Source organism: Leptinotarsa decemlineata, unplaced genomic scaffold (genome assembly GCF_025532065.1).
Source record: "Leptinotarsa decemlineata unplaced genomic scaffold, Ldec_3_MD MMD2_tig00026282_RagTag_RagTag, whole genome shotgun sequence".
In the NCBI taxonomy this organism is placed as follows: Eukaryota; Metazoa; Arthropoda; class Insecta; order Coleoptera; family Chrysomelidae; genus Leptinotarsa; species Leptinotarsa decemlineata.
In genome coordinates this window covers 17,937,018-18,081,196 of record NW_027412668.1, presented here as the reverse complement: position 1 = coordinate 18,081,196, position 144,179 = coordinate 17,937,018, and the positions used below count along the sequence as shown (strand labels likewise).

General features: G+C 35.3%; 1 protein-coding gene across 2 annotated transcripts; it reads right to left on the bottom strand.

Annotated features, from left to right (window-relative positions):
• Positions 1 to 37,629: 37,629 nt before the first annotated feature.
• On the bottom strand, positions 37,630 to 143,112 carry LOC111509842 (homeobox protein unc-4). 2 transcript variants are annotated; one of them, XM_023165675.2, is made up of 3 exons: positions 142,258 to 143,112; positions 75,768 to 75,955; positions 37,630 to 42,607 (listed from the first exon to the last, which is right to left on the bottom strand). In XM_023165675.2, exons 1-3 carry the CDS (start codon positions 142,502 to 142,504, stop codon positions 42,149 to 42,151), a joined length of 894 nt encoding a protein of 297 aa, XP_023021443.1. In that variant the 5' UTR covers positions 142,505 to 143,112; the 3' UTR covers positions 37,630 to 42,148. The 2 variants fall into 2 exon arrangements, with proteins under 2 accessions (XP_023021443.1, XP_023021444.1); XM_023165676.2 differs by having other exon boundaries at positions 142,264 to 143,111.
• Between the last annotated feature and the right edge of the window lie 1,067 nt (positions 143,113 to 144,179).

The window sequence follows — 144,179 nt, the reverse complement described above, 5'->3', positions numbered from 1 at the left end:
GATAAAATGGCGAAGAAAGCAGGTGGTAACAATATTTCTAATATCAAAATACCATACACGGATCTAACGCAAGTGTTCAGGGAAGAAATATTATATCACTGGCAGGAATTATACTCTGGATCAACTTCTGGTCAGAGATATGGGATAATTCAGGAGAAATTGCAAAAGTCTCCGTGGTACAGATATGAAATTAACAGAAACTTCATCAGATCAATCTGCAGAATGTGAACTAGACACGCACTATACCCAAAATATAAATTCAGAATGGGATCAGCTGAAAATCCAAATTGCTCATGTGGAAAAATTGGTACGTTAGATCATTTAATTCTAGTAATACTGTATCGAAAATAAATAACATATTGATAACCTATACGAAATACTGAAAAGTGAAAATATGATATTCCCAATAAGATTGGAAGAATGTGAATGAATTTTGCTGTGATGAAATATATCATTTTCTCCACACTTTTTCTTTTCTTGGTTTCCCAACATACTACTTTCACATCTTCGTAACTATTATTGGCTTCAATAAATAGTAAATCCTTATCTTTCATTTTGGAGAAATGTTTTGTATAAAAATCAATTCTTTGTATGACTTTTATAATACCTGAGGTTATGAATGAACCAACTCTTTGGGTAAGATACTAACTACATTTTACCTGTCAAACTATTAGTTATCAACATGCAAATAACAAGAAACATAGTCAAGTAACTTTTGACTTGAGTAAAATACCGGTTTTTCTGATGACAATTTTTACCATAAATCAAAAGTCTCTCACACTCACGAGATTTTTGTCGTCGTGGCAATGCGATGAAAATCGTGGTGTTTTCTGAGAACATTGTCCCATATACTCGCTTTCTAATCTAGAAGACTTATCCAAAAGGGGTTTGATATTCATGATAATCAATAGCAAAATTTCAACCCATTGTATTCGGTAGATGAAATCATTGTGAATAATGTGTAAACAAAGGAAACATTGTTGGAATATGAAAAACATGAAAGATGTGTAAGTCTCGGTACTCCCTACAGAAGTGATAACTTAAACTAATCTTAGTTGAACTATTTAATATTGAAATTGTTTAACTTGAGAGAAGCCTAGGTTATTACTTACATTTTACGTATATGAATACGTATATGCTACACCTCTGGTGTAGCAATAAATATTACTGGAGTTTTTTCCCAACATCAAGCCGTTATTTTAACACCTCGCCACGTGTTGCGATCACCAAGTGATCATCTATTAACAAAATCTTTCATCGATTGTTTTGTGTATGTACAATGTACATATATTATAGCTACCATGACCCAATTGTTACTTTTTCAGGATTGCATGATGATACTGATAATGTACATACACAAAATTAGTATCATCATTTTAAGCCACGTTTCACATAATGAAAGAATATTACGTACTTGCTGGTTACATTTGCATAATACTGTCAACAGTATTTGTATAACACATACTAAACACTGAGAGTCTGTCCAAAGAGAGAGGAAGAGCCTGCCTTTCGCCGACGTATTCGTGAGAGAAGAGGAAGCCAGGCAGACTGGGCCGTTACTTGTTAGGTAACGAATCGGTTTACCCTCCTATAAGAAGTTGTCAATTCAAAATGTTTTTCAATTTTGTTGGCACCTTTATAGATATCCTTAACAATATTTCAGGGCTTATAAAACTTTTGAATACAGCCATTTTGCGGGACATTGAATCTAAATATTTTTCAAGATTTGACCAGGTATAAGCAATTAAAAATTCAAAATGGCAAACATTTCAAATATTTTGCATTTCGCCAAAATCGCACCTAGTAGGACTGAAGTTTGACATGCATAAGTTTGACCTCTACTCGCAAAAATGTTTGTTCAAAAACATTGTTTTTTGTGAAATATTGAGAATGTTTACAAATATTTGGTTGTTTCAAAAGTTTTTGTCTGAATTAATACCATGTGTTTTTGTAGCTCTATATCTCAATAAATATTTATTTTAATTTGTCGTGATGTATACTGATCGATTGATTTATACATTGATGCTGTTCATTTTTTCCAACTCTTTTCAGCTTATAACTATATGATCTCGTTAAGCAATTTTCGGCCAATTTTTCACTACGAATTCAAATTGAACCAAAGCGCTGCCAAAACAGCCCGAAAAAATAATTATAATAATCTTTATTAATCCCATGGAACAAAAATGTTTATTTATAACAGGGATAAAATTTAAAATAATGATTAAATAAATTATTTCAATATTAACATATCAATTAAATATACAGCACATGAATACAAATTAAACCAAAGCGCTGCCAAAACAGCCAGAAAAACTGATGATGAAAATCTTTATTAATCCCAAGAAACAAAAATGTTTATAACAGGGATTAAATTTGAATCGAAGATCAAATAAATTATTTCAATATTAATATATCAGTTGAATATACAGCACATAAATACATTAATACAAGCACGTATATACATATATACATACATATTCACATACACACACACATACATATATAAATAAATACATTTTTAAATTATAATGGTAAATAAAAACAAAAATGTAATAAGGAAATCAGAATTTTAATCAGAGGAAGAAAGCAGAAACTTTTTCAATTCCGCTTTCGATTCATTTGGATTTCTCCCAAATTTTGAGCGATATGATTTAACTAGTAGTTTTTTTGCTTGTCTTGTATTATAGACATGGATGGTATTTATTTGATTCAGATCCAAATTCGAATGTTTGTGATTTTTTCTAAAAGAAAGAATGAAACAACAAATTTTCAATTGAAAAATAGCCTGAATATGTAAAAAATTACGTGGTATATATAAATTCGACGTGAGTTCAAGATAGGGTAATTTGAATAAACATTTTATTATTTTATTTTGCAGTCTCTTGAGAGGATTTATTGTTGATGAATTAGCTGTTCCCCAAAATGAAATCAAATATTGTACATTTGAATATACCGAACAGAAATATATACATTCGAAATATTTTAATCGAATAAAATTTCTAACCCTAAATACTATTTCTTACCTTTTTTGACATCTCAATATGAGTATTCCAACAGGAAAAACCGACCAAGGTACAACAGACCAGACGTACCTTGGACGGTCTCCGTTGTACCTTGGACAGAGAAGGTTCAAATCAAGATAAACACTTTTATTAGCTATAATTTATTTATTTTCTGTTGAAATAGTATGAGTGATCATTATTTAATCATATGAGTATTTGCGAATAGCAAATAAAAACAGTTATCAACAACTAGATTTTAGTAAAAGTATTTTTTTTAAGCGTCATCTATTTATTTTGTACTCTTTATAGTCGACAATACTTTGGCTTGGAATTACGTAATTCATCTACCAAAAATGCTGTATTGAGCAAAAATAAATAATAAAAAAAAACTTACGAAGTTCAACAAAAATTAAAATAAAAAAACAGTCTCAGACTTTCAGTTACTATTCTGAGAATAATTCTTACTTATATTTAATTGAATACTATTTAACAATAATCCCAGTATTTTTCAATTTCTGGAACATGATAAACTTCTCTTTTTGAGTTGACTCAAAAAGTTGACTCAAATTCAAATCCTCGTTTTCAGGCAATTTCCAGTTTTTCAAAGACTTTTGCATGTAATTTATCAAAACTCCCTCTTCACTTAGGGATTTTATTTTACCGACGAAGTATTTTTTTTCATAAATAAATATCACAAAGTCTCCTATCTCATAATCATAATTGACGCTACCTTCTTCAATCGGACTATCACTGTTTTCATTTTCACTTTAAGAGTCATCAGTGTCGTGGACGGAATAGTTCGAATTTTCAGAGTCAGACTGGATCAGGACTTTTTTTTACGCTATCTGTTTTATTTTGTTCCTTTTTCTTGCCTATCTTTAACTTACGGTCATCTTTGGTGTATCCGTTAGAATTCTAGATTTACCTTTTGGTCTACCTTTATGTGTTCCTTTTCGAGGTGCGGCTTTTGGATGTGGACGAATTATTTCAGGGGTGATAAGTTTTGAAGAACTTGATCCAAATTTATGGGGTGTGTTAGAAGTGTTGAGTAAGGACATTTCAGGTTGATCAGAGGACTCTTGGGCCAATTCTGGAGTCAACAGATTACCAGTCTGTGCACAAGATTCTGGGGGACCAAAAATGATCAACTTCGACTGGAGGTTCTTGGAGCAGTGATTTGTCAGCCTGTGCAGATGATTCTTCAGGTAAAAGACGATCAGACTGTGTGAAAATGTCTTGGGGTAAGGGACGATCTGAAAAGTTTGCTGCCAAAAGTCAGCATCTGAGAATATATTATCATTTAGTGGATGAAATCCTGTAGCCTAGAAACTATTCGAAATGTGCATTGGTGTAAACAAAAAATGGAATGCTTTTCCGACCAAGTCAGCAATGTCATAAATTGTCAAAGGTTTTCCTATGTGTCCAGGTGTCATTAGCTTTTCGTTAGCTGCCTGATTAAAATATGTTTTAAATGGTTCAAAAACTGAGTTGTACAATGGTTGCATTTTATTGCTTGTGTGTGGATGTAGCGTAATAAGAATGACACCGTTTTCTTCGGCCAGGCGAATTACTGTAACAGAAATATGGCTTTCGTGATTGTCCATTAGAACAATAACAGGCTGTTCCTGAGAAGGTCTTGCAAATTTCATGAAATGATCCATAAATATCATGAAAGTGGCTTCATTAGACCATCCTGATGGATTGGACGCAAATCGTGCACAGAAGTACCATCTTTCATCATGTGGCGGTAGTACCGTCTTGAGGTAGTTCTGGGAATATGAAAATGCACGGAAGCACCATGAAGCATAAATTTCTTCGCTTTCACTAAAGTTACTGCATTTTCAATATTTTTTGTGTCGATCACAGGTCTTTTAATATTTTCTTTGCTTCGTGGCATTATACCTATAACAATGAAACATATTTTTTTCAATACAATACAATTTTACTCATAAAGACGCATGTATATAACTGTTGAACTAATTCCGACCGAAATGATGTACCTTGGCCAGTGACTGAGGTACATCACAAGTTCGGTGGCTAAGGTACAACATCGCAATAACTTCACTTTACAATCTTGATAAACCCACTTGCGACTGAGGTTAGGATCTGACACTCATGCCGTCTAGTAGCTAGATATACTAAGATTATATTTTATATAAGATGGTTTCCACAAACATGCAACACTTTAAATAAATTGGAATAAAGTAAAGCCCAAAAAACTTACTTTTTGAGTGTAAAACAATTAAATTACCTTTTTTAGCTGTACTCTCACGGCGCCGGCGAAACACAACTAACTTCACATTAATGCAGATCGATGAGGTATTAAACAACATACAAAACAGTTCTGAAAGGCGCGAAATTTTTGAAAAAAAAAATTGTTCTAGGTACCACTCTGTCCATGGTACAACAGGTTCCCCTATAGTCCTAAAAATTTTGTGTTTTGACAATATTTAATCATTTTGTTGTTGAAAGTCAAATTCTCTTTGTTTGTGATTTTGTTCTTAGATATCACCATTGAAGAAGATTTTTCATAATTCAAATTCAATTTATAATAATTTAACCAAGAGGTTAGCAATATAATGGCAATGATAGTGTTGATGAGCGCAATGTTCGACATTGGTTTGTGAAATTTCGTTCCGGAAATTTTAGCTTCGAAGATGAGGTCTGAAATGGTCGACCTACAGAAGAGGATTTGAAGACCCTGGTGGAAACTGATCCATCACAAACGGTGCGTGGGATGACAAAAAAACTTGGTATCAGCTTCCATGTGGTTTTTGATGGTTTAAAACGTATTGGGAAGGTCAAAAAGCAGGAAAGTGGGCACCCTACGATTTGAACGATCGACACAAATTGTCACGTTTCGAAGTCTGGTCTTCTTTGCTTTTGTGCAACCAAAACAATTCTTCTATTGGATCGTGTTGTCACGTGTGATGAAAATTGGATTCTCTACGACAACAGGAGACGTTCAGGACAGAGGTTGGGCACGATGAGCCATGCTGGCACTAAACCCACAAAAAAGACCATGGGTACTGTATGGTGGTCAGCGGCTGGTGTGATTTACTATATCTTTCTGCAACCAGACCAAATCATCACAGCAGAGTCCTATTGTGGGGAAATCGACGAAATGTACCAAAAATTGCGTCAGCAGCACCCGGCACTGGTCAACAGAAGAGGTTCGATCCTAATTCACGACGGTTTTCGGAAAAGAAGTCCATGTCTTCGTCCATTCTGAACCGATTTTGATAATTCCCTTTTCCATCTGTGATAACTTCTGAAAAAAATCAACTGGTAGCATATTAGTTTGACAAAAAAATTGTTGATGATTATAATATTGATGAATGTCTTCATATGTAAGTAACTTCAAAAATTAGAAGAAAAACACTTCACCTCCGACTCAATTCACACTTTATTTTTGAAATTTTGTTGTGAGCTTCCTAAATACCAAAAGTCAAAGATAATATTGTGATTAGAAAGTATTTTCAGTGGAACTATTAGGGTCAGTGAAATCAACGTTTTCACCAATACGTAAAGCATGGTTTGGACGTAAAAATCTTCACAACTGACTCACTTTTAGAAATTTTAATTGAAAGCATGCGGCTTTCTGTGTACTTGAACTAAACAACTACATCGACATAAAAAGGTATCATTGACATCAAATATGAAAACTATCGTTCGTTTTAAAATTTAGGGTTTGTCGAATAAAAATTTATTTATATGAACATAGGAATGTGTTCGGGACGTTAGTTTTTTCATGAGCTTATTTATTCATTTCCATCATTATCTTCACTTATTGAAAAATGTGAGGTTTTCACGATATATAATTTATCAATCACCCAAAGAAGGTCTTTCTGAACCCTATAATTACAAAATAACTTCCTTATAAAAAAATCTATCGTGCACGTACTTATTTTCTTAGAACAATTATAGCTTGCATGATCAGTTTCGAATATAAGCCTTATATTTTGAAAGCGCTACTTAAGTTGTCTAGGTGCATCGGAAAGTTAAATCAGAAGTGTAATTATTCGTAGTGATTTCAACGGTCATGTAACTGAAGAATTATCGAAATCGTTTCTGTTTCTGGGGTTTTCGGGGGAAACTTCGAATTTTCGATTTGATTTAATGAATTTGCAAAATTCGTTAGAGGTATTCAAATTATAACGAAAAATAATTGAGAAATTTCATGTAAACCAAACAGAATAGTATTTTGATCTTACGCGTTCTGGAAAAACAAACTAGTATATACAAGTTTTTATACAGTAATCAACAACTTGTCGTATTTCTACAACAAAATGGTTGAATAACAAGAACACTTCCACCATGGGCTGAAAATTCCCGGGAATGAGAAAGAAAACTTGTTTTCCTTCATTCAAAATTGGCTTTATTTGTTGACGTTATCTCCATTAAGAGCCTCACAATCACCACAGAATGTAGAACGATTTATCCTTTGCCTCAAAACAGCAATAACCTCTTCAATCGAGTGAAATTTCTAGCCAGTGAGCATTTTTTTGAGGTTTGCGAAAAGCCAGTAGTCGCTGGGAGGCAAATCTGGCGAATACGGTGGATGTGGGAACAATTTGAAGTTCAATGAGTAGAATATCATGAAATTCCAACAGCTTTCTTTCAAAGCGGTGAATGCAATAGGACCAGCGCCATCTATGTGTTAGGCCCGGTACTTTTCAGTCCAGTACTATATAGAAAATTATATAATTCTCTCCTGTGAACAAATTATGTGCTGATTGATCTCAGTTCAGCTTGAAAGTGAGATGAAAATTTTATAAGAAATACATATCTGACTATAACAGGAACCGCATAACACATTCTGCTGCGATTGGCATCGAACGTCAATTTTAGTGACATTTGTCGACCCTAGAAGTAGCCTTTTATACTCATGCCTGGGAGTTGAAAAATAAGTTTGAATCAAAACACAGAACATAACAAAAAATATAAAACAGGACTGTAAGTGATTAAAATTCTATAATATTAATGAATATTGGGAAACAATTTTCAAACATTACTTCACTGGCTTGATAATCCGATTAAGCCTTCGTAATCATAGCATTCATGTACTCATTCATTTGTGAAGTACCTACTGCTACAACCGAAAGTATTTTGTTCATTGGGATCTGGGGAAAGTATTTCACTAACATTTGCTTTGGCAGCTATAGAGTCTTAAATATAACCTTCGGCTATTGTTGATGATCTCCAATCCCCCATGCTTTTTTACCGTGATTATCCGCCCACAGTCCATTAACAAATTAGCACAATTTCTGAGGGAACAATACTCAGTAAATACTTGTGGATTCGGTAATTTTAAAAATTCTGCAATTTCTTCTTGCATTTTTTCAAATTTATGGATACCAAGCCGGTGTTTGTATGTAACACATAGGCTGAAAAGTCGAAGAAAACGCGTTTTATTTGTTCAAAATTGGCTTTATTCATCAACTTTATCTCCATCAGGAGCCACACAATCATTCCAGCGCCGCTTTAACATTTCAATACCACTTTTGTAGGACGATTTCTCTTTTGCCTCAAAATAGGCCTCAGTTTCAGCAAAAACCTCTTCATTCGAGCGAAATTTCTAACCGGTGAGCATTTTTTTGAGGTCTGTGAACAGCCAGTATTCGTTGGGAGCCAGATCTGGAGAATACGTTAAATGCTGAAGCAATTCGAAGCCGAATTCAAGCAACTTTGCCATCTTTTCTACTGATTTGTGACACGATGCATTGTTACTATGATGTTGATGATTTTTCCTTCTAAAGATAATAGTTGAATATTATACCATGCGCCTTTCAAAATACTGATACCATAACTTTCCAGCCTATTGTTGTACTTTCGGGTGCTTTGAACGAGGTGCACCAGTTGCTAAACATGGCGAAACAATGCTCAGAATCATCAAGACGTTCTTGTTTTTGGTCAACAGCAAGCATACGCAGCATCCACTTTGTTGAACAGAGCTTTCTCATAGTCAAATGCTCATGCATTATAAAGCCAACACGTTCTTTTGATATCTATACAATGTCAGCTTACTTACGCAATTTCACATTTTGATCATCTGTCTGTATCTGTAGAGTTGGGAGGATGATTGTAGGCCCACAGCACTTAGGCCACATGTGATCCATTGTACATCCTCCCGAAGAGTTGTCCTCCTAGATCATCATCCATGCTGTCCTTTCCAGGAAGGTGTACAAGTCACCAGCAGACATCTTCTTTATATCGGCAGGTGTAGCCCAAGATTCGCCGAACACACCCTCTTATTGACGATAGCTCCAGACACTCGCATAAAACATGCGTGTTAGCACGAGGCGGTAACTTCGCGATCATGCCACGACGGGTTCGAAACGAGGAAATTATCGCTGGCACAAAAGCGGCAATTAGAAATCTACCGGATGCAAACATCCTGAGCAAGGCTCAACCTCCTAAATGCAACATCCCTAAAAGAGAGATTGCAGCCTTAAAGAGCTTGAACTCTGATGAGAGCATCACGATGCTCCCAGCAGACAAAGGAAATGCCACGGTGATTCTGAAAACGGAAGAATACAACATCAAAATTGAAGAACTACTAGACCCGGCAAACTATCGCAAACTTCAACGGGACCCAACGCAATCTAAGTTAAGGAACGTGAACAAAATCACTGTCGGAAACCACACAGAAAGCCATTCTTAGAACTGAAGCTGTTCCACCTAGGCTCTACGGGCTTCTGAAAATACACAAAACCAACGTGCCACTGAGACCGATAGTCAGTACCCCGGGCTCTCCGACCAACCACTTGGCGAGATATCTGGCCTCGCTCCCACAACCTCATGTGGAAAAGACCAAGTCCTACGTCAAGGACTCGACAGACTTCCGTTAGTAAAATTAGGGGCTTAACGCTGGCGCGGACGGATATTCTGGTCAGCTTCGATGTGGTGTCTTTGTTTACCAATGTCCCACTGGAAGACTCTCTGATGGGGAGAGATGGGGAGTCCACTTAGCCCAGTGATGGCAAATTATTTCATGGAACGGTTTGAAGGGAAGGCGATATACACTTTTGAATTGAAGCCGACCTTGTGGCTACGTTACGTGGATGACACATTCGTCATCTGGAAACATGGAAGAAACTCCCTGGACCGTTTCCTGAACCACTTGAACGCCCAACACCCAAGCATAGAAGTCATCATGGAGATTGAGCAAGACCAACGGATAGCTTTCCTAGATGTACTAGTAGAACGATGTGGTACCAAACTAAACCACAAAGTGTATCGAAAACCCACACACACAAATAGATACTTGCACGCACTATCGAACCACCATCCTAGCCAAAAGAGAGAAGTCATCTCAAATCTATCGGAACGGGCTCGAAGAATATTTGAACCAGAACATCTGGAGAGGAAACTGAAAGACCTTGAAGTGACCTTGAGATCGAATGAATACAGTGCCCCTGAGACCAGAAAAGCCATGAAACTGAAGGGCATCACTGTTCAGAAAGCGAAAAAGGATCAGATGGTTGAACGCGCATATCTACCGTTTATCCCTAGGGTCACGGACAGAATTGAAAAACTATTGGGCAAACACGACATCGAAACAGTCTTCAAACCTACGAGGAAGATACAACAAAGCCTCAGGTCGGCTAAAGACAAAAGAGACCCATTATCAGCAGCGGGGGTCTATCGCATACCGTGCACTTGTGGAAAGGTATATATCGGAACCACCAATCGATCCATGGGAACAAGACTAAAAGACCATAAAAGGAACTGCAGACTAGGCGAAACGGACAAGTCAGTTGTGGCAGAACACGCATTTAGTGAAGGAGACCACATAATTTTGTTCGAAAACACAGAACTAATTGCCCCCAACCAGGGAAACAATAGATGACTGGTACAGGAGGCAATAGAGATCCACAAACACACGGAGAATTTCAACAGAAAAGAAGAAGCGGTGAACCTCAATCGAATATGGAACCCCATTTTAAGGAATTCTAGAATAACGAACAGGACAACGGGCAGCAAGATTTTTAATGTTCCAGGGTCAAATGCAGGTACGAGTACAGGCACAAGTGCAGGTACGAATACAGGTACAAATCCAGGTACAAATACAGGTACAAATCCAGGTACAAATACAACTGATTACCTGACAAGGCATAAATACGCTTTACGAAGCCTAAAAGGTAGTCATCGGACAGCAAGCCATGATGGTTAAACTTCTGAAGAAGCTAGCCACTCACGTTAGCGAAACATCATGAAGAGATTTCAAAAATCCACGGCTTTCAAACTCGAAAAGCAATGACAATGAAGTCGGACAGTTTCATCTTCCTGTTCACACAACCTGCATAGAGGTGTTTCCACTAGCCCCATCATATAGAGGTGTTTCCTCAGTTGACAGTGACCAGTCAGAAATCCTACTGTTCAGCGTAGGTTTTTTCTAGTCATCGCCATCGCCTAGTCATCCCATCTCTTTAGGGATTGAGCACGGGTGTAATATTTGGCTAGTTCCGCAATTGTCGAAGTCATCAGGCTAAATCTTGGTGGCACTCAAGTACTAGCCCTGAGGTAACACGTTGTCTGTTGAAGGTTAACATCATTTTACCATGTAAATTGCGGCGAATTAAAGTATTGAATGAATTTTGAGGTACCTTCAGTATACTTTTTCTCTCTCTGTTTAATACAAAAAAGTGAAATTTACTTAATCGAAACGTAATTATCAATCTTTTCATGTAGTTTATTGGTATATTAACCTCTATACATCTCATAATGATCTAAAAATTGCATGTAACATGAACTTCGTCGAATATTCTAAAATAATAATTATGAATGCATAATAGTTACATTTTCTTGAATAATAACACCATGATATCTTATCTCGGGCAATATTTTTCATTCATTTTAATCTTACATTCACGCACGCACTTCACCATATTATTAATTATAACGTCTTTAGTTTTGTGTTAATAAACTAATAAATAATTGAAACTTATAATTAAACGGCTATTACTCCGGCTCGTAAAAAGCCAGGCACAAAACAGATATTAAAATCAGATTTATTTACTACTCACTTTCGAGTGAGATTGGAATTATGCACGCCCTTTGGTAACTCACTACCATATACAGGGGGAAATCGGGTAGGTCATGTTCTAAAGACTTTATTCCCGTGAAAATAGTTCAAGAAAATTGTTAACATGAAATGATTGAGTCAATTGTTTGAAGCCATGATAACTTACAATATTTGTGAAAATCAGAAAGGTATGAAAGGTATTTTCCGGTTTTTTGACCGTGGTCTTCAGGTTTGTATACCTGACGTTTTGTCTGATACTGCGGTAGACATTATGAAACTCGCAGTGTTCGGTCGCAGATCAAACTGTTTCATCTTCCTCTTGAAGATGATCACTTGGTGATTGAAACACGTGTCGAGGTGTTAAAAATAACGGATTGGTGTTGGTAAAAAACTCCATTAATATTCATTACTACACCAAAGGTTCCAAACAGTGCATCACAAACTATTATTTATTTCCTCGATATTTTAATTGCGAATTATATTCAGAATGAAATATAACATTTAACATTATTATTATATTCGCGACAAACCCAATTAATTTGATCAACACTTCTCATGTTTATATATAAAAAATTACTGAAAACATCAAATTTTTTCCAAAATTGATTCGCAACACTTTTTTCTTCACCGAAAGTTAGTCTCTTCAGCTCTCTCGTATTACAAATCAGGAATAGCTTTGTGAATTATAATAATCAATATCTCAATCGAGTTCTAACACAGGGTTTGGTATATTATTACCAGAGTCCTCACTTGTGATCAAGTGAGGACTCTTAATTTTTTTACGTATATAATCAATATTCCATCAACACGTTACGTTTTTGCACAATTTTGAAATTCCACTAAATGACAGTTCTCCGAAATGTTGCTGTCACATATGCCATTCGTCGTGTGCAAAATAATTGTAGTTTCGACATCGGCAATCATCCTTATAGGAAACCAGCTGACGCCTTAATAGTCCTAAGAAATTTTTTTAGGGAAATGTGTGAATGAACTTGTTGTGGCGTGAATGTTTTTTGATATGGCAACATGAGGATGATGATAGTTAGATAAGTGAATGAAAAAATACTGTATTTACTTACTTAGTGGTTGAAAATTTTATACGTTAATTGATTTGAAATTATTGAGCCAGTCACAAAAAAGGTTAATTATTGTAAAGTAGTGTAAGTTAGCTTTGATTACCTTTAGCAATCATAACATATGATCCATCTATTTCTAGACATCATTGATCTATACAAATTATTAATTGATACATTTTTCAACTAGTTATATAATAATGACTTGTTACATCTGATTATAAAATAATATTTTTTAAACTGCTCCAGATCTTTTGACTTTTTCTTGTCTTTTTTCTCGAGCAATTTCGAAAGATGTAAACAAATCCGTGCTAACAAAAGAAAAGATTATGAAACACAATTTGATCAAAACTCAGGAAGTCTGGAATTAATGAAAAAACTTCAAGAGGACGACAACGAAGGGTACCTTGGTCAGACTAAAGGAGCTATTGGAGTTCTTCTCAGAGATCAGGCGCCACATAGGTGATATAGTATCCTATGCGGTGATACAGTAAGGGTAAGTGATATTGTATCTGAAGCCTTCATGCAAGCTTTTCAAGATTAAGACGACTCATGAGGTGTCATGTTCCATAACGTATCTCAAAAAGTTGAAAGGTTTATATTTGGTTGATTTCATTATTCATTCAAACATGGGAAAATAATTGTGACGATTTCATTTTTAATTTTATTAATTTGTACAGTCACCTCAGAGTTGAACCCAGTTTTTCTGCAGGTGTAATAGGTAACTTGACTCTGTTAGAGGAAGAAATTCTCAGTTCCTCTTAGTCAAAACATATGCGAATCTTTCGCAGGACAGTCAACAATACTTTCTGAAATTTACTTCTTCATCAATGAGAGACTATTGATTGAAAGTTTCCCCCAATCTTTTAAGTTACCCATTTTTTTTTCTAAATTTCGCGTGTTTCCAAAAAAATTGTCCACCTCTTCATCGCTTTTCATTTGTTTCAGAATAATTATAGCAATATTTTTTTTCTTTGGATTCGTTTCATAATGACATATCGATGCACTGTCTGTTGTCCATCAGTACGTCAACTGAACAGAGAAACACTCTTTGCTTGGTAAAACATCAAAACGCCGAGTCATAAGTTTCACGCCCCTGCCGACGCAATTGGGACGAAACCGGGTTCCTGCTGCGCAAAAAACACGCCGCTAGGGAAACATATCTCAACGGGTAGCAACGCCGCACTAACTTATCACGGACAACATTGTCGTAATAATAGGTATAGATATATATATATATATATATATATATATATATATATATATATATATATATATATATATATATCAATCCCATACCAGTTTGATCTATAATTTAACCATGAATCGACTTACGGATGAACAACGCTTGCAAATTATTGAATTTTTTTATCAAAATTCATACCCGGTGAAGAAAGTGCATCGTGCACTTCTTCCAATTCATGGGCAGTTTCGTCGGCCTACTGAGGGAGCTATTCGGAAGCTTGTGACCAAATTTCAAACCTAGTTTACATTATTGAACATTAAACCACCAACACGCATACGTAGAGTGAGGACCAAAGAAAATATTGCGGCAGTGTTCGTGATGACCGTGAAATGTCGATTCGCCGCCGTTCGCAGCAATTGGGCCTCTGTTACTCTACTATAAGTGGAAAATTTTGTGAAAGGATTTGGGTGTAAAACCTTATAAGATACAGCTGGTGCAAGAATTGAAGCCACACGACCTCCTACAACGTCTAACATTTGGTGAATGAGCGCTGGCAAAGTTGGAGGAAGATCCACATTTTTATCGAAAAATTGTGTTCAGCGGAGAGGCTCATTTCTGGTTGAATGGATACGTTAACAAACAAAATTGCTGCATCTGGAGTGAAGACGAGCCACAAGCATTGCAAGAGCTACCGATGCATCGCAAAAAAGTCACTGTTTGGTGTAGATTATGGATCGGTGGCATAATCGGGCCGTACATCTTCAAAGACGGCAATGGCCGGAACGTTATTGTGAATGGCGAGCGCTACCATGTGATGATTGACGACTTTTTGTTGCCAAAATGAAAGAATTGGACATGCCTGACATGTGGTTTCAACAACATGCCACAGGGCACGCGAAACAATGGCCCAATTAAGAGCCGCCTTCAGTGAATAGTCAACAGGGATAAACCAGCAACGACTGACGCTCTGGAAGCCAATATTGAAGTATTTATACGTGAAATACCGGTCGATATGTTGGAGAGAGTGTGCCAAAATTGGACCTTGCGCATGGGCCATCTAAAGCGGAGCCGCGGACAACATTTGCATGAAATTATCTTCAAACATTAAGTTATATTGATCGTTCTATCGATTCCAATAAAAATTTCATCAATTTTTCCAAATTTTTTGTGTTGTTTTCAAAATCAAATCCTATACGTCTTAAAAAATTACCCGTTATATTTAATACATATTTCTTAGATGTTGGGCAGATTTTTTTTAAATTCCGCCCAAAAATTAGAAAAAGTTATAATTTAACCGGAATTATTCAAATATACATAAAAAATATGTAAATTCAAAAGGTGTATCGGAAAACAGTTCATAAGAGTCTATAAGTCGGCACTCAACTGAAGCCTAATTATTTTTTAAATGCGTTTTGTAGGAAATGAAAGAGCTAATTTGAATTCATGGCGTCGTTAGCGAGTGGTACAGTGCAAATTCCCACCCGGCAATTCATTCTGCGGCATTAGAGCCGTGATTGATTGCTTGCATGATATATTAATTTCCATGTTTATGCCAGTGCAGGTGTTAATCTAGAACGTGATACCAACTCTGTAAATGAGGATTTTAGTCAATTTGCAGAGAACGGGGAGATTGACGGGAGATACGCAAACAGTGTTGTTGTGATGAATCGAATGTTCTGTAATAACACAAGCAGTCGCTTGCAACGTCAGTGGCATAGGCCAATTCTGATCGAAACAGATGATACACCACCAAAAATTGACTACTTTTAAAACAAGATTGGATGAATATATGGAAAACACTTTTTCTTCACTAGAACAAAAATACTGTTTGTCAAGAATTCATTGAGAAAATCGAAGATGTAAGGTTGCGAAATGCTGAGGTTTTAGTATCTTCTAACGTGCCTTTGTTATTTCCAAGTATCCAGTAGAATATCTCAATGATATTTATGAAATGAATGAACTATATAGTGGAGTAGTCGAAGAGTTTATACAGCTCATACGAATTTGCCTAGGATAGAATTGCTTTCAGTTCACTAACCGTTTTCACAAGCATCATGAGGATTCGGCAACGGCCAACACGTTGTCTCTTTGCATGGCTGATCTGTTCATGAGATTTGAAATGAAAGCAAAAAAAGAGTTAAATTACTTTCCACGAACTTGGATCCAGAACGTGGATGATGTATTTGCCATTTTCGTCACGAATAGGATTGAGGTAGATAATTTTGAGAAACGCCAATAAGAGTTTGGAATTTGATGTATATAGAAATAATACTTGTACTTTCAGATATATCCCTAGCAGTTCCCACCATTGCCCACGACAAAAAATGGCGGGACTCCATTTTCCTATTTGTAAGCTGGCCACCTTCAGCAAAGAAAGATATGATATCAATAAGGAAGTTATCAAGAAGATAGCTGAAAGAATCGGGTATCCTCCAAACAAAATAGAGAGAGTTTCTTCGTGAATCCTCGACTTTTCAGACAGAAGAATCAAAATTCATAATTCTTTCATACGAACCAAAACACACCAAAACATTGGTAAATTTTTTTGAAAAATTGAATGGGAAAATGTCTTTCAAAACTGCTCGTGTACTTCAACATTACCGCCACAGAATATGTGAGAAATGTTTGAAATTGTTAAAACTAGTTCATAACACGTTTTAAGGTGTCTTCGAGAAATTAGAAATCAAAAAATGTAGAATGAGATCAATGAACAGTGATAAATGTTTCATTTCAAGCAACTTTCTTTTCGCACTCTTACATAGTTACAGGTAGAAAATAGGTGAATATTACTTATGATGCACTATTTGGAACCTTTGGTGTAGTAATGAATATTACTGGAGTTTTTTCCCAACACCAAATCGTTATTTTTAACACCTCGACACGTGTTTCGATCACCAAGTGATCATCTTCAAAGAGGAAGAATAAAACTGTTTTAATCTTCCTCTTTGAAGATGATCACGTGTCGAGGTGTTAAAAATAACGATTTCGACTCCAGTAATATTCAGGTAAATATTAGATATCCATCGACCCCCCATGCCCCCTCCCGGGTTGAATGTCCTGAGATGAAATCTTCCCCATACGGTTACTGTATACAAAACATCCCATCGCGTCTATCCACCCCTGCTCCTAAAGAGCTTACTGATGGGCACTGCAAAAGAAGTAGTTTGAGATCTGGTCGCCGCCGCGACTCTTGGGGGTAGTCTCTGATTCTGCTTGGTTGGCCTCTTGTTCTTGTCTCTCTCTCTCGGAATCTGGGGTCATCCCTGTTTAATGCTTCGTGTAGGTCGCGTAGCGCTGGATTGTCGTGTGAACAGATTCTGTCGAACGCGTTTTCTGCGTGTTCTCTTATATACGCGTCTACTTAGTGGATGTTCAGATCCAGGTTACGGAATATATATATTTGTTCGGTATATATCTCGGAGCATTTACGGCGGCTCGCACGCACGCGTTCATAAACATCTGGATATTTCGTATGTATGTCGTTACGCACTGGCCCCATGCAGTGTAGGCATGCATACAGGATTATTGGTAGTAATACGGTAGTAATATCAGCAACTTCACTTGGAGTCCCATGTTGCTTTTGCAACCTATAATTAGATATAGGTTTTGTCTGTCGGCTCTTGCGAGTCCTATTCTCTGCCGTATGTGTGTCCTAAACGTTAGTCTTTTGTCGAGAGTGACTCCCGGGCATTTCGCTTCGTTGGTCCACGGAATCTCTTGTCCGTTGAAGGTGACGTTTCCTTCCGGGTGTACCATCCTACGGGTGAACAGTATTGCCTAACTCTTGTCAGGGTTTATATTGATCTTCGAAAGGTTTGGCCATTCCTCTAATCTGTCCGCCTGCTATTGCAAGTATCGGTAATTTGCGCATGGCTAGTTGATCTCGCCAATAGAGCTGTTTCATCCACGTAGACTGCCAACTTGTTGAAGTTGTTCTCAGGCTTGGGCACGTCTGCTGTGTATACCGAGAAGAGGTGTGGCGGAAGGACTGCACCTTGTGGGATCCCTGCTTCCAGTAATCGCATGGTGGAGATTTCTTGTCCTACTCTGCAGCGGCAGCGCCGGTCAGCTAGAAAAGATTCGATTAGTCTTACCATTAGTTAGTCCGGCTTGCCAAACTCTGTCAAACGCTTTGGAGACGTCTAGGAATATCGCTCCGGTATGGTATCCTTTGCCCAGGTTGAAACTTTCTGTTGCATAGTCACTACCCTCAGATTTGCAGCTCTGTCGAGTGTTCGGATCTGAAACCGAACTGTTCATCTGGTAAGATTCCCAGTTCGCTGGTTTGGTCTTCATCCATCGGGTGGCAAATAATATTAGAACCCTCATTATGTGAGGTCTAGATGGATATGAGAACATTTAGAATTTGTCATAAGTCTCCTGGTTAGCAAAAATGCGCGTCGAGAGATAGTATTTTTGTTTTGATGAGATGAAAAGTGTTTTCAATAAAAGGTTGGATTAGTTTGTTAATAATTTAAGACGTGAACGCATATAAAGGCCGTTTATTTTATTATGTTGTTACATTGCTATGAACTAATCGTTACAGATATGAAGACGATTGAATGATAAAAAAGGTGACTATCGTGGGAAACATTACATTGGTAAAAAAAGATTCATCAGCTCTTCCTCTTTTCTCGAACTATACAGGGAAAACTAAAAATGCTGTTTTTGTTTTTTTTACGAGTAGAGCGGTTATTTCAGAGAATATGGGAAAATATGAAACGGAAAATTCATTGTATTAAAAATTTACTATGACGATGTAATAATAAATATTCCAGTGAACGTTTCGTTCCAACACAGCCACCATTGACTTCTTTTTTGAATTCAGTAGTATATCCCACTTGACATTTTCAAACATTTTATTTAAAATAACCAACATCATCAGTGACGAATATTTTTATTCACGGTCCTGTAGTTAGTTCTTTTGTGAATTGTTTTGATTTCTTCAAAACGTATTCAAGTATTGTAATTTTATCGCTTCATCAATAAATTATATTGCAAAATTAATTACGTAGAAACGGTTTTTCTCGTATGGATACTATCAAAAACTTTTCAGGTAAAAAAGAGGCTCTAGTAAAAAATTCAACCAGAATGTTGTATCCTGAAAGCAATCAGGTCAAGATGATAACATTCATGATTTCATTCAATTTATCTCTGAGTAAAAAAAAATTCATTCGGCTCGTTGAATATTCACGCCCAACTTGGAACATGAAATTAATCACGCTTAATTTTTTTCTTATTTTCAAGTGCTCGTTATTTATTCAAACAAGATCCTGGCATTATATTTCGTGTATCGCGTGATAATGACTGACGCATTGAAAAAAAAATTATACTCGATGGGGTCAGAAAAAAATCTCAGCATTTCTCAAATAGCTCACATAATAATTCAATTATTCCAAATAACAGAGTCAGAACGAAAATAAACATTCACTTGCGTGTTAGCAATAGAGTAAACTACACTTTGGTCACGTATCGTTCAGGACCGGCCTGGCCTCTGGCAATACATAATATATTATTGTTTTGAACAAAGTTCTTCATTAATGTTGATTGACATCATTCAATTGTGAACATATCGAATATTTTTACACTGACAAAAGTTAACAGAAGGAATATGTAAAGATAAGAGTCTATCTGAAACTACCATTTCAAGAGCGTTGTATTACTAATAAATGTTTTGATTTCTGAACGAGGCAAGGTATCAGAATCAGAAAGAATTTGTATGAAAAAAAATCATTTTTAGTATTTTTTTATGAAAGAGGCACTCACCGCAGAAAGGGAACTTTCAACTTTTGTTTTTCAAATCACTCGAAAGGTATTTCAATTCTCTACACAACAATAATTACGGTTTTGAATTTCGAAGTTATTGGTGTACGAATAGGAGACTAGAAAAAATGGTAACTTTGCAACCAAAAGAGGATTAAAGAACTTTCAATTCTAGTTTTTGGAGAATATTTCAAAAACAACCACTGATATTCTAGATCTGTAAAGAGATTTTTCTAGAAAATAGGAATTGATTGTCTAATTCAAATGACCTTGTAAGTTTTATTTTAAAATACAACTTAAGATTTGCTATCCACAAACTTTATTTGAGAAATAAATCACATTTTTCACTAACACAGTAGCTTCTTCAACAGTGATTTGAACAAGTTGCTTCTGTTGCTAATATTCATGTACCACAGGTAACTACAATTGAGACTACCTCCATCAAATTACCTAAACATCTAGAAGTGTTATATACCTGAGATACCTCTTCAATTATGATTACCTTGAGCATATTACCTCACTTCTACATCGATAATAATACTTTCTCGGTTTTTTAACAAAACAAGTTCAATAATGGTGATCTATTCAAATCCAGTTGGTCATTCATTAGAATCCTTGAATTTTTAAGTTTAATAATTTCCATTGCTTCCAAATGATTCAGTTTCAAACCTTTATTTTCCATGTGTAAAATTTCGAACTCTTCAATAAATATATGATTTTCTTCTAAAAGATGATTTGAATATGTTGAACTTGCTTTCTTAGTTACATAGCTCATATGATGTTCCTGTATTCGATTCCTAAATGTTCTACCAGCTCAACCAATATAGGTATACCGTAGGACACGTTCCACACTTTGATTTATTTACTTCTGATTTCTTGATTTTAGATGTTTTGTCTTTATCATTTTCAACTAACTTTCCCAACGTATTATTTGTTCTATATGCAATTTTAATATCGCGTTTACTCAAAAATGAACCCACTTTTTCTGTTGTTTGTCCAAAATACATTGAAGCTCTATAATCTTTATTTTGATTTTCTAACGTATCAACAAGAAAAACAGGAAACTTAATTGAAAATGATAAAGGCAAAACATCCACATTCGAGAAATCAGGAGTATATTAGTTAAAGTGTAGAACGTGTCCTATGGTATATATTCGTCAAACTGGCAAAACATTCATGAATCGAATCCAGGAATATCATATGAGCTATGTAAATAAGAAAATATAAAGTTCAACATATTCAAATCATCTTTTAGAAGAAAATCATATCTTCAACGAGTTTGAAATTTTACACATAGAAAATAAAGGTTTGAAAATTAATCATTTGAAAGCAATGGAAATTAATAAACTTAAAAATTCAAACATTTTAATGAGTGACCAACTGGCATTGAATAGATCACCATCATTGAACTTGTTTTCTTATTATTGATTTAGAAGTGAGGTAATATGCTTCAGGTAATCATAATGGAAGAGGTACCTCAGGTATCTATAAGTTGGGGAGGTGTAGGTAATTTGATGGAGGTAGTCTTAATTGTAGTTACCTGTGTAGAAAATAAAGGTTTGAAAATGAATCATATGGAAGCAATGGAAATTAATAAACTAAAAAATTCAAACATTCTAATGAATGACCAACTGGATTTGAATAGATCACCATCATTGAACTTGTTTTCTTATTATTGATTTAGAAGTGAGGTAATATGCTTCAGGTAATCATAATTGAAGAGGTACCTCAGGTATATATAAGTTGTGGAGGTTTAGGTAATTTGATGGAGGTAGTCTCAAGTGTAGTTACCTGTGGTATATAAATATTAGCTTAAGAAGCAACTTGTATTCAAATCACTATTGGAGAAGCTACTGTGTTGGCGAAACACGTCGTGATATGTTTCTCAAATAAAGTTTGGAGATCAAATTGTAAGGCGTAGTTTATGAAATTACTATGGATCTTCATGAAGTAACGGCTGAATCAATCAGAAAAAAAAGACCTTGTAGGTCTTACTTTAAAACAAAATAAAAATCGACAAATTTGAATAAATTGCCGTTGAGCTTGGATCTGAGCTAAGCTGAGTATGTGTAGACCATATTTCATTTAGAATTACTTTTCATGGCCTTCTTGATAACACAATCGAGAAACCTGAATTCACTTCTTTCAGAAACTTCAATATTCACCTTATACTGTGTATGTTCACATCGAGTGAAGTTATCAAGGAATGTATCGTATTTAGGTTTACGATATCGATGCATAGAGCTCTTTTGAGATAGTAGAAGCGTGACGTATCAGAATTAGGTTTTTTTAAATGGGATGACTGATATGGCTCTCTATAATATATTGAAAATCTGTCGAAAATGAGGTCAAAAAGTCAACTGTACCTATGGTTAATGAAAACTTATTTCAATAATGTGTTTTATTATGATATCGAATAATAATTTGTCTACTATCTTTTTTATATAGAGCTGGATTGAACGAAATTCGAAAATATTTCTGTTCTGGATTTTTCCAAATGGAATTCTCAACGTACTTTGAAGAGTTTTATGTGGAGTTGTCGATGTTTTTTTCTGTTTTTTTTTAGGATACAACCTTCCATAATTTGAAAAATAAACAAAGCTGCTGATTAACAGGAATATAGGAAAAATGTTTTTGGTTGAATTATTACTAATTTGATAGGCAATGAAAAAAAATAATACATTTTCAAAATATTTTGATGTTATTTTTTTTGGAATCACCTCTGAACCAATTCAATCTTGTATGTACTTTTCTGGGTAAATTCGAATATGAAACGCAGTAAGTATAAGTCATTTGATTCTAAAAACCCAATTTCCATTCGAAAATATTTTAAAAAAGCCTAGCGCATTGATGTCTGAAACTTTTATAAGTCACATTTTTGTTAACTTCACTTCTTCATCCTAAACTACCAATGGAAGCTAGATGTGACACAAAATTTATAAATTATTTCACTAATCATACCAACCTTTTTTGTATATACAGTGCTTCATAGTGTTAATACAAGTATTCTGAATGAGTAATCATTTGATAGTAATACTGTATAGAAACCGTGAAATACGTTAACATTTCAGGAAACACATTTTCTGTAATATTTATGACATTGAAATCCTGAACAATTTCAGAAAAAATAAAATACTTTTCTTTGTGTCTATTTTCGAACGAGAAAGTGAAAGTGTACAGACACATTTACTTCATCAACTGTCCAATCTCACCAGCATTAACTGCGTACAACGGTATTGTGGAGCTTGTTTTCTCTCTTACATTCTAAAGAATATCCTCTTGTAGTTGCCTTCGTCCCTTCAACTGAAGAAGATCTGGTTGGTCATTCTGTATAGTATCGCCTTCCAATAACCAATATGAGTAATCAAATCAAATTTTATTAAATTCGTTTTCCTATTAAAACAATGGATTGGACGTTACTATAAAAAATACTCCTAAAGTCCTAGTTTACAGGTTAAAAGATCATTCACATTGACAGAAATAGATATAAATATAAAAATCATAAAGCACAATGAACACTATGAACTCAGTTAACACTCCTAGAAAGGAAGTCGTCAAATTCCCCTATGCTATAAAAACAATGATTCATTAAAATTTTCTTGAACCTACTTTGGAAGATTCCGTACGTGTTACTATTTTTTATACTATCAGGAAGCTTATTGAAGTAAGACGCTCCAGTCATCACAGGTAATTTTTAGTGGAAAGTAAGGTTCGATTATTTTTACAATAATTTTTTATGCCTTGTGTTATAATTGTGAATATCAGAATTTTTTGGCAGTTTATTTCGGTTTCGGTAAATATGGTTCAGTAATTTATATAAGTAAATAAAAGTAACAGTAAGAATTTTTTGGTTTTTGTATACATCGCGACATGCGGTTTGAAAAGATAGGTCAAAAATGAATCGCAATATTCTTTTTTTGTTATACAAACACCCTTTGAATATCACGCCCTTGCCCCCATACTATGATACTATAGGTAATCGCAGAGTAAGCATATGAATAAAAGACATTCAATAAAGTATCCCTATCTAGCATAGATTTCAAAACAGTCAATAGAACACTGGTTAATTTTTTTACAGACACTGTTAATTTGTACCTCCCAAGATAGATTACAGTCGAATATGGTTCCGAGAAAGTTTGCAGACTTCGATGTACTGATTGAAGTGTTATTTAATAATAATTTCTGAGCTGTATGGTATTCAGTACAAACCGTTTTCGAAACATACATCATTAATCTACTACAATAGCACCAATCTTTGAATTGGTTTAGTGTTCTGGCAAGTTTTTCTGAAAGTGCGAGTTTTGAGTGATCTGATATTATTGTGTCGTCTGCATACATGAGAACTTTTGATCGTTAATAAATATGAGAAAAATTAATCGACCAAAGACACTGCCTTGAGGGGTTCCAAGATCAATTTTCACTATATTATTACGGTTTTCGAAGAAAGAGAAAAACCAGTCATCAAGGCAGCTACGAATACCCAACTTATCTTGTTTTTCTGTTAATTATCGAGAAACTTTCGCCCAGGTGATATGTAATGAGAAGGAACTTCATCTTGTAGAAAAAGTACCCAATTTTGCAATAGAAGATCCAACAGGTTAGCGGCGTTAATGCTTGGCATGCCTTCGTTATGATTGTGTGAAAGCGAGTTTTTGCCTTTTTTTTTGGCCGTGGTCTGCAAATTTTTATGCCTGACGTTCAGGGCTGCGCCGACCCCCCACAGCGCCTATGTGCGAAACCTATGAAGCACCTCTTTTTTTCACGAATCTTCATATGTCAACTTATGTTTTTTTATCATTTATTAATTTCGACCGAAAGAAATGTTTTCCAGTTTTATGTACTTAGATCATCTTTTCATAGGTAAAACTAGTTAGTTTCCACTTGCCAATTATTGTGAAAAATAAAACACGAATTGAACATACTTCATTTATGATGTTATACCTAATTGTAGGTATACTTAGATATTAATAACAAAATAGTTGACTTTTCTAATAATAGTGATCTAACTATTACGTACGCTTTGTTTAAAAAACACAAGAGTCTAAAATATGGGTAAGAATATAAACATACTCATTATATTATTTCCACTCTTCTCGCTTTTCTGTTTGCGAAATCCTTAATAATCTTGTGTATGTCTATATGGTCTAATATGGTCTCCTCTATGAATACAGTTGCTGAATTTGTTAATCTTTTCTGGCTCATTGTTGAGCGCAAGTATAAGTTTTAATTTAGAAAAGGACCTTTCCGCGCTTGCTAAGGTAACTGGCATAGTTAGCAAAATTCTTAATGCTATGGTGATGTTAGGGCAAAAAGCTGTCAAATTATTTAAATAGGTATATGAATTCCACAATTTTCACCACATCATTATTGAATTTTTTGAAAAAAGACTGAGACGACACGATTTTTTCGCGCAAATCATGGACGTTAATATCCAATGAATCATTTGCAGCTACTTCATAATTGACTTTGATTTTGGTCACCACTCAGTTTAAATAAAAAATTAAACACGTCATTATGATTATTCAATAAATTGAATCTTTCGTATAAGGAGGAAAAAAGCTTGATTTAATTTATATATAAAAGAATACATTGATTTTGAAAGCAGTTTTTGGATCATTTATAGTATGGTCTTCGTGTTCGTAATCAAAACTCTTTGGTGTCTTACGACGTCTTAGGGGTCTGGATCTGAAAGTTTCAAATTCAGCCTCGACATCTAATTTTTCGGCAATTTTCATGGCATCATTTACAATTTCCTCAAAATTTGCGTTGGTTCTATTTTAATCAAAAACTTCTTTTATTCCGTTAAAGCATCTGAAGCAAGTTACATATTCATATCTACTGCAGAATTTTGCTCAGACTATTTAATTTTGTCAATATCATATGTCATACATTTAGTGAACGAATGAATGAAAAGGAGCATATTTCTTCTGCTAGACATTTAGCGTCATATTTTGCTTTCTGATCATATGATATACCATTTGATATTTCATATAAGACATCATAAATTTCTGGTAAATTTGTAAACAGCAGTTTGAAAGCATCTATTCTGCTTGACCATCTCATTTCAGACAATGGTTTCAAGGTCAGATTTATGACATATATTTTTAATATATCCCATCTTCTGGTAGAGGACGAAAAATATTTATATAATTCTTGCACAATACTAAAAAATTCAGTCATATGATGATTAGGATTGGCAGCGTCGTTCACTATCAAATTTAAACTATTACTAGCGCGGGGATTAAGATCCAGCAATTTTTTTTGAAGACCAATATTCTTGTTTATGTTCAAATTATTTTCGGCTAGTTTTTTTACCTTAAATGTCGTTAATCCAGCGCCAGTTGTATCGATAATTGGACGGAAAGTTAGGAAACGCTCCCTTATTTCCAATGTTATGTGTTAATATAGAGAAATCTCATTATAATACTAATTTGCTCTACGTGTGAAACGTCACATGTACAATCCAGTGTTATTGAAAAATATTTATTAATTGGACATAAATTTAAAATAGTTTGCAACAGAAACAATAAACGGCATTTTTGGACATTGAATACAACAGCCACTCTCTGTGATACTTTTCACCGTTTCCTAAATGCCTTTCATAATAATACTCGGAAAATTTTCTCTTCGAAGAGTCACGCGGAAAATCATACTGTTTAATTTGTTTAATCGGATTTTCTATCAAATACTGGATCAAAGTAGCATTGAAAACTTCTGGCCAGAGTCCAGGGACATCTTTGGTTGGTATTGATGACGATAATTGTCTTGGCGGAGACAATGGTGTATCAGGCAGAGGCACGAACGTAACTTCAGCGGCATCATCTCAGTATACCTATCGATACTCCAGTACAAAGAATATGTTGTTGTACAAGTGTAACAAAAATAATTTCGATGGCGGCGCCTCTATTGTCTTGGTGCCTCTATTGTCTTGGCGCCTGTGTGCGCCGCACACTTCGCACACAGGGGCGGCGCGGCCTTGCTGACGTTTCGTCTACTACTGCGGCAGACATTATCAGAGGCGATGTGGAACGGTCGCAGTAACAGGAACAACTCGAGCACCAACTCGGGCACAGCGAAGCGACAGTTACCACATCGCCTTTGATAATATCTACAGCAGTATTAGACAAAACGTCAGGTATACAAACTTGCAGATCACGCCCAAAAACCCGGAAAATAGGTTATACAGTTATCTTCTGCTGTGAAAGTTTACAGATTTTGATTATGATTATTGAGCAGATTGGAATATCCTTCACCATTCAGGTTTGCTTTCGAGAACAATAGTCTTCTACTCGAAATTCCTGGACAAACATTCAGTTATTTTTTATATTTGATGTTAATTTGGCGTTCTAACACCTGGGCTAAAAATTGGACTGGAAATTGGCTTTATTCATCAACGTAATATCCATCAAGAGCCACACTGTCATTCCAGCGCCGCTCTAACATTTCAATACCACTGTTGTAGAACCATTTATCATTTGCTTCAAAATAGGCCTCAGTTTCATTCGAGTGAAATTTATTACCGATGAGCATTTTTTCATGTCTGCGAACAGCCAGTAGTCGCTGGGAACCAAATCTGGCGAATATGGTATAAGCGGGAGCAATTCGAAGCCCATTCCATGCAATTTTGTCATCGTTTCATTGTTGATATTTCCCTTTTCAAGATAGTCGGTGAGTAGTACAACACGCTCATCCAAAATACTAAGGACATAACCTTTACAGCCGATTGTTGTGCTTTCGGGCGCTTTGGACGAGGTTCACCAGTTGCTCTCCACTCAGATGACGATAATATTGATTTCGGGGTGAAGTGATAGATCCATTTTTCATCCATTGTCACATATCGACGCATTTCGGTTTGTTATGTTTAAACATGGGCAGGCACTGCTCAGAATCATCAAGACGTTCTTGTTTTTGGTCAACAGTGAGCTCGAGCGGCACCCACTTTGAACAGAGAATTCTCATGCTCATGCTAATGTGGATGCTCATGCAATATAAAGCCAATACGTTCTTTTGATACCTTTACAATGTCAGCTAACTCATGCAACTTCACGTTTCGATCATTCAAAACATTTTTGTGGATTTTTTTAATGTTTTCTGGTGTTACTGCCTCATTTTGACGTCCACTGCGTTCTGCATCATCGGTGTCTCTACGACCACGTTCAAATTCTGCAAACCAGCGTTTATTTGTTGCCGAGTACTTATAACACTTTTCAAGCCATTGCTTCTCTTGAACGGTATTTTTTCCATAAAGAAGCAGTGTAAAATTAAAACACAAAATTATTTTTGTTCCATTGTTTAAATAAAAAACAAAAGTCGTGTCACTCTAACTCACAAACTCATTAGTACCATGAAATTTCAATAGCCCTCTTTTGAAGGTTAGAACTTACTGAAAAAGCGGTGAATGCAATGAGACTAGCGCTATCTATGTGTTAGGTTAGGTTTTGGATTTGAATAACTACAATATCAATATCTTATTATTCACTGGCTCACTCAGATAAAAAGTACATTCATTCGGCAAACATATAGTGTACAACAAAGCTGGGCTACGGTTGAAGCATTCTGAGAGGATCTCACAAAATACAACTCTTCTATCAAAATCATCGTCGTTCAGTTCATGAAACATTTTGGTTTTGTTGGGGTGGAATTTTTCGTATGGATGGAGCAATATGAAAACGGTAGTACGACTTATTCTTGATACTTGGGACAACTTAGTAAAATGCCTATCCAAGTAACCCTTCACAAAATCGCAAAATATATTTCGCTATACCTACAATAACTTCCTCAGGCATGTTCATACTGCATAAACACACCTAGCAGTGGCTCTTGCAGATTTTTCATGTTCTTAGTTTTCTACTTCGGGTTTGAAAGCCGTCGATTTTTGGAAGTGTCTTCTTGAAGTTGCGCTGGCGCGAATGGGTAGGTTCGTCAAAGCTCATACATCTTGAGTTTATCTCCGATGACAGAGTTTTACGACTGCGTGAAGCGTATTCATGTTGATTCAGGTAGTTTCGTGTGCAACTCCTGAACCTTGATTAGGTAAATTGTCAATGATATTCGTTGACCCTTTTCCACCTGCCGTCATGATGTTTGTTATTCTTGAACTTCTTAGAATAGGATTCCATATTCGGTTGAGATTTACAGCTTCCTCATTCCTGTTGAAATTATCCGTGTTTTGTGAATTTCTATTGTCTTCTGTACCAGTGGGCTATGCTATCCCTGGTTGGTTTCAAAAAGATTCCTGTGGTTTTCTTCACTGGGTGTGTGTTTTGCCACAGCCGACTTGTACGTTTGGCCTAGTCTGTAGCTTCTTTCATGCTCTTTCAGCCTTGTTTCCATGGCTCTTTTGGTGGTTCCGATGTATACCTTCCCACAAGTGCACAGTATGCGATATACCCCTGCTGCTGATAGTGGATTTCCTTTGTTTCTAGTCGACTTGTTGTATCTTCTTGGTGTCTGTGACACTAGAGTATATGGTAGATACGTACATGCGTATCCGTTGTCCGTCTCGTATGTCTGATATGTACCGCTCTTGGTAGAATCAAATGTGCCAAGTCATTCACCTCCCGTGAAAATATCTATACAAGAAAGACAAATCTTCAACATTTCTTCGATGTTCTATACTATCAAAGGTGGCAAGTTATGTTCGTGTCCCCGATAAAACGGATGGCTTTTTTCTGGATGGAATCCAGCAACTTCAGGGTATGTTTGGGGGCAGAACTCGATACATAAGAACAATACTCCAAAGAAGGTCTGATCTGAGCTTTATAAAGCATCAAAAATTCTGAGGTGTGTACAGTTTTCTGGTTCGGAACAGTGTTCTAGGCTTTTGAGAAGCAGCTTTTGCAATTCCAGCGACATGATTGTGCCGAAACATATTGGTGTCCATTTTAACCCCCAACAAACTTATCGAAGCAGAAAGCGGAATTGTGTGACTTGACATTATTATATCTGGTTCGGAGACATTTATCCTCTTGGAGAAAACCGATGCCTGGGTTTTTGTAGCATTGAATTGAACCTGGTTGATTCGAAATCAATTCTAGATCCTCATTAAGATATGCAATCTCCTGCTGCCGGTAAAGATGTGCCTCCGTAGCCGATGTCCTGGAACTCGAATGGAATGTCAAGACAAAGGTGCTGTCGTCGGCAAAGCAATTTATTGGTTTCCTGGTTTTTTCCAATAAGTCGTTGATAAAAAATAAAAAGAAGGTTGGAGACAATATGGATCCCTAGGGAACACCAACGTTGATGGTAAAAGTATTCGAGAGATATCCATCGACGGCAACTTGCAGGGAACGTTCTTTCACGAAGCTCAACAGCCATACACAAAAATGATCGAACGAGCCATAGCATCGAAGTTTGGCCAGCAAACCCTTATGCCAGACATTGTCAAATGCCTTACAAATATCAAGCGCTACAGCCCTTGATTCTCCATGTTTCTCGATTGTGTTATTCCTAATATGGGTAATATGGGATAGAAGGTCGCCTGTTGATCTTTGTTTCCGAAAGTCATATTGATTATCGCACAAGATGATCGCTAAAGATGATCGTTAAATTCTCAATGTTGGGTAGCCAAGTTTCAACTAGAATGCACTGAATGTACATGCCAAATTTGAGAGTTGCTTTCATCATACCAGCATAAGTTTATGCATTGCATTTGAAGACCACCCTAATATTTTAATTATTCGCCAAAATGTAGAACCAACTCAAAAAGAACTAGTCCAACCCTGGCGTACGTTGAGGTTAATGAGCAGTTCATGTGTTACATCAAAATGTAAATGACAGGTTTTGTAACACTAATGAAGTTATTATATGTGGGAAATACATAAAAACTCGAGCTGTGGTGTGATTTAGTTGTTGGGGATTTGTTAAAGTCGAAAGCGAGATATTTCAGCGATTAAACTCGAAATGAGCATACTAATGGAAATTTGTGGGGTTGTTCGTTATCAAAAAGAACGCTTGGAGTCTTCAATTTGGTGTCTTCGAATGCATTTCCGGACTAGGTTATGGAATCTGCGAAAAAATATTTTTCATCAACAGAACATAAGGGATTTTCATAATTTTGTAGTAGTTGATATTGATTGCAATCAGCGAATCCGAGTGGAACTTCAGGTGTATTGATGTCCAAATCACCAAGCCAATATATTTCTCTAGGACTATCGAAAGAATCATACAATGTGTTATTACACGCAAAAAACCTCTACTCCATTTTCGAGTACTTATAAGAGCATTTTTAATAAAATGTTGAACCAATATGAAATCATCCAGTTCCCCAGCATATCAATAACAATAAAAATGTTCAGGAAATGAAGAAAATCGTTATGAAGAATTGTCGAATCATTATTAGAGAAGTTGCTGAGGTTGTCGGCAAATTTTCAACGGCAATCCAGATTTGCTTAACACTGGTGGAGAATAATGGGTGTATGATTATGACATCGAAACCAAAGTCCAATTGTTCCAATGGAAAAGACCAGAAGAGCTAAGGCCAAAAAAGCACGCCAAATTCGATCAAATATCAGGGGTTTTGCTCAACTGTTATTTTTTCGATTACCGTGGTTTATTGCATCAGGAGTCCCTGCCACGTGGTTGTACGGTCATTAAGAAGTATTATCTTGGAGTAATGCGTCGCTTGCGAGAAGCAAGCCGTGATCATGCACTCAGTCACCGTATCAACCAAATTTGCACCCCTGCGACTTTTTTCTGTTCCCAAAATTGAAGAGACCTCTGCAACGACGGCGTTTTGGGACGATTGAGAAGATAAAAACTGAATCGCTGAGAGAGCTCAAAAACATACCAAAAAGTGTATATGGGAAATGCTTCGAGCAAAGTAGTTGATCTATACATCTTTGGAAAAAGTTTATTTCAAAATTAATTGTTTTCTTTCTTCTTTTGGAAGTTTTTCACATCCGTTTAAAGATGAATCTTTCTTTCCCAGAAGTTATTCTCTACTAAAAATATATCCCTATGATTTGAACAAGGTTCCTATAGCTGGAATTGAATCAAATGATGAATGAATGCCATTGCGTACTGTCATCTTAACATAAATAGATTTAACTTATTCGCGACATGAATTCTTGATGTTATGCATGAATTGAGTGCTTCATCTTGTAATGTTATCCAGTTTGGTGCTGAATAGGTAATAAAGTAAGTGTCTGATTCCGAAACAATAATGCCCGCCATGGAGAATGATGGTGTTCCATGTAAGTAAAATCATAAACTATATTGTGTAGAAATCCTGTCAATTATATTTGATTCAATTCCATGACGAATGTTTGGATTAAAACTGAGTAGGAAAACATGTTTTTTGTATAATTCAATGTTCGTATAAAAGTATTTATTTCGAAAGTACTCGATCTTTCGTGTGATTCAATGTTTATATGAAAGTAGTTGTTTCGAGATTTCTTTTTCATACAGTTTGTGTCTGGAAGTAACTTCTATGCATGAACTACACATCTTTGTATTACGTTTATTTCGAAATTAATTGCTTTCTTTCTTTTTTTGAAAGTTTTCCACATTTTTCTGCTCAAAGATTGAGAAGTAGAAAACCAAAATTTTTCTTTCCTAAAAGTTACTCTCTCCTAAAAGTATACCCTTTCAATTACAACAAGATTCCTATGGCTGGGATTAAATCAAATAGGCAAACAAATGTCATTACGCACTGTCACCGATGTCACATTAGTGACATAACGTCATAATGTTATGAATGAATTGAGTGATTAATCTTGTAATGTTTTCCAATTTGGTGCTGAAGAGACAATGAGACACGTGTCTTATTCCGAAATATCGATGCCCGCCATTGAGCATGATAGTGTTCCATGTATGTGTGAATTAATCTCTTTCATATACTACATTGTGTAGCAATCCTATGAATGATATCTGATACAATTCCGTAACGAATGTTTGTACAAACTGAATAGTTTTTGTACAACTCAATGTTCATTAAAAAGTAGTTGTCTTGAATTAGCCTTTATTTAAGTCTGTGTCCGAGATGAGATGAGATGCATGATATACACATCTCTAAAGAGTTTATTCAGAAAATAATTGCTTTCTTTCTTCCTTTGTGAATTTTTCACACTTTTGTATTCGAAGATGGAGAGGTAGAGAGCCAAAAAGTTTCATTTCCAAAAGTTATTCTCCCCTAAAAATACACCCCTTCAATTTGAACAAGATTTCTATGGCTGGAATCGCTTCAAATAAGCGAATGAATGTCATAACGTACTGTCATCTTGACATGAGTACATTCAACTCATTCGTGTCTTGAAATCGTAATTTTATGAATTTCCCAATATTATTCAGATTGGTGCTGAAGAGACAATAAGGTTAGTGTCTTATTACATGATCTACATATCTTCGTAAAAAGTTTGTTTTGAAATTAATTGCTTTATTTCTTCCTTTGAAAGTTTTCCATATTTTTTCTATTTAGATTAGATTGTCGGGGAGCTACTCCCTCGGCTGATTCACTGCGACCTTTTCAGATCTATTGTGATGCTCCTTGGATGTTAGAGCTCACTGTCTAGCTTGATCTCTTTGAGAGTCCATAGCCTTATCACTGACCCCTTCATATAGCTGGCAGCCTCTGGTTTCTCTTCCCCGCATCTTGCGTGTCTCAGCCTTGCTATCGTTTCGCATTCACAGAGCACATGCACTGCGATTTCTTCGTCTTCTTGATAGAACCTGCATTGGGTTTCTTCTGTCTGACCCATGTTGCTCATATGTTTTCTGAGTCGGTTATGCCCCGTTAGTAGACCCACCATTACCCTTACAACCTCATGGTTGTAGTTTAGCAGGTCATCCGTGAATCTGGGCGATATTTTCTTTATGAACTCTTTCGCCTGCCACCTTCCTGGGAGCTTATTCCACCAATCTATTGATTCGGCTTCCATCCATGAGTTTATGTATGTCTTTATACATGCTTTCGCTACTCCGCAGAAAGGTTCTGGTCTGATCATAGCCTTGGATGCGCCTTCACGGGCTAGAACATCGACCTCCTCATTGCCCTTGTGACTCTCATGTCCAGGTACCCAAGCTGGAGTGACCCTATTTTGGGTAATTTGCTCCTTGAGTGCGCTCAGGCAGCTTCTCACCAGTGATGAGAACACTTGAAATGAGCTGAGCACCTAAATTGCCACCTGACCATCGGAGAAAATGGCAATGGTTTTTATTGTGACATTCTGCCTGTTTGTTTCCTCTACTCAGTGTTCGATGACAGCTACTTATGCCTGGAACACGATTCTCGTCTTTGCTCCCACCGGCTCCCACTCCTCTTTGGATCTTTGAGCCAAGTTGAGTCTGTATACCAAGTTTCTCCCGCTTTAACCGGTGAGCCGTTTTGCCAGTCCTCTCTAGTTGGTATGATGATTTTGAAATCTTTTTGACAGTTGTACTGTGGAACTGTGTTATCCACGGGCATTCCTACTATTGGATCTGCCTTCAGTTCATTGTACAGTTTCAAGTACTCTGCACCGTGTGACTGGCTGATTGAGGTTTGCGCCTGCATTAGCCTGTGTGTCAACAATCGAGCTTCTCTTTGTATGTAGATGTGCAATGGTGGAAGTCCGAGTGGGATCTCAAGTACTGCAGTTGGGGTCGTTCTCATGGCTCTCGCGACATCTTGTAATGTTATCCAATTTGGTGCTGAAGAGGAAATGAGGCAAGAGTCTTATTCCGAGACATCGATGCCTGCCATTGAGCATGACGGTGTTCCATATACTACTCTTTCATATACTACATTGATCTCTTTCATATGCTACATTGTGTAGCAATTCTGTGAATGATATCTCATACAATTCCTAAAAGATTGTTTGGAGTACGAACCGAATTGAAAAAAAAATGGTTTTTGTATAACTCAATGTTCATTTATAAGTAGTTGTTTCGAGTTGGCCTCTCCTTTCGGTTTATGTCTGAGAGTAACTTCTATGCATGATATACACATCTCTGTAAAAAGATTATTCAGAAAATGATTGCTTTCTGTTCCCTTTGTAAATTTTTCACACTTTTTTATTCGAAGATGGAGAGGTAAAGAGCCAAAAACTTTCTCTCCCAAAAGTTATTCTTCCCTAAAAATATACCCCTTCAATTTGAACAAGATTTCTACGGCTGAAACCGTTTAAAATAAGCGATTGAATGTCATTACGTATTGTCATCTTTACATGAGTAGATTGAACTCATTTGTGACATAAAATCATAATTTTATGAGTTTCGTAATGTTATTCAGATTGGTGCTGAACAGGCAACAAGGCAAGTGTCTTATTCCATGGTATACACATCTTGGTAGAAAGTTTATTTTGCTATTAACTGATTTTTTCTTCTTTTTAAAGATTTTCACATTTTTTTTGTTTACAAAACCTCTCTTTCCCAAAAATTATTGTCTTCTAAAAATGTATATTTTTTTTAAATCCATTTGGAAAAACGTTCTCGTGAAGTTTATTCCACATAAACGCAATTCTCCAGATGAATGAGTTCTCAAACAGTGAAGTTCGAGGTGTACTGAGTTGAACCTCAAAACGATGAGCAGCCACAGTCCGTCGCGTATTTCTGATATGTACCGCTCTTGGTGGAAGCAAATGTGACAAGTAAGTCACTTGAATACCTTCAGTGAAAGTATCTATAGAAGAGAGACAAATCTCCAACTTTTCTTCGATGTTCCAGGCTATCAAGGTCGCACGTGATGTTCGCGTCTCCAATCAGGTAGATGACTCTTTTCTGAATGGAATCCATCAACTTTAGGGTATGTTTGAGGGCAGAGCTCCAAGATCAATACTCCAAAGAAGGTCTGATCTGAGCTTCATAAAGCATCAAAAGTTGCTGAGGTGTGTACAGTTTTCTGGTTCGGAATAGTGTTCCAAGCTTTTGAGAAGCAGCCTTTGCAATTCCAGCGACATGATTGTATCACGACATATTGGTGTCCATTTTAACCCTCAACAAACTTATCGAAGCAGAAGGCGGAATTGTCTGACCTGACATTATCCGGTTCGAAGACCTTCTTTGAGAAAACCGATGCCTGGGTTTATGTGGCATTGAATTGAACCTGGTTACTTTAACCTCAATTCGAAATCACTTCTAAATTCTCATTAACATATGCAACCTTCTGATACCGTAACTATTCTAGTTGCTGTATCATATGAAATTGTAAATACAAAATGTCTTCAAATCTTCTTGCCACAGCACCTCTGAGACGATCTACCAAAATCAAATCTCTAGAGAAGTAGCATCGTTTTCAACGAAGAGTTAGGTTAGATCAGGTCTAAAGTGAGTGGGTCTATTCGACCCTCCACCGCAACCCATAAGGGTTTATTGTGCCTCTCACCTATTCACACTCGGCCAAATAAACCCAGCTTCTTAACGAAGCCGAATAGTTTGTATGGTGAGTGGTATTTCAGGTCAGATTTTACCATCTGACCTGAAATCGACGGATCTGTCGAACTCTGAGAACCTGATTCGGTCCCCAGCGGGGCAGGCACGAAGTACATGCTCTGCTGTTTCATCATTTTCCAAACAGAGGCGACTACTCCATCTTGATACAAGATGGAGTAGTAGAAAGCCAAAAACTTTTTTTTCCAAAAATTAATCACTCCTAATAATATAACCCTTTCAATTCAAATTTTTATTGACTTGTGTGTGAGGTTGGAGTTATCCAATCTCTCCGGACACAATACAATAGCGTAAATTTTCGCTTGAAACACAGTTGCATGGAGTTCCTAGGCAGGTAGATATCTCTGTCCTGGGTCTACGACTAAAAACACCTGCACCAAAACCGGTAGGTGTTTTTGATCCATCTGTGAACTAACAACTATCTGCTCTTAATATTTCCTTCTCCCGGAGGATCCAGTCCTCTCTACTCGGGAATAGTACTTTATAAAGCAGTTCGTAGTTGACAGTTGGAGGCATAAAGTCAGATGTCATTTTCAGAATGCTGTGACTTCTAGTGTCAACCAACAGTCTGTTGCACTCTGCATTTAATTGTTTTGTGCAATTGGCAATGTGCACAAGTCTGTATGCAGTCCATCTAGTCTTTCTCTCCAGAAAAATGGGGAGATGAGGTAGATCTAGAAGGATCACCATGGCCGCTGACGGTGTGGTATTGATGACACCAGTGATAGCCAGACAAGCCTGTCTCTGTAAGCCAGAGAGCTTCGCTTGGGCCGTTATCTGTAAAGTCTTCGGCCACCAAGTAACTGCACCATAAGTGATCATTGGTCTGACAATCATCACATAAATCCAGTGAGTGTAGGACCTAAACCTCAAGTTTTACCACAAATTCTTCGACATGTCCATAGAGACAGGCTGGCTTTGTGTAAAACGTTTTCCAAGTGAGCGATACAGGTGAGTCTTTCATCAAGGACAATGCCAAGATATTTCACCTCCGTTCCAAATGGAATGACCTCGCCATTGAGGGAAACTGGCGTTAGATCGTCCAATTTTCCCCTCTTGGTAAAGGGGATTAACACAGTTTTGCTGGGGTTGACAGAAATCTGCTCCCTTAGGCACCATCTGTGAACAACGTCCAATGAAGAGTAGTCACAAGTATAACTACGAACCCAGTTTAATATTATAGGAAAAGGCATTCAATAAATAGCACAAACATCATCAAATAAATAATATGTTTATTATACTTAATTGATATAGCAGCATTGCAGATCACTGATAACAGTACGTTTTGTTTGGAGGAAATCATTTAACAATATTCTCAATATAGATTTCGTTGTACATGGAATGTTTCCAGAAAGCTAACATCACAGAATTTTCGATTGGAAAAAATGAGTCACTACGGTACAGACAGATAATCGACAGATTTCAGAATAATGTTTGACAATTTTTTACAACCGAAAAGTAACAAGAACATGTCATATCCGAGGATATAATACATTTACTCAACGAAGTCTGAACTAGACTTTGAACTTGTATTGCTGTACTATGGCTCTATTACTAGGTAATAATTAATAAATTATTTTTAATGGAAATTTCCGGAAATATATACACGGGGACATATTATTATTTACAAGGAACAATGAAAATCGTTACAATTCGAACATAGATGAAATATGACATTTTCAGGGATATGTTCATGAATATTTACAATAACTACTTGACTAATATGGAACAAATATACATATGATCATAATTGAACAAAATAAAAATTGGTTGACTATTTCGAAGGATATTGACGAATATTTGGTACTCTCTTGTTTTATTGCATTTCAATTAATCGGTTCTATAAGACTATAATATTTCGCAGACACATCAAAATGTAGAATAATTTTTATTTCATAAAACTTTGATCTCTACTACCTAACAACGATATTTGAGGTCCAGTATTTTTCAAAATTTTGGGTTCCCAAAAATATCAGTTTGTTGATATACCTATTACGTTGAAAGTTGAATTTTGGTTCAGAAAAAGATTAAATAAACGTCTTTAAATACTTTTTTGGTCATTAACCACTAGGATCATCAGACTATTGGCCGTGTGTAATTGTTCTATTCCAAAAATATTCCCAAATTCTGTCACTTTTATTGCTCGTAGGTTTTTCAGGATATTTTCCATTTTTCTAACTTGTTAAATTCAGTTCTGAAATCGTCTGATATGCTGGGGAATTTATTTCCTGAATCAATAACCAAAAATCAGTACTAGACTAGTTTCGTTTTTTTTTGAAGTTTGTCTGAAAATATACTATTTGAATCTCAAAAAAATTAACATCATGATCGATATATTTTGTTTCAACATAGAAAAATATACATGCATGATAATGTTTTGGAGCACTCCGTTGCTTGGTTGGACAGAGTTTAGAAATACATTTTATTTTATTGCTCATCGGCAATTGTGAGAAAACTTGTTAAATGAATTGAAACAAATTCAAATTCATTGTATTCCACTTATTTTCTTGATTCAACAATGGCGCTCTGTTCGAAGAACAGTTAATTGTTGGCTTGATAAAAAAATGAATTTACTGAATGATTTTTGTGCTACAGATATGTGAATTCACGAAATAATTCAAATAAATTGTTTATTTCAGTTTTTGAATTTGTACTAATAACTCCGATTGTTAAACAAGAAACTACCGTAGTAGCCAAAAATTCTACATACTAATATTTTGTTGTAGAGTCATTTTTCCACATCAAGATTACAGATTTTTTAATGACATAGAAAAGATCAAATAATGATAGTGATCAATATCAACTCACTCAGGTTTAGTAAAATTCTGAGATGATTTTTCAACTAGTACATTATAGTGAGTTGCTTCTGCTGCCAGGAATTAGTATAATGTACAAGTGAGAATTATATCTTTTTCTCATGCATTCTACACTGTACAATGCATGAGAAAATGTTGCGTTGTTTTCAAGTATTGAAAATTGAAATACATATATAATAATACTTGTATGTCATTCACTCATTTTTATATTTTATTTAAAATAGTAATTAACAGTAATATTTTAACAATTTTATGAAGTAATTCCTGTTATGTCGTTTTGTTTCAACATGTTTTCGGTAATTGAAATATTAACTGCGGTCGAAGTTGAAGTTGATGGGAAAACATACTGAGCTTCCATAGCATTGTTGTGTTCAGGTTTTAATGGCGCTGGAGGCTGAATGGATTCTACTATACTTTTTGAAATTTTCATTTTGTTAGCTATGGAGTTGTCGATATAAGATTCAGCAACATTGCTGAATTTCCAAACCCCATGGCGTTTTAAAGTTAAGATCTGCCCCTGCATTAACCAAAATAGTCGCAGATGACCTTCGGAAACAGTGGCCAGTATATAATTCAGGGTTCTGTAATTGCAAAAATTATGCTATTTCTTTCGCCATGGTGCCAAATTCATTCATCCTCACAGGCTGTTTCGTACATTTGCTATTTTTGTAACTTAAAAAAAACGTGTTTCATTTGTGCATGGTCGAAGCTTCACATATTTTTTGTAATTTTGGTAGAATTATCCTGTGACTGTAAAATTCTTAGGAACCTTGGTTTCTATCGGGTAATTTTATTAAAAGGGCCGACATAAGATCATGCATGTCATCAATTCTTAATTTTCAAAGTTCATCACAACGGCATGCCCCTGTAAGGCCAATAGCTAAAACTGCCTGAAATCAAAACCAAACATTCATTTTTCGATAACAATTTAAAAATTTTCAATTCATACCTTTATCAACAAATACTTTTCATCAGGTGCATCTTTTAAAAATTGTTGAAATTGTTCAGAAGTTAATGTTTTTGACTGATTTGGAGCATATTTTTCAGATTTGCGTTTTTAAAATGTACGTAGTTTTACGTATTTTGATATATCAACACAGTTTTCAATAATTAAGGTACTCCTCAGCATTGAGTACTGAGACCATAATGTTGATGATTTCAGTCTTCTTCAAAATAAACTAACAAGGTATTTTCGAAAGAAGAATTTACCTTGGCTTTCATTTTACAGTCCATAAAGTATCGGTAAGCGATTTCATTTTTTCTCTTGATGTGCTTGGTAGCAAATTGTTGCAAACATATATTGCTTTCTGAACAATTTCTGGAGGTGTATTTTCCAACCCTAAATCTTTGTATTCCATTATATGTAATATTCAATAAATCAGGTCTGTTTACAGTATAACAATCAACAATAAAACTATTTTCATTGAGTAAGTTGACAGCAATAATTATGCAGTGCTTCGGTATTGTTGTTATGGAAACGCCGACAATGGGTTACTTGGATATTGCACGCGAATCGTCGGCGTAGCGTTGTCAACATGGAGAACGTGTCATATCAATCTGACATGTAACAATTCATTACTGACTTGGGTTATCGTGATAACAGTGAGAAATTATTTCTCACTGTAATGGCGGATATTTCTCACTGCGTGATAAATCTTTCGTTTTGAACTTATGAAAGCGATGAGAGAAGTGGCATATTATATAGCATCCGTGGAAAAATTGAATTTTATGTATGAATAAGTTCATTTCCAGATATTTCGGCCCTATCATTCAATTTTGGAGTTTGGGAATGTGTTTTCAGATATCCAATCAGAATTCACCTCACTTAAGTAACGACAATTATCGTCTCTATCAATTTCACCATTCAACATGAGCTAGTCTTATTTTGAAAGAGGAAATGTGTGTGCTATCAAAATCAGAAAGACACTAGTATGTAGTATCTGATACACTAGATACTCTAGCTACATGTCTGATATATTATCGATTACCCATTGGTCATTGGCCTAAAACTGCAACCTCAACTACTTCATTTTTGAGAGAATAGAATACATCTATTGTGACCATAACGGGAAATTTCTCATTTATCAATCAAATATTCAACATCCTGATGGCTCAGGTTTTGGTTTCTAGAAGTTTTTGGTAGCAGATTCAGAAAGTTCGTTATTTTCATAGATGGTTGCAACGACTTCCGCTCTTTCTTTAGTAGAAACAAGTATGTTAGAATACAGTGAACAAAAGTGAATGAATAATAATTCGTTAAACGAAGTGACAGTAAGACAGTAAGAAAAATTAATACTTTCACTAGCAAATAAGTCGAGATATATTTGCTCACTCCCAATAAATATTTTCCTCACCTGAGAAGGGGTACAGAGTCAACTTTGAACAACAGGGTGAGTAAAACCTCAATTAAAATTTGGTGGTGCTGTCTGACAAAATTATATAGTATCGCCGCCTTTTACATTCAATAATTGGATTGCTGAACTATTATTTATTATAGTGAACAGTAGAGCGTAACTTTTCTACTTGTGGAACACTGGACATATTTCCCTCGACGGGCTATTCGAGCAAGGAAAATCAACGTCAACAGAAACCACGTTAAAAACTTCGGAAAGATTTGACAGGTAGCTGCTACCAGCAAGGAAGTGACACGTTGAATGTTGATTTCGTATTACTTGAAATTTTTGGTCACATGTTCTGATTTAATGTGGTCAAAATTGGAGTTACCAGCTAAAATAGAACGTTAACAAAATCAGACGTCTGATTTAAATAATGTATTAATAGTGCAACCAAATATTCGTCAATATCTTCAATTGCCGCAAAATCAACGCAACAACAACCAATAAGTACTCATCTACATTCAAACAAAACCGACATGATTATTATTGCACAATTCAGTTCGAGCCGCTCCGGCTATTTCAAGTATTGTTCAGTAAGGAATCTATACTGAAGGGATTCGCCCTCCTCATCTTCTCGTCGTGGGTGCCCGTCGACAAATCAACCCCTGCGTCCGACATTGAAGACGAATACATGCCGTGCTCGCTGCTGTTGAAATTCTCCGACTCCGCCCCTGAATCACCCACGACGTCTATATCACTATCACTGTCCAAGGCGTCAGTCCCTCTCTGGCTGAGATACTCCCTCTTCAGGGCGACCAAGTCCACGGCTATGCCTTTGGCTCGTAGTTTTCTCGCTTGCCGCTCCAGAGCTTTCTGCAGCTTTTTCCTGCGGCGCGCTCGATCTCTGGCTCGGAGCTCGGCGGGAGGGATCGGTTCTCCGGAGCAGGATTGCGGGTGAGCGTTGTGAGCGGGTCGGCCTGGGCCTTTTTTCGTGTGCTCCTTCTTGCGCCATTTGGCACGCCGGTTCTGAAACCATACCTGGAACAAAAGAAGTCTTGCTTTAGTTTTGGATGGCTGTGTGATGTATAATTTTGCCAAATTTGCACATAAAAATGTTGATTTACTTTCTACTTTCCCTCACCATTTTCTCAAATGGTCGAGTGAAAGTGACACTTATTCAACCAAGGTACTGTCATGATTTTTAATCCAACAAATTAAAATCATGAAGAATTCAATATCATAAAGAGTTTAAAATGAACAAGGCTTGCCAAACTGAAATTTTGGGAGTGCAAAAAGGCTTGCTAAACAGAAATCTGTTATCTGTTAACTTAATCATTTATTTATTCATTTATTTATTTTTTAAATAATTATTTATTTTTTTTTCAATTGGATAAAAGATATAGTTCTTTTATTTTATTTCATTTATTGATTGTTGAATTTTATAATATTATAAACAAGAGAGATGATTACCAAAAAATTCCCCCTGAGATGCCACGAAAAGGTGGAGTATAAACTTTGTGCAAGAGTCTAGAATTATTTAATTACAAAATTAAAATTCATAAAATCATAATAAAAAAGAACCCTGAGACTATTATGATACGATTATTATATATATTAAAAACAAAATATTACAACAACAATTATCAACACCTCGTATCGTAATAGTACTTACGTTTTCAGACAGCATTTCACGAATAACCCTGAAATTGAGTATTTTATCTAAAGAATCATTTTAGTAAAAATGTAGCTTGAAAAATGATGAATTCATGATGTCTGTATATCCAATACAAACATAGTAATAGCTTATTGAAGGTTGGTTGTTCGTCGTTGAAACAATGCATTTTTCGGGGGAACTTCTTGAAATTGCTTGAAAAATATTTATTTTCTTAAAAAAAAGTCCATAGCATCAAAACTGAGCTTGTTATGACGAAAATGATATTGGATCTATGATTTCTGTGACAAAAAATGTGAAAAGCACTTTGTAGTTACCACTCTAATTGATAATAATCATTGTCACTTCACAATCCACTTTATCCGTTATTCAATTTCAATATGCTCCACGATATTGTCGACAGAACGTTTATATAATTTTTCAAAAAAAAAATGCAATTTTATAGGGCATTTATATAAAATTGAATAGTATACTTATCAATGTTTCAAACAACAAACATGTTCTTTCCACTTATTCAAGCTCAATTTTTCTCAAACCGGTCAAACTTATAGAGCATGTGATACATACATAAATTAAGTGAATTTTCAAGTGATAACGATATTTCTAATAGGGGTGGTAGTTAAGGGGTGCTTTTCACATTTTTGTCACGTTCAAAACAAATTTTGATTTTGAATTTGACGAATAATCCTTTAACAAGCTATCACATTGTTTCTATTGGTTTTACAAACACCATGATTTCTTTTTTTTTTCGGCAACAATTTTACTGGCAATCTTTAATTATTAAAATACTCAATTTTTGGATTATTTGCGAAAAACTGTCTGGAAATGTTGACACATTCTAAATCGTGAAGTACTGACTCTCAAAAAAAACTATATCAAACAAAAGTTGCTTAGAATTAGTGGATCTTTTAATTACCGGACTCATACAATCTTATATCAACTTCCGAGTGCCCGGCTTCCCTCGTTCTACAAAATCAACGCAATTATGACCTTTCTTCATCACACGTGTCATATCGGTTTATCCGGATTTATTATCTTCTAGTGCGACTGTTTTAATTTTACGATAACTCCTGAATATCATTTCAGACTGTATGACGTAACGGGCAATTATAATGTGCATTACATGTTTGAGGCTACTAACAAAGAGATTAGGCAGCTTATTCGATGAAAGCTCGCAGAGAAACACCACCGCCTCGACTTCTCATGGGTAACATCGTCATACCAAACTACATAAAAAAATTGATAGATTTAACATATAAATATACTTTTAGAATCACTTCTTCCATCGATGCAAACCGTATGCAAATCTATTTGGTACTTTTTGAGTTCATCACGTTAAGTAACGCAGACATAGATACAGACAAACGGACAGATAGACACATCGAAGGACTTCATGATATATATTGCTTTACCATAATTTATAGATGTCCAGTACGCCACTGTCGTCTGCTAACACGAACCCAATTTGTGTGCCGTGATTAACGGCGAATTATTGACAATTAATTCGCGGGAATAATCAAATTTGAACTGAAATGTTAATTGGATTTGATAGCGCTCGGCAGATAACAATTAGTAACCTTATCTGTGTATCGGATTACTTGATTTATATTCAGGAACATCTCACAAGTTTTGTACACGGAAAAAATATATTCATTTTCTGGTCCGCATTCATAAGAATGCTCCACGCTAGGTCTAGTTACGAAAAAATTGTGATGGGTTTCATCCAAGTCATAGATCCATGATAATAATTCATTGTGAAAATTCTATAATCATTGTCAATGATAGTGTTATTAATTTTCATGAAGTAATGGGTCAGAGCTTTCATAACAAGTCATTGATAATTAATTAAAGTAATTGATGTACTAGATATACATGGCCATAGCAGAAAGCGTTGAATTTGTTAGAAGGAGATCTAATGAACAAAAGTTAATGAGGAAAAATAGAAGTTGATCTGACTCCAGAAATAAACTTATAGCGAGGGGATCAGAAAACGAAAATGTATCTAAGAATGATGTTATATTCAGAAGCAGGAAGCACATCTTCAATATGTTTATGTCAGCTTGCTGATCTGATCGGCATCTGAATCATCCTCATAAATTATTAATGACAGTAGTGCCTAAGTGGAGAGTATACAGATCTCTCTTCAATTTTTCACCCCTACTGCAACGAAAAAAAGACTAAGGTTTCACAAAGTTACAAGTTATCAAGTTATAGAAGTAACATCTGTAAATCCTTGAAAAAACATTGAGCGAAAATTTGAAGGAGCTTTGAATATGACTAATGATTAAATATTACTGGAGTTTTTTCCCAACAGCAAACCGTTATTTCAACACCTCGACACGTGTTTCGATCACCAAGTGATCATCTTTTTGTTTGGATCTTCCTCTTGAAGATGATCACCTGGTTATTGAAACACGTGCCGAGGTGTTAAAATAACGGTTTGGTGTTGGGAAAAAACTCTAGTAATATTCATTACTATACCAAAGATTCCAAATAGTTCCAAATGATTGACTGTTATATCGGTTTCACAGATATCTATCTATATTCAGTAGATAATTGAGATTATTTCAGAAGTAATCATAGAGATACTAGGTTATGAGTAAAGTCGAAATTTCGAGTGTGAAAGTTGTAGTTTTTCACGCTTCCGCAGGTTCCAACTATACATGGATATGCACAACGTGAGTGTTCGGAACGAGCTTGAGTATGAGGTGAATCTACGACAGTGCGAGAAAATGACAACAAGTATTTGTTTTGCATATAATGGCCGTATCATTCGGGAAACAATTTATGTGCCTCTCAGAATTTGTTCAGCGCGCTTGACTGATGATGCACTCAAGAAAGAGTATTGGTCCCAATACCGTTTTTTGGGGTTCACTCTTACAAATTTTTGATTCAACGTTTCCTTCATTTTACTTACTTGATCCATCCAAGTTATCGATAGTTTTATTGAGAAAGTCACTAATTGCATTCACTGCTCTGGAACCTTAGATAAAAGGTTATGACTTTGAAATCTTCCAAAGAATCTATTTTTAGGCGACTTACCAAATATTTTGTGTATGTCTATAATTTAACTGATATTGGATGGTAGACTTGGCATACCTGATTCGAAAAGTAGTGCTGTGAAATGGTGTGTTGGAAAATACATGTTCATGGCGAGTATTTGAAGTTGTTTGATAGATGTATGCATGTGTTTGATGAGGTTTTCTGTCATTAGCATTTGGCATTGGCATTGACAGTTGTCCGAATAGAACAGTCAATTTAAAGTGCCTCATTTTGATCATCCATTATCAAAAAATCAGTTGAGAATAAAATGATATTTTTCTATTTTTAATTTGGATTGACAGATAAATATTTATAAATTCTCAATAACTGGATGTTTTCTATGAACGTTTATATAAACCTGTAACTTTTGAGGCTAAAATTTTCGATAAATGATGGAATTGGCCGTAACTGACGTATTCAAAAAACATAATTGGCCATAACTGACGTATTCAAAAAACTAAACAAACAAAAACGCAACACGTGTTTCGCCATACAATGGCTTCTTCGGGCGTGTCTTTATACCCTTTTTGTAAAACTGTTTAGTGAAAATCTCAGAATGAAGTGTTTTTTGATAACGTTGAACTTTTAGAATGAAGCTTTTCAACATTCTTCATTTAGCCTGATATTGTTAGTTTCTAGAAACTCAATCCAATTGAGTCCAGAAATGCATTGATTTTTATATTGAAATATCTTTCAAACATTTTTTCGGTAATCGTAACTTTTTTGTTTAAGAACATGTGAACATGTATATTTTCTAAAGTGGGCCAACTTTCGGTTATCTCTGATTCCCAGCTGTTCATTTCAGAAACTAACTCTATAATCCGATAGGTGTAAGTGTCTCCTCTATTAGCATAAACGACAAAAAACAAAGTAGAAAACGAGGCACATCGCGTTCGCAAAAATTAATGAAAATTGATATTACTACATATCACGCTATAGCTATGGCACACTGACGGCTGAAGACTATAATTATCATGGTAATTTCGGGGAGGATTGTAGGCAGTACGTCTTGGTGGCGTGTAATGACCAGCCCGTACACTGCACACTAGTGTCAGAAATATACGAGGGAGTATGATTGAGATCTGAAACTTTGAAATGAATAGAGGAGAATTTAGGCGTAAATTGGACGTGAGCACGGTAGTTACAATCCCAATATTTGAATTATTGTCAATATTTTTCTATGTTTATTTCCTCAACTGTACTACTAGGAGGCCCTCCCGATGGACTTTGCCAACCCAATTCTAATGCTGAATTTACTCCTATCAAATGAAACATAATTTTTTATGAGTCAAGCATAACAATTTTAATGAACATATGAACTGGTAACTAAACTCAAAATGCACATTTCACATAATTTAGAGAGAAAATGAAGACTTCATCAATGGTATGTGCTTATGTAATCTCAAGATATCTTCATATATTTATTGTGGCATATAATCTGCAGAAATCAGGGATTCCTCTGTCCAAAAGCCATTCTAAAAATGGTTGATATACCTTATCGTTATTTTTGTTATAATAGTCATCGATTGGAAATATAGTTTCCATTTTTTGTGATGAGATTATATTTATGTCAACACTGATGGATACTTCAACAACGAATATTTCAATTCGTCAACACTAGGTTAGATTAGGTTAGGTCGAAAGTGAGTAAGTCTATTCGATCCTACACCGCAACCCGCAAGGATTTATTGTGGGTCACACCTATTCATACTTGACCAAATAAACCCAGCTTCTCAATGAAGTCGATAAGTTCATATGGTGAGTGATCTTTCAGGTGTGATGGAAAGAGTGCTACTCTGCCAAACAACTCCGCAGCGGGGCAGGCACAAAGTATGTGCTCTCCTGTTTTATCACTGAATTACCATATGAAGAGACTAGGCCTCTGCATATGATGATTTAGACAACAGTGACCTGACAGAAGGCCTGTTAGACATCGTAGTTCATCGCCAGTATTGTCCAACAACTGTTTGGTTTGAAGCTTTAAAGGGTGAATGAATGCCTTGGAGTGAGCCAATCCTGAAAGGTTTTGCCAGTTCATAGGTCCTCTTGCCATCCAGGTGTTCAATATTTGTTTGGCAAAGCCTATAGTGATGCCAATGACAGTTTCTGGTTTGATGAAGTTGCTTGCAGCACCCTCCTTTGCAAGACAGTTAGCAGCCTCATTGCCATCCAGGTCAGTATGGCCAGGAATCCAGAACAGAGACAATTTGTTAAGTCTAGATAATCAGCGAAGTCGGTTTTTTGGCCATTTGCTACCAATTGATATCAAAAATTTGTCAGCCTACGTCGCATTAATTTCAAGTATTTTTCACAAGTCTAAATACATTAAATGAGGTTAAGGTATCTCAACCGTTTCTCCACGTTATCCATCAGTTACTTGGAGCTAAAACGAATATGGGAAGCTCGAAAAAATCATTTCGTTTGTCAGCCTACGTCGCATTAATTTGGTTTTTTGGCGTAGATAATCTTCGAACACTGTTCAGAATCATCAATACGTTGTTTTTTCAGTTGGTTGTGAGCTCGCGCGGCACCCACTTGGAACAGAGCTTTCGCATACCCAAATTACTCATGCACGATATGTCCAACACGTTTCATTGATACCTATAGAGCCTCAGCTATCTAGATCAACTTTACTTGGCGGTTATACAAAATTATTTTCTGGCCTGTTTTTATGTTTTCATCGGTAACAGTATCTTTCGAGCGTTCATTGCGTGTATCGTTCTTAGTGCTCACTTCATATCGTTTAAACTTATAAAACCACTTATCCACGGTTGATTTTCCTGGTGCAAAGTCCAAATGATCTTTATCAAGCCAAATTTTGGCTTCCCTCAAAATGTTCTTTCCCATAAAGTCCGATGGCTGTGAAATTTGGTTAGGATTGACTGAAAATCATAAGTATCCAACATTAGGAGCGCCATCTGTGTGTTAGTCCAGAAACTTTTAAGCCCATCTAGTAATATAACTATTTGATGGCGACTGGTGCAACAAATAGAAAAGCTTCCATTTGTTTGACACCTAATGGACCAAACTTTATAGAATTCCCACAGGTACTTTTGTCCAATAAATTTGATTTACACAATGAAAATTAATTACATCTTCATCAGTTTTGATGTACATTCCTCCATCGACAATCTTTCAAGTATTTTTCTAAAGTCTAAATACATTAAACGAGGTTAAGGTGTCTCAACCGTTTCTCCACCTTATCCATCAGTTACTTGGAGCTAAAACGAATATGGGAAGCTCGAAGAAATCATTTCGTGCGGCCTAACGGTGCACATATTTCATTACAAATCACATCGAAAATATCTATAATAAGTGCAGCAAAACATGTTTCCAAAGCCAATTTTCTGAAGCTACCAATAATATCTGTTTGTTCAATATACAAGATTGTTATTTATAGATTATAAATCAACACCTGTTCGCCTGCTCCACATTTGCTGCAGCGTAAATGAAAATCGAACAATAAATATAACGAAAAATTACCGGTTATAGCGTGTACATAACAAAAGAAGCTATAACATATTAATCAAGTAGCCGTTAGTCGGGCCGTTCGGTAACAAGTGCCTAGATTTATTTGACCAGCAATGTAATCATCACTTTCGCACGGCACATATGAAGTCATCAACCTTAACACAATCAATTTGTATGCATATCATGCGATTACAAAGCAGAGGGTGAGGTTATTTGCCATTACACGAGGGGTGTGAAGTAAATACAGAGACCGACCGCATACACGATGTTATTAAATGAATTGTGGGCTGTGATTTGAAGCAGATTGGGGAAAAATACGATGGAAATATTTGATATGAAGGGATAGTCGCCCAATTGTTTTTTCCTAGATAATCTCTGAGCTATCAATATTTATTGCTTCAAACATTTCGTTTATGGCTGGTGAGTCATCCAAAAATTTGATTCATCATCCTGTAATGTGTTGAAAACACGTTGAAAGTATGGATTACTCTGAATTGGAGAGACAATCGATTGCATTCAATTGAATAACCTCATTCAGCTCCCTGAGCTATTCCAATCCATTGTATGGGGTCTCTGAACAGTTTTTGAACTTCAACAATTGATAACGGCCATCTTATTGTCAAATTTTTTCTCATTTATCTAGTTTGTTATGACAAATCATCATGGACAGATATAGGATTCCACTTGAAACACTTATTTTGGACAAGAAAATCTCCAGGAAATCAATGAGTTTGTTCGGAAATATCTATTTTATTTTGATGTTTTGTGATTTGATATTATTGAATATTAAGTTCTTGTTACAATACTGTACAAGAAATAAAAATAACTGCACCAAAAACTTTGAAAATTAATTAACTTTTCGAAAAAATTGACCGTGGTCAACACCATAGTTATGTAATTTGTAATATTAAAGGCTTTTAAAATGAACCGTCGTATACAGGATGCCATTTAAAAAATGGGTAAAAAAATAAAACTCCACTTAGATGGCCATGACTTCAATTTCAGATATATTTTTCAATGCTAAACAACTTTTTCAAATAACATTTTCCGAAATTTCTCAAAAAAAGAGTACTTTACTCCTGTCACAAAATCAAATATTTGAAGGCTCCTCGTATATTACGTGTGTTGTCCTGTATTTTGTTGGTGCATGTTTAGTTTTAGGAAATGCACAAACTTTTATCAATGATAACTTTTTGTCGAAAAACCCTTAATAAATAAGTTTCCGATATGGTGCATACTTTGGGGATGACACTGTATGTCACACACACTTTGTTTTATTTAAATTCAGAGATAGGAACCGCTTAATGAAAGACCCTGTATATTGAAGAAGATAAAATAGCATTCATGAAATTGAAAATACCTGAAATAATACTTGATTTGAATAATGTGCAGGAACATGAATGAAAATTGATGAGAAAGTATTAAGAAATTGACATCAAAATGATAGTTGTAGAAATATATATTTGAAAAATGTAATTATATTCAAGTCAATGGATTTAAATGAATTCATTCCTTCCGATCATTAGATAATTTATCACATTCTATTACTCCTCTGAAAAAAAATACATTTTGTAAAAATTTGAAGTTATTCTGAACTAAAATGAAATCGTCTTGTCCTTTTGTATTATCAGTATGTGTAACACTGAACTTTTTCAAACAAAAGTTGAAATACGGTGCCGACATTGACTCAGTTGCATTATATCATTAAGCAATACAAGGATTTTTTGATATATTTGCAACTTAATCTATGAAAAGTCCATTGGAATATAGAAATACCTTCCAATGAACGATTCAAAAGAATTGAGACAAAAATTAAAGTTGTGTTAGCAACTAAACTATCAACTTTTTTAAATTATCTCTCTTCTTCCTATTTTTCCAAGACTTTTCAAATCCCTCATTATTCAAGAAAACTACAGAGTGGGAGACTCAAACGTCAGAATTAAGGAAAATATTGATTATAATGAGCAACCGTGATCACAAAAATTCGATTTATCTTTGTAACATTCATCTAATGGATTATTCTTTTACAGAAATAATGACTAGTAAATCCTCACGGTAATGTTCAGTGAGCCAGTGTGTTCATATGTAGCATTCTGGAAATATGGAAAGTTATATTCGAAATCGGTAAATTAATCAGCAGACTTTTATTTGTTTACTCTAACAGAGATAATTTCACTGCAAATACATAAAATACTGTATGGGTGTGTTGATAAAATAACATACATTTTTCAATTTAACGGGTTTGAATGCACCAACACATCAACTACCAATGAAAACATGGAGAAAGTGAAAGAAATGTTTGTGAACGATCGCCAAATCACAACCAGAAAGGTCGCTTATGATGTTGGCATATCGTTTGGCACCTGCCGTGATAGTTTTTTGAATTTTATGGATATGAAACGCATGGCAGCCTAATTTTTCCCAAAATTGTTAAATTTTGAACGAAGATAGTAGCGAATAGAAGTTGCTCATGAGTCACTTAATGAAGTAAACGCCGATCCGGCGTTATAACATTTGACGAAACATATATTTACGGATATGACGTCAAACAGAGGCTCAATCCTCCCAGTGGGGGCATTCTGGCTCGCCAAGACCGAAAAAAGGCTCGACAAGTACGGTCAAACGTGAAGGTTATGCTCACTGTGTTCTTCGATTTAACTGGCATAGTACGTCATGAATTCTTGCCACGTGGTGAAAAAGTCATCAATGAGTATTACCTACAAGTTGGCCGGGGTTTGTATGAAGCAATCCGAAAACAAGTCATGGTTTTTGAACAACGATAACGCCAAAAACACTACTGTCACGATGCCCAGCCGGCATATTAGCCAGATTTGGCTCCGTGTTAATTTTTTTCTATTTACAAAAACTTCGAAGGTCGTCGTTCAACAGACATATATGATATTTGAAGCGCAACGCTAAAAGATGTAATTGCTATTTCAAAAGAACCAGTTTGGGACGTGTTTCGTGGATTGGGAGAAGCAATGTCATGAGTGCATAGTGCATGATATCTAATGGGAATTATTTCAAAGACTACAACATTCATGTAGGTGAATGAATAAAAACGTTTCTTCAAAAAACGAATACATAAGATTTTCTGAACAAACCTTTGTAAACAAATCCTCTATCTCGTACAAATATCGCATTATTCAACCTTGAAAACTGTTTCTCCTTCGACTATCGATCGGTCTTTGAAATACAACAATTCTTCCACTACAAAGATTTTGGGAGAATGTTCGTTAAAATAATTAACGTAATATACCAGAACTTTCAATTTCATTCCGACGATTTTTTTATTATAAAAACATAGACTTTCACGGCGCAGTCACGATTAGAGAGAACAAAATCTGGACTGATAAGCTGTCGTCGAATAGAATTCGAAGTATCAACAAGAGTTTCGTCTGCTGCTACGGCAAACATTATCGGTGGTATACGCATCACGAAGTCAACGCATATATCACTGATGATGTTTGCGGCAGTAGCAGACGAAACGTTTGATCTCACAAGTTTCTCTCTGATTGATCGGATTTTTGTTTTCCAATGATCCCTTTAGATTGTCGGTTATATATTTTTTGTTGAAGAGTCTCCTGAGTTATTAAACTTGATTTTTTTTGCAAACAAGTGAAACATCATTGAGAATTCAAATTATTCATTTTATTCACAATGCACCACAAAATCTCCTTTCAGAAGGTCCTTATTCTTATTGGGTAAAAAACCCTTTCTTCCATTTCACTCTATGCAAATCATTTCGATCCTTCATGTATACTTTTCCTACTTTTTAAAGAAGAACAATAAACTTCTTGAGACCTTCAGTTATACTTGATGATACTCTAATCATAAGCTGAAAATTATTTGGATGAGCAGTGCAATTGATCTTCAATCAACATTTGGAGTTTCAAACTATTCATTTGTGAGTAGTGTAAGAAAGTACAGACTTGAGTGAGGACTTCTTGATTCTAGCATTTTTGAGACCTTTTGTTGAACCAATGAACCCCATCATATTCTCCCGTTTGTTTTACTGAATAAATTCTTAAGATATTCTCATGACAAGTCAATCACAAGATGTATATTCTCTGTGGCAGATACGCCACTGGCTAGAACTCTTAACCGAACTAAATATATAAGGCAACGTCTTTAACTCTGATATCCCCCAAGGAAACAACCTTTTCTCCACACCAGAAAAAATATGTTCGTATCTACTGACAACCAATACGGTGGAAATCTCAAAGGTCAGCAAGGTTGAAAGAGGGTGCAAAAAGAGGTTTTCTCCCTGAGGATCGATCGACTCGCCACAAGATTACGCCTGATACACACTAACTCGCTACATTGGCCGGCTATACGGCCATCACGAGCTCCATCGATATGTCTATTGTTTTTAAATTGATGGCCCGAAATCTAGATCGAAGATGGCTTTTGTTGAGCGGGAGTAAAAAAGCTATTATTCAAAGTGGAAAGAAACTGAGGGAGGTGTCCGGACACAATAATAGATCCTTTCGTTTTGTTTAAGCTTAATAAAAGTTGGGGATGTATATTCGATAAAAATAGAAAACTTTTTGAATGATGGTTTTCTTGAAACGACACTGGTACGTATTTTTGTCGAAAATTTTGTTAAAGGAGCTAGAATAAGAAAATTTAGAGTGATATGTGTTCTAGATTGATGAATCTAGAATTTATTCAGGAATGGGATTTGAGGAGAAGTTAAATTTAATATGACAGGAACATCGGACTAACCAGCCCAGTTAGCTCAATATTTTTGAGGCAAATAAGTGGATTAGCTATTTAAGTTGATGAATAAAACAACAATTGTGAAACAATCACATTCACCTACAAGTTATCGAAAGTGTCAAAAATTAAAATTTTATCAGACTATAAAATTATATTGAATATATTCATCATTATTCGGTCGGTAGCCCAGCGGTTCGGCGTGGGTGATTTGTTCACTCACTCGAATTGACTGCCGTGTTGGTCGGTGGTTCAAGCCCTAGTCTGAACAATCGATCTTCACTTGCTATCATCCAACCCGTGTTGGGAATCACACGTTAAAATGTAACACCTCGTTAATCCTTAGCTCGCACAAGTTTCGACTTCTGAGGGTTGTCGTTCGTAGGGGTGCGACCACAGACCATATACCCTAGACGGTTCACGTAGGTTACTTCACCTTGAATCCCTTTTTTAGTACCGATACAAATCTTAAGATGGCACTGTAAATTTGTTCTTTGGTTTATGTCACGGACCCGCATATATTCTTGTGTTTGTGATGTATGTCAAAAATAAGAAGAAGAAGAACATGTGCATAATATATAAAAGATGGTTATGTGACTCATGTCACTCATGTGTTGTTGGTCTGTGGTGTCTGACTGTGTACCCTAGTGATTATTTATTTCGTTATTTTGATTGTTTTACAATGGTTTACCACAACAAATGTTGCGTTCCTTATTGCAAAAGTATATCTAGTATAAGACATGCGTTTCCTAATCCAGATAAAGATATAAATAGGTTCAAGAAATGGATACTGGTAATTAATAACTTGGAACTGATGGAAATGGACCCAAAAGAAGTTTACGGTTCTAGAAGGCTGTGTGATAGTCATTTTGAGGCAAAATACATTTCTGCTTGGTCTCACAAGTTATTTGGGAACGCTGTTCCAACTCTGAATCTTCCTGGTGAGTAAAAATTTTAATTCGTGAAACTTAAATGAAAGAGACTTTTCTATAGGTTCAACAGGCCCAAATGATATATATGATACTCCATCAACATCTAAGTCTTCAAATAGTTCTGATCAAGAAAGTACTCAATTTAATGAGTTAGTCATTGAGATTCCAGAATTGAACGAATCTTCTCACAGTATTAAAGGTAATGAATATAAACATACAGACATATATCGAATTCTTTTGGTAGAACTCGTGCAGAGTCAGTGTATCACTCTCATTTTCCAACACTCTGCATTTTAAAGGATAGAGATACATGAGTTCTGTCAAAAATTTCATATACATATTGGCAAAAATTGATGCGTGAAATCTGAGTTCATTGGATAATAGCTCTTGGTATGAAATTAGCGCATAGCCGTTTTGCACCTTTTTCACCTCGATAGAATTATTTTAATGTAGTTTTAGTATAACATTAGCGTTATAACATTATTTTTTGAATTAATAGAATTTGATCTCTTTTTTAGGTAATGTAGGCAGTGCACTATTGTCACCATATCAGTTACCGATATCAACTGGGATTGCAAAGCATACAATGACACCAAAAAAGAAAAAAATGTATGGAGCACTGAAACAATTGCGTAAAAAGTATTCCATGGAAAGAAACAAGAAAAAATCATTCCGGCGTAGATTGTCTGAAGCTGTACAATTTAAAAGCACATTACGTCGAAGAAAAAACTTAGACGGTTTACACTTGATGATAAATTGTTGGCTTTGGTCCTATACAAACAAAGCGTTAAGTCTTACTCAGTTCTTTCAAAAATTTTCACTTTACCCAGTAAATCTACACTGACCAGGCTTCTAGCAGAAATTGTTGGGGGGACCAGGTATTAATGATGTATTTTTTGATTCATTACAGAAGTTGATAGCTGATTCTTCTGAAAAATTCACCATAACAACTATCACACATAATTGGTGCAAGCGTGGATAAAATTCGTTTGAACAGAATAAAGAAAAAGGATTCTAAGCAATCTGAACATATAATCACACAAAATGTTGAAATGTTCTGAATAAAAAATCTATAATAATTCAGCTGTTTTTTTTAAACCTCATTGCCCTGCAACATAAAGCAGTGGTTAAGAATTTGTTCTAACTATAATTTTAACATTGTTTTTGGAAATTTCAGCGTATTGTTTAAAGTCTACACAACACTCAATATAAAGTGTAGTTTGAGACTAAACAATACGCTGAAATTTCCAAAAAACATTTGAATAAAATGAATATTCCAACTATATACAACATTTGAATATCCCGCGTCCGTCACAATGGTACTGATACAAATCTTCAGATGGCGCTTTTTTCCGTCTCTGTTGTTTAGCATTGCCGTGAGCCGTCTAGGGTATATGGTATGTCGGTGCGACAGTTGGTTAACGGAAAAACAGATTTTAAACAGATTTTTTTTGATAAATAACATTGAAATGAATTCAAGTCAGTGAATTATATAAATACACCATTTCCAACTGATGGAGAAATCATTGATTCAGGGCAATGTCCGTCTAGTACATTTTGTAGAGTTAATGCTGTAGTGCTATTGAGAAGAGCAAAGTTTAATTGTTTACTTTTCTATAAATACGAGGTTGGTGTGAAAAGTTTCCAACCTCAACATGAAGATAACAGCACTCGTAAATATAAGTAAGTGATTTTCGTTGTTCATCTGTTGACAGTTACTCACCAAAGTTTCAGCCATTTCAGAAGCGCAATTGTTATGTAGCACTCGTTTGAATTTGTTGATGCGAGTGTTTGTATGAAAATGGACAAAATCGAGTATCCAGCTATCAATAAATATTTTTTTTAAAAGGCAATATACCTACGCAAATCAAAGATGGGTTGAATTCTGTATGAGGGGACTCTACACCATCCTTCATAACAATGAAATTTTTGGTAGCTGAATTTGAACGTGGCCGTGAGAGCTTGTGAGATGATGAACATTTGGGATGTTTAAAAACTGAAACTACCGGCGAAACTTCGTCAAAGTTCACCAAATAGTGCTAGACGACCGCTGAATTGAAGTGAGAAAGATAGCAGAGGTTATGAACATATCAAAAGAACGGATTTTTTCATATATTGAACCAACATTTAGGCAGGAAAAGGCTGTCCGCGTGTTGTGTGCCGCGTTTGCTCACGTTGGATCAAAAACGTGTTCCAATGAACATTTCTAACGCTCTGTTGGTGCAGTTTAGGCGCGATAAATCCGATTTTTTAGCGCCGATTAATTACTATTTATTAAACTTGAATACACCATTATACATATAACAAAAATATAGTCAATATAGTGGACTACAAAGTGGAAACCAACTTCAAAAAAACACAAAAACGATTTTTTTTTGGCTATGAAAGTGATGGCGACTGTTTTTTGGGATAGTCGTGGAGTTATTTCAATCGATTATCAAATCTACGCCCTCTGGCCCAGAAAAAATTTCCTTAACGATGATCCTGTATTGCTGTCCTCTGATTTTGCCATGCATCGTTCACATTTTTAACTTCTGCCTAATTTATTCTGTTTTTCCGCCTGTTTGGAAATAATCAAATATCATCCCATTGCTGAAAAAACCTGACGTCACAAGCATTAATGATCTAAGGCCTATAAGCATACTCTGCACCCTGTCAAAAGCTTTTGAAAAAATAATTGACGAACGGATAAGCGAGCACGTCTTGATGCACAATGTTCTTCCACACCACCAGTCAGGTTTCCGTCCAAATCATAGCTGCGCCACTGGTCTCCTCAAAGTGAAGGATGACTTATTCTCATATATAGATGCGAACAAGCTTTGTGTTCTCGTACTTCTTGATTACTCAAAAGCTTTCGACAGGATTAATCATGAATTGTTGTTAGCTATTCTACACTATATAGGCTTTTCTCCACCATCGCAGCAACGTATTGCTGCTTATCTCAATAAACGTACACAAAGAGTTATACTAAACTCTACATCATCAGACTCGATCGAAACCTTGTGTGGTGTACCTCAGGGATCAATATTGGGACCGCTACTCTTCACTATTTACACTTCTCAATTCTGTGAACATTTGAAACATGTCACATCACATTTCTATGCGGATGACACGCAGCTTTACCTCGCTTTTGATGAAAAAGATTGGTGCTGCCTGCAACGAAGTTAACGAGGATTTCGCGAGACTTGTCGATATATCAGAAAAATTCTCTTTGTCTATCAATTCAACCAAATCTAAAGCTATACTTTTCCGTAGAGAATCGTCCAAAAATAGATCCCGACCCCTGATTTCCCTCCACAATCGCAATGAAACACTCGAATTTTCAAATTGTCAACAAAACTTAGGCCTGTTTCTTGATGACTCCCTCACGTTTTCCACGCATATATCAGATATAATCAAAAAAGCTTTCGGAAACCTAAAACTGATCTATTCCAACGGAGATATTCTAAATAAAGCCTGCAAAATTACCCTATGCGAGTCACTCGTCTCATCACAGCTAAATAACTACGATATTATTTATGGGTCGGCTATCAACAATTCCGATATAACTCGCATACAAAGACTCCAAAACTCTTGCACCCGACTGATATGCGGTATTAAAAGACGGACTCCGACCTTAAGTTACATTACTGGACTGGGCTGGTTGCCTATGAACAAACGATGTATTTTGCACGAATCACAAAATTCTACTCACAAAAAAACCTTCATATTCCTACACAAAAATTCAGAGGCGTTCTGAAGCGCACAATGCAAATGTTCGGTTTCGACAGAAATTATCTGTACCCATGCACAACACTTCGCTTTACCCATCTTGCTTCTCCTATGATATTATTAAAATCTACAATTGTATTCCTGATGATTTCAAAAACTTGTCAATCTCTAATTTCAAGAAAAAGGTTAAAGGTCTTTTGATAGATGGTACTTTAACAATATACTCCTGATTATATTGATGAACTTATGGGAAATTCATTGCACTTAGTGACATAATTATTATTTTTATTTATATTGATATGTAAATTCTTTTCATTTGTACAATATTTATGAGTAGGTATATTCTTTTTTTTTCTGGAGGGACCAGTTCTTGTCACTGGCCCCTTCACGTGGTTGCGTGGAAGAGCGGTATTCTATCGTTCTCATATGGTAGAAAAGCGAATGATGCCATTTGCTACTCATTATTAATTAACCTTGTTCTCTGTAACTGCTGATTGTGTAGCAATGAAAACATTTATTATTATTATTATTATTATTATTATTATTATCTTCACAAAGGAAAAACCATCACAGGAGCATACTACCCATCATTACCTGACATGCTGAAGGCAGAACTTGCGGAAAACGACGACATTTGCAGAAAAATAAAATATTTATCACCAAGACAACGCACGTCTCGCAACATAGCGGTTGCCGTGGCGAAAATCCACGAATTACGGTTTGAACTGCTTGACCATCCGCGTTACTCACAGATCTAGCACCAAGCGACTTCTTTTTGTTCTCTCTTCTACAATTGGTGCTCGCGCTCGAAGGATAGAGATTTTCGTCAAATGAAGAGGCAATCACCTATGTGAAAAATTATTTCGAAGAGAAAAACGCCAAGTACTATTTGGACGAGTTACAGAGATGGGAGCGTCGCTGGAAGAAGTGTGTAGATTTGAAATGATACTGAGTTAAAAATTAAAAAAAAAACACAAAAAATGTCTTGCATCTTTGTTAGGTGGGGAACTTTTCAGCCGCCCTCGTAAGTGATATCATTTACAATATTTTGAGTTTAATTTTATACAAAGAGGGCTATCGAAAAAGTACCGCAAGGCTGAAGTATCAGAAACTTTTTGAATATTCAAAATCATAGATCTGTTTGTAAGTAAGATCTGAAAGTTATTATAAAACCTTCAATCTAAGCAGTGTTGTCATTTCCTATCTTTCAGATGAAAATGGGACCATGGCCCGAAAACCCGAAAAATAGCCTTTATACAGATTATTATTTGTTTAAAAATTCATCAATACCATGAAAACAATGGTCTAAAAGTATATCTCTAATAGCCCTTTTGAATTTGATATTATTCAGTGAACGCATTTCTGAAGTCAACTTGTAAAGTTTGAAATTTATGGAGTTCGTTTTGGATTTAGTTTGAAGCAAACTATAAATGAAATAAAGAACAAAATATCAGTTACAATTTTGGAAAATCTCCGAGAATAGGCTGTAAATATTCTTCTTGAGGCCATTAATAAATCATTTCATTCTGGCAGATTTCCTATATGTCTGAAACTAGCAATAGTTATTCATAAAGGTGGTTAAATGAATGATCCATCAAACTTCCGGCTTATATCAGCAATCTCAAAAATAACTGAAAAACTGGTTAAAAAGAGAATGCTTAGCTTCTTAAGTAATCATAACATACTATACGAATCTCAATATGGATTCCAAAGCCATAAAAAAACAGGCGATGCAATCTTTTTTTTCTGGAAGATGTATATATTGGTTTAAATAATAATGAATCTATTGGGAGAGTATTCTGTAATTTCTCAAAAGCGTTCGACTGTGTGAACCATGAAACACTATTATCAGCCAGAACTGTGTATTTTTTCTTGATAGAGTCGCACTTGATATATGGAATTGCCTTTGGGGACTTTTGTAGTCAATAACCACTAAATTCAGTATTCGTTCTACAAAAAAGGCAGCCAGATACATATGTAGGGCAAAATAACAAGACCACTGCAAACCACTTTTCATCAGTCAGAAAATTCATACTGTACCTTGTTTATTCCTTTAAGAAACCGTTTGGCTAATTCACAAAAAATTCTCCAACTCAGCAGCAAATGAAGACAGACGTTACCACACGAGAAAAAGTCGGAATTTACCATTGCTAATACCAAAATCAGCAATTACATAATTTTCTTTGAGAGCAAGAAAATATACAACCACCTTCCAATCTGCTGTAGAGCAGTAGCAAATAAAAAAAAAAAACAGAAAATTAGTTAAAGGAGTACTTCTGCAAAAAACCTACTATGACTTGAAGAAATATTATGATGATGTATTTTAACTCTTACTATTTCAGATGCTTACATATCTGTAATGATTTATTTATTTATTATCTGTAATGTTTTATATATTGTTTTATTTATGTGTATTCGTATATGTAAATTTTTCAACCCTATAACAATTGATCACTGTATATCATAATTTTAATATTTTTTAAAACACTTTAACATTGTTGACTTCATGAAGTTTCACTGGCTTTGTCAATATGGATTTCTTGGACAATAAAGCATGATTGATTAATTGATCTAGTCTTATGAGTGTGAATAAATGTGGTTAAGAGATAGCTCTTTTTATTTTCGTGTATTTCACAGACAGTTCGGAAAATGTTAATATATGGAAGCGTCTCCATTTGATAAATGAATCATGGCAGTGCTCTCAAATACCTACTGCGGCTATCAGGGGTATGGCCTTTTTTTGAGACCTGAAAATTGAAAGGGTGAAATAAACCAAAATATGTATTCCTCGGTATTCCTGGACTGACAATACATTGAAGTATTCTCATTAGAAAAAAGATACTAAATAGACATTTATTTAAATTTTCTGAATGCAATTACCAATTAAGGGAGTCATCGATTGTAATACTGCGAAGTTTGTAATGTTCACCTGTTGTTACTTGAAATAGTTAATTTTGAGTCTTCTGATCATTCAATTGCATGAAGTTGGCGATAAATTAATTTTTCGCATTGTGAATGGTTTCATCAGCAATTTTTGAAAGAGTAGGTAAATTTGAAAAAGTGTTGATAAAAGAAGTATCGTCAGAAAAAAAAAAAATATAAATAGTAGTATGCTCGGTCCAAGTACCGAACCATGGGGAACTCCATATTTAGTAGTTCGAAGATCAGAAATATTCGTACCTATTTTAACTAGTAATTGTCTGTTAGTTAGATAGGATGATGATAGTTTGTGAGTTTATAGAGATCGCAGGACAACATTGTTTTATATAAGGTTCGATTTGAGCAATATAATTAATTGAAAGATGATCGTAATGAATCAATGTATCACTTTATGGTTAAACTGTATATAATATACACCATCAAACACCATGGTTCATTTCTGATCACTACTTTGTTATTTTTTCTTGACGACTATAATATTTCTCTCATCACAGAATATTTATTCCATATTTGTTCGGGATTAACCTCTATGATTGATGATCTAGATTAGGATAAAAACTGCTGATTATTTTTTTTGTCGAAGAGCGCAGAAAAACTCTGACACACGAAAGCGTATATTCCATGAGAAGATAGGAAGTGCGTGTGCAATCCTGATCACAATGAAAAATCATGTATAATCTTATTATATTGGTTAACATCATGCAAGGGCGTTTTTTTTCAGAAAAAACTCATGTCATGTCTGAAAAAGAGGATTTCCATATATGCAAATGAAACCGTACAGGATTGTAATTTTCAAACCCAATTAATGAGTGTAGTGAATGAAGGTAGCAGAAAATGATTTTGTTTTTCTGAGGGTTCGTTTCGAAAATACGGAACTTTCTATGAGAGACATTTCAATTCTTAATGCTGATGCAATGGAGACCTTGACTTGTTTTGAAGAAGAATGAAAAATTTTATATATATATATATATATATATATATATATATATATATATATATATATATATATATATATATATATATGTGTGTGTGTGTGTGTGTGTGTGTGTTTGTTGGTTGGTTGGTAAGTGATAAACTTCTACATCGCTTAACCGATCGTGATGAAACTTGACATGTATAAGTAATTTTTAATAGAGAAGGTTTTTAGGCTACGAATTTTTCTGTAACTCGCCACTAGATAGTGCTGTAGAACAATTTTTTGAAAGCACTGTTCTATAACGGTGCGCACGCCTAAGTTCGTTGATTCTGATTCTGTCAAAACATTGGAACAGCAGCGATACAGCAACATAGTACTAGTGCTCTATAGAATTGAAGAAAACGAAAACAAATTTAAAAATGTCACCTGAGAATCTTCAGAATTGTTCATAGCTTTTTATTTTTCCCAAAAAATAGTTTCTTCTCAAATGCTGAGGATTTGAGAATTTCGAACTGATTTCTTCGAGAATATAAAACTTCTTTTTTTTTCAGTAAATACCAACGATACATTATGTTAGAATGAGTTTGCTAGCAAGATGAAATTTATGTTCCATTTTCATAATTTTGTAAAAAAAGACATGGTGAGTGTATGTATCGCCTGTTATGCCAATCAACAACTTCCAATTCATGAAAAATTCTTCTTCAAAATATGATTTTCAAGCAGGAATTCTACATAACTTGTATTTTTCGACAACAGCTGTATAACTTGTATTTTTCGACATAGCAGAAAGGCTTCGTATGTTTTTTAACGGTAAAGACTATGTAATATTGACTCAATGCTAACCTATGTATTTCTAGTGTCCAAGTCATGATGTGTGAATTCTAATTCATTAAATTGCAAAATTTATTGCATTGAACAGGGACTATATATGTGTTCAATCAATGAATATTTGTACCAGCCGGGACATTTTGGATTGTGCTTTGTTTGTTTCTGATATTTTTTTTGATAAGTTTAAAGAAAATGTCGATGTACGTTACGACGAGTACTAGCTAGATAAAAAACCATGGACTCCGTCTATCACTCGCATGGCAGTAATTATTGGCATTGTCAGAATTGTAAAATTCGGCTTAGCAACACCCACATCCAATTTATTGATTGACATAAAAATATAACTGGACGTTATTTTGAAAACATTGAAACATGAAAATATCTCAAAACCGATTTCAAATAATTTCTCCTGCGGTCATTCTGTCCCAGATATATTCAAGTCCTATCACAAGTCAGTCGTTGGGGATACTTCAGAATATAACCTATGTCCTTGCAGTCAACGCACATACCACTCGTGATGTCTGCCACAGTAGCAGACGAAATGTTTGTTACTGCAATATCTATTCGACCACGGACTACCAAAACTTCATATTGTTCAGAAACAATGATGTCTACTACTACTGTATTTGCTCCTAGTGTGCTTTGATTGGTTCTTTCATAAGTATTTTGCAATAAATTTGCACTTTTGATGAGCCTTACAGGCGGGTTGTCAGGAAGAAGTCAATATTCTCTTTCTGTACCGGAGTCTCACTGTCGACTTTTGAAAAACCACATAAAGTAACAATTCCGAGAATGGGAACTTGATCAACTAAGATATCACTAAAATGAAATGCCAGGAGAAAGTCGAGGGAATGCGTTGGAACGAAAAAAATCTGATATTTGCTTTGCAAATGTCAAATTCTAGAAAAGGATTCACTTCCCTAAAAAGATAACACCAATGTCTTGTGATATCAGAATAAACTTTGATAGTTCAAATTTTCAGTATTTTTAATTATGATAAAAGTACTAAGAGCCTGAGATCCATTGCTATCTTCAATCTTACAATTGCCAGATCAAGTTTTTGATTTAGTATCCAGAAATCCCATCAGTTTCTTGAAGGAATATCACAAATGACTTGTGGAATTCAGCATCCAAAGACACGAATATTTCAAGGTTATATTATATACGTTGCAGTTTCGAGATGTTAGAGTACAGTGCAATCTAAAACAATCCAGATTCAATGCTGAGTATTGTCACGGAAGTGAACTGTGTATTCTTTTCAATTACCTGTACAAACTAGTTCTTATTCCGATTACTCTCGTGTTGAATTCTGATAAATACTGTGCCAAATAGAGAACTTTGGGAGACACCGGAGTGGAAATTCTGTCACTTAGAATAGATTTACTTTTAAATGTCCTATCAATGACCTTCGAAAAGGTCGGGAAGATGATATCACAGGCTTGTGATTATATAGAAACTAAGACCAATTATTATTCATCATACAAAACTATCATTTGAAATTGCAGGTTTGCTTACTTTTTCAATGAAAATGAAAATTTCAGTTCATCCAATGACGTCCATCCAAAACTAACTCCAGAATCAGCTAGAAACAGGGCCATAAATGGATTCAAAAAGATAGGGTTATTGAAATCATTTCACTTTCAGCAAAACACCCCATTTGCTTGTGTTTTCACTATCATTTAATTATAATACCATTTACCATATTCGAATCGATATCGTTGTGATCTGAAAAATATATTCCTTCAATAAAGAAAAATAATCTGTTTCAGTTATATTGCACAAGTGATTTTTTATTCCGTAGAAGTGCATGTCACAGGTTTGTTGTGTAATAATCTCCCTGAAAATCACTTAATTATTCCTGAATATCCTTAAGCACACCGCAGAAATACATAACCAAATTACTGGCTCCAATTTCCAACTGTAATACCAGGTATCAAACCATTATTTGTCGACCCTATTTTGGGAGCAAATTATGGGTCACATTATTGCTCTACCTATGTCATGCATATATATTATTGAAGGAATAATTATTTAGGGTAGTTTTTCAGTATGCCTAGCTCGGTTCATGTTAAGCGGTAGTTTGTTCTTCACGGGGTCGATATGGGGAAGTTGAAAACTTAAATTACTTTATTTCAAGATTATGTGTACGAGGCAATAAATCAAAAATAAAACTTTGCATTGGCGTAGCATATCGAACAATTACACTAAGGAAAATATAAACGACTCGTTGAATATGAAAAGGTTCGGTTTATTTTATTCTATGAGGTTATGTTGGAATTTAATGCAAGATATTTTACTTCTTAGTAAAACTAGGAAAAAGTAATGGTTTTTTAGGGACAAAATACGAGCACTACAGGAAAATCCTCAAGGCGCAATAAAAGCGGTGCCTGTGTGAAAGTAGCGTTGGATTTGAATCGCTGGAGATTAAATCCTTTTAGAAAAACGTTCTCAGGATGTTTATTCCACATAAAAGCAGTTCTCCAAATGAAAGAGTCCTTGAATAGTGGAGTTCGAGGTGTATTGAATTGAACCTCAAAACGATCAACAGTCACAGTTCGTCGCGTATTTCTGATATGTAACGGCTCTTGGTGGAATCAAATGTGTCAAGTGACTTGAACACTTCCCGTGAAAGTATAAATAGAAGGAAGACAAATCTCCAACCTTTCTTCGATGTTCCAGACTATCAAGGTTACACGTGATGTTCGCGTCTCCAATCAGACAGATGACTCTTTTCTGGATGAAATCCAGCGACTTCAAGGTATATTTGGGGGCAGAGCTCACTCAATACATGAGAACAATACTACAAAGAAGGTCTGATCTGAGCTTTATGAAGCATCAAAAGTTTCTGGGGTACAAGCTTTTCATAGAAGGTCGAGAAGATGTGAATGACGATGCTCGCCCTGGACACTTCAGCAAATCAACAACCGATGAAAATGTTGAGGAAGTGAAGAAAATTGTTATGGAGAATCGTCCTGTCACTATAAGAGATGTTATTGAGGATGTCGACATATCGGTTAGTTTATTCTCTGCAATTTCATCGAACATTTTCGGCATGAAGTGTGTTGCAGTAGAGTACGTTCCGAAATTACTGAATTTTGACCAAAAAACCGTCGCATGAGCATCGCTCAGGGCCTTAAAAGGGCCATAACTGGTGACAAATGATGGGTATATGATTATGATTTCCAAACCAAAGTCCGATCGTCTTAATGGAAGAGCCCAGGAGAGCGAATACCAAAAATGCACGACAAGTTTGATCAATTATCAAGGTTTTTCTCACTGTTTTTCCATTACTATGGCGTAGTGCGTTGTGGAGTTATGTGTCGCTTGCAGAAAGCAATACGTAAAAATTCCTGATATTGTGGAAAAACAATGCATGGCTTCTGCATCACGATAATGCACCTGCTCATTCGTCCTTGCTTTTTTTTATCTAAAACAACACCGTTATCATACCTCAGCCACCGTATTTATCAGATTTGGTCCTGTTGCAAATATTACCTAATTCGGTTGAAAAATTCACAACTTACCCCAAAAAAATGTCGCTAGTTCCTTTCTTTCACCCAATACGTTGGCAATTAGGGAAAACAGGAAGGTAAAGTAGGAAAATGAAGGAAATATGAACTCTAATTGATAGATCTTCCGAAAATTGTTCCCAAACAAACAAATAACTGAATTCAAATGTATCACGAACCGATGAAACAATAATAATAATATATCATGCACTCCGTCTTTCAATAACTCAAGAAACATACTACTTTCACGTACCAATACGGTTCGTTTTCCTTTTGAAAAATTCGCGGTTGCCGAACTGTATAATTTGTACCTGTATTCACAAACTTACGATACAGAACATACCGCCCGCCCTGAAAAACTAAAGTTTTCAGCCAAAATTGAAAAAAATATAAAATAAACACATTTATAGATAAATTCCTAGGTCTTGAAAACAAATTATGTACTCTGCTTAACTATAAAGAAAAGAAAAGGAAAGAAAAAAAATTGCTTCAATGACAAAAGTTACTGGGTCGGTAAGGGGCAAATTTTAATAACAGGCCTTACCAACATACCTCTATTTAAATCATCTATAAGAACAATTCGTTCAGGCCAGTCTCAACACCCTACACAGTAGGTTAATGGACTGACACCTATCAGAAAACAACTACTCCCCTGGCTAATACCACGAAGGGCGTTGGATTATATCCGACAGGTGTCAGTGCAGGATTCTTCACTGAAGTTATTCCTGCATATGCTGTTGGCGATACAACTGCCGCAATAGATTTTCAATTATCGGAACACACTTGCAGACCGGTTTCGGGCTGTTTGGCCACTCGTCAGTGCAAGGTAGTGTATATCATCAACATAAAGTCGATGATTTCCGATAATTGAAAATCGAATTCCGTCAGAGTATCATTCCTCGAACTAAGCTGAAGACTACAACAAACAACAGGTTTGTCGTCGCTCCATCTGCCTGTGAACGAGGTAACCAACTGCATATCCAAATTTGCCCAATTCCTCGTAAAAGGAAAGAAATCTTTCACGTATAGTCAGTGGGCATACTTGAAGACTGGCTATAAATCAAATCATCTATAAGAACAATTCGTTCAGGCCAGTCTCAACACCCTACACAGTAGGTTAATGGACTGACACCTATCAGAAAACAACTACTCCCCTGGCTAATACCACGAAGGGCGTTGGATTATATCCGACAGGTGTCAGTGCAGGATTCTTCACTGAAGTTATTCCTGCATATGATGTTGACTATACGTGAAAGATTTCTTTCCTTTTACGAGGAATTGGGCAAATTTGGATATGCAGTTGGTTACCTCGTTCACAGGCAGATGGAGCGACGACAAACCTGTTGTTTGTTGTAGTCTTCAGCTTAGTTCGAGGAATGATACTCTGACGGAATTCGATTTTCAATTATCGGAAATCATCGACTTTATGTTGATGATATACACTACCTTGCACTGACGAGTGGCCAAACAGCCCGAAACCGGTCTGCAAGTGTGTTCCGATAATTGAAAATCTATTGCGGCAGTTGTATCGCCAACAGCATATGCAGGAATAACTTCAGTGAAGAATCCTGCACTGACACCTGTCGGATATAATCCAACGCCCTTCGTGGTATTAGCCAGGGGAGTAGTTGTTTTCTGATAGGTGTCAGTCCATTAACCTACTGTGTAGGGTGTTGAGACTGGCCTGAACGAATTGTTCTTATAGATGATTTGATTTATAGCCAGTCTTCAAGTATGCCCACTGACTATACGTGAAATACCTCTATTTGTCTTGAGAGTAACAGTTCTCACTATACCATCCTTACCGGGATGGACTTCTTGTATAACTGCCAAAGGCCAATGCAAAGGAAGAGAACTGTCACATTTAAGAACCACTATGGTACCTATTTCTAAATTTGGAGACATATCATTCCATTTTTTTCGAATCTGAAGAGTATATAAGTATTCTAAATGCCATCATTTCTAAAAATCTTCGACACATCTTAACAATCAGCTGGAAACGATCTAAACGGTTAATTTTTATTGACAATACATTTTCCGGTGACAAACTATTCAAAGGTGCCAAAGTTAAGGAAGGCGCTGGCCGAGCAAACAATCGACAATTGACATAATGGTCTGGAATTTAACAAAGCCTCTACTTGAATTAAAACGGTATTAAACTCCTCATAACTAAGTAACTGTTCGCCGATAACTCTGTAAATGTGATTTTTGGCAGACTTAACATTACTCTCCCACAAGCCGCCCATATGGGGAGCCTTTGCTGGATTCAATTTCCAAAGAACTCCCTGATAAGATAATTCGGTTTCTAACGAGTTATGATATTCCTTAGAGTTAATTAACCCATTAAAGACGGAATTAATTTATTTTAGAATTTTGCAAAAGTATATTTCCAATATGTATTTTCAGAATAAAACTAATAGATTTGCCCAAAACATATAGTGAAATTTTTTTTACTTTCTTCAAAAATTAGTGTTGCCATATGGCAACGCGAGTAACTTACACTGCTATGTTTCATAAAAAAAAATTATTGATTGATGAAAAAAAACTACATTCGTGTATCGTATTCAACATTGCATGACAAACTCCTACATTACATTTGATGCATTTTGTGTGCATAATTGATTTGCAATTGTCGCCATTGCATCTAATTTTTTCTGGTGTGATCAGGTGCCCTATATTATCATACCGCACGTCATCACCAACACAGCTGTACGATCTGCTCGATTTACTTGCAGATAGTCTACCTTTTCCTTTCGGTGGATTCTTGTACTTGGTGAGATATGTTTTGACAATTTCTTGACGAAAGTGTAGTTGAGTTATTTTGTTGCCAGACTGTTTGTATAGAACCCAGGCATTTTGAATTGCGCATCAAGTAGCCATGTGAAAAGCCACCACCACTATTTTTTTCCCGTAGACTTATCCTCCAACGTGCAATATTTACATCCATCAGATCCGTGCCACACATGGATGCATTATATTTGGAAATCAAGTTCGGTCTTGTTACTTGAACAATTTTTTTCTCCTTCGCTGAATATCGTTTTACACTAGCAAGTGGGGCTACCCCATATTTGGTTGAAGCTGCTGAAACTACATTATTGTCAGTCCAACGCGTTAGTAAAATTCCGTTAGTTCTATCCAAACAAGAATCGAAGTCACCACGTTCTTTCTTACTCATATCCTTTTTGGTTACTAACGGGCACTTTTTAGGGATTCGGTTGTCGCGAATGGTTCCTGTGGATGAGAAACCTCTTAGTTTCAGATGACTAAGAAGGTGCAAGCTTGTAAATAAATTGTCTGTGAATAGGTTGTATCGCTGTTTTTTCTTTTCTTCTGGTAACACATCCAGTAGCATCAGCAAAGGAGCAATAGATTTTCCAAACACAGTTTGGTATTCTTCGTTCATGCGCCTATTTTTGCCTTGATATAAAGAAAAATTCACAAGATATCTGTATTTGCTGTTCAGCGACCATACCTTGTATCCAAATCTGATTGGTTTACCTCGGATGAATTGCTTGCATGAGTGCTTTCCAAAGTATTTATTTGACCATACACTCATCGTTATTTAAATGTTCTTCTGGAACAAAAAATTCAGAAATTTTTGCCGCAGTAAATCACTTAGAGGTCGCAGCTTATAGAATTTGTCATTTGGATCAAGTGCATTATTATTTGCGCAGTGTAGATACCGCCAAATTGTTAAAAATCGGTCTCTTCTCATTGCATCCATCACTAGTTGGTTACCAAGATCACCATCAGTATTCCAGTAACTTTTTTTCCAGGTAATTGACAATATCCCGATAAAATCAGAATAGCAATGAAATATTTCATTTCATCCAAAGTAATTTGAGGAGATGGCAAGTTTTTAAATTGCGCGTACTTGTTTGATTCTTCTACCAGTAAAGAAAGTACGTCATGATCTATGAATAACTCGAACATTTCTGTTCGGGTTGAAGTTTCAAAAAATTCATAATCTGAACGACAATAATTTTCTGAACTTTCTACCAGATCGTCTTTGAGCCATTCAATGTCCTCATAAGTAACTTTTTCTACATGTTTCGTTTCTGGTTCAACCAATTCATCAACTTCACCATGTAAAACGAGTTGAACTGGAGCATTCAATTCATTCCGAGATAAATTATCAACGATTCCACCTTCATCCTCCCCACCGGAATCCTTATCTGTTATTGCACCCTCATTCGGAGGCTCAATATAAATTTGGTCGACATCTAAATCATCATCATACGCAATTTGAAGAGGTTCTTCGAGAGATAGCTCATCGCTAGAAAAAAAGCAAAATGTAAAAAAGTAGTCCACCGAAAGGACTCGTGTTGCCACATGGCAACATCGAGTTCCAAAGCTTCACGATTTCGAAAGTTTTTGCAAACTCCCGTGATTTCTGCCGCCGTTACGTTGATAATATATTGTTTTTAAAGAAAAATCTTTGAGCAACAGAAAAGTGTTCATTTCTGTTGCCGTATGGCAACACTAGTCCTTGATGGGGTAATTTGTATCTGTATTTACAAACTTCGAGCGGAGCGATACGGAACAGCCCCCCTGCGACTTTTTTATGTGAAGAGTCCCATGAAAGGATGTTGTTTTGTGACGACAGAACTGTTTCTAGGATTGGAAAAACCGCTGATACGAGTGTATTATATCTGAGGGGGGCTATTTTGAAAAGGACACAATAGAAATTTATGAATAAATCAATATTTCTTGAGAAAAATTAAAATGCACCTTATTTTCTGAACAGGCCCCGTAGACGACGCCACTGGCAAACCCTTTTTAGGCATCTATCGAAAATACTTTTTCCATACCAGAACAGAAACTTGTCTCTTGATTTAGGTGATTGAATATAATATTTCCTCTCTTCAGGTGTCGTGATATTATTTTATCCCCCTGCCACCTTCCATCGAGTCGACTCTGGACTATTCAATACTACTTTCCGTGCGCGCCTCTAAATGAAGTGAATTCGGATTGAGTTATTATTTTGCTGTTATTTCGGTGCCGGTGATTCGTAGTTTATTAGAAGCTGCTATTAATGAAGTTTTCTTCGCTTTTTGTCCGAAGGGAACCAAATCTGTATAATTATTTTCGAATTATTTCTAGTTTAGCTTGACAAGGGTTATTTCGTAATTAAAAGCGAACCTAAAACATTTTAATTTTCAAGTGAATTATAAGCGTCGGGTGTAATTTGGAAAATGAGAGTAGTGTTTGGAAGTGAAGATTACACGCTATACTAGTAAATAAATTTCCGCTCGATGGCATATTCCAGTGGGAAGATGTAGAGTGAGTAATGAGCAACTATAATAATTTTGAGTTATGATAAATTGAATATTTCCTTAATGATGGAAAGGTATTATTAAAACTTTGGATTTCAATAAGGTGTTCTAGATAAAAAACTTCAACAATTTACTTGAAGAATTTCACTAGTTTGGACTTCCATTGTCTACTATATAAAATGATTTGAAATCCCTGGAACCACTAAAAGAGGAAAATTAAAAATGAATAGCTGAAAATAACAATTATATTAAGCAAAATAAACCTGAAATGAAATAATACTGAAATAAAATACAAGTAAAATAGAACAATTGAACAAAAATAAATAAAAATAAAGAAATGAAAAAAAGAAGAGAATAAAAATAAAAAGTTGAGAGATTCCAAGTCACGTTAGTTCACGACGTTTCGATTGTCAGTATCTTCAATCGTCTTCGTGTGATGACTGGAATGATTCCTCCGAGAGATGACTATTTATAGGTCGTTCGAGTACTTTCACTTATCCCCGCTTTCCATTTTCCGCTTCACTGGTTCCGTGGGAGATGACCGTTTGGCGGGAGTTGGCCATTTTTCGATTGATGATGGATTTCCATATGTTGCGTATTTCTACGCTGGCTTGGCTGAATACGTTGTTGGACAACATGTAAGCGGCTTCCTTGAATTTTCTCCTAAACCAAGATCTCAGCTTGGGACCACTAGATGTCGTGTTGATGAGTGAGAGATAGCTTGAGCAGGCAAATTGAAATATTCAGATGTTTTCTCTAGATAGCAATTTGACATCCAGCAATTTGACGTTACCCAATGGTAAGGGTAACCAACCCAACCTCAATTCCCTCATAGGATGCAGAACCAGCACTGATCTCTATTTTAAGCTAGTCCTTATCAAGATCACTCTAATACACTCATCATCCTGTATGCATAAGCCGCTAAGGGATAGTGCTCAAACAAATTCAGGCTCTAAATCCGAAGGTTTATGAACATATGCATGAGATATTCCATCACCTTCACAATGGAGAAAGAAGTTCAGAACAAATTGCAATTCTTAGACGTATTGGTGAAAAGGACTGACATTGAGTGGAAAACATATATATACCAAAAACCCACTCACACGGGACAGTATCTGAATGATGAATCCAGCCACCATCAATCTACCAAAAGAGAAATCATCAAGAATCCAGTATACCGTGCTTTCGGGTTCGGTAATATGAAGGACGGTATCGAGAAGGAACTAGGCATCATCAAAAAAAAACCTTCAATGGAATAGTTACTCCAAAGTGATGGTAGAACAGACTTTGACTGGAACACAGCAAGAACCTCGCAAGAAAGAGGAGCCGTCACAACCAGTGGTCGCACTTCCCTACATCAGAGGATTGTCGGAAAGAAAAAGAACAATTGGGTCCAAGTACAACATCAGAACCTGCTTCAGATTTGGAAACACCATCTGTAGCACCTTCACGAAAACTAGGTCATCAAACGCGGACTGTGATTCCAAGAATTGCATTTACCCGATACACTGTGAGTGCGGCAAATCCTACACCGTTGAAACTAAGAGACCATTGAAAATTCGCATTGCCAAGTACAACAAATACATACAGCGAGAAGAAATCGGGAACACCAGAGCATGTTTGGACCCGTCAACATAACATCAAGTGGTCCCAAGCTGAGATCCTGCACAGGGAGGAACACTGGTTCGAAGGAACCCATAATGAAGTTAATTTTTTTGCCCATTTTTTATTTCATTGTAATTTCATTTGAGAATTTTTTGCGTAATGTAATTCTTATTTCAGTTATTCTTTTTGATTTTAATTTCCATTTGTTATTTCAAAAATTTTTAAATCATATCATATTAGACAATGGAAGTCCGAACTAGTGAAATTGGGATTTGAATGCAGACTTAGATGCTCTACTGTGACAGCAGTAGGTACTGAATTCGGACCCACCTCAAACCGATTCTGCGAATTGTCCATGATGCTCTTGATGACACCAATCGGCCAGAACCGCAGATTGCCTCCTTTTTTCAGGTTAGTGTTAAACTTCAGTCAGGCACACATCTAACACATGAAACATGTAAGAACAAGTCTCTGGTAATATAGCATCCTTAGGGCCGTTATGTCGATGAATATAGACCGAAACCGCATATGCTGGACATGCTGATAGCAAGTGCATTAGGGTCTCAGACGCCTCGCAGTAGGCCCTGCACCTTGTGTTAGGAATCTCTATACCCATCACGCGACTGCGGTAGACTCAGGTAATGAATACATTATCCTGGCAAGCCATGATGAACCCCTCAGTTTCCAACTTGAACCCACTCGACCTGAGGAGAGCGAATGTAAGGCGCTTTGATAAGCCAAGGTCTCCAAGATTATTGAAGAAGACCCCATGCGTTGGCGTATCCCTGTGTTTCTGCGGAAGTGAGGAGATCTCTGCGGCTTTTATATGAACTTTTTGCTGAACGGGTTCCAACTCGGTGACAGAGTTGTGGTCACCTCGTTCAGTGTCGAAAACTAAACCCAGTTAATCAGTTGCTCGGGCAGCTGCCCTAAAGAGAAATCCTCCAATTCCTGCTCTCTCATGGTCACGGACCATGCATGGAAGGGGATCCAAATTCCTGACAACTTTACACGGTATATCCATTATCATTCTGTTATTATTATTTTTATTATATATACACGCCACCAGTCAGAATAGTGGCCATCATGCAAATATGTACATAGTAAAGCAACAAACTAATAACTTATAACAACAATAAGCTGACTCCAAAACGAAAAAGTTGCGCTTTCAATCTCGCTTAAGTGCCCCATCAGTCCGCTTGGAAAGGAGCAAGGATTGTGGAATAGATATTATTGTTCTCACACACAGTAATTCATGAAAGAGAACTTTCTCCTACATATATTCACATCACGCTAGAATGAAAATCAAACACACTCCTACTTTATTCACTATAGGAATAGCCGTTTGGAACCAATCTCTCCATTGGATCACAGCTACCCAGTCCGAATACCTTCAGTTTCTGTTCCAGACATCATTTCGAAAATGTAGCATGATTGATCAAGGTTGTTGTTTATCTCAACAAAGCGAACATGTAGAGGTTATCAATGAAAAGTAAACAATTACTGTTTTTTTATCTGACCAAGAAATGAAGTTGAGTGAATTTCAAAATTGAAATGAATTAAAAAATTATACTCACAGCCACCCTACTTTCTTTGAGGTCCAATCTCATAGCCAGCGCTTCTCTCATAAAAACATCAGGGTAGTGACTTGCTACGAACGCCCTCTCTAATTCCTCTAGTTGCCAACTGTTGAAGTTTGTCCTACTCCGCCTTCTTTTTGATGCTGCACTCTCACAATCAGCCTCTCCACTGCTACCAGCTCCACCTGGAACAAAAACAACAAATGTCACTGTCAATAACAAAATTTTGATTATCTTCTAATTTCACTAAAGCCTAGAAAATGCTATCAACTGTTTACTTGAAATATATACATTACGTTGTTTTCTTTGAACCTGACAGTCAAATTTTATTAAATAGGTAACTTTTCATTACTCAAATTGTTGAATATGTTGTATGTGAGTTATTTCTCTCAGAAATCAGCTATATTATTTTGTACTAATAAAATATATTCTGGAATACTGATACTTTTCAACTAATATTCATGAAAAAGAACCACATATATGAAAAAAGATTATTTTCATGAAAACATTCTTGATTCTACTTTAACTTTGGGGCCAACACAATATATAAATCATTTTTCAATTTTATACCTAATTGATAAACAAATAAAACTTGAATATTACTGAAGTTTAGTCCCGACACCAAACCGTCATTTTTAATACCTCGACACGTGTTTCAATCACTAAGTGGTCATCTTCAAGAGTTGGATTAAACTGTTTGATCTTTCACAGTTTGGTTTGATTTCAAGAACGAAGTTTTAATGATGAGCGAGAACGGGAATGTTTCTTGCTTATTCATCAAACTCAAACAACTGTTCATGCAGCTGCAGTTTCGTAAGAAGGTATCATCTTTCCCTCCAACCGATTTCCTAGAGTCTTTGAAGTCCACTAGATACTCGTTAGGACAACAAGAGGATTGTTCCGAATTCTTGGGGTTCTTGTTGAATACTCTTCGTGAGCAAAACAATAGCAAAATCAATACTCCCAGTCGCTCTGGACTGAATGATTCCGTACAACCCATCTCGTCTTGTGTTTGTAAATCTTTTGCTGGAAAAATCCTCACTTGTTTACTTTATGGTAAATGTTCAAGAAGTACTGAAAACTTATGTGAATTTCTGGAACTTCATCTAGCTTTTCCTAATACGACTAATTACCAGTCCGTGCAAAGCTTATTGTTAAATCATCTGAAAATGGAATTTTTAACAGGTGATGATCGACTGTATTGTCAAACATGCACCAAACTAACTGACTGTTATAAGGAAACAAGTATAGCTGAGGCACCAGTCAATCTAATAATAACACTGATGATTTTCAAACAAGACTCAACCTCTAACGGAAGCAAGAAACTCTTTGGAAGGTTCGAAATAGATGAACATTTCAACCTAGCAGACCACTGTTATAGTATTCATGCAGTCATTGTTCACTGTGGTTCTGGCGTTGAATGTGGTCATTATTACGCCTTGGTCAAAGAAGAAACGGACTGGTTTAAGTTTGACGATAGTTGTGTCACGAGGTGTTCTGGCGATGCATTGAATTTATTGGAGCCTCTGGAGACACCCTACATTTTGTTTTATGAGAGAGAGAGAGGACATTGTTAGATCAAGATCTTCAGATGATGTGGTGCCGCAGGTTTTTCCGGGTTATCCTGCAGCTGAAAAAGCAAATGCGCCATTGGAATCAATGAAGTCGCCCCGGAGCGCCAATTAATTTTTATTGCTGTTTTTATTTTATTTTTATCGTTGTAATACTTTTATAAATATATAGTTTTTGATGAAAAAAAAAAAGATCTGCCCCGATGGCAATTGAGTACAGGTAGCCCGATTTCATCAATGTTCATGTCATCCTCTTTTCGATTGAAATTATTTCAGTGTTTCCAAATTTCTATTGCCTCCTTATTTATAATCTTGGATGGTATCCCTGTATTTTATCGAGGACTAGGATCTTTTTTCCAAGTAACTATTCAAGAAATTAACGAAATGAATTTGGAGAACCAAACCAATTCTGTTGTTTGTGGATCCACCTGTATCTGCAGATCTTTTTATCATAGTAAAATTAGCCGTATGTTTTGGGGCTGTAACCTGAACATTTTAGGGCTATCACTAGATCAAATCTACCTGTACGATAACTAAATAGTTAATTGCACATTTTCGATCATTTCCTCTATATATCGAACATTATAACCTAGTTAGAAAGTCTAGTTATTACATTCATAATGTGGTAGACGAGGAAACATGAATTAATCAGCTGGTAGGTACACATGCATAGACAACACATGGTTAATGAGATATCCTCGACGAAATAAATAGGCATGGTACAGTATATTGAATAAAACCATTAAAATAATTATCGTTTCGTCGAGGTTTATTCCTTTTGTTGTATCAAGGCAAATCACTAAATTATTGCACATTATACTCGGAATAATGAAACGGTTGATTTATAATTGCAAACCGTTGACAGATTTTTCATTTTTATGATATGTGATTTGTATTATGGAAAGTTGAACCTATAAACTTCGATACCGAATGAGAAATCGCTCTCCATCTTCCTATAGCTTCCACCCCAAAATAGACCAATGATGTCACAGCCCCAAAGGTTGATGAAGTCTAATGCAGATGAAAACAAAGCTCTGTGGATATACTTACAGTATGAGTATATCCGAGACGGGCTTGAACATTTAAAGTTTTCTTTAGATTCCAGAATTGAGGGGGCAACTCTTTCAGTTGTATTGTCAATTGCATATGCAGGACATTTTCTGTGAAGATTCCTGCACTGACGCCTGTTGGATATAATCCAACGCCGTTCGTGGTATTAGCCAGTGAAGTAGTTGTCAGTCCATTCAACCTACTGTGTAGGTATATCCGAGATGGGCTTGAACATTTAAAGTTCATTTCTTAAGATTTGTTTACTGCCTGTCTTCAAACATAGCTCGCTGACTAATAAGAAACTCTGTTATTGAATCATGATACCAGATGGTATCTTCGAAAGAGAGAACATTGAGACCATTTCAAACTCGGGCAGGTCCTTGATGAGGACAGACCACTTCAAACGTTCACTCATGATCTGACATAATGCCGTAATAACAGTGTTACTTGATATAGGGCAACTGGTTTGTGGTCATCATATAGTCGAAGCTAATGAAATCAACATAACAGCCAAATATTCCTCAGATTCATGAGTCAGGATTAATTCGTTTCAGCAAAACAAATATTTGTTTAATGTTTCCGTTAACCAACTGTCACCCCCTTATGAACGATAACCCTCAGAAGTCAACACTTATGTTAGCTGAAGATTAACAAAATCCTACATAGAAGTATAATAGATAATGTAATATGTTACTGAGAATGTATATGTGCTCGCTAGTTTGAAAGCAGAAACCTATCATAAATGTCAGGGAATTTATTTTGTACATCCTAACGCCAAAGTACCCATTCAAAAGGAATAATTTCACGAGACACTACTTTTAGGGAAATACTCTTTTCATCTTCTATTTCTTCTCCATCAATATATAAAATACAGAAAAATTGCAATAAATATGTTGTTGAAAATTCTTCATAAAGACAGATCGTACAAAGGATTTTCTTTCAGATATATTCAAAACAGAAGAAATCACGTTACACTATGTTATATTATGAAGAGAATTGACATACAATTTCACCTACAAAAAATATTTCAATCCCACTTAGACTTCCAGAAGTTTTGTGAATTGAGTTTTCAAATCATCATCAAGACCAATATCCTAAAACGATTTCGTGTATGGAAACGCTCGAGAAATATTCAATTTCTGCCGCATTCAGATATTCAACTTGTAATTTGTTCGCTGTTGTTTGGCAATAACAGTGAAGAATCCAAAAATGATAAAAGATGGAACAAGAATTTATTGAGACAGAATACTGTTGTTGACAATGGAAGAGTTGCTTAATTCATATAAAGACTTTCGCTCATCTGAATTTCGAACTATCAACATTTTTTGTAAGGATATTAACTTTCAGTATCAATCAAGTTCACTTTATCTTAGAAAAGCTTATTCAAACACAGAAGTCATAGGTTAATTTTGAGGTAAGCTAACTCCTAGTAAAACTAAATTTTAAATATTTTCACCACTGTATATCTTCTTTTGTGAAAATGTATACTTAAAAATTCGAAAGTCACTCACTTAACATTCACTTATTCATCACTGTTTCTCTATACTGTTAAGTCCTGGGAAGCTAACATTTAGAATTTAGATAGTTCTTAGGTCATAGATGCCCACTAAGGAAGGATTTTTAAATATTCTCACTGGCAAGTCCTTCGTAGGGGTGAAAGGGGCGCGTTTACATATAAAAATTAGTTTTCATCACTGTTTCTCCGTATCGCTATAGTTTCGTAGGCTGAAATTTCCTATGTCGGTTCGTTTTATGTTGAAGATTTGCAAAAGACAGGATTTTTAAATATTCCAACTGGGCTGCCAGCCTCGGGGAAAAAAGGGCGTTGATAAAATAAAGTTACTTTTTCATCACTGTTTCTCCGTATCACTATATTTTCGGAGGCTGAAATTTTCTATGTCGGTTCGCTTTATGTTGAAGATGTGCAACAAGACAGGATTCCTAAATATTTCAACTAGAACGCCAGCAGTGGGGGAAAAAGGACTTTGATAAAATAAAGTTACCTTTTCATCACTGATTCTCAGTATCACACTTGCTCTAAAATGAATAAAGGTTACTACGCCCTTAAGCAACTGAAACCAAGTTTAGATGAATCCGGCCTGCTCAGCATCTACTATGCTATGGCCTACTCTCATATGAGCATGAACATACTTGTCTGGGGTATGGCTAAAGATTTCTGTCGAATATTTCTAGCCCAGAAAAGAATAGTAAGACTTATCTATAACATAAGCTATAGGGACAGCTGTCGACCTATCTTCATAGAGAAGAAGATTCTTACAGCTCCTTCCATTTTCATCTTCAAATCCATAATGTTTGCCAGATTAAACCTACACCTATTCAGAGAAAACTCCTCCGAGCATTACTATAATACACGTAATGGTGACCTTCTTAGAATTCCCCAACATAGAATGACACTTTTTAAGAAGTCTCCTCAGTACAATGCCATTACTTGCTTCAACAAGTTACCAACTGAAGTTAAAGGAATTAGAAGCGACATAAAATTTCAGGCAATCATAAAAAACATTTCAATAGATGAGTGCTATTATAGTTACCAAGAATTCTTGAATGACAACCTCACAAACAACTCATTGTGAATTTATGTTTGTAGATATATACTTATATTTTTAAATGGGTGTGTGTGTTTACGTGTATGAGAAATTTCAAGTTATGCGTTCAATAGACCTAGATTTAGGTACCTTATTTTTACATAAATATACCTGTGTGCTTTATATTTCATATATTATATTTTATATTTTAACATTTAAATTTTAGTTTTTTAACTTATTTATGTGAAATTTCTGGCTGACGTACCATATATACAAATTGTATCATAAGTGGTAAATAAAGATATTATTATTATTATTATCACTATATTTTCGAAGGCTGAAATTCTGTATGTAGGTTCATTTTTGTAGAAGTGCAATAAAAAGAATTTTTGAATATTCCAACAGGGAAGTCCATACTGGGTATGAAAGGGTTGCGTTTTCATATGAAAACATTCATCACTGTTTCTCCGCAATATTTTCAGTAGCTAAAATTATGTATGTAAGTTCTTTTTTTATTGTAGATGTGCAGTAAGGAAACATTTTTAAATATTTCAACCGAAACCCCCCCCATTTTCATATGAAAACCACCTATTCATCACTGTTTCTCCGTACCGCTTTGTTTTTGGTGGCTGAATTATTGTATGTAGGTTCGTTATATGCTGTTAATGTGCAATAAGAGAGAATTTTTGAATATTTCAACTTGGGCGCCAGCCACGATGGAAAAGGACGCGTTAATGAAATGAAGTTATTTTTTCATCTCTGTTTCTCCATGTCATTATATTTTCGAAGGCTGAATTTCTTTATGTAGCTTCATTTTATGTTGTAGACGTACAATGAGAAACGATTTTCGAATATTCCAACTAGGGCTTCCCCACTAGGGATAAAAGGGTTGTATTTTCATATAAAAACTTCCTTTTCATCACTGTTTCTCCATACCGCTATATTTTCGGTGACTAACATTTTTTATGTAGATTCGTGTCATGTTGTTAATGAGCAATAAAACATTTTTAAATATTCCAAGCGTACAGCTCCTATGGAATTAAATAATACAGCAAATAATTTTCCATATCATTTGGTGACTAGAAAGAGCATAAGTATCTATTCTATTATAATTAATAACAAGAATGATACAACTTGCAATAAATAAAACCTTAATATATTGTTAACTGCACCTACTCATTTACAAAAATACTTACATAGAAGGAACTGGTAGCTATCTACATGTGTTGGGTTTTGACGTGCCAACTTCAACTACTTATATCTCATTATTTTGTTATTTGGGAAATAAATAATTTATCAGATGTTACTATTGACTTGTTTTGCACAGACGAACCGTTCACCACTTGTAAGCTTGAGAATCCATATTTTATATACCGAATATGTCTTATTAACACGCTTTTATTAGATTCACCTGTATGTATGTTTGTTTGTCAGTTTGTTTGTAACTCTCAAGCTTGGGATATGTATTTGACAGAATTATCGACATTATTGCTTGATCTATTCGCGGCATATGGCGCTGTACGTAACATCCTTGATATAATTCGAAGTCACTTCACATGTATTTCTTCATTTGAAAAAAGTATTTTTTTATTAGTTAACACGCGCGCTTGCTGCCTTATTTGTAACCCACCTTTGCGCGCCTGCTTTCCTTGGGCTTGGTAGCTGATTTTCAGGCTCCGTCTCCGGAATCGGAAAATATCGATGATCATTTTTTTAAACAATATACGGCTGATTGATCCCAAAGTTTAAATAAAATAAAAATAGTTCAAAAATACTAAAAAACAAGCTTTTATAGCATACGAAACTGAAAACTGAAAAATAAATATAGTTTAAAAAAACTAAAAACACGCTTTCAAAGAACATAGAACTAAAAAGCGTGGGCGTTTTTTTATATATCAAGCGTCCGTCGCTTTTTTCACAATAATACTAGTATTTTTCGTACGTTATTGTTTTGAGCTTATTAAAAAAACATTTTTAAATTTTCAGTTCGATGTTCTTTGAAAGCGTGTTTTTTACGAATCTTAATTTAAAGTGAATGCAAAATATGCAAAACTTTGCGTAAAAAACTCGTTTACTAAAATATTATGTTTTTCGGTTGTGACATACTTACATAAAAAAATTATTGATCAATATCTATTATGTTGTACTCGTCACAACCAAAATCGACTAAATGCTACTATAGTATTGACAAACGCATTTGTGAAAACCATCGTTATAAACAAACTATTAACACCTCTAATGACACGATGCTAAGCGTAATAGTTACAAATTGATAAAGGCTCGCATTAACAAGTAAACACGTCCATTTGCACAAACCGTCGATATCGCAGCCAATCCGTTGACCAATGATAGCGAAGCATTCGCCCTCGAACGCATAAATCAAGGAGCAATTGAATCCGATTCAATTCGACAACAACAAATTATTATTGGTGTCTGGTCGAGAAAAAACTGATCGCGCTGCAGTACTAATCGAAAATTATTTCCATGGCGCGCTGGAAATTCATTACAATTCAAATTGGATTTGATGATTTGGATTCATGGAATGTTTGAAAATATTGGAAAGCAAATAAATTTCAGGAAATTTGACAATCGAATAGTAGTTTCTCATGAATTTCCAATTCGCGCTGATACGTACGTCAATCAAAACATATCATAACATATCAGAATTATTCAGATTTTCAGGCAGAATATTGGATTGATATATTTATTTATTTAATAAATAAATGAGCTAACCAGGATTCCTGACGGTGATGGAGAATATGCTAGTTTCCTGGATTTATACCTAACAACCAATACAGAGTTTTACACAGTAACCGTAAAGTCTCCATTGGGATCTTCTGACCACAAACTCATTTCAGTGTTGAGTGAGTTACCGATATATGTTGGGGAACTATCTAATCTGCGCAAAGTCGGTAGCTAAAGCTGTTCTGTACCTGTACTTAAAATATGCGCAAACGAACTCGCACCAGTATTTTGCAGACTTTTCAACCTGTCTTACAAGAAAGGGGTTTTTCTTTCTTGTAGGAAGATTGCTCCCTTTCAGCCTATTCCCACAGAGGGCAGGAAAACTCCTCTAAATAACTAGAATCAGTCGCTTTGCTATTATTGATATCAAAAATAAATCAAGAAGAAAGTCGTGAACCACCATACCCTCAACGCCTTGATCTATCATCAATATGGCTTTCGGAAACAAAGATCAACAAGCGACCTTATATTGTATGTCACCCATATTTGGAATAACGGAATCGAGAAATATGAAGAGTCAAGAGCTATTGTTGTTGATGTAATTATAATTTCAATATTGTCAAACTTTTAGATTACAAAGACTTGTTTAGCAGCACAAATCTTTACCGCAAAATGGAGGAGGCTCTCAATTTTGAATCATTACGTCCTTTCTGGCGCAAAAACAATTGAAAAGTGTTTTTTGTATAATTCAGTGTTCATATAACAGTATTTGTTTCGAAAGTATATTTCTTTCGCGTATTTCAATGTTTATATGAAACCAGCTGTTTCGAGAGGGCTTTTCTTTCAGTTTGTGTCTGAAAGTTACTTCTTTGCATAATCCACACATCTTTACATAGAGTTACCTTCTTGAAATTGATTGCTTCCTTCCTTTGTTTATGTGAAGGTGGAGAAATAGAAAGCCAAAACTTTTTTTTATCAAAAATTAATCTCTTCTAAAAATATACATCTTTTCAAATCATAAAAATAAACCTTCGTCGATTTGTGGTGCACTGTTTAGAACCTTTTGTGTAGTAATGAATATTACTGGAGTTTTTTCCCAACACCAACCCGTTATTTCAACACCTCGATACGTGTTTCGATCACTAAGTGATCATCTTCCCCTTGAAGATGATCAAAACTGGGTTTTGATCCTTCTCTTGAAGATAATCAAAACTGAGTTTTGATCCTCCTCTTGAAGATGATCAAAACTGAGTTTTAATCTTCCTCTTGAAGATGATCACTTGGTGATCGAAACAGCTGTCGAGGTCCTGAAATAACGGGTTGGTGTTGGGAAAAAACTCCAGTAATAACTCCAGTAATAAACCTTCCTCAAGTCTCTCAAGCCCTTGCTGTAATGTTCTGGAGAAGATGGTTAGTTAGTTAGTTGTCAATAATAGTAGCAAAAATAATGTATATGAATACAAATTTTCGTATTTTTTTTTTTTAGTGGAGAATTTTTAGCTAAGTAAAAAATAAAAGTTTCTCTCAAGAGAAATTTCGGAAGTAAAAATATACTATGCCTATGTAGAATAAATTACTCCTGTCTATATACTCTACTGGTTAGTCTGAAAAAACCAGACCACAACGAATACGCCAAATACCTGAATAAACACAACAATCCGCTATTCCCTAGAACTGCTCTGTGTGTCATACACGTTTATCAAACTGTTTTGTTTCGGGTCCGCAATAAATTTGATTTATTCAATTTTGGAATTGGAGCCCGTCCAGCCAGACGTAGATAGATGGTTTAGATAAAGTGGCCGTTCCGAATAAAACAGAAATACGTGGGGGTCGCAGAGGGATATATGGGAAAAGCAAAAGGCAAACGATATTGATAGGGCGGAAAAATTGAATCTGGGAACTGTGATTGTGTCTGTCTATACCGTGATACAAGGAATGCAAGGAAAATGATTGGAATAGGAGTGGTGTTTCTTGAATATATAACTTAATTTGATTGACACAATGTGTCACTGTATCTCCAATCTCTCTTCACTTCGTGATACCCTGTATATGATATTAGTTCTTTTTTTTTCTGTGATAGATATTTTTATCTCTTCAACATTCTGGACTACCAAGGCAATGATGAGTTTCCTCTTTGAATATATTCACCTGTAATGATTGTGTTTTTTGAGAAAAAACACAAGCACTGCAGGAACATCCGTAAGGCGCTCTAAGAGCGGTACCTGTGCGAAAGTAGCGATTCACAATGGATTTGAATCGCTGGAGATTAAACTCAAATGGAAAAACGTTCTCAGGAAGTTTATTCCACATGAACGCAGTTCTCTAACTGAAAGAGTTCTCGAACAGTGAAGTTCGAGATGTACTGAGTTGAACCTCAAAACAATGAGCAGCCACAGTCCGTCGCGTATTTCTGATATGTACCACTCTTGATGGAATCAAATGTGCCAAGCCAGTTGAACACTTCCCATGAAAGTATCTAAAGAAGAGAGACAAATCTCCAACCTCACTCCGATGTTCCAGGCTCTTTTTTGGATGGAATCCAGCAGTTTCAGGGTATGCTTAGGGGCGGAACTCCACACATGAGATCAATACTCCAAAGAAGGTCTGATCTGAGCTTTATGAAGCATCAAAAGTTGCTGAGGTGTTTGGAGACATTCATCATTTTGTAAAAAACCGATGCCTGGATTTTTGTGGCATTAAATTGAACCTGGTATGTTCTTTTGAAATAAAAAGACATCGATTATATTTTTCTCAGACAGGAATGCGTTTGGAGACATTCCTATATCATCAGTTACCAATTGTCCCGGTGTCTATAATAATAATAATAATAATAATAATAATAACCAATGATCACTTACCCCACGGTGTGGGGAGTGGTCATTGGTTGATTATGCTGGCGCGCCCTCCCGAATGTGTCGGGGCTTCGGGGGATAGGGCCTGACCAGCGCACACTACGGTGAAAAAAAAAAAAAAAAAAAAAAAAAAAAAAAAAAAAAAAAAAAAAAATAATAATAATAAGTTTATTGCCCATCAAAATTGGAACGTTCCAATCTTACTCTACTCGTTTGGAGTAGTGAAGTGGACTCGGGAGGAGCTGTATCAACTCGACGTAAGGACCCGAAAAATGATGCATCTCTATAGGAGTTTGCATCCCAAATCGTCCGTTCCACGGTTGTACTTCCCCCGACAACAGGGAGGTCGTGGACTTTTGAGTTTGGAGTGTCTACATGACAGAATGGTACTGGATACAGCCTGTAAAGTCGTCAGGAGTTCGGATCCCCTTCTCTGCATGGTCCGTGACCATGAGAGAGCAGGAATTGGAGCATTTCTCCTTAGGGCAGCTGCTCGAGCAGCTGATGAACTCGGTATAGTTTTCGACTCTGAACGAGGTGACTACAACTCTGTCACCGAGTTGGAACCCGTTCAGCGAAAAGCTCAGATAAAAGCCGCAGAGATCACCTTACTTCTGCGGAGACACAGGGATAAGCCAATGCATGGGGTCTTCTTCAATAATATTGAAGACCTTGGCTTATCAAAGCGCCTGACGTTCGCTTTTCTCAGGTCGAGTGGGCTGAAGTCGGAAACTGAGGGGTTCATCATGGCTTGCCAGGATGGTGTCTTCAACACCTTAGTCTACCGCAGTCGCGTGATGGGTATAGAGGTTCCTGACACAAGGTGCAGGGCCTGCCGCGAGGCACCCGAGACCCTAATGCACTTGCTATCAGCATGTCCAGCATATGCGGTCTCGGCCTATATCCATCGACATAACGCGGCCCTAAGAGTGCTATATTACCATCTACGGCACTCTTACGGTATTGACGAGACACCGGTGTTGCCGTACGCTCCGGGGGATATTGAATCCGTTGTGGGGAACGAGAAGTGCCGAATTTATTGGAACTATTCCTGTTGGAACCTCAGGCTCATACAAGCTAATAAGCCTGATGTAGTCCTTCTCGACCACCAGACCAAAACGATATTTGTCGTGGAGTTTCCAGCTCCTGGCGAGACGAATATCGTCAGAAAAGAGGAGGAAAAACGGATAAAATATCGAGATTTTCTCTTCGAACTCCGCAGACTCTATCCAGATCACTCTGTCAAGATGGTCGTTCTGATTATTGGAGTCCTTGGTGGAATGATGTCTTCTCTACTCTCGAATCTCAAAATCATACCGGCTTGCCGCACTAAGGCAGAAATCTTAGCCGCACAGATGCAGAAGGCTGTCATTCTTGGCTCACTGCGTTTGCTCAGGGCACATGATTCTCGGACCCAATGATCACTTACCCCACGGTGTGGAGAGTGGTCATTGGTTGATTATGCTGGCGCGCCCTCCCGAATATATCGGGGCTTCGGGAGATAGGGCCTGACCAGCGCACACTACGGTGAAAAAATAATAATTTGATTGCAAATGGCTTTTGGTTCAGATCACGAATTTGCATTCGCATCTGCTCTCCCACCAATGCCGAAAATGTATCAAAATAAATAAATGAGGGCTTGAAGAGAAGAAAATAAGAAAGAAAAATAAAAGAAAAGAGAAGGTATTATAAAGATATTCTCGCCGCTGGCCTAGGTATTCTGAATGCTGAACAGATGCTGTTCAAGCCTACTTTTCCATTTATGGAAATAATTTATTGTGGAGGAGATATTATAGGAAAAAGATCGTTTGAATATTTCCCTTTTATGTACAGGAATGTTTATCACTGTCTTTTTACACAAATTCAGGTTACGAATATCCGTTTTATAAGACAAATGTTCATATAAGTAGAGAGGATTCCTATATTTGAATATTTTAAAGAATATGCATGTAGCAGGAAGACGTCTACGATTAAACATATTCAACCACTTCAAATCTGCTAATTTTTGTGAAATTCTGGACCTCCTTCTAATACCAAATATAAACCTGATACAAGAGTTTTGAACTTTTTGTATACACTTGTCGTTCTTGTCTGAACATGAATGATAAACAGCGTCACAGTGGTGGAAATGAGATAAAACTAATGAATCACATAGCATTTTCTTGACATCTACATCCAAATATTGTCTATGGGGATATATGAGTTTCAATGATGAATAAGCAATTTCAAGTTGGTAGGTTATATGTTCATGAAATCTTAGTTTATGATCTAAAATGAACCCCAAATTTTTTTAATACGGTCTAAATTCTATCTCAGAGTTTCCCATTTTCAAGCTGTAGTGTTTTACTTCTTCACTTCCAAAAATAATAGCTACCGATTTGTTTGGATTGATTTTCAACATATGGTCAGTGGACACTTTCAGAATCGTATTTAAATAAAAAATTATATCGGTTACTGCTTAACCTATATCTGAAGATTTGAAAGATAAATATATTTGAGAGTCATCTGCATAAAGGTGATATTTACAAGACTTGTAAGACTTGTGGCAGTATAGAAAAGTAGGCCTGAAATGCTGCCTTGGGGTACTCCTGTTTCAACTCCTCTCCAAGTAGAAGAAATATCATGAATCTGTACTTTTTGTAATCTATTATCTAAATAATATGATATCAACATCACTGATGCAGCACTGAACCCAAAAAAAATGTAATATAGCATAAAGTATTTTATGATTGATGGTGTCAAATGTTTCTGAATAATCCAACAGAATCAAAATGGTAGCTTCATTTTTATCTATGGCTTCAATTATGTCATCTACGGTCTCTAATAATGCTGTTGCACAACTATATCCTTTTCTAAAACCTGACTGTTTATGTGGCAAAATATTGTAAGGATTAATGAAATGGCACATTTGATTTTCCATTTAAAATTTTGGAACATGTCAGGAGAATACTTATTGATCTCAAATCATTAAAATTTTGTGGTTGATTATTTTTTGGTATGAGTATGATTTTTGCACATTTCCATGCATCAGGAAAATAACTTTGACTTATGCATTCGTTTATTATGTGATTTAGTACCGTTAAAATGAAAGGATAACAAATTTTTATAATACTTATATTGATTTCATCTACCCCATTAGCTTCTGATTTTATGCTATTTATGATAATAATATCGTTGGTAAAAATAGTACAAATGAAAATCATGGATTCATTCTTCTGGTTTTGTCAGACTTCATTCGAGTATAGCTACGAGAAATGTAGAAAAAATCAACTTCAAAAAGTTATCATCTGCATGTATCGGTACTTCTGAATGCTGAACTTGCTTGTTTTCTTCATTAAATCAGATTGATTAAGTTACTCAGTGTGTATTTGAAAATATGTTACTTGTTTTATCATACTCAGTAGGAAAAGTGTTGCAAATCATATACACCAAATTTTATACACATTCGATATTTTTTGTGATTCAATTTCATTTCCCTGAGTTTCCTGGCGATCATTTTTCTTTAGAGTGGCTGCTTTAGCCTGGCCCTACAAAAATCAACGAGGGCAACGAAATGATACCCACATTGGAGTAATCTGATATTATGTTGAATTCAATCTCACATAATTTATATTTTTTCATTATTCTTTCCAGTAGGTACCTTTTCTTGAATCTCTTGAATCAAAATATGAATAATTTCATTTATTTTTTTTTATTTTACATCTTTTACGTTACGACTTCTTCATTGAAGCGAAGTTTTAAAAAATGAAAGTTTTCACTATTATTCCAAGTAGCTTGTTCGTTTCTCCTCGTATAGCATGAACTACACTGGTAAAAATTTTTCCACCGGTACCGGTGGCAATTTAATTACCGCCCATATTAGCAAGAAATTACTTTCGTGTGTGATCTCACATTCCATGCGGAATATTATTTTGTAATTCTACCCCGAAGACAAGTGTGGAATTTTTCAGAGTAATTTTTCATTTTGAGTGTACTTTTGTGTTGAAATAAAACTTTATAGGGTAAATTTGCGATATAAATTTATATCGAGATATTACACTCTTGACAGAATTTTACAGTAGAATTTTACACTCTTATATAATTTCACAGTGAAATTCTATACTCTGATAAAATTTTACGGTGTAATTTTCCATTTACGGGTTATATTACCTTGGGATATTCCGTTGTAAGAAGGTCCGTATTCAGAGTAGTTTTGAAGACAATGATACCTCAATCGGATGTTGACTCTTGACTCTTAAGTGGCCATTTTTCCTCATAATTTAGATAATTGAATGCACAAGACATATTACACATTGATATATTAAAAAAATATGTATATACAAAATAAGTTCATATACATTCTTGAAATGAAATTCTACAAAACATTTTCTTTCTTGCTCATGGTTGAATCATTCGGAAAGAGAAATGAAAGTAATATTTCTTTTTCTTTTTTCCTCAATTGCTGTTATTATCCTAAAAGAGAAATGAAATATCATCATCAAATGAATAGGTTTAGAAATCTAAAAACACAGTAAGTTGACGAACACACATTCCTATAGAAAAACTACTACTAGTTTGACTTCAATATTAATATTTCTTAAAAATTTTTGATACATATTCAACCGTTTAAATAAAAAATTAGATTTTTCCAAATGTTTTCCAACATTTTCTGAAATATAGCAAATATAGCTATAATGATATGGTATGAAGTGGTGATGAAGTGTTTTGTTCACCTCTTTTTGAGTTCCAACTTGCCTCCCATCGCAAAAATGTTTTCAAGTTCAATAATAAGAATCACAAATCCTCAAATTTATCCAAATATATGAGAGATACGAATAAAACGTTCAGATATTTTTTAGGTGAATGAAATTACGATTTAACATTGTCCGATATTTGCAACCACCAATACGAAACTTTATTCCTCATCCAACTTCATTTTTAAAATGGATCGTGCATACGGCGTCACTGATGAGTCACGCCACTGCTACCGAGTATATCTCTTTTTCTCAATACCATTCAGTAATTATCACAAACATTTCCAAATATATGTTCTGTAATTATTTGAAAATCAGTTAAAATATGTTATACTACTATTCCTTATAGTATGAAATAATTCGCGATGTGAGGTTAGGATATACTTGTAATAAAAAAAACACTTTATAATACATAACGAGAAAACTCAATGAATTCATCTGTTTATTGGACTAGTTACTGAAATTTTACAAGAAATGTACTCACCTTCTTTACTTATTTTCACCAACAACAAAAATATTCTAATGCACACGTCAGACAAACCGATGCGCTTCTGTAGACAAGAATGAACAATACAATAATCACTCACAAATACAAGCGTAATTTTACATTCGATAAAGAGATGGCGAAAATTTACATTTCACTAAGGGGGAATACCCATCGTCCAGTTAGTAATTCTCTTCACATGAAATAATACGTTATGATTTCACACATATATTAGATGAATATTCAATTCTCAAAGAAAAGTACATTGCCTACTGAAATTACGATCGGGGATGTGAATTATTCAATAGAGAGAGTATATTTTCAATAAAACTGAAGTAATTTTCTTCGTTCGAAATGAAAATTCCGAGGTGAATTTCAATCATTTTTCCCGGTCTAATAGATTCCAAAGTTCACCCCAAACAAAATCATCACTAGAACAGACTTATTTCATTTTCGTATTATCTATGTCCGTGATGAACGGCCATCTAGACAAAGATATAACTGGCAAGTTTCCATAAGACGAATATACTTATCTGGAAAATTCTATTTTCCGTAACGAATTGAATCTCTATATCATATTACGGTTCACTGAAATAGTCAACAAAATTATACGGCATTTGGCATGCCTCCTTATCTCCATTCAATTCCGCAAAGAAAATTGAACATCTGATTTCTATTTAATTTATTACGGAGGAGAATATTCTACTACGAGTTTCTGATTTTATCTTGATACATCACATTTTTCAATATGAATTTGATTGTTGACTTTACCGAATAATCGTATTCTGGATATATCACAAAGGATGGGTAAAGACATATTGGGTAGATAGAGATTGGGATATATAAATGAATGAAAGTTTATCACATATCTAGAATTATGAATACTCTGACTCGTTGCTTGATGAAAATTAACAACACTATCTATGATGATAAGTATGCAGGGTGTAAAATAAACATGTGGCAAAACTATAAGGGACTATTCTTTGGATAATTCTAAGGATATTTTGTCCATTGATGATTTTTGATAGGGCGCTTTGTTTCGAAGATACGGAGCGAAAAAGAATTTCGAAAATAGCAATTTATTACCAAGAATTACATGTAATGTTTCTTAGTTTACAAGAACTGTTGAAAATAACTACCCCCCGCTCGGATGCAAGAATCCAATCTTCTCATCATCGACTCCAGAATTCGTTCAAAAACACCAGCAAACTGAATGTCTGCAGTCGTTTGTAGCCATCGGAGTGTTGTTTATAGGTACCAACGGATTTGTTAGATTTTTTATTACTTGGTAGGTCCAGTGTAGTACGCTATAGGTACTTTTATTGCGGCTACGTTGATAATTTCAAAATTACCAAAAGTGTTGTCCAAATTCTTTTCTGATGGATAACATATTCAGGAAATGAAAATGAAAGTTTGATATACGAAAAAATATCAGTGAAAGGTATATTGTATTTTATTTGAATAGTTTTCATTCAATAAGAAAATATTTTTTTATTTATAATAATCTTGTCATGATTAAAGAAGATTGATTTTACAACACAAAAAAGTTTTTGTTTTGGGGTTGAAATTAGATGATTTTAATGTATTTCCACGTGTTAAAACCGAAAGTGACCATAAAAATTATATATTAGCTCTTGTTTTCAAGATATAGTATCATTATATTATATATATATATATATATATATATATATATATATATATATATATATATATATATATATATATAATATATATATATATATATATATATATATATATATATATATATATATATATATATATATATGTATATATATATATATATATATATGTATATTGAGGTCAAGACTACAACAGTGGAATCTTCTAAAACATGATGTGAAAATATCTCAGTACAGACAGCGTCAAAAAGATTTGCTTCCTTTTTTTGAGAAAAAAGAAAACCTCGTAGTTTGTTCTGATGTTAATGGTTTGATGGACTGCTTGAATTTGGATCACACTCCATCTGAATGGAGACTGTTTATACACTCTTCAAAACTAAGCTTAAAAGCTGTACTTCTGCATAATGGAAATCAGCTACCCTCTATTACTATAGGTCATGCAGTTCACATGAAGGAAACATATATAAATATGAAAACACTTCTCCAATCAATCAAATATGAACAACATAAGTGGCACATCTGTGGTGATCTGAAAGTCATTGCTATACTCCTAGGAATGCAATTAGGGTTCACCAAGTACTGTTGTTTTTTGTGTCTGTGGGACAGTCGGGATAGAAAATCTCACTATAAAAAAATGAACTGGCCTACACGAGACCTAAACCCTAATGAGAAAAATGTAGTTTACGAGCCTCTTGTAGATCCTAAGGATGTTCTCCTTCCCCCATTACATATTAAGTTGGGACTAATGAAAAACTTTGTGAAGGCCATGGACCAGGAAGGACAAGTTTTTAAGTACTTGAGAGCAAAGTTTCCCAGGTTGAGTGATGCTAAAGTCAAGGAAGGCATCTTTATTGGGCCTCAAATCCGTGAAATCGTAAATGATCCTGCTTTTGACATGATTTTAACAGGAAATGAAAAAAGAGCCTGGGAAGCCTTTAAGGGGGTTGTACATGGGTTTTTAGGTAACAAAAGAGATGATAACTTCACAGCATTGGTTAAAGAGCTTCTTCAAGCTTACCACCAACTTGGATGCTACATGTCCTTAAAAATTCATTTTCTTCACTCTCATCTTAATTTCTTCCCACAAAACTGTGGAGCTGTGAGTGACGAACATGGAGAAAGATTCCATCAAGACATTGCCTTAATGGAACAGAGATATCAGGGCCGTTGGAATGAAGCAATGCTTGCAGACTACTGCTGGTCTGTGTGTAGGGATGCTCCAGAAGTGTTTTATAAAAGACAAGCTAAACGACAGCGATCTTACAATGAATCGGATGGACTTAATTGAAATTTGGTGGTACAAACTTCTTTTAATTGTCAAAACACTAAGAATAATGTTTTTTTTTATTAATTTAGTACTTAAAATATTCTAAAAGAAACATAACAATATTGTTTTATGTACTTTCACTTTTCACGTATAGTATAACTACTCTTTAAGATTAAGTACTGTGTATCTCAAAAACCAGAGCTAATAAAAATTTTTCATTGTTATTTTCGTTTTTATCACCCCAGAATTAGTAGAAATTGACTAATTTAGTGTAGGAAACATTAAAAAAATATTTTTTTGTTGTGTTGTGTTTCATTGCAAACTTGTTTTCACGATTGATTTTTAATAACGCAAGTTCAGTATCGACATGAACTTGATTGAACAAGAAGTATGACAAGAATTGTCATATTGTCCAATGGCAATCACTCTCAAAAAATCTAAAGACATTAAGGTATTCGAATTGAATACCCTCCTTGGATATGGGAATTGTTAATTATTATCATGGATAGTTTCGAATAGATTGAATGTATCTGATTTTCCTACTCAATGTTCTCTCTAGTATTGTGTTTTTTGAAACTTTTTATGTTTTTTACCACTTTTATTTGTAACTAACGTTACTGCAGTTTCGTCCTTTAAGGACATTTTCAAACTTATACATTAATGTAACGTTAGTTACAAATAAAAGTGGTAAAAACATAGAAAGTTTCATTTCTCCTTTCTTCATTATGATTTCCTATCACGTAGTAACGGTTACATCCATCAATTTCTTGTGTTTTTTGTTATGTTAAGTTCTCAATCATTTCGGCCAAGATCTGAACAACATTTGAACATTTGAGTTACCCTAATCAAATGACCTAATTGTTACCTTCACATATTTCTAGTTTTTTGTAACTGGCGAAAAACATTTCAAATCAAAAAAATCCAATGCCACCAATTATTCAAAAAAGGTACCTTCTAAGAAATAATGTAATCCATAACTTCACTATTTGCTTGGTTTTCACAAATTCAATTCCTTCGATTAATGTTATAATTACATGATTTGAAAGTCTAAACCACTATTGATATTTAGTGCAAAAATGATTTATTTGATGGCTAGCGAAGGTTTTCTTGCAAAGCGCCCATAATTCTCAATAAGAAGTACATAATTAAGTAATTGCCATTAATACTAAATTTTTCCAATTCACGATTGAATCTGTTATTGCCATGTAATCAAAGCCATAGAGGCAATAAAATAATACAATAATTAACATCAATCAGCAGTAAGCTAGCGCCAATGGGCAACGAAGCCTAAATGAAACCACGTTAAAATTCGATTTACTCTTAATGATATCATTTATTAAATTCGAGGTATTCATAACTTCATTCTGAAGATATTCTTCAAACAACTTCATTTTCTTGATGAATAAATTCTCGAATGCCGTTGATTACTAGATATAACTTTCTCGACTTGACGTTTTGCAAATTGACTGTATCAAATTTATGATGCGCGTGAAATTCAAAATTATGCGTTTTTTATGCGCGAAGGATAGGCAAAGTGCGTGTGGTTGGTTTTCAAAAGGTTGCCTTAATGAATGTTAATGATAGTAGCCGAAGTAACTCATTTTCATTTGAATCTATACTTATTTCAATATGTTTTTCGCAAAAATTTATAGAACGCTAGTTGGGTTGCGTGTTCCTGACTTTGGACTTCGTGGATTCGTCTTTGGTCACACTTAGCATAGCCAAGTGTAGGACTCTGTGTGGATTCAGTCGGATATGTTGTTTAATAAGGTTACACTGTTACTGTAGTTGTACACTCCAGGATATTTGAGATTTTTATGCTGTAAACTCACTTTCATTGGTATATTTACTGGTTACAGTTCTCCATATTGAATGTTTCAGATAAATGTTCAACAAATTGTTTTTGATTTACAATTAAAACATTATTTTCTTTTTTGGGAAAGAAAGTTTTTGGTTTTCTACTACTCCATCTTGATACAAAAAAAGGATGAGGGAATCTTCCAAAGAAAAGAAGGAAGTAATCAATTTGAAAATAAGTTACTCTATACACGGATGTGTAGATCACGCAAAGAAGTAACTTTCAGATACAAACGGAAAAAAGTCCTCCTGAAACAGCTACTTTCATATTTCTTTTTTGACTCTCATACCAAGACATTGTCTGACTTCTCCTAAATCTTTTAACCTAAATTTTGAATCTAACCCAGTCTTGAGACATTGTCCGATTCAACTTTAGAACTTTATTTTCTCTATCATTACACACATTTTCTGGTAAGTTCATATAAACAGTTTCATCTAAATAACCATTTAAGAACGCTGTGGTAACATCAAGATGAGTTATATCTAGGGTGTATTTAACACTTAAAGGAAACAAAATTCTTAGTGTTCAGTAACGAAGTACTAGGGAAAAGTTTCTTCATAATCTATTCCGGATCTTTGGGTATAGCCTTTAGCTACTTAACGCGCGCTATATCTCACTTTTTCGCACTGGTCCAATTTTTTTCAAACACCCACTTGCACTTAATCACAGTAGCTTGATCTGGCTTATATAACACTTGTCAGTGGAAAGATAATTGCACAGTCGCTTGCCCATGAGGACCTGTCGCCACGCCAGCAATTGCTACGCTCACTGTAAGCCTAATCTTTCCATGGCCTGGATTGATTATCGCAATAACGCATAATAGTGAAGCGCCGTAAGACATACAAATGTATAAAACCCGAAATCCTTTTGCACTGAACAGATTTTTCGCTGAATTTTTTGGTAAATTTCCGTTTTGAGGAAACCCGGCGATTTTGAAAAAATTTTTGAGTTTACTTACGTATTTTGATGCGTAGATTACGAATCTGAAAGAAAACAGCGGAGCTCTCCCTTATTTACAAAGTTACGGCCGTCAAAGTTCAGAAAAGGGTGACTTTTCAGCCTTCTTTTTCACAAAATAAACTATTTAAAAACACAAGCATTTATTCACTAGGTCACCTTTACACCTTATTTCTCCTTCTTTGACACTTTTCACTTCTCTTCTTCTTCTCAAAACGTCTTCTTCTTCCATCCTCTGATTATACCAGTTCTCGGATAATATTATAATATTTTGTGTTACATATTTTTCTGAAAAGCATATTAGATACAAACATTAATGAGAATACAATTCATAATGCTTCATGAACCTTAGTTTTATTTTATTGAATACATTTTTCTCATACCAAAACAAACGTGCTATCTCTCGATACGCGTTTCGCTAACCAAGGGCATCATCAGGAGACAGTCTCAGTAATCTCATAATGATGACTTTTGGTTAACAAAACGTGCGTTGAGATACAGTTTTTTTGTTCTGGTGTGAGAAAAGTGTTTTCAATAGATTCATTTCACTTCATCAGAGGTTTCAAATTTTACTTATTACATCAAAGACAAAGTTCTCATACAAGTTATATGGAATATGTATATTATATCCTAAATAAAAAATTAAATATTTTTTGGAGAGGTCAAATCTTAGTAAAGAAAGGTTTCGGCTTTCTACTTGTGGGAAACTTCCAAAGTAAGAAAGAAAGCAATTGATTTCGGAATAAACTCTTTACAAAGATGTGTAGATGATGCATAGAAGTTACTTTCAGAAACAAACTGGAAGAAAAAGCCATTTCGAAGCAGATACTTTAATATAATTCAATATTTATATGAAAGTAGTTGTTTCGAAAGCAACGTATATGCATGATCTAGCCGAGCCAAGCCGAGCTTTGGTTTGAGCACGACTTGGCTCGATTCCAAAAAGCCTTGGCTGGGCTTGTAGGTCGGCTCGACTCTTGAATCCAAGACTCAGCTTGAAGCTTGACTCGAAATCGCGCGGAACTTCGAGCCAAGTCGAGCCGAGACGAGTTTTCATAATTTTTTTTTTCATTTCGAAATAAATAGATATAAAACGACCATTTTATTCATCTCACAGTAGGCTACCCTTGCCACTTTCAACATTAGAAACACGAAAATTGGTATGAAATATCCTAGTCAGATAGAAAAGAAAAAATGTCGATACCGAAGGTTGTGAACTGAGTCGCCCCAAAATGTAAGATTTTTAGGAGAGAATAATAACGTTTTGAAAAATGGAGTTGTCGTTGTATAGTTTAGTGTTAACTGTTATTTCATAACTGATGTTTGACAACCAGTTCAAAACTTTTGGTATCCGTTTGTAATGTCGAAGTTTGGCAAAAAGTTGGAAAGGGAGCTAGACTCTCTAATTGCACTTAGTTAGGTACTTAAGGAAACCTAAACCTGGGTTTTTAGAAATTTATCTCTAGGGGCTGGAAAGGGATTGAGACTCTCTCATGATTCAAAATAGCCTGAAACTGTTCGAAAGCTCGGCTCGGTTCGGGCTTGTACTCGTTATGTAGCTCGACTCGAAGCTCAGCTTGATTCTGAGCCGAATACATTCCTCGCTCTGAAATGAGTTCATTTCAAAATGCATTGCTTTGTTTTTTCTTCTGTTAGTTTCCGAAATATTCTGTATGAAGATGAATAAACATATTATATCTTGATGTTAAGCTCGTGTGGGGTTGAACCATTTATTCAAGTTTAGTGTGGATTTAGTATGTTATTCCATAAAAAACAAGTGGAATAGTTGCAAATACTAAAACATAATGGAAATTGTTATGAAACATTGACGTTGGAAATTCTTTCAATATACTCGAAAGTCATTAAAACTCCGAACCTAACTGTGTTTTGCAGTCGCAGTGTTCCCAACAAGTAGCACATTCAATCAACCGAATATTCAGTTTTGGTGCTATCAGAAACTTTCCGGCGTTTACAACCCAGCCATATTAGTTTCATAGAAATTCTGTAGGGAAAGTTTGAATTATCCAATTCAATTTGATATTCAATTGCTTTCCTGAAACTGAATTATTTTAGTTTTCAAACACATGCATGCAGTTATGCTTTTGTCAAGTTATTCAATTGTCCCTGAAAATCATAATTTCGCGAAGAAGTAAGAATTACTAAAATTTATAAATATTTATTTGAGACTGTTGAGATTGAATAGCCGGTTTTATGAATCAGTATATTCTGATATATTGATTTCTCTAGAGCTGCGAAATACTGTTACTCGATCTGCCAATTCAACTGCTTCGATTCAAATTTTATCATCTAAGATATAGTTATGGATACCGAAGGACACATTTTTAACTATAATAACTGAAAACATAAGTATTTGCCATGGATATAGTAGAAGACAATCTCAAAAGAACAGATGAAAGTGCAATTGGTGAGTTTTTGAATAATATATATGTTAACTTGGATGGAGGCAATACAATTTCTAGGCCTCCGCAGAGATTTTTACCTGTTATGCCACTTCGTTATGAATTGACAATGTACGATCTACGAGGAATATTCTGATAGAGGTTTCAGGAGTGCACTACGTTGACAGAGACTGCACTGCCCAAATGATATTCCACAGGGATCCACATTGGAACTACGTTTGTATATAAGTATATCAATGATTTGATGATTACTGTTTCTTTAGTAACAGCTAAATCTGTCAAGTCAGTGTTACGTAAATCCAGGATCATGTAATGGTCCGGAATCATGTAATTATGAATGAGACAAAAATTGTCGTTTTTCATTTCCACTGGCTTAAAAAAAAACAGCAATAAAACGGGTACAATGAAGTGAATTTCCAGGCATGAACTTATCTAAAAACTGTATTAAGGAAATACAAATTGATGGAATATGATAAAAAAATCTGTTCTACTGATACATAAAAATTTCTGAACTTAGAAAAAGATGATTAGATGTATTGTAAGTGTTGAGAGCTAGGTATTGTAACTGTATTCAAAATCTAGATGCACCAATTATTACTATGTGTATCAGAGTATTATTATTCTTACATCAACTTGCTTCACTTCGTTCATTTGATACTTTACTTCTGACACATTTTATATTTTTATATCTTGTAGAACTACCATAATTTTGTTAAAAAAATGTTATTGAAATTTCCATATGTGTTCCATATGTCCATATCTATGAAAGTTTAACTCGGCACAAAAATAGTCTTCCTACAGATACTGGTTTGGGAATGGGTTCGTGAATTCTATCATTTTGTAGATGGCGTTCAAAATGACAGCTTTCTTGTGGTCCGACCAATACCATTGATCGGATTACTAGAAATTCTCATTAGAAAATATCTACTTTCAATCTTTGGTCTCGTACGAAAAGGTTGGAAACACAAATCTTCACAAATTTCTTTTACGTAAACCGAATGATATTGTGGAAGCCATGGAATCAATACACAATGTGTGAGGTGTTTTCTGTACATCTTATCTTATGAGCATACCGTAGAGATATGAGAAACGGTAACTATAATATTAGGTTGCTTCGAAAGTTTCGACCATTTTTATCACTCTACTTTTAACTGTGATACTTAATCAATACAATCTAAATGAGCACCTTTTGAATCGACGAACTAATGCCAACGTAACACAAGTCGACTAATTAAGTCAGCTCATAAATTGTGTGCTCGGGATTCGATCGAGTCGACGAAGGCCGTTTTCGCCTTGTTCTTATTAGCAAAAGTTCTATCGGTCAAAAAGTTATCGTAGGATTTGTAAAGACGGTAGTCTATTGGTGAGAGGTCTGAGGAGTATAGTGGGTGTGTAGTGTAAACACAATTTCCATCCGTTATTAAATCGGAAAAATTATTAATGCTATGGAACTGGATTTTTTTGAGCCATGCAAATACTCTCTTGGAGTTTGTAACAATTCGGTGGCATGAATATGTTCTAAGTGACAGGAATAAATTTGAGACCTTGATACTTACTCCCGAAATGAATTTTTGGTTTATTTTTGCTGCTTCTGCATTAATTTTTTCCACAAAATTTTTATGATATAAAGTTTTACATTCCGAAGGAGAAGTAAGTTCAACAATCTCATGTCCGTACTAATCTGTTTGAAAAAATTTGTTTAAAATTAGTTTTTGGGTTAACCAGCTGAAGATTAACGAGGTTTTGCCTTCTAACTTGTGATTTCTGACACGGGTTGGACAACAGGCTGTGGAAATCGAACATCCGGCCTCGCGGCTTGGACCACCGTTCCACCTGCCAGTTGATTGAATGAGTGGAAGAAACCACTTACGCCAACCCTGGAACACCTGGTGTCAAATCAATTGATGGTACAATAACATTGATTTCTGGAAAAAAAGGTTTTGGCTTTTTATTTCACCATTTTCATACAAGATGCAATAAGACAAGTGTCTCATTCCGAAACATTGATGTCCGTCATTGAGGATGACAGTGTTCAATATGAGTGAAATTGATGATGATATCTGATTAAATCCATAACAAATGTTTGCATATGAAAACGTGATTTTTAGTATGATTCAATGTTGACATAAAAGTAGTTGTTCATGTAATTCAATTTTTCTATGAAAGTAGTTGTTTCGAGAGGACTTTTTTTCAGTTTGTATCTGAAAGTAACACCTAAGCAAGATCTACAAATATTTGCGAAGTGTTTATTTTGGAATTAATTGCTTTCTCAGTTCCTTTGGAGGTTTCCCACATTTCATGTATATACCTGTTTCCGTTAATCAGCTGTCGCCCCCATACGAACGACAACTCGACAACAGAAGTTGAGAAACTTGTGCGAGCTAAGGACTAACGAGGTCTTACTTTTTAACGTGTGATTCCTAACATACCAAAAACTAATATCTCCTAAAATATACCCATTTTTTTCAATTCAGATTGAATTGATGCTACATGCTGATATGAATGCGGTCCATTATTCAATGTTTTCAACTCACCATCAGAATATGGGCTGTGGCTTTAAAGGTTTTGTCAATTGCTTCCTTTCCTTATCAATTTTATACTCAATTTCACTTTTTGTATGGGACATTAGATCAAAGAAAATTGTTTTAGCTTATGTCTAACGACAAGAGTTTGGGAGTTTGGAACTGTGTTCTCTGTGGAATGTTTTGAGTTCTTGCGCTTTATAATTACCGGCTGAAGGTAATGAAATTTCGATTTTTTACGATCATTAAGGCTCACCGATTCTCCACATTCACAAGGGCATTAAAGACAGACAATAAGCACTAAACGTATTCGGTCAAATGAAGACATTAAAAATCTCATGAATACTTAATCTCTGAATCTCATCAGGCCGTAAACAAGGATTTGTAAAATCAAGAATCTGATTCAGAGAATCCCATCTGGATAAGTACGTGATATAAATGCGTGAACAAATCCATTACCAGCGGAAACATTAATTTCTACAGATTTAACAAAGTCGATTGCAGGAGAAAACTAATAATTACAAATGCATTCATATGTTAAACATGGCGACAAGTCCAGTAATTATTCATGAAATATTCAGCGCTTTCAACTGAGACAGCGTTAATGAATTATTGGCGATAAGTTATAGCCTTACGATAATTCCAGAATTAAGTGATTTTATTTGTGTCATTATCGTTCATATGTTTCTGATGGATATCCTTATTTGTAATATGTGTCAGTTGTGTAGAAGTTTCAGAGCATCAGCCTAAAATCGTAACTTGAGGAGGTTTAGCACTAGCATTTAGCAAAAAACTTGCGAATGTTTTAAAAAGTTGCGTTTGCAAGAAGAAACTTCATGAACATTTCATTTATGTGAGTATTATAGATTTCAACAGCAAGTAAAAACTTCACGAAAGCTTTACTTGGGCTCAAGCAGCATTTTCTGTTAATCGCGGATAACCACCAATCGCAGCCAGAAAGTGTTACTTTCACATTTCAAGTTCTGCTTCTGTTTATTGAAAAATAACGTTTAAGTGAAAATGTTTTCTGAGAGATAATTTTCGCTGCTATCATGAATGATTCAGAAATTAACTCGCCAGTGAACATGACGAAAATGTTAGAATAAGTAAATTGTACAAATGTAAAAATGTTACCTAAGCAACGCAGGGGTTGCCTATGTAGGTACATATATATATATATATATATATATATATACAAATAAATATTCACCTATGATAATAGGGGTATTTACAAACTATCACAGTACAAACGATACCGGTATGTTTCATCTCGATTAGACATAGCTGACGTGAACTGTCCTACAATGATCGTAGTATTTCGGGATTGAGTAAAAACATTGGTTGAGTAGCATTTCCTTGATGGCTCTTTTGAATTTGGTGATACTAAGCTCTTTAAAGTTATTTGGCAGAGAGTTACAAATATGGTAATCAACAGAATTCTTTTTTGATCTGGTCAAACGATAACGGTATGTTCTTACCTTGTCCGCATTTCTCGTGAAATGTTGATGTATGTCAGACTGTTTCTCTAGCAACTGAGCATTTTTTATAATTTCCAGTAGCCTCTGATAAATATATAATATTGGCAACGGCATGATACGTAATTTTTTGAATAATGGTCTACAGCGCTCCCGGAAACCTGCACCTGCAGCTTTTTTCTGTAGTTTGAAAATTATCATCGAACCAAGAGAGTTCCCCCAAAGAACAACACCGTAGCTGATGTGTGAGTGGAATAATGCAAAATATCTACGTCATTTTTAAAATCTCACCACTTGTGATGTTTTACAGTTGACGAAGGATATATATTGCACTAGATAGTTTATTTGCTTACTTTACTCTATTGTCCAAGAATAACAATTCTCATGACAAAGCATACAGTCACCATGATAACATCACAAATATACAGTTAGCAAGGAGATCTTAAATACATATAAATTCACACTTACAATGAGCGGACATAATTACATATACAAAAGCAACAAGATATACACCACTAAGCCAGATAACATTGAACAACAAAACTACGATGTGCCAATTGAATGAATAAAGTAACATGCCGGAAAAACAAAAAAAAATCTTTACATTTTGTACATGAAATTACAAGGACTACCTCTAAATATATAAAGAATTAGGCATAAGTTAAATGACCGCCGCCAAAGATAGAGATCTCAGCAAAAAGAATCCTGAAAGTATTCTTCCAGGGTATAGTAGACCCTCCCAACCATGAGCGTTTTTACAGATTTTCTGAACTTGACTTCGCTTTTGTTGACTCGCAAGGTTAGGGGAAGGTCAAAAATTGGAGAGTTGCGAGTTAAGGTTTAGGAGGGAATTGGAAGCGAGATCGAGTGAGAGGAGCGAGTGTTATAGGTTGACTCAGAAGTAATGATAGCTTGGTATTTCTTGTGCATGAGGCAAGCCATTTCCAAAATGTAGATACAAACCAACGTCAGGACTCCATGTTGCATAAACAAGGGACGACAGTATTCACGGTAATCAGAACGAGAAGATATGTATGTTGATGCCTAGATAAGGTACTATCGAGAGTAATGCCAAGTAATTTTACACTTTTATTAGCCGAACCTTCAGTGGTGAACTCAAGATTTTGAGTTTTGTCACTATTCAACTCAAATTTATTTACTAGAAACCAAGTGTTGGCTTGATTTTCAACTTCTTCCATTACTTGTGGAATGGTAGATGATGATTGATCGCTTTGTATTAAAGTTGTGTCATCTGCATAGAGAATGGACTTATAGAGAGACATGAAATTACATATGTCATCAACATAAATAACAAATAGCAGGGGCCCAAGCATTGAACCCTGTGGAACACCGTGTTCAACAGGTTTAAAATTGCATATAACATCATTACACGAAACCGCCTGATACCTATTCGAAAGGTATGATGGGTGTTTAACATGATATAATTTTTTAAACTTCAATTTCGTTAGCTGGTAGCTATCAACGCTTTCCCCCGCTGAATTTTCTGATAGTCTCTATCTTTCAAATTACAACTTTGTTGAAATTCACTTCAGTTCTTAACATGAACTGGGTTTTTTTCCTCGATTTGTATTTCGTATTCCTATCCACATAGCTCATCAAAAACAACAGGAATATAATGAATATATTCATTCGTATGCAAGTGGAATTTGTATAACGTACTTGCTAGTGTGAACTTTCCTTTAGATTGAGCGTTCATGGCTGAGGCTCAACTCCCATCGAGGGATTTTTCCAAGTTATTCAAAACTCTATAAAATTATTTGTGTTAACTCTGCACTAATATCATACATGGCAATCGTGCGAAACATGTTGATGGGACGTTTGTAAATGAGGATTGGCCATTTTTCGCCAACTTGATGGACAGCTATTTAAAAGAGTTGAATTAGTTGATTTATGGAACAGTGAACGTAAGATAGAAGCGTTTTGTCGCTCTATTTTGGTGGCCTAACCTTCAGTCTTTTTTATCATTTTATCGGTTTGAAAAAAATAACATTTCAAAATTGACGGAATGTTCTACCGCTCACCACAAAATATTTGGAATAAAACAGAGACTGCATGTTATTAAAATATTCTTCATTGATCCCAGTAATGAATTGCGTTCTTTTATATTGTAAATATATCGAAACAAATCTTGTGCTACAAAAGGACTGCCGATTTTCTTTGCAATCAAAAAGACTCGCTACCGGGAACAAGTTAATTTCTATTCTTCTTTCGTTTACGGTCCACGCAGGAGTGAACATTCCACCTCACAACACAAATTTGCGATGCTAAGCCCCATAACAATACGAGAGCAGTCTAGGCTTACACAGGAATTCCCGCTTGAAGTGAGGGATGAAATAAATGAGGGGTAGTAAAACTTGTTTACCGAAAATATCAGGTTAAGTGTGTAATCCTGTAAATACCCGCTGAAAGTCAACGTAGCGCTGGGAATTCAAGTCGTTCGCGTAATAAGGATTCCGCTGATTCATTGCGGTTTGGAAGGGTGGCCGGGATTTGGAAAAGTGGACGTTGAAAATCGAGCTTTCCAGTTCTTTGGAATGATTTCAATTTGAAATTGCATAAAAAACCTACATCTTCATCATCTCTGACAGACACTCATCACAGAACACTTCTATTTTTAGTGTAAATTCATCAGATATGTAGAGGAATTGGCCAATGAAAATCCATAACGTAATAAAGTGAGATTTTCACTAAACAGTTAACAAAACCGCAACACGCTATACAATAGCGTGACTAAATTCAAACTAATTTGTGCGTTGTTTAATTGAATCATATGACCTTCTGAGTACTAAATAACTAATGATCTTACATGAGTTCAGGTATGAAATTATTGAAAATTCGAGCATTATATGAAAAACTACCTTCATAATAATTTTACCAGATTTTAGGTAGGGCAGACCGGGGTTGGGAGTCACATTTTTAGTGTCCTTTTTTATATCAACAGAAATTTAGTAATTTCATACTCTTTTGAACAATAAATTTTTTTTACAACATCATCCATTGACTCATGATGCACTGTTTGGAACCTTTGGTGTAGTAATGAATATTACTGAAGTTTTTTCCCAACTCAGTTTAATCTTCCTCTTGTGTCAAAATAACAGTTTGGTGTTGGGAAAAAACTCCAGTAATATTCATCATCCATTGAGGAAATAAAACAATCCTTATCGAAAAAAAGGGTGACTTTCAACCCCGTGCCGTGTATGGTTGTCACAGTATCTGGGGTATAGAAAAGGGGTGTAAAAAATATTCAAATAAACATTTTTACTGAAAGTAGAATAATATACGAAATTAATTATATCCAATACGAAATTAATTATATCTAAGAAGAGAAAGAAGGTGTCTCCTTCGTAACCTGGTAGCCCGATATGGCAAATGTAACCTGGTGAATCTAACGCTATTTTTCGAATATCCTTTGGAGACGAACCAAAATAAATAATTGAAGCCATAAGTATGTATTTTTCTAATTCTATCTTCTATCTGTCGGTGAAAATTTGGATATGCCTTTGATTTTTGTTGATGGTATTAATAACACAGTGTTGCTTATCTCTTCGACAGTTAATTTTTCACAAAACCGTGTCAGAGTGTGATAATAATCAATCCCAAAATAACTTCTCTTGCAGTATCACTGCCTGTAATACTAGTCGATCAGACTTTCTCATATGATGCCATGACATTTCTATGATTTTCTCTGAAACAAACAAAATTGTATGTAGCAGAAGCTCAAAAAGGTAACATGAAATGCAGCACACATAATATTGTTTTGGTTGTTACATGTGACTACAAGCCCCCGTCAAGTTAAGACAACCAGCCCCAAAACACATTTAAAAACCACCACCTAAAATAACTTTGATTCAATATTCATTCATAAAAACGAATACTGATATCATAAACCACATATTTTATATCAAAAATACATGGAATGGCAATCCTTCGATTTTATTCGATGAACTCTCTCGTTCGCTCAATTTTGCAATATGGCCGCTGTGAGAACAATACCTGGTCTCCCCTATTAACTAATTGAAAATTCTTACACTATAAAAGCAATTTCACCAACTCATTGAATGAGCATGAATAAACTAATTACCAATTTCCACATCAGAAATCAGATTCAACAAAAGGAAAGAATTCAATCCTATTTAGACTTCCAGTGTTTTTTTCATTCCTCTCTCATTCAACTTCTAAGCATTCCAAAAGATTATATTTCAAACTTTTTTTTCCAAATGTATTTCATTATAGTAAGAATGTAGAATTAGTCTTCACATTCGAGAAATTACTCCTATGTTTTTTATTCTTTGGAAAATGTTTCTCCTCGTTTGACCAGTATAAATTTTTGGGCAAAAAGCACAAGCTCCTGATCTATATGAAACTGAAGTTCTGTTTGTATTGTTATTAATAAATTCGCTCGAATCATTATTTGTTCTGTAAGCTACGTACCAGTATTTCTTGTTCAAAAAACGAGCAATGTTATTGGTGGGTCCACTAAAGTTTGTGAATGTCCTATGGCGCTCATTATCGTTCTTGAAGTGGGATAGACATGCCATTTTCGTCTCGGACCGAATCAGGTTTTCAGTGTTAGGTAGAGTCTCACTATTGCCATCCGACCTGGAAGATCCCTCATCATTTGAGCTGATTGGATTCTTCAGGAAGCTGGACATATTTGCTGGACTTTAGATAGATGTGAACTATAATAATATCTTCACTCACTTTGGACCCACTTACCGTTGGTAGGGGTTGAAGAAGCAGAGTAAAAAATGTCGGAGAAGAGTGTCTTCGTTCAATCAATATAATCGACGGATTCTTGTGTTTCCTAAAAACATTGACGCGGTTCGTGATAGCAGTTGTGTAGTTTCAGTCTGGTCAGTTTGTATTACATATTTTGATGATAATTTCCAAGAAACGCGAAACAGGCAAATGGAAGATTTCCCAGTATCCTGCCATTGCATCTATTGGTGATAATTATAGACGCAACAACAACGTAACAGAAAGAAACAACATTCAATTCAATGTTATATTATGTATTAATCCGTTATTAGTACCTACCTACCCACGTTTTGCAACCACGTCTTTAGATACTTAATAGAATTAATGAAGCGCAAATTATAACGCTGCGATTTATGGATAACAGTTCCTTGGAAGATTTTATAAATTGCACTCCTGTTTTCATGAACTCAGTATGTTTCTTGTTGGAGAGTCATTTCAGATTTTTCCTCACTTGTCTTGTCTGCCACGCAGTGAGCAAAGTAGTTATTGTAATTTATTACCCATCGACTGAACGCGGTTTCTGCAATATAAATAATGCGATTGGGAAGTTGCTCATATTCTAGGTATCAAACAAGACAAATTGGTAGTATTAAGCATATTACATTCTGACAACTGACAAAGTGTTGTTCCAGTTTGTTCCGTATATTCAGCTGCGTTTTCATACTACTCATACTTTTCTTCTGCTTGTTTAATCATTTCGGTATAAATCAAAACGGAGTGAATACAAAGTGGCTCGGCTCATTGATACACTCGCCAATCATTGATTATGCAAAACTCAAGTATATCTGCAACAATAATACATTTTTAATAATCAACTCCACTGGGGTATATTGAAAGTACCTACTCTTGAAATTATTTATCTAAAAAAATGATAACTAATTCATTGATTTTTTTGGTGGAATACGTTTTACAGTTTTACCCTATTAGTTCACATCATCCAACTATGCAGACTAATTTCAGTAGTCCTTTTACTTTGAGATTCAATTCCTCTTCTGTTTATCATTTAATGAATGCATCTCGTACCTATTCTTCACAGCAGTTATTATTTTCACAAAATGTCTTGACTTTATATTTGAAGAATGCCATGGAAGTCCGAAACAAGCCCTTTTTTTCCCAATCACCAGAAATGAATTACTTTTCTCGATGCGTGCTTCACCAACCAAATTGGCGTGTTGAGGAGATGTTTTCTTCACCTCCTGACTCCTGAAGATGCTCACTTTGTTAGTGAAACGCGCGTCGAGAAGAGTATTTAATTTCTGGTGGTTGGGAAAAAGGCTTATTTTGGATTTATTCTATGTCAGAGGTTCCGGTTTCATCTTTCATTATGCAAGTAGTGAATATGTAGACTGAATTACTGTAAATTTATTTTTTTATCCAATCAAAACTAATGTATATCACATTGGTTCCATCGATTCGAAGTGTTTGTTTAATTTTTAGCGAGTTTTTCATCGATCTTTCTGGAGATTTTCTCCTCCACTGATGTCGAAAAAGTTGAAGAATAAAACGGGAATGAGAAAAACTGTTAAATAATATTGATTATTAAATTTTCCAGACGAAGGTAGATTTCAGACTCCGAAACGTTGACATGAGTATTTATTAAATTATTAGTGTACATTGAATTTAGATAGTAACTTATCGAGGTTAACTGTTATATTTACAACACAACCTATGTAGCATATATTTCAAGTTTGAAGACGCTGCATTGTTTAGTATTTGTTTGGCAGCCACCAATAGCGAACGTTTTCAGTGAGGAAAAAATTGATCATCGTTATGTGGTACAATACTTTCATTTGAAAGGCAACCAATATGAAAGCTGAACTGGATTCACTCTTGGTGAGTCTGCTTCATCGTTTACAACAGTAAAATGTTGGGTAGCAGAGTTTAAACGAGGCCATACGAGCTACCAAGACGAGCATCGCAGTGGTCGATCCGAACTTAGTAAGTACGATAAAAAACAAATTCGATGAACTAATTGAACTAACAATTTACGAAGGCAAAAAAAAATCTGTATAACTTGGCTTCTACGGTGATAGTAATGACAAAAAATATCAGTTGAAGTTGTGCTTTATTTCGATAAGGTAAGCATAAAAACAAACTGACAAAGTACTACGAGTATGTACCTTTGTTAATATCAAAGCTACGAAGAACTCACGAAATGTTTTCAACTTTATATAGTTGAAACAGTTCTGATGAAGGTGATGTCTAACTTTCCAGTGAAAATGTCAAATAGTACTTAACACTTTCAGATTCCGAAATTATTAGCATCTGAGGCGGGTTAAGTAGTTTACGCTTTTTGACAAATATCAAGTTTTCAAGTATTTTTTATTGTTCTCTGCATCCTATTTTAGCTGTGTATTTGCGAGGAACCATCCACTATCGACGCCCTGTATTATCCATTTATTTCACTCTGAATCAGTAACGTTCTATATTATACGAGCAGCAGTCTGAGTTTTACTCACTACCCACGAAAAACCCATAGAGACAAATCCGTTTCACTACAATTCGTTGATTGCTGCTTGTATAATATGAAACTTTACTGATTCAGATTGGAATGAGTGATGGACACTACAGGGCGTTGATAATTATAATGGATGGTTTCTCGCAAATACACAGCAATTTAAGAATTTGAGTACTGCTTTCCGTAGAAAATTTCATTTTATATTATGACTATACTTTTTCATATTCTTCAAAGAGTTAAATATTGCTTCTGTTGATGCAAAAGATAGTATGTGAAAATTGTGCATGAAAACTGGCCATTTCCCTATTATTCATTATTGCAATTTCAAATTTCATTTCTATCTGCTGCCCCTGAGAAAAAAATGTGGAAATATTAAATCATAAGGAAATCATTAGTTTACATAGTCTCCTGTGCACAATTTTTATGTACGTCCTGTTTCTCTAACGATAGCAATTGGTCTTTTGAAATTTTTTTCTTCGATATAAATTAAAAACAACCATCAGAACTAAAAAAAAACATTAATAAGAAACATTCAAGAGATAATTGTTCTTCAAACAGCGCAAATAAATAATATAAAGCAATCAATCAATACTTCAAATTCGTTTCTGTACATGGGGATCTCGTAAACTATAAGAGATTGAGTGTTAAATTATGGCAAAGTTGCGTATTTTATAAACCTATTCAATGATGTGAAAAAATCGAATATAGCTCTTCTGATTCTGGAGATATACAAGAAATACCAAAAAATCACAAATTATTTTTTTGCCTGTATCTTCTTTATTCGCAGACATATTGAAAATCTGTCCACATTTTGCTATTGGAACTTGATATGGGCTATCAGAATACGTTCAAATCATACTGAGAAATTAAATTGAATTTTATATTTCGGGATGTTTCGGTAATATTTCATTATAATTGTGTGAATTATTTCCTTTCAAATTACGGCCCTGGAAATTGGTTATCTGAGTTGAATAAAAACACAATAGCAACTTTCCCGAAGAGTTTTTCGAGAGTCTACGAATCTACGAGTCTACGTCTACGATTCAAAAACTACAACAAAAAATACAGGTCCGCATTTAAAAATTCAAAGATGGGGGTGGCCCAAGTCAGATGACCTTATACAAAAGATTCATGGGCATACTCTGATATCTCACATCAAGTGCCAATAGCAAAATGTGGACTGATTTTCAATATGTCTGCGAATAAAGAAGATATAGGCAAAACAATTATTTGAGGTTTTTTGGTTTTTCCCGTATGTCTCCAGAACCGAAAGAGCTATATTCGATTTTTTCACATCATTGAATAGTTCTCTAAAATACGCAACAATTTAACCGACACTCTATCTCTTATCGTTTACGAGATCCCCATGTACAGAAACGAATAGCCCTGTATATGACAGATATACAGTGCGTCGTCGACACTCATTAATTGAATTTCCATGAAAGATATTTCCGATTGTGTTGAAATTATACACACCAATCGTATATGCCTCCTGGGATGATTTACGATGTTTTGTGTATTATGTAGCAAACGTGTATTGATTAATTTTGCTTTATGGTTTTCGTTGATTGATTCTATTGTTGCATCGTGGTTCTTAGTATTAATTCCAGTTTCGTTATAGTTTCCAAGTATTGTCGAAAACGTTGTTCATCTGTTTGATTTATTAGATAATTTACTGTAAGTCACGTTATTGTTGGTGATTGTGTTTCTATACAAAGTTTTATAGCTGCGGTTTAGCACTATTTTTTAATTACATTATTTTTGAAGCGCCAAGAGTGTTCAAAGTCTGAACTACTCTAAGGAAATTGATTACTATCAACTGATCAAAAGAAATCAAAAAATTTCACTTATGATCATTGTAATAATGGAAAGGACCTGCATTCCTATCTACTTGCGAATATGAACCTATGAATACAAAAAGGATATTCATAGGATGTTCGTTAACGATATGGATATCTTTTTACAAGACAAATTTCCAAGGCATATTCTGAAAAATCCTTTATTAATCTTTCAGGTGGGGACACCTAGTGGTGGTCTCTCACCAATAAGTCTATTCACCAATTGTGACTGTTTTAAAATCTGTTTTTCCGTTAACCAGCTGTCGCACCCCTACGAACGACAACCCTCAGAAGTCGAAACTTGTGCGAGCTAAGGATTAACGAGGTCTTACCTTTTAACGTGTGATTCATAACACTGTTCTACAGGTTTCAAATGTAGCTTGAAACTGTAGCTCGGTAGAGAAACCTACGATGCTACCGAAAAAGCTACGGTGTTAACGAAACGCGTCTAGAAATAAAAATATTTGAGAATATTGTTCGATTATTGTCATGGATATCACGAAAATTTTTATTGCTAGAGGCCTCTCGCTAATACTGTAGCTTCCTTGGTAGCACCGTAGATGCTTTACCGAGGAAGCTATGGTGTAAGCGGTACGCGTCTAAAAAAATTGTGAAGATTGTATAATTATTGTCATGGATATCTAAAACATCTTCACTTCCAGACCTGTTTCGATAACACCATAGCTTTCTCACTGGAAGAACCCAAGGTGGTACCAAGGAAGCTACGGTGTTAACGAAACGCGTCTAGAAATGAAAATTTTTGAGAAGATTGTTAAATTATTATCATGAATATCACGAAAATGTTCATTGCTAGAGGCCTCTCGCTAACACCGAAGCTTCTTTGGTGGCACCGTAGGTTCCTTCACTTAGGAAGCTATGGTGTAAGCGGAACGCGTCAAAAAAATTGTGAAGATTGTCTAATTATAGTCATGGATATCACAAACATCTTCATTTCCAGACCCGTTTCGCTAACACCATAGCTTCCTCACTGGAGGAACCCAAGGTGCTACCGAGTAGGCTACGGTGTTAGCGAACCGCGTCTAGAAATGAAAATATTTGTGGAGATTGTTTGATTATTATCATGGATATCACGAAAATTTTTATTTCTAGACAAATTTCGCCAACATCGTAGGTTCCTTGGTAGCACCGTAGGTTCCTTTACCGAGGAAGCTATGGTGTAAGCGGAACGCGTCTGAAAAATTTTTGAAGATTGTTTAATCATTGTCATAGATATCAAAAAAATCTTCATTTCCAGACCTGTTTCGCTAACACCATAGCTTCCTCACTGAAGGAACCCAAGGTGCTACTGAGGAAGCTACGTTGTTAGCAACGCGTCTAGAAGTAAACATATTTGTGAAGATTGTTCAATTATTATTATGTATATCACGACAATTTTCATTTCTAGGCGCATTTCGCTAACACTGTAGCTTTCTCGGTAGCACCGTAGGTTCCTCTACCAAGAAAGCTATGGTATAACCAAAACGACTCCGATAAAAAAAGTTGTGAAAATTGTTCAATTACTATCATGGATGATGTTAGTAATTTCTACAAGTAACGGGTCAGTCCATTTATAAAACAAAGTAGATCATATATAGATTGATAATTTGTCACCAAACTTGTCCACTTCTCAACTTCCTATCGAGCATAAAAACGATTCCAATAAAAAATAAACAGCAATAAAGAAAACACTTCATCAATATCGAATGGAACAAGCCATTTAACCGCAAAACAAACACCCCATCAAAACCCACGCCGCGTAAAAACAACAATCCCGATGTTTCCTGAAATCCCCTGTTACATTTTTATTTGGCGATGATTTATATTGGTATTAAGCCCACTCTGCTTTAACCTTCTGATTTGTTCTATACAATAATAATAGAGTCTGGCTGGTAAATGGGACTCAGGGGGGTGATAGCTCAACAGGGGGTGCAACCCTTACTCAATTTACCGCTACATTATAGCGGCGCGTTGGTTTAAACCTACCCTGCGGGTGCATGTCATTAACACTCCAAGGATTTTCCGTGCTACTTCTATCTGCCAGTGCAATTTATCCAATGAGGATTATTAATTCCACTGACGACTAATTATTTCGTTCGGTGGTTGCTTTGAAAGTTCGGAAAGACGGCGGTAATGGAGTTTTATAATGAATTGAGTCCCTCTGTGATTACAGAATGGTGGTATATTCACTCGATTCGAAGCATAACGAGGGTTACAGAAAATACTGAAGAGGATTGGTGCGTTTGGGAAATTATAATAAACTGATTGTCAAAAAGAAAAAGATAGCTGCTTATCCCTCTCCATTTAGTTCAATGCCGTTAGATTTGGCAGAAAAAGCTTCCGACTGAAGTAGATAATATTTTCAATGAATTTGAAGAACTCATGAGCGAAAACGAAAATTTATTTTGAAGACATCTATAATTTCCTGAGTTATAGCCCTGATTTCTACACAATTGGGTTAGGTTCAAAGTCCACAGAATTAACTAGATCTTTTAATGAATTCGAAGAATAATTATCAACTAGAACCATGATTTTACTTGGGTTCTGAAACCTCTTCTCGGCCATTTCGAGAAGCTTGAAAAACTATATTGAAAAATCAGGAGGGATAGGAACATTTGTGGACATGTTATGACATTACTTCAAATAAAAATAGGAAGACTCAATAAATTATATTTGGTCTGGATTTCTGGCCACACTGGTCTGGAAGGTGATGAAGCTGCTATATTGCAAAGAAGAGCGCTGCAGGCGGTTCCATCGGTCCAGAACCTCTCACTGGTATCGCCTTTAGCTCTTGCCAACAAAATACTGCACACCTGAGCTGCAAGACTTCTGACACACAGGACCATTTCAAAGTATGGTATCATTTCTGCTGTAGTCTCACGTAGAGTAGAAACATGTGAACACTACCACCATTCGAAGACGAACACCAATTGCATATTCCAGAAAACAATAATGAATATAACAACCATTCATATTTATTAATGATTGAAATCAGAGGAATGAGATAAAGTATTCATGTTTCAATGCCAGACAGCACTGTTTCGAACTGCCACAAATGTCAACAGTGGTACTAGTCTCAAATTTGATCGCTTTGTTGACTCGATTATCCATTAGGGGACGTCCTCCAAGAGAATTGAGCGAAGACGTCTCTTCTCATGAAGACGTCATCTATGAGATTGACAGAAAACTAAAACATTGCATAACCAAAACGAATATTGGTTACTATTGCAGGCAACTAGAAGATTCTGGAGCTCAAAAACGGTTGATATTGGAACAGGCTACACCAAAGACATTCTAGGGCTCTTGTTTATCTATAAGAAGTGAGGCACCAATTTTCAGTCGATCCCATAGATTACGTCTTCTTGAAGGGAGTTGTCTGTACTTACTCACACTAGAGTTTGATCAGTGAGGACAAGAGATGCTCAACAATATTTTCGTGGTCCAGACTTGCATCACTGATGAGACGTATGGTAGTTCAGAATAGCTCGTATAGTGTTGAATAACTAATTATTTTTTCTTGAATACCGATTCCACTCATTGTAGAATTTGAATATAAAAATCTGTTCTCAAGAAAAATGAACTGCTGCTGATTTCTTTCTGGAACGTGAATTGGATGTTGCCTTTAATGATTATACAAAAGACTTCCAGATATTTCGGTTCCCCAAAATTAAAAATATTTCAATATGAGAAATTTGACTGTACTTATTCACTTATCAATTTTCCTGCATGGCTTCTTCATTTTATGCACCAATTGTTAGACCACATCATGTATAATCTACGTTGTCTAACAAATATATACTTCAGAATCATCATATGTAGAGACTTGGATTCTCGGGGGACTAGTCCGGTTAAATTAGACCAAAAAATAAGAGTAAAGCTACCCAAATTCAAATCGAGCTGAAAATTGGTAAGATTGTTTAAAATATGATCAAAAATGAAATTTGAAAGTTCCTCATGTATGGAAAAAAATGTATTCAAGATCAAAGGTCAAAAAATGAGTTTTTCGCGATTTTCAGCAAAACGGTAAGTTTTATCATAAAAATACTCTTCACAAAAATTGTAGATCATGAAATTAAATACAAAAAATGTATCAATACTTTTTTTCTTACGAGCCACCGTTTTTGAGATATAAGGATTCAAAAAGTTGTGAAAGTTTTAATCATTATAATATGCACACGTTTCCAAGCCACCTATGAGGTAGTGTACTTAGCGTGTTTTTTTAACGTGGTTTCCCCAGTGGGCCTATTCCACGGGTCAGTTGTGATCCTGTTTAATTTGAAATAATTGCAGAATAATGGATATAAGCAGAGATTGAAAAGATAAAAGCAACTTGAGTTTAAAAAAGTAGTGAAATTTAATCGTCCGAGTCGTAACTTTCAAATTATTCTTCTTGATCTCCTTGTTCTTGTTCGTCTTGTTGTTCTTTTTCTTGTTCTTCTACATCTTCATCCTGAGTACAAATAAATTGCGTTACTAACGACGTATTGCATGCCGCCCCGTTGGAATCAAACGGATCCTCCACTGTTGGTGATTCAATATTAGGTGCGCCCCCCGTGGGGGTAAAAGGGGCTCATTTACATATGGAAATTACCTTTTTATTTCTACGTTATATTTTTGGAGGTTGAAATTTTATATGTAGGTTCGTTTTATGTTGTAGATGTGACATAGGAAAGGATTTTTAAATATTCCAATTGTAGCGCCAGCTACGGAGAAACAGGCGCGTTCATAAAATGAAGTTATTTTTTCAACATTGTTTCTTCATGCCCTCAAATTTCCGGTGTGTAAATTTATATTTGGTATCAGCATTGCACTCGTGCGTAGCCGGGGTGGTTCGCTAGTACTTCTAGCTACTGTTAATCTGAGTGATTCAGTATTGTAAATAAGATAATGAAATAATGGAGAAATTGGAAAGATCAAAGAAGATATGTAAACAAAAATTGAGAATTTCGAAAACAGTCCCCAATTGCGCCTGAACAGGAAGCATCGGCCAATAAAGAAGAGAGAAGAAGAATTTCGAAAACTAAATGAAAAATTATCACACATTAGTAAAAACTCTGACTTTTAATATAGTGGACGTGGGTAGAGGCAAAGATGACTCTTCGAGCAGGGTTTTTATCTATGGAAAGGAGATCGATGTTAGAGAGTTTCAATTGACTAACTTATAGCAGGAGAGCCCACGATACAAAATGGGGATTTACTCGAGCGTCATTGAGACATATTAGGTTGCAAAGCTTCTATGATAAGAAAAAAAAATGTTATATAATATATACCTTTTTATCGGTGGGGGAAGCGGCTATATATTTTTAAATATGTAAAAAAATACTGTTGCATGGACATACTCGAGCGCGTCAGATATTGATAGCATCAATGTCCTACGTATTTTTAATAATGTTGGTATGTTAATCTGATCGTTTGCATGATGTGGGTAGTTGTACGTAAGGGTTAAAAGTGAAAAAAAAAAATTAATCGAGCGCGTCAGATTTTCTGAGGGGGTGTTGAGTGCAACAAAAAAAACTCTCATTCAATAATCTGACGATTTCGATCTGACGCAAACTCGCGGCCATTATTATAATGTGCAAAAAAAATTCGCCATTTTGAAAACTCAAGCGCGTCAGATTAGGATATATATGGTTCATCTTCATGTTTTAGACGTGCTGTCTCGTAATCTGACGATTATCTAGAGGGATACGCTTAATCTGACAAAAACAATATTTTTTTTTTATTTTTTTCAATTCATTGAACTCAATTAGGTGAAAAGCTCAGGAAATAGCATGCAAATAAATTAGTGTATGTTTTTTAAGTGGAATACTTGTATTTATAAGAAAATAATTTTCAGAAAATGCTAAAAAAATTATTTTTTATAATCAATTGATTAATTAATAAAAAAGAGAAATGGAACTTTTTATGTTTTTTACCACTTTCCAATATATAAGGACATTTTCAAACTTATACACTATATAAGTTTGAAAATGTTCTTATAGGACGAAACTGCAGTAACGTTAGTTACAAATAAAAGTGGTGAAAAACATAGAAAGTTTAATTTCTCTTTTCTTCATTATGATTTCCTACCACTTAGTAACGGCTACATCCATCAATTAATTGATTAATTAATCATCATAACATAACATAACATAACATAACAACATAACAATCTGCACTGATAGCAGACAAGCACTATTAGCCTTGAACAGACACCGTGTTACTTCAGGGCTAGCACTAGAGTGCCACCAAGATTTAGCCAAAGCCTCGGTAGATGATAACATTATCCTGAGGTGGATTAAAGGGCACGAAAGGAGTAAAGGTAATCGCATTGCCGACTCTTTAGCCAAGGAAGCGGCTGGACTAAGAATTTTAGGACCAAGTGGCACCCACGGCCTGATGACTTCGACAATTGCGGAACTAGTCAAATGTTACACCCATGCTCAATCTTTAAAGAGATGGGATGAAATCAAAGGATGTAATCTTGCCAGGATCACCTTGGGCGACCCTGGGAAGCTGGCGCCGAAGAAATATCTGGCGATGACCAGGAAAAATCTACGCCTTACAGTAGGATTTCTGACTGGCCACTGTCAGCTAAGGAAACACCTACATAATATGGGGCTAGTGGACACACCTCTATGCAGGATGTGTGAACAGGAAGATGAGACTGTCAGGCATGTCCTGTGTGAGTGCCCGGAGTTATCGTCAATAAGAGAGTGTGTGTTCGGCGAGTCTTGGCCTACACCTGCCGATATAAAGGAGATGTCTCCCAGCGACCTGTCCACCTTCCTGGAAAGGACAGGATGGACGACGACCTAGGAGGACAACTCCTTGGGAGGATGTACAATGGGTCACATGTGGCCTAAGTGCGTAGGCTTACACTCACCCTCCCTACTCTACAGATACAGATACAGAATCATCATCTTCATCTTAATCACGAACGAGTCTCTGTGATCAGCTGTGATGGCGTCATGGCAACAGAATTCAGAGTGGGGACGGAGTGAGAGAGTAATATATAGAGAAAAAGTGAATTGAAAATAGAGGAATAGAAACTCGGAGAGGGAAATATGAGTATCACACAGCTGCAAGCATTAAATTTTATCGACAAATTTTTGTTATTTCGGCTTGCGGAAATCGTCAAATTATATATTTTTTCGTTATCCTCGAATTATTTCCTTCAAGCTAAGAAAAAAATTAGCTACGCTCGCGAATGTCAAAATTACATTATTTTTTTTACAACTTTGCTGCCCTCCCCTTTCTTCACGTCACTCTCAAATTGTCAGATTACTGGAATATACACTTTCTAGCAGGTAATTAACTCACCCTATCTTAATCTGACGCGCTCGAGAATTTCTGATGATCATTTTTTTTTACTAATCTGATCCTTTATCCCTCACATATGGGGTCATATTTGGTGGAGGTATTTAACCGGGTACAACGTATCCCCCTGTATATTATTCTGCTGCGCTTCAGTAAATCCCGAAATTCCCGCTTGGGCTCCCCTATTATTATAGTTAAGTGGAGTTGATTCATGAATAATTTCAATTTTGAAAAACTCCATTTGCGTGACGATATTGAAACGTAAATCATAAATATCTAGTAGAATACTAAAAAAGGACATCAGTGACAGTTTTTTTATGCTTTGCTTTTTTCCTTTTTTTTTCAGTCTGCCTTGATACCCGAGATATGATTGGGGATGAAACTTTTACATATCAGTTAGAATGGAAACTATTTAAAGAGGAATGAATCGTGTGGACTAAGGTGAGAAGTTCAAAATAGAAATGGATTTCAATTTCAACGTTGAGAAATGAATTAGAATATATGAAATCAACGAAATACTTTCTGTTCACCTAATGAAACTCTGTTCTATATGAAAGGCTCATAGTTGTTTAGTTTTCAAGTATTTTTTCCAAACACTCCTAAAATCCTTTTTGGCTGAAAAGTACCACTAAACTTTATTTTCAAAAATTCTTTCTTAATGATTTTTTTGTTACTTATTTCATACTCGAAAGGGTGAGAATAATGTATGCGTTTCATAGACCATTATACTGAAGAGTAAATCAATCACATTATTTTTCACATAATTGAATATCTATGAACGAAGTGCCAATTTTTCCATACCTCTCCATATTTAATGTTATGTCAAGGAACAACCCCCACGTCCACGTTATACATGACTTTGCCATTTCCAAGAATTAATTCAAATGTAATGGATAGCCTAAATGTCAACATCGTCCATTTATAACACTGCCGTTTGACATCTCGCTCGACAGTAATAATTGAACCGAGACTACACAAGCGCTGTTACGTTGTACGTGACTCAATCATTACCATCATTTCAATTACTCGGGTTGAATTGATAATTGTGCAATTCCTGCATGGATGTACAACATATGCGAATCAGGTGATGTACAGAGCATGCCAAGAAATGATACGCTTCAAGTACCTGCACAAAGAAAACGTAGGTCGGTAATAATAACGATAATAGTATTTATGCAATGTTCTTATGATCAGAATCTATCTACGTTGAGCGAAGTTGAACCAACGTTATTGTACATATTATTGAAATCACAGTCAAGTATGAATGGACTGATCCGTTACTTGATGAACATTATTAACACCATCCCTGATCAAAGAATGTAAACTTTCACGGCCGGAGACAACTGTGTAAAGGTATTTTTCAGGTTTTGTGGCCATAGTCTGCAGTTTTTTATGTCTGACGTTTCGTCTACCACTGCGGAAGACATTATCAAAGGCGATGTAACGGTCGCAGTGCCCGAGTTTTTCCCGGTATTCCGAACGCATTAAAAACGCTGCCGGTGTTTGACTCTGGTTTTATATTATTATCATTTCTGAATAAAAAAATTAACACAAATAAGTCGATGTTCTTCAGGCCTGTAACCAGAGATGAGGTGAGAATAATCATAACCAATTTAAAAAATAAAAAAACTGAAGTTATATATCTTCGGTGTGAATGTTTCAGTCGTAAAGAGTGCCATTGAATATATTACTCAACCGTTAACAGATATTATCAATACTTGTCTAAGTGAAGGCTACTTCTCTCAACAACTGAAAATTGGTAGAATTCTGCTAATTCATAAAAAATGTGTTAGATCAGAACCAAAAAAATGATCTGGGTCTTCATCAATTTGGGTTTTGTAAAGGAAAATCGACATCTGATGCTATACACTTTCTTACAAAAGTATAAAAGGCGCCTTTGATAACCAAGAAAAATATGTGAGCGTTTTAACAGACCCTACTTCAGCATGCGATTCCGTAAATCACTCGATATTATTGACCAAATTAGATTTCTACGGAGTGAGAGATGTCTGCCTAAACATGATGAGGTCATACCTCAACGACATCGAATTGTTGATCTGGGAAATACCAAGAGTGAAAAAATATTGAGAGAAGTGCCGCAAGGATCAATATTGGGGCCACTTATGTTTCTAATTTATATAAACGACTTACCTCACTTGATGAACTCGTCATACATATAAACTAAATTATATGAGGATGATGCAACCTTGAGTAAAAAAAATATATGAAATGGTTGATTCTTATATTATCCATACTGACATATAGGAGAAGGCTCGATCATGGTTCACACCAAATGACTTGATTCTCAATGAACAAAAAACAGAAACACTAACATTTGAATCAATTTGCTTAAATCGAGATAACAAAAATTTTACCAATTTTTGGGAGTACAAATAGATTCCAACCATAGCGTAGACCATCTAAATGGCATGTGTAGTAAATTCAGTAAGACAGTTTTTGCTATCAGGAGAATTAAAAAAACAGTAAATCAAAGTGCGGCACTTGCAACATATCATTCACTTTTTTATTCAGTCCTCAGGTATGGCATAATCAATTGGAGTAATAATGACTCAAAGGTATATACGTCTTGATAGAATATTTGTCATTCAAAAATCTGCAGCAAGAAGCATAATCTGTGCCAATTACGATGAAAAGTGTCGTCCAATATTTGTAAAAGTTCAAATAATGACTCTATATTCAGTTATTGTTTATGAAAATCTGCTTTTTGTTCAACATAACTTAGTGAATAGAGTTGCTCACAAGGATATACACTAACACGATACATAAAATAAATGAAACCTTGTTACCACAGCTAATAGGTTGAACAGATAATATAGGAATTTAGCTATACAATGCCTTATCTGTCGAATTTCGTAACTTGCCTTTCAGAAGATTCTCAAATTTATTAAAGAAAATATTAACCAAACATCCATTATATGACGTTGATCAATTTTTCGAAGTTATTCCAGAAGAATGAGGCAGGCACCTTTTTGGTCACCCCTTTAACTTGTAGTCAACTTTAAATAGATATAATATGTCAGTTATATGATTTACAATTTGTAAAATATTCATGGCTTTACATTTCAGTCAATTTTTATAAGATTGGAATCGTATCTTACAAATTTTTTTGGAAAACTAATGTGTCTATAAGCATTTTTTAGAAACTGTATTGACGAATCTTATCCTCTCAAACTTATTTTTCTCAATTGGTATACGTAATCTTGTTTATGTACCTTTGAGGACAGGTAGCCAGATTTTATTAATGTTCATGGCCTATTCTTTTCAAAAACCCAGGGATCCTCTACAATAGAAAAGAAAAGATAATGAACATCATTAAAATTTGGCTACCTGTTTTGGTACACTCCTCTAGAACATATGTTCACAGTTTCAGCTGTTTAACATGTTTAGTTTGCTGGTAACAGGTATAAAAGTTAGAAGTGTTTTGCGTGGTAGCTCTCGAAAACAGTGGATAAAATAATGTTCGCTAAATTTTAGGAGAAAAATGGAAAAAAGTGCTTAAAAACAGTTGAACGATGACAGTGGCATACGATGATTGTACTCTGAGTAAAAAATCAATTACAAGTAGTACTAGCTTTCCATAGAAGGTCGAATGACGACGCTTGCTCTGAACGCCCCAGCACATCAACAAACGATGAACATTTTGAGAAACTGAAGAAAATTGTTATGGAGAATTGTTGCATCACTACTAGATAAGTTGCTGAGGATGTCGGCATATCGGTTGGCCATGCATTTGTTTCGGAAATTTTGAGCAGCATGTGCAATCGTTCAGGGATTGTTGAATGACGTCAACGGCGATCCAGATTTGCTTGAAAGGGTCATAACTGATGACGAATCATGTATTTAGGGTTATGACTTCTAAAACAAAGTCCATTCGTCTCAATGGAAGAGCTCAAGTTTTGGTTACTGGTTTTTTCGATAATGGAGGCGTAGGGCATCAGAAGATCTTGCCACACAGTAATACGGTCAATAAGGAGTATTATCTAGAAGTTTTGCGACAAAACCAACTCCGTAATCATGCCCTAACCACCGTATTCACCAGATTTGGCCCCCTGCGACTTTTTCCTGTTCCCAAGATTGAAGAGACCCATGTAGGGACGATCTGTGTTGGAAGGTCTAGTGCAAGACACTCTTTAAAAAAGAGAGCACGTATTATGACAACCAGCGGGTAACGTTGGCTCTTGATCAACCATGGTTATAAAATAAGTATATGAGTTAAGGGAAGTTTAAAGATAATAGCTTCTCTGAGCAAAGGTGCCAACCTGGGTTTTATCGTGTGGAATCTCAAAAACTCGAAAATTATACTTTTCACTCTCTTTCAATATCGAATTCAGAGTGAGTTTTGTAATATAAATTACAACTTCCCTACAGGTTCAAAATTTTTCAAACTAAATATATCATTACTGGTTGGATGGAATTCTGCCATTGGTTAGGTTAGATTAGTATTTCTTGTACTGAGTAACCTTTCAATAAAAGCATTTATTATTATTATCATTATTTTTGTAGGATATGCTGACCAATCTGCTCCACTTAATTAACTGTCATTTGGATAAGTATTGGAAACTATTAAAAATTCCTATACGTTCAAAAACAAGTACAAATACAGTGTATTCCATTTATAACGAGATACCCCCAATAACTTTTGGTACAATGATTTGCAGGAAAAATAGAAAACACGTCAACTATATTATACAGGGGGACACATTGACATATTCACATTTGATGTTACTTACTCTATCGCACTCCCAGAGCATGTCAACAAATTCAAGTGAATCACCCGATATTGTTTCACATTATCAGATGCTCCATGATAAGCAGATTTCAATAAAATATAAAACATATGGTCTGAAGCTTATGGTTCGGGAGCTAAACATTATTTGGGTTGAAAACGAGCTACCCTGATTGAACTTCTGTACAATCTGTTACCAGGGTTTCATAGGTGTCTTTGTGAAGTTTACTTCAAAAAAGTCTTATTTTGCCTGTAGTTAAGTTTGAATTTGATATTCTCTTAATTTTATATTCATCTCATTCTACAATAACGATTACGTTTAGTTTGAATGGAGAGGTGCATCGTCAAAATTGTCGATATTGAAGTGACACGAATCCTCATTTATACCGTCAAGTTCATACCCAACGACCTCAAAAATTGTATGTTTGGACAAGAATTTTAGGTGACCACATCATAGGACCTTTTTTTATCGATGATAATTTGACTAGGGATAAATATTTGGATATGTTGGGGAATCAATTAATACCGTGCATCAATAGGGCAATTGAGGAGGATATAAATATTTTCGAAAACGAAATAGTTTTCCAGCAGGACGGTGCACCTCCTCATTATGCAGCTTCAGTGCGACAATTTTTGGATGATCATTTCTGTGGTCGCTGGATTGGCAGAAGAGGTCCTACAGAGCGGCCACCAAGGTCTCCAGATCTCACTCCTGTAGATTTCTTTCTATGGGGTCATTTGAGGTCTAAAGTGTATGAGATAAAATCAACAACATTAGAAGATTTGAGAGAGAATATCATGAAGCATTGCAGATAACTAACCCCCGAGATTCTCAACCCTGTAAGGGCGGCAATGGAAGCTCGTTTGTGCCATTGTATAGAGGTTGGTGTAAACGTTTTTGAACATTCACTATAAAATTTTTTTTTCTTCTCATTGTCCAGTCATCAGATTTTGATTCAACAATTAATAAAAAATCCCTTTTTCTGATTTATTGCTCCCATATTTGTCTCTAGAACTGTATAACTGTATAACTGTATAATTGTTTTCCTGTTTTTTATTTCTTCTCCAAAACATTGTTTCAAAAGTTATTCCGGGTGGCTCGTTTTCAACTCAAATAATTTGTAGCTTCCGAACCATAAGCTTCAGACCATATGTTTTATACTTTGTTGAAATCTGCCCAAGGAGCATCTGATAATGCGAAACAATATAGGGTGATCCATTTGAAAAAAAATTGGTGACATGCTCTGGGGGTGCGATAGAGGAAGTAACATCAAATGTGAATATGTCAAAATGTGCCCCCCTGTATATTATTGTTGATGTGTTTTTTATTTTTCCTGAAAATCATTGTACCAAAAGTTTTGAATGGAATGCGCTGTATATAACCGCGTTTTGTTGCTTTTGAAAATTAAATAAATATCATGAAAAGAAGTTATTCTGTATTCCGACACGACAGGTCAGTAGTAGATAGATAAAACAGAAACACAAAATATTCACTTGTCGTTCTCGCACACAGATCTAAAGAAAAGGTTTTTACAGTATAGATTATTCTAATAAATAGAATAATCTGTGCTAACTATACCGAACGACATATAACATTCAACAAAACGTGACTAGCTAATAGCTTATATAACTGTGAAATGCGGAAGTTGCTACTCTTATTTCGTCGAGGAGGAATGGTAAAGTCGCACCACATATTCCCAGAATTATATCATGTGCCGTTCCGTTGGCTTTCAATACTCTGAAAAGTTTATCTTTGCTTTTACGTGATGGATTCAGTGCATGTAATATAAAACGGTGCTGACGGTTCTAGTTGAAATCATTGAAGTATCAATAAGACTAAAGCTCTATACTTGTGACATTTATAGCATATCAGAAAAAACATCTATGTTTGAAACCATTTCCAGGTCATCCTTATTCCGAAAATATATCCACTTTTCATATTTGGTATCATTACTACAGTTAACAGATATAGAATTACGCAAATCGCAAAATTCACAATTTTCGATTTCATATACGTCAGTGGCGAATCTAAGATTGCCACACGTCTGGACGTACCAGAGGCCAGGGGAAGTACTGCTGACGAAGCAATTGGTTTATACCAAACTTATTGTTTGGTAACTTATTTTTCAATAAACAGGCAACTCGGGAATTGACTTTATCAATTTCAAAATCTAAAGATTCAAAATTGTGAAAGAGTTTTATCAAAACGTTCGGATCGATAGGTCTTCATGAAATCACACTTGCGTTTTATACCTACCATCAGTTTCAGATCTCGTCAGTTCCAAGTTATTTTAAGTCATTATTGAAAGCTGAAAAATAAGATTAATAGGTCTGGAATATCCTTCTTTTTGAAAAAAGTTTCGGAGAAAGTCTAATATTGTGACACACTATATGATATAGCTATACGAAGCATAAATAGTATAACTAACCTAACTTAACCTAACCTGACCTAACCTAACCAGACCGAACCTCACCTAATCTTTCTACCCAACTAACTAACAAACTAACTAACAACTATAACTAACCTAACCTAACCAGACCGAGCCTTACCTAACCTTTATACCCAATCTAACTAACTTAACCTAACCTGACCTAACCTAACCAGACCGAACCTCACCTAATCTTTCTACCCAACTAACTAACAAACTAACTAACAACTATAACTAACCTAACCTAACCAGACCGAGCCTTACCTAACCTTTATACCCAATCTAACTAACTAACTAACAACTATAACTAACCTAACCTAACCTAACCAGACCGAACCTTACCTAATCTTTCTACCCAATCTAACCTTAAAATACCCTCAATACTTACATTTTGGTAGGAAATGAATAATTATAGTTTATCACACTGTTTATGAAAAATCGTTTTTATTTATAGTATTTTACTTTCAAATCAATAGCAACACGTCTATATAGTCTTAATAAGGGGTCAGCTATATATTTATATAGTATGTCACAATACTAGACTTTACCCAAAGTTTCTTCTGATTTTCATGTAATGATCATTTCGGAATTTGTAAAGGGTTAACAATTCCTAAGCGGTCTGCGAATTGAAATACAGCAACCTTGTCAATGTTGCAACTTGTTTTGCAAAATTCTTCAAACTCTAAAAGTATTAATAAATTGATTAATAAATTGGTTATAGGTTATTATCAACAAATCAATCGGGTTATCAAGCACTCATCACTGTAATATATGTATTCGCTAAATCAACGCAATGACGAATAGATGTAAAGTTTATTTCTTTCAAAGCAAATGTTTGGAATCTGCTAAAGTAATATTAATTTCATACCTCATACTTCGAGACTAATCGTAATTAGATATCATGCTGGGATAATTAAATGTTATGGTGTGTAATTACACTAATGAAGCGTTTTTTGCAAATTATTCTTTGAAAATGAATTGATACCTTCTTGATGTTGACTCATATCGTATTATCTCCAGAGACTGAATCAAAGCTTGATTTGTATTGGGCAGATAGGAATTTTCAAAGACAGGTACACTGTAACTGACAGATATGAAGGTTCCTTTCAAACTCCCATTCTGAATGATGTATAAATAATTATTATGAAAAAAAATCAACATTGAAATTGTTTTTCTCTTCAACTTTACAAAAATGGATTCAATAGTAAGCATCTGCTTTTTGAATATGAAAATTTGTTTCTATAAATTAATAGCTCTTCTCCCGGGATTTTTTCTTAGTTCATATTCATTTATTTCTGTAATTTTTTTATTTTGTTGGATTGCCTATATTTAATTCATTAATTGATTTTTCGGAATGCCTCTGAGGTAATGTTTCAAATATTCATCTCAACTTTCACAGCATTTAATTTGTTTCAAAATAGGAAGCAGATTTTAAAGAATTTGTTACGAAAATTGAACAGAAACTTTCGATTCGATTCTAATGCTCATATCTATGCCTTGTGAGAATTATTGTTTATAGATTCTCCATTTTGGATTTCGTTATTTGTCTACGTCACAATTTGTTGTTTCACATCTTCTCTTTTACGTTTCTTGGCCTGAGCTACCAAGGATCTCTGGTCAGCGGCAGGTTGTTGTTTCGTTTGATGCACTTTTGCTTCTACTTCGTCATTGTATTCTTCAATATTACCGAGCAATTGAAATTAAATTTGTCCCTATACATTTTTATATTATTGAAGATTACAATCTAGAGAAGAAGTTGTGCACCAACTTATAAAGTGTTGTGTCGAATATTGTTTCACCAGATGAGATTTCAGAAGTTTTCGGAATTTTTGTAATATACCTGTAACTGATGTTAGGTGATTCTGTCAATAATTCGGTTTCTCATTACCAATTCAATTTTTATAGTGACAATAATGAAATCTCATCTCAATCTTAATGATGGGGTAAATTGGTATTGTCGTACTATTTTATGTGGGCTTAAAACTTTTATCCAGTTGATGTAATTATAAATCATTTCATGAATGTATTGTGATTACATTGATTCTATTGTCGAATAGTACGTAATATTATCCACAATATTATTGTTGCATTGATAGCTTTCAATTTTATATCATCTTTCCTACATATCAAATATTTTTCAATTGAATTTTTGTTATTTCTTTCACTGATGAATATTTCTCTTCAGAGAGGCCGATTTTCTTCAGTCTCCTTCTATACTATAGTTTAAATTTTTCACCAAGTGTAAAATATAATCAACATGGTCAAATTATTTCGAAATAGGGGATCGACACACATATGCACACACTTTTTGTGTTATGTACTTTCGCCACCATGGCGCTGGCATCTTATTTTGAATTCTCAATAGTTTTTGCTTACAAATAATGAAATTTTTTCAAAGTTGCTACCAACAAATAATAATGAAAAGGTAAACAGTAATAAGATAATTTTCAAAGAGCTAGAAACTTTGACACTGAAGTTGATTTTGTTTCATACGAATTCTGATTGTATACACCCATTCTATCAAATTCACGGAATTTTGTTGTGACTGGAAGATCCTTCAATTTTGTTGTATATAAACAGAACATTAGTTCCTCATTATTGTTTGTTTATATTGATGTGATCGCTTTAGCGTTCGAAAAATTGCGACTAACCAGAGATGAAATTATGCAAATTAAACATTAGGAGGGTCTCGTGTAGCAGTCTTCACGAGGAGAATCCATAATTGCGACTAATTTTCAGTTTCAGCGGGATCATTGCAAAACGTTGAAAAATGGGTATCCTTAATGCTTACAAAGTACCACCTTAAACTGTTATTTCTGCTAAATGCTTATAATCGCAAAACACGTTTTGATACAGGCTTGGAGAAGAGCACTGTCATTTCGCAGATAATAATAGCCATCGCTATTTTTTCAATTACTTCAGATGGTAGGGGTGTTTAAAAAATCTTCAGGCGAACGTAATAAAGATGTTAAAGTAATAACATAGATGTTCTTCATCTTTTTATGAGGCATTTCAGATTTTCCAAATTGATACCAGTCAACCGCGAATTCAAGTAATCACAGTGTTCAGGGTTTTTTATGTGTTTTGTCCGTATGGATCATTTTCGCGAACGGGTATTAATAATATGATTACTTTGATGGTCATGGCGAATCAATCGGCCTCATATATTTCGAATACCTTGTATGAATTTCATTCACTACAACACTAGGGTTAATTCGGAGTTTTGTAGCCAGGACAAATTATACAGCACAAAACAAACCGTTTTGGAATTTTTGACCACAGAACAAGGATAATTTGCTGTTCTGTGTCATAGATAAAGTACTGTTCTGAGTGCCCCTTTTTATTGTTAACTTCTCTGTGCTACTGTATAATGGTTTCCAGGTGAAACCCATATTATACGTTGAGACTGAAAACAATTCACGAAGTAATGTTATCTATTCGAATTCAAATAATTCATTTTTGTATTTTTTCGTTAGTCTGAAATCTTGTGATAACGCTTTCCAAATTTTTTAAAATCTATTTCGAAAATCTATCTTCGAATTCAAATAATTCATTTTTGTATTTTTTCGTTAGTCTGAAATCTTGTCATAACGCTTTCCAAATTTTTTAAAATCTATTGGTTTTGAAGACTTCAAAAATAAATTCTGATTGTTTCGATGAAAACGCTTATGTTCAAAAAAAGAAATTATGATATTTTGTCGAGATATGTTGACCCAACTTCTAGCGCTTTCGAATCTGTCATTCTACTGAATGAATACACCAACGAACTTGCACTCAATCATCCTAAGAAAAACTGTTTTTTTTTTCTTTGCTAACAGTGATATCAAAAATCATAGAGGAAACCGTTAACCACCATATCCTCAAATATTTGGAAGGCTTTAACATCTTGAGCGACCATCAATATGGCATTCGGAAACCAAGATCAACAGGCGACCTTCTATCGTATGTCACCCATATTTGGAATAAATTCAATCTAGTACCGTAGAGAGTCAAGAGCTATTGCGCTTGATATTTCTAAGGCCTTTGACGTATGGCATGAGAGTTTGCTAGTTAAATTGCGATGCTATGAATTGTCGGATCATTTTTGTGTACGGCTCTCCTGCTTCCTGAAAAAACGTTTCCTGCAAGTGACCCTCGATGAATATCTCTCGAATACTTTCACCATCAACGCTGGTGTTTCCCAGGGATCCATATTGTTTCGAACCATATTTTTATACTAACGTCTTATTGGAAAAAACGAAGAAAAAACAACAGCACACTTGTCTTGTCATTCCATCTGGATTCCAGGACATCGGCTGCGGTTGCACATCTTCACCGGCAGCAGGAGATTACATATTCAATGAGGATCTAGAAGTGAGGCCACAAAAACTCAGGCATCGGTTTTCTCCAAAAAGATAAATGTCTCCGAACCGAATATAATAATGTCAGGACAGACAATTTCGCTTCCTGTTTCGATAAGTGTGTTGAGGGTTGAAATGGATAACAATATGTCATGACACAATCATGTCGCTGCAAAGGCTGCTTCTGTTCCGAACCAGAAAACTGTACACACCTCAGCAACTTCTAATGCTTTTTAAAGCTCAGCTCAGACTTTCTTTGGAGTATTGTTTTCATGTATGGAGCTCCGCCCCTAGGCATATTCTGAAGCTGCTGGATTTCATCCAGAAAAGAGTCTTCCGCCTCTTTGGAGACGCGAACATCACTTGCAACCTTGATAGTCTGGAGCATTGAAGAAAGGTTGAGGATTTGTCTCTCTTCTATAGATACTTTCAGGGAAAGTGTTCACATTTGATTCCATCAAGAGTGGTCTTAGAAGAGCATATTGAGGTTTTTATGCAGTGAGGAAAAAGAGAATATCCCCAAATGATCGAATAGTTTTAAGGTTCATTTTCAACCGTAAGAAGTGAAGTAACATGACATATACTCGTATTCGGTATACTTAAGTAGAATGTATATTCGAAAGTATTAAAATTTGTTTCCTTTCAAAAACGATGCACCTTTTCAGAACCGACTGAAATTGGGCTTCCTATCATTGATAATCTAAATGGTTTCGGTGTATGCCTAGCCGGTAAGTAACTTCCAGCTAGTAAATCATTAAAACATTCCAAACGGTCGGCCCTCCATGTTCAATATCATTGAAAATTCTCCTTTGTTTTATGCGCACTGTTAGAACTTATCTATTAACGTTTAATATTCTCCTAGCCTATAATTTGTGATCTTATCAGGCTTCAACGTTTATAGTATAGTACTTTTTTGAAGCTGGAACTTGATAAATAATTGTATTATTATATCTAATAATCGATTTCACACTTTACTGGAATGCCTCAGGATGTCAAATTCCATTTCATGATATTGGATAAATATGATTCTCATTTCAGACAGCACAACCTGGAGGAATGTATTTACATTTCGTTTAGATGGAGTGGATTGTGACGCATTCTTGAACTGAACGGTTGCTTCAATGTTTCAATGATTCATTGAAGTTGTTAAGAGTGGTTCCGTTTGAGTACCATGATGTTTATATGATTATCGTCAACCACGAGCGCCAGAACATCAATTTTGATCGCCAAGTTAACATTATCAAGGTTTAGAAAATCATCCTTAATGAACGACAACTCTCAAAAGTTCAAACTGTCAACGTGCGAATCTGAACTTGGTAATAATATATCTGCTTTGAGAAATTGAGATTCGAAATTGGTCTTTTATCTTAAAAAAGATGACAATCGTTAAATTTATTAATTTCAAATTTCCCATTATACTTACCGTCTCTGATGTATTGGAACTATTTCTCCAGGTGATTGTCTGATAAGGATACACTATATTGATACCTAGAATTGATAGCCTGGAACATCGAAGAAAGGTTGGAGATTTGTCTCTCTTCTATAGATACTTTCACGGAAAGTGTTCAAATGACTTGGCACAGTTGATTCCACCATATATCAGAAATACGCGACGGATTGTGGCTGCTCATTGTTTAAAGGTTCAACTCAGTACACCTCGAACTTCAGTTTTTGATAACTGTGTTTATAGGAAATAAACTTCCTGAGAACGTTCTCCAAATGGACTTAATCTGCAGCGATTCAAATCCTATGTGAATCGCCACTTTCGCACAGGCACCGCTCTGAGAGCGCCTTAAGGATTTTCCTCTAGTGCTTGTGTTTTATCCTTAAAAAAAATTTTGAATGACATATAAAAATTAAGTTGAGGTGGGATTCTTTTCACCACTCGTGCGAACAGATACAAAATTAAAAATTGATTTGAAAAATTTCATAAATTGAATTAAACCTGAAGGTCAGGTCTTTGACCTGACCTGACTTAGAGCATGATCAAAAAGAATGTGCAAAAAAGAGGATGAGTTACCAAAATTGCGAATCTCTCGCTAAAACATTGAAAAAAATGTAACGACCTTTTTTGGGTATTTTTTTTTACCTTCTACAATCTGAAAAATATGAAAATTAAAATGGATCAGTTCATACAGGTAAAAAATATACCGATTCGTTAATTTACATTGAGAAATACCTGTTATTTCTAACAAATATGTGAAATTTACTATAACAAATTACTTTTCAGTTTTACTTTCGAAATGAAAGTACCTCGTCTCGCTATTCTCAATCGCTCTCTTATTGTTATATATCTCTTTTTCTTTGCATTGAGCCTGAAAGTTTAAGATTGATCTTTTCTGGAAAATGTATCATTTTTTCTTGAAGTGTTTCCGGGTTGGGCGAGAAAAAAGTGAGTCAGAGAGAATCAAATTCGTGTCTTTCTGAGAATACGTAATTCGTAAACAGTATATCATTATCACGAGTATTTGACGGGAAAGGTTTTTGGCTTTCTTCTTCTTCACAGTCGAACAAAGAATATAGGAAACTTCAGAAAAAAAAGAATAAAGAAAATAACGATAATCAAAACTCTTTACAAAAATGAGTAAAGGTTCTTCCAGTTTGTAACTGAAATAAACTTATGCCTTACTCTTTTTGATACTACATTCGCATGAACATTGAATTTCGCGAAAAAACAATTGATGGGCTACACCTGCTTTTCACCATAACTTTTGACAAATTAACGGTCATCATTTGCCTAATTGAGTAATTATATCCACCAAGCCAACCATTTTTTCCGGCTTCTCTCGATAAGATGATGGAATTAAAGTTGAAGTTTCCAACAACTTCCTTTAATGATATAAGTAATTATAACCAGTTTTATGATACTTAATGTATAATTGGTCAGATACACTCAAAAACAAAATGAACATGCTCATTCGTTCTTGAGACTTTTAAATATTATCGGCTCGGCTTGATTTTGCAGATGCTCAACTGGTTTGGAGTTGAAAAAAGCTGAAACATTAATATGTTAATCCGTGAGGTACTCAATAATTTCGAAATACACTCAGGCATTTACTATTATGATTTGAATGGTGACCGTATAGTTGTATTATTATTGCAAGTTGAGATAAAATAACCACTTTGCACACATAATAACAACGTATGGACGTATGAATATGTGACGATATGAAGCCATTGATTGATTTCTGGAAAAATACAGATTTGAGGATCATCTGAAATCCTTTGAGCAGTACTTTCTAATTTGTTTATACTTTTATACCTAGATATTTCTGTCATAATCATCAGCACGGTCATTATTGTGTCTTCGGTTGTGAATTGAATGGCAACATGAAAATTCAAAGACATTAGTCAAAATATACTCTGTGATACATTGAAATATATCACAAGAAATTAAACTGAAGGTTATGTAACAAATTCCCCCCGCGTCTAACTTTCTTTGTCTGTTTGATTGAACGCTAAAAACTCGAAATATATCAAACGTGTTTTCATACGATTATCACTAGGTTAGGTTAGGTTAGGTTAGGTTAGGTCCAAAGTGAGTGGGTCTATTCGACCCTTCACCGCAACCCGTGCAGGGCTTTTTCGCCTCTGGTTTGGTGAATCATCACTTGAGCGCAAACGTTTGCCAACCTGCTCATGGGGGGTTTGTTCCTCCACCTGGGACAGACTCTGCGTACGCCGCTCAAGAATTTGGTGCAAGGCAGTTTTATAAGGTACCTCGCTCTTGAGGAGATGACTCAGTCGTTTCCTGGCTGTATACCACCAAACCTTATTTTTGAGGTTCAGTCATTGGATCAGGAATTGGGGAGTTGAGAAGTTCTCGCTCCTGAACTGAATTTTCAGGGAGGTCAGTTGGAGTCGTAAAGTCGACAATCATCTCCTCTGTAGACTCGCTCCTGAATTAAATTCACAGGGAGGTCAGCTGGAGTCGTAAACTCGACATCCATTTTTTCTGTAGACTCGCTCCTGAATTAAATTCACAGGGAGGTCAGCTGGAGTCGTAAACTCGACATCCATTTTTTCTGTAGACTCGCTCCTAATCTAAGTTTACAGGGAGGTCAGTTGGAGTCCTAAGCTCGACATCCATATCCTCTATAGACCCAGCGTTAGAAATTATTTTTAAGTTTATTCTGTCCATAAAAGTCCTACGAGTAGCTCAGGGAAGAAGGTCGATCACGGCAGAGCCCCGCATTACCGAGACAAGGCGATGCTACGATGAGGTATCTCGAAGGTTCCGTAGAGATTGCTGATCGGCTCAGTGTCATTCATCTTCTCGGTACGGATACACACACCTTAGGATTGAGCCATCGTTGGGATGCCATTCAGTTAGGGAATAATACAACCATGCACAAGTGATTCTGTCATTCCCGTATCCAGGGGGGCTACGTGGAAGCAGACATCCGATGGCCGGTTTGCTCAACCCCCACATCCCAAGACAATGCCCTCGCCGAAAACAGCATGCACAGTGGTTCAGGCAGTGAAAGATGAACAAGAACAGCCAATCCGGTTATCACTAAAGGATGAAATAATTCAAGAGAAAGGCTTGTATCTATAAGTTATCAATCTTTTGCCTGCATTGTTCGAAATATGACGATGTTATTTGAAAGAACACGAGATGGCAATACCAACTACATATTGTTTTTCTTAAATAGGTCTACAACTGTTCCGTATCTCAAATTATGCACTTTATGGTATGTATCTACTTGAGCTCTTTCAGCGATTCTCAATCGTCGCAAAACGCCGTTTCTCATGGGTATCTCCAATCTTGGGAACAGGAAAAAGTCCCAAGGGCTAAATCTGGTGAATACGGTGGCTGAATCATGATTACGGTGTTGTTTTTGGACAAAAAAATACGAACAAGCAATGACGAGTCAGCAGGTGCATGATTGTGATACAACAGTCATGAATTGTTCTTTCACATTGCCGAACATTTTCTTCGTATTGTTTCTTGCAAGCAGCGCATAACTTCAAGATAATACTCCTTATGGACCGTACGACCATGTGGCAAGAACTACTGATACACTACATAACGGTAATCGTAGAAAACAATGAGCAAAACCTTGACATTTGATCGAATTCGGCGTGCTTTTTTTGGTCTTGGCTCCCCCTGGACTCTTCAATTGGTACGATTGCACTTTGTTTTCGATTTCATAACCACATATCCATGATGCATTACCAGTTATGACCCTTTTAGGCAAATCTGCATCGCCGTTGACGTCATTCAACAACTTCTGAGCGATGCTCATGCAACGGTTTTTTGCTCAAAATTCAGCTAGTTTGGAACGAACTTTGCTGCCATACGCTTCATGCCAAAAATGTTTGAAAAAATTGCATACCGACGTATATACCGACATCCTCAGCAACTTCTCTAGCAAATAGTGATTCGACGATTCACCATACCAATTTTTTCTCTTTCTTAACATCCTCATCGGTTTTTGGCGTCGAGGGTACCTTATGTGAAAAGCTCTTAACACTTATAATTTACATTTTTTTGACTCAGAGTACAATCACTGTATGCCACTGTTAACATTTCAAGTATTTTTGAGCACCCAATTTCATTTTTTACACAAAATATTTGATTCAAATTCTATAATCAATTTTTTTCGATAGCATAAAATCGCTGGATCACGCACAACAATCAACTTTTATGCCTCTCACCAACAAACTGAACATGCTACACTGTGAACATTTGTACGAGACGGGTGTACCAACATAAAAGATTCAAAAATCGCTAATCGAAAGTACATAACTCGTAAAATTTGAACATTCACTTAATTTTTTGAACAGCCACTTATATACCTAAGACCAGTTATAATTCTTAGAGTAAATTTGAAATAAAGGCTTCGTTTCACAAGCGACTACAATTATGGTATTAACAAAACCACTATGAATGCCTTAAATTCTATGTCAAATGTCAGATGTCAAACAATTCAAGTTTCATGCTTACACATTTCAAGTAATGGTCTTTCTTGAATCAATTATTAAACTGGAATAATGAGATATACATAATCATGTCCTTTTTCTAATGCACTACATTTCAACCATTCATTTGAACAAAAAAAGACATTTTTTGAATTTCGATTTCGTACTTCAATATTTACATATTGGGTATGTATAAGTACCTAATTTCTAATGTATTTTTTGCCACTCACTTCGAAATGTTCAATGGAAATATTTTTTCTCAAGATAATAATCAATTTTTAGTCAATTTTCTTTTCGTTAAAACACACAAACACTCACTTGATTCATTTATTTTGTTTCCAAACCTAGGTATATTTTCCAAGTCTATAGCGTTTGTAGTAGTACTTATATAGATAAGATAGACATGCTTATTGGGGGTGGCTTTCCAAATCATCTGCGAGTAAAGGAAAAAATATTTTTTCCTGGGTACATTACAGATTGTTTGAAACACATTTTTCTGCGTCGTTACCAACAAAATTATTCATTTAAGTGGACATTTAAAGGAAAATACAGTTGAGTTTATGATAGATATTATTAATTATTTTCTAATACCTAATTTCAAACTACTATAAATATGTCCGTACATTTACTGAATACCATTTTTGTTTGAGAGAGCTATAGGAATAGCAAAACCCTCTACATATTACTCATAGTAATATATTGTGAATATTTTAAAGATTATTGATTGTATTTGTATTTCCAGTCCTAAGTAACACAATTCTATTTACGCTCATACATTTTAAGCTTAATAAGAAGTAAAAAGTAATTACACGACAAAAGTTTTACAAATGATTCACCTCTTCCACTCAATATTTGATAGATAAGTATAGCAATCACGTGTAAACAGTATTATTCAAAATAGTCATTTCATAAAATAACTTACGGTCCCAGAGGATTTTGAAGTTTTGGTGTTTCAATAATTGGAAAATATACACATTACCAAGAGATTTTGATAAAAATCAGAATTGAGCTATCTTATGTTCATAACAAAAATGTATATACCTTTTTCAAGGAGCTAGCTGAAAGTAAAAGGTATCCTTCGAACATAATGGAAAAGTTAATTAGGAAGAAAAAATTTAAAGAATTCCTGCATCAATACTCGACTTTTCAGAAAGACTAAAAATATACAGTTCTTCCATATGCACCAAAATATACGAACGGACTGCTTCAGAAATTTGAAAAATCGAATTTGGAAGTGGCTTTCGAAACTACTCGTACACTACAAAGAATGTTGGGCAACCTTAAGACAAAACAACGTAAAGGCAAATTCTGGGGTTTACGAAATAAGGTGTGAGTATTACGATAAAAAATATGTTGGTCAAACTAAACGGACTCTACCAGCTCGCTACAAGGAACATTTTTCACATTTTCATATTTTCACATTTTCCATAATAACATAGATCAGAAAAGTCCAGTGGTGCTCAACACGCGAAGAGAATAGACACATGAAATATTAAGAGAGGAGGACTTGAAATTATGAAGACCTGTTCATAAACAAGTGTTTGTATGCCTTCGAATATATAGAAATTGTTAGCATCATCTCCTGATGATGTTTACATGTTTAGAAGAATTTGCGTCAAGAGACAGCATTTTTGTTCTGGTGAAAGAAAAGTGTTTTCAGCAGATCCATTTCACGCCAGAGGTTTCAAAAATTCTACATATCAAATCAAATGGAATTCTATGAGATATTATGCATAGGAACGCTACACAATATACTACTCACATGAAATTGAAATTGAAATTGTAGAGAAGAGAACAAAAAATCGTTCAATAAATTGATGGATGAAGCCGTTAGTTACTACATGGTAAGCGATAATCATGTAAAATGAGAATTAAAACTTTCTATGTTCTTTACTAGATTAAGAAACAGAATAATTTCTTAGACGTGACTATCCCTAGTGATACTTTCCATTCCAACAGTCATAACAATCTGGGTAGGAAAATAAAAACAATCATACAGTTAGGACAGAATAATGGTTTTAACGCAAACACAATCCAGAAGTTAGTCTGAAAAAAAAAACTTCAAATTTACGCACAGACTAATATATCCCCAGATCAAACAATCAGAAATTAAGAAATTTGTAATGTTAACATATTTTGGTAAAAGATCAGAAGGAATTGCGCGATTTAAAAAAAACAATTAGTGACATTCAGACCACATGCCAGGTTATCTAATCTTCTTTTTAATACCAAAGATAGAGTGGACAAGATGGAAAAATCTGGAGTTAAAGTGTCGGGAGTGTAATACTGTTTATATCGAATATTCTGGTCGAAATTTCTGGAAACGGTATGTTGAAATGATTCGACATTTTCAAACCATTCCTTGGAATGCAACCACAAGTTTCCGAATCCAAACGATGAAGGCAAGGGTTGGCGACGGAATTATTTGGAATCCTTAGAATCTATACTTAATGACCAAATTGATTTTGTCTTCTCACCGGTATACAGATTATCTTACCCACATTGTTAGAGGTAAACAAAATTCAGATGAAAAAAGTCATCAACGACCGTCTGTCAATACCTGCTGTGGTTATATAAGAGTGTTAATTGGACACGTGTTTCTGGCTATTGGCCTCATCAGCGCGGTGCAGCCAAGTGTTAAGATGGGCAGCAGAGAGAGAGAGAGATTTAAATAACAGAGTAATAATTGAAAATACTTCTCCTCCGCAATGCACAATGATTATAGTGGCGATCCTTTGTTTGCAGGCATGTTAGGCGTACACATTATCGAACCATCAGTCCACCCTTTCGTAACTGTGTTGTGAGCGGCATACCAAGTTTCGTCCAAATAGAAAATTTGCCGTTGTTCTTGTCTATATTTAGTTATTTGTTCTAAGTATTTGTTACGCAATTCCACTATTCTTCTGCTTGATGGTTGTTAAATCAAAATCCTAGTTTCTCTATCCAATTCTGAAGAGTTTTGTCACAGCAGCACACATTTCTTCCTTATGATTTCAATTGTAGGAATCTCATTGCTTTTGTAACAGTCGTATATTGTTTTTTTAATGATTTTATTAGATGAACATCTGAAGGTTTTGGTAATCCCACATCAAATCGCGTCTTGCGTTCATAAGGTTTGTTTTTGACTATTTTACGTACAGTTGAGAAATTAATTTCGATCAAATCTGATGTTGCTTGTAACAGTTTTTTTTCTCTCCAAACCAAGATTCTTATATATATTGAAACATACTCTCTGTGTTTCAATATTCAAATTCATCCGAATCTTATTCACTGGTATCTCCTTTTCGCATTGTTCACCAGCGCTATTGGAATCACTACACAGGATAAAGTATGCGTTGTTATCACACTCTTAGTACTATTAGTACTTGTCCAAGGACGCCACATTTTAAACAAATAACAAAAATTTTAATTAATTATAACTTCACCAATATCGAATTTCAACATTCGAATCGCGATCAGTTCCTGAACTGAACATCAACAACACGACTCTTCTAACCATCCTCACATTCTATTGGTCACCGTTACATGACTTCAAATTTAATTTTATGATTCTTCAGCCATAATAATAAAACTCGGTTAGTGAAAAGTATCCAATACGAATCGCCAATTCTTCATTCCAATTCTCAATTGATATTAGTGGAGTTTTTCAAAAATTTTTCCATTCACCCATCGGTACTCCAATTTTTTATTAAAATTTCTTCTATCGCAGTGCCTTCCCGGCTTTAGACGAGTCTGAAATTTCTCTCATTGTATAATCTTCTTCGTTAACGCCATCATTAGCTACATTCTTTTGAAAGTTAGATATGTCGAACGCGATACGCAAAAAACAATTTGTTTTTATTGGCATACTTAAAAAAAGTAGGAAAAATTTGAATGCTCAGAATTAATAGTGATATAAAATATTGGAGTGTTACTTTTACTTCATAATTTCTATCATGAATTCAGAGCATTCATTTTTAGAAATTTGTAATTTGAAGGATCTTTGTAAAACTGTCTTTTGGTTTGATAACCGTCTATTGTAGAAAACGTAATATAAGTAGGTAGATAGGTATATAGGTATATTCTATTGGTGGATTATCAACAATCATGGCTAAACCCATTGTTGATCAAGCATTTGGTTAGCAGAGAAGTGTTCAGATCTTATGAAGAATTCAAAAAAATGATTGTAAATATTGAAAAATGAACAAAAACTGATCATTTGCGATAAATCTAACCTCGAAACCACTTTCGGCAACGTTAGAAGCTGATTTTCATGATTTGGGCGTTTTTTGCCATCCCAAGTTTTTCCGGTATAACAAATATATTGCCGTACCTATCTTCAAAGTTGAGGAAAGGGTAAATATGTTACTTAATAGTTACTCTGGATTCTGATAAGACAAAAATCAATTGTATAATGATCGTATTGATGAAATAATCGCTTGCGAGTATTTACTACTTTTTTATCGAATCTGTTTACGTTTCTGATGGAAGTGGTTTTTTTACTAGTCTCTTCAAACGGTTGATACTCAATGAGTTTGTCAGGTTATTCCTTTAAGAGTATGAACATTGGCATCAGGTTTCGAAAGTAATCTAGTCGCCTATGAAACGAGCCTATATTTCCCTAAAACTAACGTACCTTTACCATGCGTTTCGCTGCCGCTGTCTTCTGAAGGGGGTCCCGGAGGAGCTCGCATTCCAGGACCAATTCCGTGGGGATACCGAGGCCTGTTCAAAGGAGAAAAAGCACCATGCATTCCCAACAATTGAGCGGCGGTAGGAAATTGCAATAAAGGTGCCCAAGGCGGCCGGGGAGCAAGCTGAGCCGCCGCTGCCGCAGCATAAAGATGAAGAGGAGGGGGTAGAACCCCCGATTCCAGGACCATTTTCTCGCCCACCTTGTTGAAGTTGAAAATCACTTTGAAGATTCACTACGCCACTTGAGTCACTAAACACGACACCTCATGAGAAAGTCATTCATATTACCTACGAGTCTTTTTCAAAATATTTCCGGAAATGTCTATGATTTGGACTGCTACTTTGTCTTCCTTCACTCTCTTCTCAACTCCGCACTATTGATATTTGGTAAAACTCACGCTTATCACGACAGTAAACCCATGTGCCGAGTTGCTTCGAATCACAGGAGCATGTGTTTCGTTAGAGACGACAGAATTCACTAAGTTCCTGGAGCCGTTTATGAATAGAGGGCGTTATGGTTTCCACTTCTCCTCTGCGGGTATGCCTATTGGTGCGTTTGGGCTCCTCCCAGCGGAATCTTCCCTCCCATATAGCTGAATATCATTATTGAGGAATGGGGTGATGTCAATATGTTTCTGTTATTTATCGTTTTAGATTTTGATGTCTTTTTGGTGTATAGTTGAATTTCGATGTTTTATTATTTTTTGATGTATGAATAGGGATGAATATCTAGCGATATATTTCATTAGTGGGTATATATTTTATGTCAAGTTTCATATCGATACTAGACATGACGGGGATATTGGTAATCTGAACACGAAACTAAAATTAGGTAACAGTGAGATGATACATTGATAGGTCGAACTGAAAATATTATCAATTTCGATTGAAAATCATCATTTAACACAGCATTTACTATGACTTTTAAGCTTAATTAGTTAAAATAAAAGATAAAACTCCCTTCACAAGATGAATTTATAAAGTTTTCAGAAACAGCGATGGATTGAATACTTATTATTCTGAAAATAGTTTACTGTTAAAAGGAAAGTTGGTTCCCTAGATATTCGACTATTTTAATTCTCATATTTTTCAGACAGGATTTCAGAAATGATTTACCTACCAAGAAAAATCCTTCTGAAGGAAATATTACTGCAATAGTGCTGGAAACCACACGTTAAAAAATAATACCTCGTTAATCCTCAGCTCTCGCAAATTTCAAAGTCCATTTCAAAAACAGTTGGTATTCAGTTTGGAATTCATTTACTAGCAAAACTTTCGAGTTATTGAATATGGCTCATTGATACGTGTGATTTTCAACCACAATTACCTACCTGTTGCTGTCTATGGAAAAAAAACTGATAGAAATTTACTATAATGAGCTCGTTTTCACAAATGGATAGCAATTCAGTCTAGATACCTACTACATCGTCAGATATTTGTCATCAATTGAATCAAGTTCTAACACACTCAATAATATCTAATCTAGATAATGAAATGTTAAAATCTCACAAATAGGTACAGCAATCATAAGAAATGAAAACAAAATACAAAATCTATCAATTTCATTATTTTATAACCATTCTGATATACTTACCTGAGAAATCCATTGATAGAAAATGAAAATTACTTATACAATACATAGACACTCATTACTCTCAAATACATACAAATCAGAAAAGAGCCACCATTTTGATTGTTTTGAAAAATCTTCATTCGACCGAGTCACCTAAACACCTGTTTGAAGTGAGATTTTTGTTGATGTTCGTAGTTCTCAAGCCATACATTCCTATTTCCAGACTTTTGAAATAAAAATTTTTGTTTCATGTATGTATTGATCTCAACAAATTTGACACACATTTGACG

Excerpts from the sequence above, each read along its gene's own strand:
- LOC111509842 (XM_023165675.2), bottom strand. The coding sequence starts at position 142,504 with ATGGTCCTGGAATCGGGGGTTCTACCCCCTCCTCTTCATCTTTATGCT. Across the intron at positions 75,956-142,257 it reads CAGCGAAACGCATGGTAAAG|GTGGAGCTGGTAGCAGTGGA; the intron begins GTACGTTAGTTT and ends TTTTTGTTCCAG. Across the intron at positions 42,608-75,767 it reads TCAAAGAAAGTAGGGTGGCT|GTATGGTTTCAGAACCGGCG; the intron begins GTGAGTATAATT and ends CTTTTGTTCCAG.